We start from the raw sequence: 122,161 nt of genomic DNA, 5'->3' as shown, positions 1-122,161 counted from the left end.
CAAATCAAATATTTGATATAGATAGATAGATAGATTGAATAAGATAAAAAGAGACTCATAGGTTGTTGTTATGCCTGCTCTCTGCCTGATGGCAGAGGGGACAAATGACTTCCAGACAATCGGACAATCAGTTCTGCTGTGCAGTAAGATGTGGACCATTGCAGCTGCTTCTGTGAGGCCGGGGGGCTGTGGAGGTGATGCTCGTTGCTGTCAAAGATGGCCTGCACCTTCCTCAGTGTGCATCTCATCACTGATGCAGCCCTCTCACTAGCTTGTCCTGCTCCTTGTGCCTCATGTTGCCCCCTAGCAAACTGCAGCATAGAGGAGGATGCTTGCCACCACAGCCTGATCGAACATGTGGATATGGCGTAGTTTGTATCGGAAAGCTTCAGGTCCATGTTTGATTCCACACCAAAGTGATCTGTCTGACTCAGCTAGGGTCATCCGCATATGTTGAGTTTGTTTGTGAAAATGTAGTTTGTGTTAATGCAAGGGATTGAAATTTTTAACAAATTCTCAAAGCCTTGGTGCTTGAAGAAGAGTTTAAAAGCGGCTTGCCTGAGGCAGTGGCCACTTATTTAAAATGCATACACTACAAAAGGCTGTGAAGTTATCTGACGTGGCAATTTCTGCTGATGTGTATGTGCTCACCCAAAAGTCAGTGTTTCGTGAGAGGTCTGGGCTTTAGTGACAACAGGTCAAAGGGAAATGTTAGTGTTTCTGTCGTGCTATTAAAATCCAGTGTGTCCAGTAGTGCAGAAGGTAAGTCTGGTAAGTAAGAATGACTGGGGAACTAGGGAGAGTCCAGTGTGTTGTTATATTTATTATAAGAAGCGAGAACACATTGTTGCAAATTGTTGTGCTTTGTGTAAGGAGATAAAGCCTCCAAAGTCGGTTGCTTTTGTCACAACAAAAGCTTGCTTGTGTCTGAGTTGACTCCTCTGTCTAGTCAGTCTGAACTTGAAGTTATTGCTCCATTTCTAATGCAGGCTTTTGTGTCCTTAACTGGGGAGGTGACAGACTTCCGATCACTACTTTTAGGGATTATTTTGGGTAGTGTGTCGCCTCTTTCTGCCGAACCTGCCGTGGATTCCAGTGTTCTTGTGCGGGGGTTTAGAATGTAGTACCTGTTCATGTTGAGTCCGATCTGGTTACGAGTCCCATGACTGTCGGGGTTCGCCCATGTTTTCCAATGGAGGGGGTGGACTTTATTTTGGGGAATGATCTGGCTGGGGGTGAGGTACTGGTAAAGCCTGAAGGGACAGCTGTCCCTGTGGTGCCTGAATATCCGAATATATTGACTCCAGAAGTGTTTTCAGCCTGTGCTGTAACCCGTGTCATGTTAAAGCGCCAAGGTTTGAATGACGATTCGTCTGACAGCTTTGTTACAAATGGGGTGTTGGATTTGCCTGAGGTGCCGTCTCCATCTAGTGATCCAGTATCCGCTGGGGGCTGGATGATCTGGTTGCTGCTCAGAAGAAGATGAAGGGCTGGTATGACCAGAAAGCTGAGAGCAGAGTTGTCCCCTCTGGTGATGAAGTATTGGTTTTGTAACCAATCCCTGGTTCCAGCCTACAAGCTCGTTTCAGTGGCCCATAATCTGTCCAAATGAAAGTCAGCAACCCTGATTATCTCGCCGCTACTCCGGACTGAAAGCATAAAAGTAGGTGAAAATGTTTATGAGTTCAGTTATTCTTTGTTGGTTAGTTTAGGGAGAGGTCCAATTTTCACAATTTGTAGTCATTCTTGAAATAAAAATGAAAGAACAACAACTCCACATCTGTCAAAGCAAGGTGACACCGCCAACGATTCAAATATGTCACTAGCAGGGTCTTGTGATTGGTTTGCTCGCTCCACATGAAAGAGCCTTTCGTTTTTTAGGCGTAACACTTTATGCCACCATCCCGATACTGTTCCTTCCCTCATTTACAGAATATCCTTGCATTTCAGTCATGTGTACATTCAAACTAAACCCCTGCGGGAACTACACCAACATATTATGCTGGTTTAGCCTGTAAAAAGGGTTATAGTTGAGATATTCAGACTGCATGTGTGAATGGGGCTTGAGTTAGGGCTGCACCACTGCATGTAGAAATGAGAACCATGTCCCTTGCTCAGGTGTTTAGCCCCTCTCCCATTTGCTTGGTAAGCACCCTCTAGCTCCCTCTAAATTTAATATCAACTTCAATTCTACTTTTATTAATTTAAAGCAAACCCAAACAGAGACTTAGGCTTAGGGATAGCATGCATGCAGGCGCCGTATCATGGCTGCCCTGCGCTGACCCCTCTGTAAAGCATGTGTGTATGTAAGAGGGGCACGCAAGACACATTTCAGATTGCTGTGTTTGCATGGTGATGTGTTCCTTCAGTGATTTGACCCAATAAAGTTTCTATTCTATGCTATTCTATTCATAAGTGGATAAAACCACTCCATCGGCTGATTGATTGCCCTGCTAAAGACATTTAAAGTATTAAAGTAGCGTTCAGGGTTATGAGTTAACCTCAGCTTCATTATACACATTGGACTCCTTTTGGGGTTGAGGATGACATCATTGTTGTTATCGTTCAGTCTGTCACTGAAATAGCATCTCACTGGAACCAAGGTGTTGTTGTTGTTCTCAGAGCATTTAAATCAACTCTCCTCCTTCTTTCTCTTCCTTCAGCTTGGACATACAGAGCTGAAGGTGTCCACTTCTCATCCATTACTTGCGTTATGGGTAGTCTGAAGTCCTGGTTGAGATTTTGAACTTGTTTGATTCTAGACTGTACAGGACAAATGATGGTAAATGCTTCAGTCGTAACCGTGTTTACTCTTTCAGGGTTAAATTACTCATTGGAAATAAGAATCTCGCTCTTCTTTCTAAGTTTACTGTGGTACCTAATGATTCTCACAGGAAATGCTGCACTTATTATTGCAATTGTTATGGATAAGAACCTACACAATCCCATGTATATCTTCCTGTGTAATCTGTGCATCAATGGTCTATATGGAGCTTTTGGCTTTTACCCTAAATTTCTCTTGGATCTGCTGTCTTCTCATGTTATTACTCCTGCTGGTTGCATGCTACAGGGATTTGTGTTACATGCATCGCTTTGCAGTGATTATACCATCCTAGCTTTGATGGCAATGGACAGATATGTGGCTATATGTCAACCTTTATATTACCATTCCTTTATGACCAAAAAAAGAGTTACCATTCTTGTGTTTCTCTCCTGGCTCATACCACATTATTCTATGTTAATGAACTCTGGTTCATTATTAGGATCAGAGTTATGCGGCTCACACATAGATCGGCTCTACTGTGTTAATTTTATGATTTTAAAACTGACTTGTGTTGCTCCGAAATCATATGGTGCTATTGCTTATGTAAATATAGGTTTTTATATTCTACTTTTTGTTTGTATTCTATTCTCTTATGTATCTCTTGTTAAATCAATTTCATCATCTCAAGCGAATTGGGCAATGTTTACACAGACATGCTTGCCACATTTTATCTCTCTACTAACTTTTGCAGCATCTGCACTTTTGGATTTATTGTACATGAGATTTGGGTCTCAACATTTGCCTAATGAACTCAACAATTTTGTTTCAATGGAATATCTACTTTTTCCTCCATTAATCAATCCACTTGTGTATGGAATTCAACTTACAAAAATTCGCAAAAGAATTTTGCATTTTGTTCACATTAATTGGAAAAAAGCAAAGGTCGAAGTCTCAACTCTCCATATTCATGATGAGCACTCAACCTGAGAATCAAATATGAGATAACATGTAGAAAGATGTTTTATTTGTGAAGATCTGACTACAATTAATTGTGTGACATACATATTATTGTGAGAAGCAGTTGACATATGAAATAATGTTTATGTGCGTCATCAGTTCTTTGTGCTAAAAGACTGAAAGACTACAAGTAGATAATAAGTAAATAAAATAGACACAAAATAGCTTGCTGGATCACAACTTAGCTACTGTACTCTGCATCTTCTTCTTTTATCCTACTGAATCTCTGAATCGTCTCTCCTGAGGTTTCTAAAAAAAAAATCTTTTTCATGTTAAAGATTTCAATGTAGTTTGCAGGGTTGGGAATCATTGATGTGTTGGCCTGTATAGCCTGTTATTGCACTGTATGTGATAATATGAATAAATTGTATTTGATTAACTATGATGGGAAGTAGATTTTGTATTTCAGTGGTTTTAAGCATTTGGTAATTGACAAATCATGTAAGAAAGTTATGCAATATTCTTTCCAAAATTTAATGTGAATTCATTTTTACAATAAATGCAATTGAAGAATATTTCATTTCTGATCCAGACATGTTATGACCAAGCATGACACAGCATTATTATTGCTCTGTTAAGGCAAGACAAGGCAATTATATATATAAGTTTATATATATGTATATATATATATAGCACATTTCAGCAGCAAGGCAATTCAAAGTGCTTTACAATAAAATATTAAAAGGATCGGGAAAAGAAAAGGACATTTAAATACAATTAAAACCAAACATTAAAGAAATCAAAACAAGCTTTAACAAAATTAACAGGTAAAAATAACGTTTGAGTTTAATTAAGTTACTTTCTTGGTCTTAGTGAGGACTCCAGTAGCAGCGTTCTGGACGGGCTGCAGTTGTCTGATGGATGTTTTAGGTAGACCTGTAAAGACCCTGTTACAGTAGTCGAGTCTACTGAAGATGAATGCATGCACAAGTTTTTCTAAATCCTGCTCTGCTGAGACATAAATCCTTTCATTCTTGACACATTCTTAAGGTGAAAGTAGGCTGACTTTGTAATCGTCTAAATGTGGCTGTTGAAATTCAGCTCTGAGTCCATGACTACACCACTCTGTTTTTTTTTTGTTAACACTTATTATGCTTCCGATGAATGAATTATCAGACAAAACATGGTTTTAATGTAAGTAAATTTGAATGAGTTAACCTAACATATAGGATACAACACAACAAAGGCCACCCTCTTGATTTAATTTGCACTGCTTTTGTGGGTAGTAGAAATTTTGACAATGTGATCATAGATATTTCTGATCACAAACTTTTCACCTTTGAACTCAATATCTAGTTAGACACTTACATGATAAGTGTGTAATATCTTTTAGGAGTATCAAAAGTATTGATTACAATCATGTTGCTGAGGCCATGTCTGAATTCCCAGCTGAGGATCGTCTTACTGAGAGAGAATGACGTTACTGTACATGAATATGAATAGGAGGGAGTGTGATGACTGTAGGGATCTAATGTGTCTGATGTGTTAAAGAGTCTCTGAGCTGACTGTAAAATCACAGTTGCTGCTGTCTTCTTGACGGAGCTCTAATAGACAGCATGAGGAGAATCGCTGTGTGCTGAGAGCTGCCCCCGGTTTACACAAACTTAAGTAGTCTGCCTTATGGTTCTGTGTTTGTCAAATACAATAACTCTTCACCTCTTCAAATTACCAACAAGGACTACACAAGGTAGAAGGAACCAACAAGAACGACTTGCCAGCAAATTAATTTTATTTGGTAATCAAAGAACTCAGTCTGTGTGATAAATGGGAAACGATACTTCACCTTTTTTTTTCAATCTCACTATGTTTGTTAATTTGAACAACTACCGTTATCCAGCATTTGTCTTGTGTTTCCTGTTGTATGCTGTCATTGTGGCAGCTAATCTTGTCATAATAGTGGTCATATTACGAGAGAAATCACTGCATGAGCCTATGTATATTTTTATTTTGTGTCTGTGCATTAACTCTCTGTACGGTCCGTCAGGCTTCTTCATCAGATTCCTCAGAGACATTCTTTACAATACACATTTGATCACTCGCCCTAATTGCTTCTTTCAGGTGTATGTCATTTACTCCTATGCTTCATATGAGCTCACCCTTTTGAGCATTATGGCATATGATCGTTATGTTGCTGTGTGTCACCCTTTACATTACCACAGCAAAATGACCTCTAAAGTTGTCTCTCGGTTAGTGACCTTTGCATGGATCTATCCAGCCTTACCCGTTGGAACCTGTGTGTATATGGCTTCCAGACTTCCACTGTGCAGCAATAAGATACCAAAGGTATTCTGTGCAAACTGGCCTATAGTAAAATTGTCATGTATTGCCACCGTGTTTAATAATATTGTTGGCATGATTGCGTCCACAACTACAGTCTTTCTGCCTCTGGCCTTTGTCTTGTATACATATACACGAATCTTCCTTGTTTGCAGGAAAGGTTCCTCAGAGTTCAAAGGTAAAGTCATACAAAGTTGTATGCCACACATTATTACATTTGTCAATTATTCTATTACTGCGTTTTGTGACGTTTCCCTCAGCCGTTTAAATCTTGAAGAATTGAGTCCATTTGTAGCTATAATTCTATCACTTGAGTTTGTTGTGATTCCTCCGATCCTGAATCCTCTCGTCTATGGCCTGAAATTACCAGAAATTAGGAAACGCATAACTAAAATGTTAGCATGCCAAAATACTAAATAACCTAAATAAGTATGAGAAGAAGCAAATTTATTAGAAATTAGAAAACAAAATTGAAATCTGCATTAAATCACTGATGTAACAGTTAATGCTTAACACATTTTGACAGTTGTGCTGAGTTGTGACTGTAACCCACCTTCAATTTTTATGAAGTGAAAATCATAATGAAAATAAAATGTCTTCCACTGCTGTAGAGGTTTTGACTTTAGTTTATACTTGAAATAAAATTCCATATTAACATCTGATATATGTGTGACGATCATATTATATGTATATTTAATTTATAATAATATAAAATATCAACTGTTCACTTTTCTGCCTCTAAACAAAAGCAGAAGCTTTTATGCTCTACGACGGAAATTCATTTATATTTCTAGGTGTTTCCATGTTTCTTATCTCAATAGTTTGTAAAAGTCCGTAGCAATTTAAAGCACAGGTTTATTAAGATAAAATATACATAGAAAAGACACAAAAGAGCTTGCTACATCACAACTCAGCTGCTGTTATCTGCATCTCCTTGTTTTATCATATTGAATCTCTGAATCGTCTCTCCTGAGGTTTCTTAAAAATATTTTCTTTTTCATGTTTAAGATTTTAATGTAGTTTGCAGGGTTGGGAATCATTGATGTGTTGGCCTGTATAGCCTGTTATTGCACTGTATGTGATAATATGAATAAATTGTATTTGATTAACTATGATGGGAAGTAGATTTTGTGTATTTCAGTGGTTTTAAGCATTTGGTAATTGACAAATCATGTAAGAAAGTTATGCAATATTCTTTCCAAAATTTAATGTGAATTCATTTCACATTAAATTCAATTGTAGAATATTTCATTTCTGATCCAGACATGTTATGACCAAGCATGACACAGCATTATCATTGCTCTGTTAAGGCAAGACAAGGCAATTATATATATAAGTTTATATATATGTATATATATATATAGCACATTTCAACAGCAAGGCAATTCAAAGTGCTTTACAATAAAATATTAAAAGGATCGGGAAAAGAAAAGGACATTTAAATACAATTAAAAACCAAACATTAAAGAAATCAAAACAAGCTTTAACAAAATTAACAGGTAAAAATAACGTTTGAGTTTAATTAAGTTACTTTCTTGGTCTTAGTGAGGACTCCAGCAGCAGCGTTCTGGACGGGCTGCAGTTGTCTGATGGATGTTTTAGGTAGACCTGTAAAGACCCTGTTACAGTAGTCGAGTCTACTGAAGATGAATGCATGCACAAGTTTTTCTAAATCCTGCTCTGCTGAGACATAAATCCTTTCATTCTTGACACATTCTTAAGGTGAAAGTAGGCTGACTTTGTAATCGTCTAAATGTGGCTGCTGAAATTCAGCTCTGAGTCCATGACTACACCACTCTGTTTTTTTTTTGTTAACACTTATTATGCTTCCGATGAATGAATTATCAGACAATACATGGTTTTAACGTAAGTAAATTTGAATGAGTTAACTTAACATATAGGATACAACACAACAAAGGCCACCCTCTTGATTTAATTTGCACTGCTTTTGTGGGTAGTAGAAATTTTGACAATGTGATCATAGATATTTCTGATCACAAACTTTTCACCTTTGAACTCAATATCTAGTTAGACACTTACATGATAAGTGTGTAATATCTTTTAGGAGTATCAAAAGTATTGATTACAATCATGTTGCTGAGGCCATGTCTGAATTCCCAGCTGAGGATCGTCTTACTGAGAGAGAATGACGTTACTGTATATGAATATGAATAGGAGGGAGTGTGATGACTGTAGGGATCTAATGTGTCTGATGTGTTAAAGAGTCTCTGAGCTGACTGTAAAATCACAGTTGCTGCTGTCTTCTTGACGGAGCTCTAATAGACAGCATGAGGAGAATCGCTGTGTGCTGAGAGCTGCCCCCGGTTTATACAAACTTAAGTAGTCTGCCTTATGGTTCTGTGTTTGTCAAATACAATAACTCTTCACCTCTTCAAATTACCAACAAGGACTACACAAGGTAGAAGGAACCAACAAGAACGACTTGCCAGCAAATTAATTTTATTTGGTAATCAAAGAACTCAGTCTGTGTGATAAATGGGAAACGATACTTCACCTTTTTTTTTCAATCTCACTATGTTTGTTAATTTGAACAACTACCGTTATCCAGCATTTGTCTTGTGTTTCCTGTTGTATGCTGTCATTGTGGCAGCTAATCTTGTCATAATAGTGGTCATATTACGAGAGAAATCACTGCATGAGCCTATGTATATTTTTATTTTGTGTCTGTGCATTAACTCTCTGTACGGTCCGTCAGGCTTCTTCATCAGATTCCTCAGAGACATTCTTTACAATACACATTTGATCACTCGCCCTAATTGCTTCTTTCAGGTGTATGTCATTTATTCCTATGCTTCATATGAGCTCACCCTTTTAAGCATTATGGCATATGATCGTTATGTTGCTGTGTGTCACCCTTTACATTACCACAGCAAAGTGACCTCTAAAGTTGTCTCTGTGTTGGTGGCCTTTGCATGGATCTATCCAGCCTTACCCGTTGGAACCTGTGTGTATATGGCTTCCAGACTTCCACTGTGCAGCAATAAGATACCAAAGGTATTCTGTGCAAACTGGCCTATTGTAAAATTGTCATGTATTGCCACCGTGATCAATAATATTGTTGGCATGATTGCGACCACAACTACAGTCTTTCTGCCTCTGGCCTTTGTCTTGTATACATATACAAGGATCTTCCTTGTTTGCAGGAAAGGTTCCTCAGAGTTCAAAGGTAAAGTCATACAAAGTTGTATGCCACACATTATTACATTTGTCAATTATTCCGTTACTGTTTTTTGTGATATTTCCCTCAGCCGTTTAAATCTTGAAGAATTGAGTCCATTACTAGCTATAATTCTATCACTTGAGTTTGTTGTGATTCCTCCGATCCTGAATCCTCTCGTCTATGGCCTGAAATTACCAGAAATTAGGAAACTGATAACTAAAATGTTATCATGCTCAAATACTAAATAACCTAAATAAGTATGAGAATAAGCAAATCTATTAGAAATTAGAAAACAAAATTGAAATCTGCATTGAATCCCTGATGTAACACATTTTGACAGTTGTGCTGAGTTGTGACTGTAACCCACCTTCAATTTTATGAAGAGAAAATCATAATGACAACAAAATGTATTCCACTGCTGGAAAAGGTTGACTTAAGGTTGACTTAAGTTTAAATTTCAAATTCCATCTAAACATCTGATTTATGTGTGACTATAATATTATGTGTATTTATAATTTATAATAATATTAAATAACATCTATTACCTGTACTGCATTCAGCCTTGAAACAATAGCAGAAGCTTTTATGCTCTATCATAGAAATTAACTTGTATTTATGTACTTATATTTCAGAGTATTTCCATGTTTCTAATATCAGTAGTTTGTAAAAGCCTGTAGCAATGCATAGCACAGGTTTATAAAGACACAAAAATGATCTGTGCTCCATGTGAGGTTAAACATAACTATACTGCCTCTACTTGTGCAACGTTTCTGCTGAAAAAAATCATTGTCGTGTTTCGCTATTGTGACTTATAAATGTCAATAAAATCAAATATTTGAAATTAATTAATGACTTGATAGTAAGTATGTTGTGATATGTGATCGAATCTAATAATACACCCACATTGTTAAGCTGCTTTTCAAAGGTTTTGTTTGAATGAGGAATGAGGAAGCAGCAGCAACAATTATTACAGTGTGGTAGGGATAACTGACAACAAGTGAACCTGTTTGTTACAGTCCAAAAGGAAACTACTATTATAAACATGTCATCACTCGCTGGTTTTCATCATTTGTATGTGCTGAGTCCCTGCCAAAATACAGCAAATGCATGCAGTCGTACAAGAGAAAAAGTCCCTAACTGCTCCTAAAGCTTTGTTTTTGATCGATCCTCTATTTCTGTAACATGTTGAGTGTACTGAACAAGCTGTAGTTTTTTCAGAGCAGAGGAGCTCAAGCCAGAGAAGAGGACATCACAGTAGTCCAGTCTCGAAGTAACAAAAACCTGAATTAGGGTTACAGCATCTGCCTTGTTAAGAAAGGGTCTGATTATGACAATATAGAAGCCTTGTAATATTGTTAATGTGGCTGCTCATAAACATACAATAGAGCATGGGTCTCCAACCTTTTTGTCTCTGGGAGCTACTTTGACAAAATAAAAGTGTCCGAGAGCTACTCATGTTTTACATTATTCCTAACATTTATCCACATGGCTGATTCTCCACCCAAACCAGCTGAATAAGCGTCTTTTGTGTGAACAATTACAAAATGTTGATATCCAACAGTCAGCACTCACATTTTGTATCAAAATGCTCTTCAATTCAGCAACATGACCATGTTTTTTTCTGTATACATTTTCAGTCTCAAACTCACACTAATAAATTCACATCATATTAATCTCATAAAAAACAAAACAATGTTATTACTCATTTTACTATTTTACCAATACTATACCTTTCATATTTCACATTTGTCTGTCCACATATCACAATTTCCCTTCACATTCCCTGTAATACAGGGAATTCCCTGTAGTTCCCAAATCATCTGTACTTCACATGCATTCAGTCTGTTCTGTTGTTAGTGAGATGACAGAGAGTGTGGTACTGTTTTCATGAGGAATAAAATAGTTTTGGAATGTTCTTGCAGTGAAGCACGTTCTCTGTCATACAGTTTGGATTGTTTTCCTGTTTGGAAGAACATACACTGAATTGAGAGCCTGGGTGGAGCTTCTAAATCCCAACAGTTGTAGAAGCAGTGACAGTACTAGCAGGCACACTAGCCTGCCTTTTGTTGGATGCACAGTTCTCATATCTGTGAAGGTTACTTGTGACATGACGGCTTAATTCTGCAAATTCTGCATTCTCCCTTTATGTTGTCACAATTGTTGAAATACATCCAAATGCAGCTTTTTCTTTTTAACAGCTGTCACTCATCTTTTCGGGCACTACAGACCATCCTATCCTGTCTTGTATTAAGTTGCAGAAAAAATAAAAATGGCTCTCGGACGGGAGCCGGCTTGTTCGCTAACAACACATGACGCCCTGCTAGCAGCCGAAAAGTCCCGTGAAAAGTTGCTGTGGACTTTAGTGAGGTGGCGCTCCACAGACGCGTTCGCACAGCAAATGAGACACACACACACTTGTCATTCTCATTCTTAATTTTTTTTAATTCCTCATGAAAACAGTATATTTGTTGCCTTTTATCGGGGCTATTTAAGGGTCTGTCATCCTCAAATCCGGTGTGGGCTTGCTAGCCGAATGTTACCTGACCAAACTTGACAGCAGCGTCATTTGTTGGACTGACAGCTGATTGGTTTATAATTGTTTTATGACAAAAGGGGGCGGGATGTCTGAATTTGATTGGATAGAAATTTGAACAGCTTTACCAATTGACGATGTGTTGTCAAATGTACGTATTCTTTGAACCTTTTCAGCGAGCTACTCAGAAACGCTTTGCAAGCTACCGGTAGCTCGCGAGCAACGTGTTGGCGACCCCTGCAATAGAGTATTATCTGCATTTTTAGTAATGGGCCCAATACAGAACCCTGTGGAATGCCAAACTTAACAGGGTAGCAAGGTGAATTAAGTAAGATCTAAACCAGGAAAGTCCACAAAGACCACAAATGCTAATGCAATTTTTGAGACGATCGAGTCAAATATTGTGATCCACAGTGTCAAAGGATGCACTTACATAGGGGAGGATTAGAACCAAGATAGCACCAGAATCAACGATAGAAGTTGATCTTTTGAGACTTTAGTCATCGAGGGATCAATACTGAAGCCAGATTGGAAGGGCTCGGATAAATTATTTGACACAAGGTAGTCCGTAAGCTGATCTGCTACAAGGCACTCAAGAATATTGGTAAAGAAAGAAAGATAAGAATTCAGAGGTTCAATGACAGATTTTTTTAAAAACAACCCACAGAAAGAGTGAACTATTTATGAAATTTAGCACAGAGGCCCCAAGCACCGTGCAAAAATCCTTCACAAATTTGGCAGGGAGAGGATCAAGCAAGCAAGCGTGTAACTAACGTGTGCTGTAGTGCATCCTTCAAAATATCTTTTTAGTTTTAAGGCAGGTGAAAGATGAACCCAAGGACAACTGGGCAGCCTCTTTATATTGTTTGCCTATATAAATTTGGTTATTGGTTTAATTCACAGCTCTCATATAGAATTTACGACTGTGAAGGAAAATCTGTTGAAAAAAAGCACCAGAGCCAAATATATAAAAAGGGATTTTCTACCCTATAAAATGAACAATTTCCATACAATTCTTTTAAGATCCAGTAAGAAATGACGTTGTCAACTTTTAATCAAGTAGGTTGAATCATGGATTTCTAGACCACTGATTGGTCAATATGAATTACCACCTTGTCTGTCACTTGAGTAAATAAGTAAGTAATATCAGTGAAAAGGAGAGCAGAGGCACTATGTTATGGGTGCAGACACACAGGTAACACAGAGCCACCAGGTTTTCTAAAATGGGTAATGTTTCCATAATAATGGTGTTTACTCTGTCAGCGCTAAATGAGACAATGAACCACAGAATTGTTCTATTCTCTCTCACTTTACTGTGTTACTGTGTGATTTTGCTGTTGAATGTTGCTCTTATTGTGACTATTGTATTGGATAGAAGCCTGCATGAACCCATGTACATTCTATCATGTGTGTTTTTCATGAATGGACTTTTTGGGACAACAGGTTTCTACCCTCACTTCCTCTCTTATGTACTGTCTCCTGTTCATGGTATCTCTTATTCTGGATGTCTTATTCAGGCTTTGGTCTTACATTCATTTGCTTGCGGCGATATGTCTATTTTAGCAGTTATGGCTTATGACAGATATCTGGCTATATGTCGACCCCTGCAGTACCACTCTATTATGACTAAGCAAAAAATCCTTAGTTTAGTGTGTTTCTCCTGTATAGCACCTATTTGCATGGTATCTGTTAACATTATCCTAACATCTAGATTAAAGTTATGCAGTTCAGAAATTCACAGACTTTATTGTGGGAATTGGAATATTGTTAAACTTGCTTGTTCCTCAGCAGACACCACTGTAAACAGCATTGTTTCATATTTGACAATTTTCTTCTATGTACTTCATGGCTTTTATATTTTTGGGACTTACATGTTTCTAATGAAATCCTGTATCAACTCTCTGGAAAGCAGGAACAAATTCATGCAAACATGTGTGCCGCATTTAGTTTCCTTAATCACTTTTCTTGTGGCCATAATGTTTGATCTCATGCACATGAGATTTGGCTCAAAAGATACATCTCAGACCCTGCAAAACTTTTTTTCAATAGAATTTCTTCTCATACCTCCAATCATGAATCCTCTCATCTATGGCCTTAAAACAACCAAAATTAGGAAAACGATTTTGTTTATTTTAAAAGTTAAGAATTAATTAATTGATGGCTTGGTTTTCAGTCTGGAATATTTTATTGTTTGATTGATTAACATGAATGTACTGTGAATGTTCATGCAGATTTGCCACAGCAAATGTAACATATCTGAATTCAGCTATTAGTCTGGTCCACTGTATAGTTTATGGTGATATCTACATTTGTTCTTGACTCTTCCATCTCAGAAAATGCAAATGTAGCTGTTGGTAAGTGATGCATCTTAATTCTATATATAAATGAAGGGGATCAAATGAATTAAATGTAATTTGCATTTAGAATAAAATAAGCAATCTTGTGAGATTAGTAATGTAATGTGATCGTAATGTAATGTAATGTAATGTATTAAACCTATGCTCCTATATTTTGAAAGGCTTCAGCATTTTCAAGGAAGAAATTGCAAGAGACCCCTGATACAGTCTGCTGATTCAATACACAAGCAGTATGATTCTGCATGTGTTGTGATTTGATATTATGATATTTAAAAAAGAAGTCTTTATTGAAGAAGTGCTTCATGTTTCGAGGTTGTAAAGAAAATGCAGAAAAGCTGTGCTTACAAAATTAACTCCTTACATAAAACTTTTTCAGGTGATGACTGAAGTCTACGTCAGTCAATAAACCCTTCCTGTGAAAAACTGACAGTGTAAACAACCTGACATACATAATTTAAGCTTTATAGATATGCAAAGCAAAAACTATGAAGAGATTCAGTTGCATAAATGCACAGCAGTAATAAAACTACTGTTCTGCTTTGCAAAGTGACATCTCTATCTCTGACTCTCCTGATTGTATCTGGTATTGATATGTTTTAGTAAAACCCCATGATGGGATCACATATTTGATCTCAAGTGTGTGCAGAATGTTACAGAAACCAGCATTTTCAATCACACCATGGACGATGGTCCTTGCTAATTAAGTAAGAATGAATCTGTTTGCTTTGCTCTCTGGGTTACTGAGCAAGTTCTGCAGTGTTGCTTCTAGCATTTGTTAGGTAGTGTTAGCTGCAACGCTACTAGACTCTTCATCACAGGTCAGAGAACAGTGGTGACAAAAAAGATATGCATAATGTTGCTTGTATTAACACAATGGCTGCTGCATGAATTGTGCATGCTTCTTTAAGATAAGATGAGATGAGATGAGATGAGATGAGATACGATACAATACAATACAATGCGATGGGATAAGTTAGTACTTTATTCATCCCGCGGGAAATTCTTGTGCAACAGCTGCAGTACAAGTACGCAATAGAGAAATCCACATCTAGTGCAAATATGTTCTAACAGCAGCAGGTGTGTGTCAGCTATAGTAGTTAGCTGGCCGGGTCAAACAACTAGCAACATCCAGTCCGTCAACAAAATCAGTTCAGGAGCAAGATTTGGCTTCATAAATAGCTATAAATTTGCAACTTTGTAAAACTTTACCTGTGAATTCTTCGTTTGTGCAAGGCACACAAATCTTTGATCTCAGGAATGAATATGGTTCACATGCTCAAAGTGCCGTGTATCACATCACACGTTGATATCCTCAATCAATGTTAAGTTAAACTGAGATTGGAATCTAAGATTGCAGCAAGAGCCCAGGAGTGAAACCAGTGTGCCAGGGCCACAACTCACATTAATATCTGTGTCAGCTTCATACAAATAGAAATGTGTGTCACAAAAATCCAATCTCTATACCTGCTTATTCTTTTCATGGTTGCAGGTGGTTGGAGCCTTTGTCAGTGATCACAGGGCAAAAAGCAGATGGTGAATAATTATGGAACCAGTGCACACTTCAGCAAAAACGAGTTCTACTATTTTGTGAGCCAGGGAGCTGGAAAGATGGCAAATACACATTATGTAACAAACTTGTGTTGTTTTGCATCATTCAAAATATCTTTTTAGTTCTGAGCCACCAGAAATATATAACTAAGTAAAGTAAAATAGGCAGCTGGCTCCATCATTGGTGTTGTTGTTGTTATGTTCAATGGGCTGACAACTGGGCAGCCACTTTTAATTGTTTGACTATGAATTTGGTTATTGGTGTAATACACAGCTCTCATATAGTATTTAGGACTGTGAAGAAGAAAAAGATCTAAAATAAGCACTGGAGACAAATATATAAAAACTGTTTTTGTTCCCCATAAATGTACAATTTCCATATTATTCTATTTAGATTCAAGAAGTATTCAAGAACAAACTTTTTTCAAGGGGGTTGAATCATAGTTTTCTCACCACTGATCAGCCGACATGAATTCCCAGGCTGTACGTCACTGGAGTAAGAAAGGTTAATAATGTCAGTAAAAGGTAGAGCAGAGGCACTGTGTTATGGGTGGAGACACACAGGTAACACAGAGCCACCAGGATTTCTTATGATGAGTAATGTTTCCATAATAAATTTGTTAACTGTGTCAGCGCTAAATGAGACAATGAACCACAGAATTGTTCTATTCTCTCTCACTTTATTGTGTTACTGTGTGATTTTGCTGGTGAATGTTGCTATTATTGTGACTATTGTGTTGGATAGAAGCCTTCATGAACCCATGTACATTTTATTGTGTGTGTTTTTCCTGAATGGACTTTTTGGGGCAACTGGTTTCTACCCTCACTTCCTCTCTTATGTACTGTCTCCTGTTCATGTTATCTCTTATGCTGGATGTGTTTTTCAGGCTTTGGTGTTAAACTCATTTGCTGGCTGTGATCTGTCTATTTTAGCAGTTATGGCTTATGACAGATATCTGGCTATATGTCGACCCCTGCAGTACCACTCTATTATGACTAAGCAAAAAATCCTTAGTTTAGTGTGTTTCTCTTGTATATCAACTTTTTGCATAGTATCTGTTAACATTATCCTAACATCTAGATTAAAGTTATGCAGCTCAAACATTGACAGACTTTTTTGTGGTAATTGGATTATTGTTACACTTGCTTGTCCCTCAGCAGACACCACTGTAAACAGCATTGTTTCATATTTGACAATTTTCTTCTATGTATTTCATGGCTTTTATATTTTTGGGACTTACATGTTTCTAATGAAATCCTGTATCAACTCCCTAGAAAGCAGGAACAAATTCATGCAAACATGTGTGCCGCATTTTGTTTCCTTAATCACTTTTCTTGTGGCAGTACTGTTTGATCTCATGCACATGAGATTTGGCTCAAAAGATACATCTCAGACCCTGCAAAACTTTTTTTCAATAGAATTTCTTATCATACCTCCAATCATGAATCCTCTCATCTATGGCTTTAAAACAACTAAAATTCGGCAAACAGTTTTGCTCTTTTTAAAAGTTAAAAATTAATTAATTGATGGTTTGGTTTTCAGTCTGACATATTTTATTGTTTGATTGATCAATATGAATGCACTGTGAATGTGCAGATTTGCCACAGCAAATGTAACATATCTGAATTCAGCTATTAGTCTGGTCCACTGTATAGTTTATGGCGATATCCATGCTTTGTTCTTGGCTTTTTATTCTCAGAAATTGAAAATTTTGCTGATGGTAAGCAATGCATATTAATTCTATATATTACGAAGGAGGTCACATGAATGAAATGTATGTTGCACTAGAATTTGAGAATAAGATTAGCAATCTTGTGAGATTAAACCTTTCCTTGTATATTTTAGTATGTTTAGTATGGCATTTTTAAGCAACAAATGGGAATTGCCGGAGACCCCTGCTACTATCTGCCGATTCAATAATACATAAAGCAGTATGATTCTGTATGTGTTGTGATTTGATATCTTGATTTCAAGATCATTTTTTTTCCCAAGTCTTTATTACAGAAGTGCATCATGTTTCGAGATTGTAAAGAAACAATCAGAAAAGCTGTGCTTGCAAAATTAACCTCTTGCATAAAAATTTTCAGGTGATGACTGAAGGCCACGTCATTCAATAAACCCTTCCTGTGCAAAACTGAAAGTGTAAACAACCTGACATATATAATTTAAGCTTTATAGATATGCAAAGCAAAATGTATCTAATAAAATTCTTATCATAATTTTTAATGACTGACACACTTCCTGTCTTATGTACTGTCTCCAGTTCATGTTATCTCTTATGTTGGATGTCTCATTCAGGCACTTGTGATACATTCATTTATTGCCAGTCTATTTTAGCTGTGATGGCATATGACAGATATCTGGCTATATGTCGCCCCTTGGAGTACCTCACTATGATGACTAAACAGAAAATATTTGTCTTGGTGTGTTTCTCTTGGATAACACCTATTTGCATTATATTTGTTAATATTATTCTAACATATAGATGAAAGCTGTGCAGCTCAAATATTGACAGACTCTATTGTCTGAATTGGTTGGTTGTTAAACTTGCTTGTTCCCCTGCTGAAACTATTGTTGCAGCGCTGTTGCTAATAATTTTTTATTTCTTTCATGGTTGCTTTATATTTTGGTCTTATATGTATCTTATGAAATTGCAGGAAATCTCTAGCAAATCGGGGACAGTTCATGCAAACATGTGTGCCACATATAATCTCTTTATTCACTTTTATTGTGACAGTACTGTTTGACTTATTGCATGTGCGATTTGGCTCAAACGATACACCTCAAGCCCTTCAAAACTTTTTATCAATTGAATACCTTCTAATTCCTCCAATCATGAATCCTCTAATTTATGGTTTCACATTGAACGGAATTCGTAACAAAATTCTGGGTGTTATTTATTCCAAAACATAGATATTGGAACATTTCTTAAATATTCCCTTACAAATATGGAGGATTGTGTTCACATTTGCATTGTTTTGTTGAAGTTAAAAAAAAATAATAGTTATTTTAAATGCACTTTTAAAGACTTGATCAGTATTTTCATCATGTCAATTACAGGTATACTGACAAATGTGATTTTCTCCAATTTGGAGATGTTAGTATTCTACAACTTTCTTTACTTATATTCAGACAAAGCTCATCTCTTCTCACAACTTGTCTATAGACCTTTGCAGGCGTTTGGTCACAGATGCAGACTGAACAGTGGCATTTTCAGCAGCGCAGTACCTTCTTGCTCTACAATTATTAGAGCTTCCTCTAGGTCTGAGAGCCCCCTGTTCCAGGCATTTGACTTGCAGGACAGAGTCTGGCTTTCTTTGTCCATTTGCCTTTGTTCAGTCCCACCAGGATTTAATTTTTTCAAGTTTTTTGTGAGCAAAATCACTGATGTTCCTCTGCTTTGATTTTCAGAATTTTGCTGCAAATTTAGCTTTTTTTCCCCATCCATTCATCGCACTTTTTATTTATATTCACAAAGAACAAATAGATCTACATGACAGACAAACAGACAATATGCATAGAACACCCTTTTTCTTTCTTGAGTCACTCTGCATTACAATTTCTGATACATCATCAACATTCTAACCATCATCTTTTTAAAGTTTGTTAACATTATTAGTTTAGACAAACACATGTTACTAGTAAGGCAATGTTTACAAAAGCCAGATATTCAAGCACAGACAATTATACTTCTGTGTGTTTTAATCCATGTGATATCCTGAGATACGTAAGTGGTAGGCATTACTTACCTGTTGTCTTCCCTTCGAAGAAAACTGTCCTGCATGAGATGATACATTTGTGGTCACTTAGACATGTGGATGAATATGATGTTAATAAACCGTAAACTTCATCTCAAGTTGTCTCGTCATTTTAACTAAAGTCCATTCACCACATATTGCTTATTTTATTTAGTTTCCGTGGCTGCTGCTGTCATCTTAACCTCTTGTTCAGTTATAGTCTTCTGCTCATGTCTTCCCTCATTCCAGACATCCGTTGGCTTTGCTGCGTCTGCTTATGTGCGACGGTACATGTGGTTTATTCGCAGCCATTTTCACAACTGACAAACACTTATGACAGTGAGAAATGCAATTCTCTATACGTGCACACATGAGTCTCTACCAAACAATGAAAATGCACAATTTTCAGGCTAGCAGTTTTTGTTGCAAAAAACTGTGTTGTGGATTTTGCATTGAATTCTGTGATGGCAGATCCTCAAAAAACTGGAGGTTCTGCTTGTTGTGTCAGCTCATCTTCAACATTAGCATATTCTCACTTAGCAGTATCTTGAAAACTGTTCCACAGCAAGAATGCAGCTATGCCCAGGCCGGCTTGGCCACGGCGCGGATGGAAACACATTACAACTCAGCCTTAGGGAATCATTGCAGCTTGTGTGAACATAGGTAAAATGGCTACCTAGCCAGCCAGGATAGCATCATATTTAGGTAGCATGAACACAGCTCAAGGTTGAATTTGTGGAAGCAGCCGAAAGGGAGTTGGTTCTGGGATGCTTGAACACAGTGTTTTGCCTGATAGTAATAGTGAGAATGACTTGCAGTTGCAATAGTAGACTTGGATGAAGATGTCATTGTTTAGAAGGCAAAGTCCTTCTCTTCTCTTCTTCACTTGTATCTTAGTTTATGGGCAGACATTAGGGGTGCATCAGCAAGGTACACCCTCTAACATACTGTACATGTTTGGTATGATGTCTTTTCCATTAGCACTCCCGTTACCTAGTACTATCACTCTGTGATCTTCTTCATTTTATTTTGCTGCAAGATGGCCATGGTGCAGTTTGGTTATGCCTTAAAGAATCCAGCAGACAGACACCAGACCAATTGGTACCAAAGACATACACTATAATATATTGTATGTCCACCCATTTCCCACCACTTACTGTATAGTTTGAGTCATGGAGGCAGCATGCTAAGCAACAAAGATACATTTTTCAGGTCAAACATTTACACTGTTGGTTTGAGTTCTATACCTAAACCAATAACAAAGCCGCCCCCAATTTCGTGCTTTCAAAACGCGTCAAGCTCTTTCAGATCACTGATTGGCCAGGTTGAATTTACTCTTCTCCTTTGCTGTCGTCTGACAACATAATTAACACTGAAAAGGAAGAACATTCATTTGGGATGGGGTTGCACGGCACATGTAAAAAGGAATTTGGTTTTCTTATTATAATGGACAATCTTTCAATAATAACAGTGTTTACTCTTTCAGGTTTCAACGAGACTATGAACCGCCGAGTTGTATTCTTCTTCCTCTCTTTACTGTGCTATTGTATGATTTTGCTGATAAATATTTCTCTCGTTGTGACAATTATCTTAGACAAAAGCCTGCATGAACCCATGTACATTCTAATGTGCACTTTTTGCATGAATGGACTTTATGGGACAACAGGTTTCTACCCCAAATTCCTCTTTGATCTACTGTCTCCTGTTCATGTCATCTCTTATTCTGGATGTCTTGTTCAGGCTCAGGTGCTGTTTTCATATGCTTGCAGTGATCTGTCTATTTTAGCAGTAATGGCTTATGACAGATACGTGGCTATTTGTCGACCCCTGCAGTATGTTTCTATCATGACAAAGCAGAGACTCGTGCAGTTAGTGTGTTTCTCTTGGATAACACCTTTTTGTGTTTTTTCTATAAATGTTTTGCTCACTTCTAGATTGAAATTATGCAGCTCAAAAATTAACAGACTCTATTGTGTGAATTGGATGGTTGTTAAACTTGCTTGTTCTCCTGCTGAAACAACTGTAAACAGCTTGGTTTCATACATAACAATAATCATATATGTCTTTCATGGTTTTTTTATAATATGGTCTTACATGTATCTTATCAAAACTTGTGTGAAGTCAGTGGAAAGTAGGAGGAAGTTTATACAAACATGTGTGCCACATTTAACTTCTCTAGGTACATTTGCTGTAACTGTATTATTTGATCTTATGCATATGCGATATGGTTCAAAAGATACACATCAAGCACTTCAAAACTTTGCTGCAATACAATTTCTTGTCATTTCTCCATTTATGAATCCTCTAATTTATGGTTTCATGTTGACAAAAATTCGAACCAGAATTCTGGGTTTTGTTCATATTAACATGAAAGGCAAACGATAATTTTACACTATAATGTTTCTGATGCTTTTGTATTAACTTGCTTAAAGTGCTTCCTACAGGATCACAGCATATTTGACTGGTATGAAATGAAGGTCTGCACTGTTGCTTAAATTGGATTATTACAATTATTAATTATTTATGTCTTAATTGTGTGCAGAACTTAGCTATCAAGAGTTTTCAAGATCTTAGTATACTTACAAAAAGAATTGTATTTGTATATATTTTACAATATTTACATTATCTGCACTTGAATGAAAAACTCAGTGAATTGTCTCTTTTGACTGAATGAATCTCACCTCGCTGTGTTATCTTGTGACTATATCTTATGTATCACTTAATATGTGATGACTATATCTTATGCACCAAGTAACCTTAAGCCATGAAGTACTGAGTCATGAAGTCCTCTTTAATTTAAATTTTTAATGAATGTGACCTGACGTGAAAGAACACATTTTACATGGCACATAAGGTATAGTCACAAGATAAGCACAGCAACATCAGATACATCCTGTTATAGGAGAAAAGGGATGTTTCCACTACATTATGTTTAACCAAAGAATAGTGATCTGGTGACATACACGTGATTCCATCAGGTCAGTTTTATTGATTAAGTTTATATGCTTACCTTATTACTCGATGAACTTGGATAAGTCTTAATGGGGCCCTACTCCTTACAGTATTTGAAATCTTAATGCAATCACACTATGTTTTGTGTGTGTGTGTGTCATTGTCTTTTTTTTGTGATTCTATATAAAGTCTACATTCATGTCAAATGCACTTTACCATCGTTTATTTTTATTGAAGCAAGCATTTGACACGATAGTGCGCATACAGTTAGGGGACATTTTGGAGATCGTTTTTAATACAGAAAGGGGGGGAATAAGAGAGAGAGATAGAGAAAAGGAAAAAAGGTTGTATCATCATTATAGTTGTTGTTGTTCAACTTTTTTAGAAAGAGAGGCAGAGAGCCAGAGGGAGGGAGAGAAAGGAGAACTTAGACCCTGAGGCAAAATAGTCAATATGACGTACAAGTAAATTGAAACAGGAACAGCAGGAAGCCACGGCCGCCAAATGTTGTGAGAACATGGCTCAGTAGTGTGGACGCACAGTCCAGGATGGCATCAGTGATTAGATTTGACTTCATTCACAAAATACAAATTGTATTCTGTGCCATTGCTGTATATTGTTGAATGAATATCATCTGTGATCAATAACTAAGACAAAGCATTATTGTCATTATTATTTCTTTAGTTGCAATCCCAGTAGCATGAAATGGACAGCAAAGCAAGTAAGAAGCGTACCTAAACACGCCAGAATCTGTAGCATTGGTAAAGAATATCTTTGGGGAAATCAATCAGATCTTGCTAGTATCCAAATATCCTCACCCAACCCTAAAGAGAGACCCCTTAGCAATATGTGCTCTTAGTTCAACAGGACCCTGCAGGACCGGTGGATCTATTTTCAAAGGAGTTTGGTGCTTCTGCTCGACTAAGCTGGAACATAATCTGCTTTGTAACAGGCTAGCTGTGGAGCATGGCAATCACAGTGCGATGCAGCTTCATGACATCGAAATATCAGACTTGCTTGAAGTTAGCTAGCTAACCCCTTAGTGAACCCTTAGTGAACCCTTGGTGGGCCAAGGTCTCTCCCACTGTGGCCAACCTTTACATCGAAGAACTGGAAAGCAGAGCCCTAAATCCTTTCAGAGGAACAGCAACAAGCCACTGGTTCAGATACTTGTGGACGACATCTCGAACTTAAAACCTAAGAAGTACAAGCCTTCACGGAACACATCAACTCAGTGGACAGGAACATTACGTTCACATGAGAGGATGTATGTCAAAAACAACAGCTTGGCCTCTTTGAACTGTGGCACACACATTACAGAGGATGGAAGCCTTCACATTGAAGTATACAGGAAACCCACTCACACAGACCAATACCAACACCGAGCTGATGTGCCAACGAGAGCCCAGGCCAAAAAGAAGGAGCACATCAGCAGGCAAACAGCCGCATGTTCACTGTGTATTAGCACTGTGGCAGTTGCAGGCTGGGATAGGAAGGGGTGGTCAATACTGTTCTTACCCAATGGAAGCCACAGGCATGAAATATAGATGTTTTATTTGTGACTAGAGGTGGTTTCACCTAACCTTAACCTTCCTCACCATCAATGAAAACTTTTTCTTGATGACCCTCCTGTAACATCTTCCCCTTGATTTGTTAACCCCCTTCACCGCAGCCCTACCCATCCTCCTTAGCCCCTTAGACCCTCCATCCGCCCCTTCTCCTCCTGCCCCATATTTACATAATTTGTTAATGAAAATAAAGATAGAGAAAATAGAGAATAAATGTAAATTACATGTAAGGCACCCTATGCACATGCCAGACCCCTGTGCCATCATGCATTATTGCATCTCCCACTACTAAAATTAGCATACTTTGTTTATTGCAAATAAAACAAAATACTCCCGAATTATGTTTCTGCCACGTTTAGAGGCTCTGATCATGTTACCCACAGAGGGTTTTTTGACAGCCTCAAATGAGACTCTTTTAGAATACTGATTGGCTGAGATCTCAACTCCTTTTTTCCTTAGCAGACAAGATATAAAAGGGAGACCATCACAATATCAGGGATGTAGGTACACAGCACAGATTACAAACAACTTGTTATAATGTTGAATATTTTTATTGAAGAATGCATTTTATATGACAATGAGCATGCAGTCAGACATTTTGGTGGTTGTTTTTTATACGCAGAGGGGGAGAATTATTGGGAGAAATATTAATGAGACCAAGGAAATGTGATACAAGATGCATAAGGAGACAAAGAAACAGTGACTTGAGCTGGTGACTTACAGTCAGGTTGTACAGGTGGTGAATAATAACATTATTGGTGATGAATAATTGTGTTCTGTAAGAATTTGTTATGATGGATAATGTTTCTACAGTAACAGTCTTTACTCTGTCAGGATTTAATGCGAACATGAACCACAGAATTGTTCTATTTTGTCTCACTTTACTGTGCTACTGTGTGATTTTGGTGGTCAATATTTCTCTTGTTGTGACAATTATTTTAGATAGAAGCCTGCATGAACCCATGTATATTCTATTGTGTGCTTTTTGCATGAATGGAATTTATGGAACAACAGGTTTCTACCCCAAATTCCTTGTTGATCTTCTGTCTCCTGTTCATGTTATCTCTTATTCTGGATGTCTTGTTCAGGCTCAGGTGCTGTATTCATATGCTTGCAGTGATCTGTCTATTTTATCAGTAATGGCTTATGACAGATACGTGGCTATTTGTCGACCCCTGCAGTACCAATGTGTTATGACAAAGCAGAGACTCTTACAATTAGTGTGTTTTTCTTGGATGACACCTTTTTGTGTGATGGCCATCAATGTTTTGTTGACATCTCGATTGAAATTATGCAGCACAAAAATAAACAAACTCTTTTGTATGAATTGGATGATTGTTAAACTTGCTTGCTTCCCTGCAGAAACAACTGTCAACACAATAGTTGCATACTTGACAATAATTGTTTATACCTGTCATGGCTTTCTGATAGTTTGGTCTTACATGTATCTTGTCAAAACCTGCTTGAACTCTATAGAGAACAGGAAAAAGTTTACTCAAACATGTTTGCCACATTTAGCCTCTTTAATTACATTTCTTGTAGCTATACTGTTTGATGTCATGCATATGCGATTCGGCTCCGCCAATTCATCTCAATCCCTCCAAAATTTTATTGCAATAGAATTTCTTGTGATTCCTCCACTTATCAATCCCCTTATTTATGGTTTCAAACTGAGCAAAATTCAGAACCGAATCTGGGGATTTATAAACCCTAAAAGTAAATAGTTTGGGTTATCTCACTTGCTGAAAACCCCAAAATGTCATGTTTTTAATGTCCAGAAATTTGTGTAATGACTATGATGTTGTAGGGCTTTAGAGAATAGAACCTGCACAAGATAATCTCACCAAATGACTGCTGGCTTAGTTTGCAATAAAAGCCAGTATTTTTCATTGTTCTCAAATGTGTCCTTTGTTCTGGCCACTAATAAAATCTTTAAGTTCCGCCCTTGTGTCATTTTTTTGTATCCTAAAAGATGAAAGTGGGAAAATGTTGATACGATACATGTTTCTCAAATGTGAGCCAATAAGCTAATTTAACGATTTGCTGCTCTTTACAATAATGTAAATATACAGTATATCTGTATTGGGAAGCTTCTTAAGTTGATGCTTCATTTTATGTAAATTTTCTCTTCTGAATTCAGATTTACAACAGGCCGTAACAGGCATACTGACAATGCAACAGTGCGTGTTTGCCCTTATGTATGACTCTTTCTAAGGGTTGATGTTAAAATATTTTTTTAATGCTTGAGGATTCTCCATCGTTGATTAACAAAGCTTAAATTAGTTTGTGCTTGCTTTTTGTCTATTTCATTTTATCGATTCATTCAAATTGACTTATTGATCCAAGTGCTCCTATTCTGCATTGCTGCTGCTCAGAATCCATGAATTATTGATTTGATCATTTTTTAAATGAGTTCCATTGTGTTGCTGTCTTTCATTCAATTGTATCAGTTCATTTCTACTCATAATCTCCCGTCAATATTACATTCTGTTTGTTTTGGTCCTTTGTCTTTGTTTTCCTTTTGTTTGTGTAATAAGCATATATTCATGTATTATACAAAGTCATGGTCGATATGTCTTTCTGCACACAAATTTACTTCAGACTGGTGTAAATTATACAAAAACATTATATATGTATAAATAACCTTTGGTAGTGCTCCAAGGATTATCATTATTTTATTACTTTTCATGTCTTTACTGGTTTAACAAAGGTGACCAGTAAGGCTTAACCCAATTCATTTATTATGGCTGCTTGAAGGAAAGACTTGTTTTTTCTCCAAAACCTTTTTCAAGAGACAAATGGGTCTTCATTTAAACCACATACGCCAGAAAAGATTGTGTAGTGAGTTGTTGGTTACATTTTAATGGGTGTATAACGTAAAATAATTGCTACAAACAGAAAACAATGTGAACGATAAAGGGTACTTCCAGGTTTCCTGAAGAAAGGTCTGTGACATGTGGCGTGGTTAAGCATGGTCCGAGGGTGTGTCAAGCAGTGGCCTGGCGCTGTGATGGAGACAGATGGTAGTTAGGCATAGCTGCAGCAGATTGTTCAATAAAGACCTCAGCAATTTATTTTGTCTTATTTTATCTCTCTTTTGTCAATGAGACTGAGGCCTGCTTGGAGACAGTGGTACTGCCAGGCAGACAGACAGAAACATAGACACACAGAGAAACAGCTAACACTCACATTGTCCACTGAGAGGCGCTGTGGGAGTGACCCAATGGAGGCCCCATTGAGGTCACTCCCACAGGGCATGAAAAATGTTGTATTGTATGTGACACTGTGCTAGAAAGAATTATGAATTCAGGACAAATATACAGTTAGAATTTGAAGTAGTATTTTAAAAGTAGTATTTTATCATGTAATCCAATTTTCCATCCAACATTCAACATTTTTTCCGCTGCCTTCAGTCAGACTCTAGATCACTGATTGGCCGGGCTGAAATCCCAACTCCTATGTTCCTTGGCAGACAAGAGATAAAAGGGGGACCATCACAATATTAGGGCTGTAGGTACACAGCACAGATTTCAAACAACTTAGTTTGTTGAAATGGATAATGGTTCTACTGTAACAGTCTTTACTCTGGCGGGGTTAAATGTGAACATGAACTACAGAATTGTTCTATTCTGTCTCACTTTACTGTGTTACTGTGTGATTTTGTTAGTCAATATTTCTCTTGTTGTGACAATTATTTTGGATAGAAGCCTGCATGAACCCATGTATATTCTATTGTGCGCTTTTTGCATGAATGGACTTTATGGGACGACAGGTTTCTACCCCAAATTCCTTGTTGATCTTCTGTCTCCTGTTCACGTTATCTCTTATTCTGGATGTCTTGTTCAGGCTCTCGTGGTGTACTCATATGCTTTCAGTGATCTGTCCATTTTATCAGTAATGGCTTTTGACAGATATCTGGCTATATGTCGACCCCTGCAGTATGTTTCTATCATGACAAGGCAGAGACTCATTCAGTTAGTGTGTTTCTCTTGGATAACACCTTTTTGCATAATTTCTATAAACATTTTGTTGACATCTCGTTTGAAATTATGTGGCTCAAAAATTAACAAACTCTTTTGTGTGAATTGGATGATTGTTAAACTTGCTTGCGTCCCTTCTGTAACAACTGTTAATACAATAGTTGCATACGTGACAATACTTGTATATGTTTGTCTTGGTTTTTTAATAGTTTGGTCTTACATTTTTCTTATCAAAACCTGTTTGAATTCTCTGGAAAGCAGGAAAAAGTTTACTCAAACATGTGTGCCACATTTAGCCTCTTTAATCACATTTGCTGTAGCTATAGTGTTTGATGTCATGCATATGCGGTTTGGCTCAGCCAATACATCTCAACCCCTTCAAAATTTTATTGCTATAGAATTTATTTTGATTCCTCCTTTTATCAATCCCCTTATTTATGGTTTCAAACTCAGTAAAATTCGGAACCGAATGCAAGGGTTTATAAACATTCAAAGTAAGTAGTTTTGCAAACATCTTTTTAACTCAAAACTATTTACACATAGCATTTGCAAAAGTTTATAATGCTTTCATTGTTTGTTTCTGTTTCTGAGGATTTGCTGTGCTTAACAAACTATTTAATAGATGCTGTTGCTCTTGTATTTGCACTGTATTTTTTGCACGCCAAGGTGTTTAAAGTTTGTGAATATCTTGAATGGAAGACTGCATTTATCCTGCAAGTTGCAACCCTTTCAAATGGGTTCACTTTTGTAGTGCATTTACAACATCTGTTTTTAAGCTACTGCCGGAGAGCTGCCTTCTGGTCTTTGATAAAGGGGTATTTCAGCCTTATTCATTCCACAGCCCTTTTGTTTTGGTACCTCATTCTGATTTAAGACTAAACTGAGCCTGCAGAGAGGTAGCTGTTAAAACGTTGACAAAACTCATTTGAATCAATTCATCTCTGACACAATTTCAACAAAATCTGAACAAATAGTAGGATACACAGCTCTTACAGGCTCTTATACAGTATCGGATTGTACTGTTGTATGTGGTCACAAAGTGTATCATGTTTTTTATTTTGTACATTATTTTTTATACGCTCCATCTTACACGAGTAACCATTTCACAATTTTTTCTAAAAGTTGAATGTGTCAGCTCACAATTCACTTTACAGAGCTCTCAGCAAGTGACGTTCAGAGAGAATCGCATTAACTAACACACCTATACCAGTCCTAAACTTTTAAAGGTGGCAATGACCCCAAGGAAAAAAGTGAAATGACACCTTGATTTGATAAATGTGATTAAGATTAAGATTAAGATTAAGTTTATTTATCATGTTGCATGCAATTCACACACAAATTACATGCAATTGAAATTTATCTTGCACCCCCTCTTACATCTCACACACACAAACACATGCATTACAGAGGGGTTGCATGAACTGTAACATGAACTCAATACTTAAGGAAGCATTAATGGTCGATGTTATCTCTTATTCTGCATGTCTCATTCATGCTCTGCTGCACTCATGCTTGCAGTGATCTGTCTATTTTTGCAGTCCTGGTTTATAAGAGATATTTAGCTAAATATCGACCCCTGCAGTTCATCTCTGTAACGACAACACAAGAGACACATTCATTTATTGTGTTTCATTCCCACAAAATTTTGCCAACAGCTAGATTTAAATTATGCAGCTTGTAAATTGATAAACTGTAATAAAAGTACATTGCTATATTAGTGATCTTGCTTTTCTCCTTTTGTGTGAAGAGCACCATTACATGCATTACAATAATTCTATATTTCTTTATATGCTTTAAACTAAAAAGTGGTCAGCAGACCTGTGTGCCACATTTACTTCTTTTTGAATATTTTCTATTACTTTTTTTTTTTTTTTTTTTTTTGCAATTGGTTTTATTGAAGCAAACATTGTACACGACATTGTGCATACAGTTATAGGATATTTTGGAGATCATTTTTATAGAGAAAGAGGAGAGATAGAGAGAAGGAAGGAAGGCTGTATTATCACTACCATTGTTGTTGAACTTTATACATAGACACTGAGGTAGAGTACTAGTAGATTGGATTTGCAATGATGTATATTTTCTATTACTTTTATTTGACATGGTTCAGGTGGTAGAGCAGCTGTTTTGGAATCAGCGTCAGTGCTGTTGAGCAAAACACTGAACCGCTAACTGCTCCGGGTGTGCAGGTTGGCTTCTTGCACGGTATGCCTCTGCCATCACTGTATAAATGGATGAATGGAAGGTCATTGTAGAGCTGATGTGGTTTGGTTCATAACATACACCTCAAGCCCTTTAACACTTTCTTGCAGTAGAATATAATATCATTCCTCCAAGAATGAATCCCTTAATTTATGGTTTTAAATTGACTAAAATTTGGGTTTTATTCATTCTAAAATGAAATACTAATTAAAATCTTGTTTTGTAAATTGAAGAAAGTGAGTAGAATCTGATTACTTTGTTCGTTATTGTTAACAAGGATGGTCACTTAACAGTTAATAAATACTACATTAATAATAGTTTGTGTTTGTGTATGTCTGTCATCCACGTACTTTTCAACTTGTTGTATTTAATTGATGGAGTTAGCTCTACAGTACTCTGTCTGCTGTTGTTGTTTGCACATTTGCCGTATTTCTTTATGTTATGTGTGAGTCATCATAATTAGCATCACTCAAAGCAGAGTATGATTGTCTTGTCCGTATGTTAAGTGCATATACTGTGGATATGTATAACCTTGTAAAATAAATGAAGAATAGGTAATAGAAAGTAGACATTTAATCTCACTCATCCAAGTGAGTCACTTTTTGAAAGACGTGTCTGCATCTCATAGACTATCAATATCAGTGATTCACAGATGTTGTTAACGCTGACATCAAGGTGGCTTCTCATAGAATATAAGAAATCCTGCACCAAAGGAGAGACAGTCTTTATTTTACTAACAGGATTTCAGACTCAAAGGTGAAACCGGTTCAGTAATCTTCTATTGGGAAGATGGCTCACTTGTTCAAAACAACTACACGGTTTGCCACAGTTTTAACAGTTAGTAAGTTGTCCTGATTTGACCCCCAAATTTGATGAAAACACCTATTTTTCCCTTATTCTCTCCAAATTCTAATTAGCATTCATTTTCATGGGTTTTCTCTTGATTTATTCTCCTATAGTTCTGCACCTAATCTATTGTTTTATACATATATTTTTTAAACATTATTTAGAGGATAAAATTCGAATTGTATTGAGTTGCAGGGAGATTATGTTGAAAAATTACCCTTTTTTAAAGATTAGTCATTTTATATTAGCAGAGCTAAACATTTAAAAAACACATCACCAACTCGTATGTAAATATTTGTAATCATTCACGCGCTGTTATTGATGTTATTTGACTTGGTACCCAAAAATTGAGACAGAGTGGGACATCTTGCTTCTTTCAGCTCTTACGCCCGTGACGTCACCCCAGCTCCAAAGAAAACATGACGTCTCCCTCTACGTTTGGCGCTCACGAGCAACCAAAGGCGTCAATAACATAAAAACAGCACTAGCAGTACCGGACGTTTGGTCGGTGGGCATCACAAATAAATCGGAAGCCCGTCGATAATTAACTGAACATGTGTGTTTTATTTATGTGTTTACAATTTATTTTACCTGTTAGAATTTTGAGCATTATAATAGTGAATGTTTCTTTCACGACTGACCACCCATTCGCTTTTTATCATTTATGTAGCCATAATTTGCTTATAATAAACCTTTGGGTTGATTTTGGTCCCACGTGTACATTCTATAAATCCACCTCTCAGTTTGCTAAAATTCTTCTCACAAAAGTGAGTTAGCTACTTATGGAATTCAAACTGATGCATGCTTTGTAATCCACATCTAAAAGTGTCGTGGATTATTCTCCATTTAACTCCATTTAGTTTGTTTTGTTTTATTGCGTTGAGCAAGCTAACTGTGATTTATTTTGAAAACCCGGAAGTATGGCCATTTTTCATTGCAGGCAGCTTGATGCGGAGTATTCCAGGCCAATGGCAGACTGAACACTGCAGTGCATGCGACCGTACACCCTCAGCCCCAGCCTGCCTTCATTTTTCTCCAGCACCGGCGGACGACAGGAGGGGAACAACAACCCGTGCTTGTTAGTGAAATTACGGAGAGGACTTTGACGGAGCAGGGAGGCCTCTGTCTCTTCCGCTCAGACCGTGAGTAGGCTGTTTACCTGCTTTTTTGGTGCGGTGGAGGATGAAACAAACGGGGCAGCTCATATGATTTGGGTTCCGGTTGTGTTTATGTAATATTGGGCTCGTAATCCTCGGGAGCGGCGCTCACCTGACCACATCACCGCTCACAAAGGCATCACCGCATATCCCAAATATCCACCCTATAGGCGTTAATGAATGTGTTGCATTCAACACGGTCAGGATTTATGGCTGTCAGGTTCCTCTACTCTGCTCTGCCCTGTCAGTGCGGCTGGCAGAGGTCTAGCCGGGGACCGCATCATGTACAGTTCACAGGAATAGAACCAAGTCGAATCTACACAGACGCGGCTGCAGTGCTGCTTTGCTGTTCTGCTCAGCTCCGCAGCATTCAGATACGCTTCACATACAAGCTTTGCATCCATACAGTACAGGAGGTTTTGATTAAATGCTAATCACGTTACAACTGTATGATTGTTGTTTACAGTCACAGGGTGCAAAGTCCTTCACAGAATGCCATCAATCTAAAAATACAATAAAAAGGAAAATGAGGCAAGAATAATTAAGAGTTTACATGAAAATGATAAGATATTACACAACAAAAGTAAAGAATGTGTTAAGGCTTATAAAGAGGATTTAAACGATTTGTTTTTTCCCCTATCATATTCAAAATAGTGGCCAGGGCACACTACTCACATGAATATAGCCCATGAATATAGCTGCACGGGAGCTTTTGTGAAATGTGAAGATGTGCAAAGTCAGGGAAAGTGACCTCTATGACATCACAAGGGTTACTGGCTGAAAACTGCTAAACTAGAGCATTCAAAAGCAACGGAAGTCACTCCTGGAATCCCTAGAGAGCCGCTGTAGCTTCCAAACACCAACTTTATAGACTACAACTGCATAAGGGCTTTAACATTAAGAGATGTAAGCTGGAGCCAGGCCATTGATCGCTTTGTAAATTACGAGTGGAATCTTAATTTTAGTCCTGAAGTCAACAGGAAGCCAGTTGAGGGAGTATAGGATATACATCATAATCATACTGTTATTGCAGTTGCAATGATTTTAGTGACTCGAATTCATTGCTGTTAAAACATGAATCCAGAAACTGACGCGCCTTTACCCCATAATGTCTGGAATGACTTGTGTGCTGTGTTCTACTCATAGTCCATAGAGTAGACGAGGGCTTGACCTCTCCACAGCTCTACTCCCATCAGAGTGTAACATTATTCCAAAGAAACCAATCCAACAAATCAATGAACACTCACAGACATATCCATGTATAGTGTATTGACCCTGTAAGTAATTTGTACTACATTGGTCTTCAGTTATATCAGTGAATTGTCAGATATTAACCAGAAAGGAAAATGTTACCGGAATAACTGTTGGAATTTGCTTATAGGTATCCCTGTCCGCAAAGTACGCAATAGAATGTTGTAAAGAAGGCTGTAAATGTAACTTTGCAACTCCTTCTCTGGGAGGAAATTCTAAATCGAATATTTTTTCCACGAGAAATGCAGAAATAGACAATGGAATGATGACACACTGCTTGGGATCTAACGTTGTCGGTCAGTGTGTCCAGACCTCAATTGCATCTTTGGTCTACTCTCTCCACCGAAGCTCAACTCGACATGGTCAGCTTTCAAACCGTAACACAGACCATCACAGTGCCCTAACTATGTCTGTCTGTCTATCCATCCATCCATTACTATAACAATTCACGACCTAAACCTTTCAGCGTAGTAGGATTTGTGAGTTCATGACCCGTATGATAGCTGGCACTAAAGCAACGTTCCTCACGGCTGCGGCTACAACCAGCGTGAGATGTGACATGACAGTTACAGTTCATGTTCTAATGCAACGTCAGAGTCTCAGGTTGGGTCCTGTTGAGCACAACAATACCGGGATTACTTTTTATGATACAAATGGATCAATTTGTGGTATTGCAGCATGGTGATGTATGATGAGTAGGATGATGAATGTAGAACATGGACCAAGTGGCTGGGCAGGAGGAATTAGTTGCTAACATAGGAGCTACTTCTTTTGTAAAGAACAGAAATCAGAAATTGTGGTCCAGGCCGAGGAGGCGAGTGTTGCTGACTCAGCTACAGCAGCAGAAACACCTGGCCAATACCAAGAGAGTCACAAGTCATGTGAGGAGGAGACCCAAGCAGCTAATTTGTCACCGGAAAACAAGCAGGCGACTGATGCTGACTCAGCTACAGCTGGAGCAATCGCTAGCTGCGCTCCCCATGGAGGGAAATTAGGCAAAGCGTGACTTTCTGTTTCACTAACGACGGTGCCAATCTGAAATTTCTCATCAAAAAGCTTGACCCACAAGACAGTATTCTCAGAGACGGTTTGCTGGCAGTGTATGAACAGCAGTGTAGGCAATAATCTGAGGCAAAGGGCTAAATTGCTCCTGTATTGAATAAGTGACAGCTCTCATATTTCCTTTGAAACATGTGTGAACCATAATTGCATGTTTTTTGTAGAACAGCAATAGGGGAAAAGCAGTTTGCTGACACTTGATTTCATATAAATTAATTTATTTGTAGTGTGGGGGAAAAGCAATTTTGCTGATTTCTTAAAGGGTGTAATTGAAGTTTTGGCAGAATCCTGATCTTGTAGTTAGCTCAACCAAAAAATGCTGTCAGGGGCAACATTAGGCAATACTGATCAAAACTCATCATTGCTCTGAATAAATCCACCAGGCAGGGAATGATTCATTTTCAGGCTGAACAAACTCTATGGAATATAAATCTGTCTGTTTAATGAGCCTGCCGCAGCACAGATCCATATGCTGAGGCGACAGCTTTGGCCAGGAGGAAACGGTTGAAAGACGCGCTGTCCGCCGGTGAACTAAACCTACCTCTGCATCGCCCGCAAAAAGCTGCATGCAGCTGAGATGCAGCAGTTAGAGGCATGCGGCAGCAGAGGGGCTGCTGCTCCTCGCACGGCTCGCGCTAATAAATTCCCGCTGGCTGTCAGAGTAGAGGAAAGCCTGCTCTTCTTTAGCCATTTAATGCCTAACTGGAGGCAGACAGCAATTGCTGCCGTCACCTTCACATGCCCCCATACAGACATTAACAGCATCTGTCCTCGATCTATATGTTCTCTCCCCTGAGGACAATGTCGTTTGAGCGTTGATGAATGCACCGCGGCGGCATCGTTGTGACACGGCTTTGCTCATTTTTGCTGCGAGAAGACAATGGATTTCCTGAGGGTTTACAGGCTGTGGAGGTTTCATATTTGAACATACCACAGTAGCTCAGCATCTGCCTTTCTGGCGTTAAGCAGCCGGAGAGACTATCACTCATTTCGTTTTAATGCAGCTCTTTCTTCTCACCTTAAAGGTCCACATGAAACAGTCTTCTCAAATGGGACGATGAACTAACTATGACCTCAAGAATGACGGCAGTCAACAACATTGAGAAAGCTGTTGCTGCTGTGACTCTGTTTTCTATGCGTGTTTAAGATAATGTGGTGTTTTTCTGATTACGGCTGTCACTTTATCAGTGATTTTAGTGTTTGTAAAGTCCCAGATAAACACAGGCCAAGCACCAAATGTGGGCAAATATTTCTCTACACTACACTGGCAAGTCGCTGTTTGCAAGCAAAATATAAGGTTGGCTGAAACGAAATGGCTTTGGCTGGCCTCGGTCTGGATGTGCTCCTGAATAAATTCACTCTCTACCGCAGGCGCTGCTGCAAAAAACACAAACGTGAGGGAGAACAGTGTCGTTCAGGAGAACGGGGCCAAGCGGCGCTGCGTTTGCCGTCCCTGCTGTGGCTACCTGGCGAGTTTGTGATTTTTCAAAACGAGCTGCTTTCGCTTCCATAAACCGCAACGTGGAAGCGGCTTTGCTGGTCCATTGTTCAGATTACACGCGGAAATGTTGACTTGATGCTGTGCACAGGTCAGTGCACGTTTTTTCTATTAAAGTGTAATGTCCTTCACCGGCTGCATGATTTGGGATTAGTTGAGGGGATTAGTTGAATTACAGGGATTTTTCTTTTTCATTACATCTCCTAAGCACTCCCAGTATCTGACAGCACGCACTTATTCAATGCTGTTTCATTTACGTGAACAATAAGATTACACTTTCCGATTTTTTTTCTTTTTTCAGTACTTGATCTGCTTGAAGACGGTCCAGCTTTAGTAGCCAGCCGTCACCTGCCCCCCGACTTTGCCCCCCCCGACTCTTAGACTATGGCGTAATCGTCGAATCAGGATGTCCCCTGTGTGACCTGAACCCAGATAAGCAGTGGAAAACATGTAGATGGATCAAACATGCTCTTAACCTTTGTGAATTCTGTTGCTGGACTGTTCGTTTTGTGTAGCAGAGCCCTAAGACCGTCCGTCTCCCTTAGCTTCACAACTCAGAACACACTTCTCGTCGCGCCTGTCAATCAAACCTCGCCTCTCCTCCACGCTCTGTGTTGTTTTGCCTCTCATTTTTCAGTGCTTTTTTTATTCCATTTTTGTTCCTGCAAAATCTGATGCAGAAAGACGTCACTAGGGCTGCTGTGCCACAGTTGTGTTCTTGACTCGCGTCTTCTTCTTGACAGGAGTTATCTGATTCCCCTGACATTTTGTGTTTTGGGCAAAGATTGACAACAGCTTTGACTCGACGTGCATTAATCTTGTTATGATTATGTCACTCAGCAGAACATAGTTTTCTTGTTTTGTTTTGGGTTGTTTCTTTTTAGGAGAACATGGACTTTTGCTCTAGTCGTAAATAATTTTGGTCATAAATAAAGTTTTTTAGTAGGCATGCCAAACTTACAAAAATAAATGAATCATATAGATTTTTACTGTAGGTTCAGACGTTTCCAGTGAGAAAGAGTTTTTTGTAACACAAAACTCTCCATTTTAATGCTCAATGTCAATTTTTGTCTATATCAAGGGAAACTAATTAACTACACCACATTTACATAACCACAGAAGGAGCGGCTCACTCATGTAGCCCGAATAGTTCTGAGTTTAAAATGCCTTTGAGCCCCTATGAGTGGTATAAGGACCTAAAGCTAACAGTAAATTTGGAGCTGTCCCAGTGATTGTGATGATGTGGTGGATCTGTTGTGTAAGGGCTCAGCATAGCGATGCCTTCGGGGTCCTTGTAACCTCAGCGCTGATTATTGGGTGATTTATTGACTTCATGGTCAAAGTTTTGGCATGTCCCAGTTTCTGGCTGCATATTTTCGATGAAATTCCTCATGTTGGTTTTGGGTCCATCAAACAAAAATTCCATTTTTGTGTCATATGTTCGACGTTTTTCCCCATCATAACATTTTAAGTGTTATAGATCATTATGCAGCGTCCAGTCTGACCAATCCATCCAAAGTCAATCTGTCAAAATAACTATGAAAATAAAGATGGCCTAGAATGACTGTATTGTTACATTTACTTTAATTACTACTACACAATGGTATATTATTGTGATAAATGCTGTTGGTCTACGTGAGTTAAACTGTTTCAACAGCCACCGTGTTAACATTTGTCATTGCTTTGACATGAAAATAAATGGTTTTGGATAATATGTCTAAAATGTGATCTAATAGCGCCTGGTTGTTCTTCATTGTAAAACTCAGAGTAACTGAGTCACTGTATCTCTACATCAAAGCTGTCACACAAAGTCAAGAAAAATACAAAGAGTAAGACAGATGTCAGAAAACTCCCTTTAATCACATTTTGACGCGTTATTGCTCTTATGTTTACTCCGGAGTGACAGGGACGTCACAAGCTTTATCGTTGCAGCAAACTAATGATGCTACAAATTACAGTCTTGTTTGACGTTCTGTCAGAAATCCTTCTAGAATGCCGTCGCTACCCACGCGGTTTGACGCGTGTATTAAATAGATTTTGTATTTGCAGCCCGTATGAGCAAAAGGAGTGTTGTAATTGATAGGGCTTGTAGTCGGTATTACTGCATAGCTTTCCCACAGAACAGGATCAGGCATTCATATTATGTACATACAGTAGGTGCATAGGTAACAAAAAGGGTCTTGTGATGGTTTTATCACGTCTGCTGTTGTTTTGCAGTTAAAGCTGTGTTTGTTCATTTGAGTTACAAACCATCTGTTATGCCGAGGCACTGGAATCAAAGTAAGAGGTCAAGTGTGTACATTTTCTATGGGCTAATGCACAGATATAACGATGGTCTGAACAAAGCGTCTTCTCTGATTTGCTCTTCTGTCTCCAAGGCAGTGTGTGCTTCCGTTATGCACCATCTGCACAATCCTTCATTTTGATTTGTTTCGTGAACACACAATACGCAGTCATGCCTTTTTATTTAGAGAAACAAAATATGTTTTATTTAGATATTTAAAAATTATAATCTGCCTTTCTATGTGACATCATGGCTCTTTAACAGAACAGCAATGGTAAAACAACCTTCAGTGCAGAGAGTATGAATTATACCAAAGATGAGTGACAGGCTAAATGTTTCCACACCACAGTCATGTGGACACATAATAATGTTACATCATGACGTAAAAATGGGTTCTTTTCTCCGAGACACTGATGCGGCAGATGTTGCTCTTTAAATTATTCAAATATTTTGTGTGGTAAAGTGGCAGATAGACAACACATTGTGAACTGTGACCTGTCTCTTTGTCCGATTGATAGGTGGAAATATTTAGCTGTGCACATGCCTCTGTGTTGTCTTCGCCACAGAAGGAGATTCCATCCAGACACTCCACACACCCTTCCAAAAACCGTTCCACCATCCCTGACACAGTGATGTAGTAAGGCATGATGAAAAGTGTTCACCTCCATCGAGAGGCCAGCACGGAGCACTCACAGCGCAATTTCAGCAGTTTGAAAGTTCCTCACAGTTTTACCTCTGAACAAATGGGAGTCCCAAGTCCCCACAGATAAACCCATGCAGGACCAAGCACAGCGGAAACCATTACAGTTTTGTTGCCTCCAGTGATGAGCTCTTAAAAGGGTTTGAGTTAAAATGCTGGGAGATTTCATAACACGAGGCCAGGTTAATATCAAAGCGTGAATATGACATTATGATGAATCGTGTACACACACACTTAAAGCTTACAGTAACACCACAAAATGCTGAGCCTCTATTATCCAGTATCATGCCCCTGCTTGACTGGACCACACACTGGTGCGGAATGAGCTTGAGCTTGGCTAGAGATCGTTATCAAATGTTATCAAGGCTGGTCTGTGTTCTGTCTTTGAGTCAGAATGAAAACAATTATGTTTTATTGCATTTTTATCCAATGCAAATTTTCCAATGAAGCCAAATTCTTTGTGCTCTTGTGTGCGTCAGTCACATGCTGGATTCGGGCTTGAAGCAGAATGAAAAAGGCATTTAAGGAAAAAGGACAAGGAGCCACTGCTCTGAGTTGATTTGCATGCAATTAGTTAGATTAAGAATGATGTGTTGAGTATTTCAGTATTATATTCAGTGTTCTTGTTACGCAATGCAAGATGAAAAGATATTTAAATTGTAAATAGGTCGTTATTCTTATCCTTATTCGGTAACCAGTAGTAATTTCTCAGCAGTGCTGCACTTAAGGTTTGCACTCATTCATAACCACAGGCTTTCTACAATTCCCTGTCTCCTTCCTGCAGACCAGTATATGCCATAATTTAGGGCATCTCAGCAACACCTCTAGGGTAGGCAGCATAGTAGTTACTTTAAAGGTTGATATCTTCTGCTGAATCCTTGCTTGACCTTTGCCTTGGATAAAACAAAAAAATCTTCCTTGCTGCTCCGATCTAGAGGAAGAGTCCTCTGTTTTCTTTTGTCGCTGTGGCATTCTTCCTAAATCTGTAGTCAATGCCAACTCCACTCTGTCGCCTTTGAGTCTGTTGGTCTCACACACCTACAAGCAGCATGAAAAAAGGCTTTACTGTGTGCTGCATTCAAAGACACGTTCACCAGCTTGTTCGGTTGTCTTTTTGTTCTGCGTCTTTTGAAGTACACCAAGGTCTTGGAGCACCTATGGGACTTGTTCTATTGCTAGCCAAGACTTGCTGAATATGGCCAATATGGTCTGTTAAAAATGTGCATATGAGCAAGCACTGATTTTAACAATCCTATTCTTTGTTTTCCTCTTGCCCATCCTCTCCCTCCTTTGTTTTGTGAAGTAAAGCTCAAAAAATGGTTAGCGCCATCTATCTCTAACTACCTATACGAAAAAAACCTAAACCCATGTATGGAAATCAATTTGCCTGAGCGGAAGGGGGAATATTCTTCCTGTAAAACTCTTAAATGTATCGGGTCAGCCTGGTTCCTTTTCTGGAAACAGTTTCCATTTTGCATTTCAGTTTCCCCGTAGTTCTGATAAAACCGTCTGGAGAGCGCTCGTGGAGAGTATATCTCTCAAGCTTTTGCAGGGTACCTCTGCTCTCTTGTTCAGCCCCAGTCTTTATCTCCCTGAAGTGAAGTTGCACTTGAGAGAGAAGTGAACCTGTCACTCCCTGTACAGGAGCGTTCAGTATATCTTTGAGAAAATACAGGCCACGTTGCTGCACGGTAGGGCTACAGCAGGTCTTCTTCACTATCCACTTTGTGCTCTTCTGATACTATCACATGCAAGCTCTGTGAACAATGGCTCGTGTCACAGTGTTTGACTGTGGGTGTATCACCCCTGATAACATGGGTTGTGTCATGATGTGGCAGTACATGAATTCACAGTGGATTAGTCCAAGCCAATCAATAATGCAGGCCACATTGAGTAGCTGTGAAAATATGCTTTCCATGTTTCATAAGATCTATTCTGCGCCCTGGTCTGGTGCTTTTAGATGCTACTCTCAGACATTAAATCCTCCAAACAGAGCAATAATTTTTCTGTAAACTTTTGCATGTCTGAGGAGAAGTTGTGGCTGAATGAATTGATAAACAGCAGTGTGTTAAAAGGCAAAGGCACACTAACTGTATATGCCGTCCAGTTCGGTTTAGTAAGTACATTTTCCTCCCTAGGTACGGTGTGTTTGGGCAGGTCTGAACACAGCAGTCAAGCTGAGGAGGTGGTCTCGGTCCGTATCACAAATGAGCTCTGGTTTGGTTCCAGAGATGGTTATGTGTGGATAATTAATGCTTTGATTCACTTAAGCAAAGCAGAGGGGCTGCGAAAAGTTGCTAACATGTTAAGATTACCATATACATGTTTAGATGAAAACAATGCAAAGAAATTCAAATTCGGCTTCTCTTGGCATCGTGAGTTTTGCTTGGTTAATGGACCAAACAATGTGTGATACTACTGCTGTCATTGTTTTATGCTCTCATTTTCCTGCTTTGATTTGATTTTCTTTCGGTTTGATTCTTGACCGCAAGACATTACTGACTACTGTGTGGCATGGGGATTCTCATATGGCTTTTGTGGATGCGTTTTGGTTTGCCCGAAGCCAAACGGAACTGAGAGTAAATGTAACATGGTAAGAACGTAGTCTCTGATTCGGCACAAATCAAATGAGCCAGAATCAGTCTGAAAACACCTTTAAGATGCGTTTTCGTGCCATGGCTTGAGGGGAGAGTTAAGTCCTTTTTTTTTAGTAAGCATATCCGAGTCTGTACACACCTGAGTGCACAGGAGAGTATCACGTGTCACCCACAAGATAGTTCTCTGCCTGCTTGTCCTTTCCGTAGTCATCTCCCTTTCCTTCTCCTCCTCTTCCATATGCCATGGAGCTCTGCACCAAGCCCTTGGTGATATGGCTATAAATAGACAGAAAAGGCAACTAAGAAAAATAGAGTGCCTTTTAGTGTGACTTGCTCGCTTCAGTGCACCTGTTTGAAAGGGTTAATGATGCTCTGATTTAGCTTATAAGTTTTTGTTCATGCTGCAGTGGCTCGGGGTGAAGAGGTCAGGACTAAGCTGTCTGAAATAGACTTGGTTAACTACAATACCTTCCAGCTAAACCCCTTCCAAGAGCGTTTCCAGGGTCTAGCTTCTTTTCTTCTCGTGGCCATGATAGCTATTGGTCAATATGGGACAAGTTATTGATTTTGAATTGAGGAAATAATCAGAGAATAAAGAGAATTGAGTCTAGGATGTTAAGGTGTTGTTCAGCCATCACTAGTACTGGTAAAGTAACTAGGTAAGCTTACTCTAAAACTTAACAATGCTAGGATAGCGTAACAGGTGCATGCTGGTCCACGGGACAGGTTTGTGTGCTTCGCTCACTCTTTGGGAACATTTGAATTTGACATCTCTGTTCCTATAAAACAGGTCAGGATTTGCTGTAGCCCGCAGCGATCTGTGTTTATGCTTGCGAGCACAGAAAACACTGTGGTGGTGCCGGGAAGGTGCAGCTCAGCATTGTTTGGATAAGAGTCATCAACATAAGAGCTCCGGTTGAAGAAATGGTTGGATAACTCAATATGATTGATTGTTACTCACAGAGCTTTCGTTCCTATTGCATCATCCATCAAGAAGGAATAAGTTGGAATAATAGTTATGAAGTATTTTACAAAAAAGCGTAATATAGAATTGGATAAAAAATGCTAATTGTCAGAAAGTGGAAGTAGTAAGGCTCTCATCATGAATTAAATGTGTGTGGTTGCTCTTGCTATTGTGGACCCATCAATCCTATACTGGGCTTTCTGACTCGTCATTGGTGGAACTGCTGTTATGGTTCCTTTTAGATCTGCCAGTGATCGGAGTAACTTAATACATCAGGAAATGATAAGGCCATTTTTCTGTCTGGTCTAACTGCCAGCTGGGAGTTGACATCCCAGTTGCACTTTTGACACCCTGAGTCAATCTGGCCTCACGACAAAGTGCTGCAGCTCTGCTCTTGTTGCATCTGAAATTCCAACCTGGTCTGTTGTAGACCAAATAGTGCACGTAGAAAAAAAAACCCTGTCAGGAAAAGGAAGGTTGCTGTGCGGGCTTGTGGTTCCTGTTGATTATCCGATTACGCTTTTCCTCTTTTGTCCTCTAGCGCTCACAAGTGTGTGTTCTTTTAACTGATTGGCTGGCCCGCTGCTTTGCTCTTTTGTCAGTGTGTACCCAACATTCCTTTCTGCATTGCCTGTCTGTGTGTACTGTCACGTTGTGTGATCAAGATGGGTTTGTTTTTTTGCAGGTTATGTCAATTATGGCCAGTTCTCCTCTGCTGTAAATCCTGCATGTGTGGCCATTTTAGCCTAATATAGAAATGGCTCATGTTCATCCCTAACTCTGTATTGTATATGTTCATTTTTAGTCTCCCAAATATAAAAGATTGGAATTATATGTAGATGTCAGTTATGCTTGTTTTATTTCAGTGTAATGAGGCTGCCTTAATGTCACGACGCCGTCATCCTTCTCTTTGCGTTCAAGTGTTAATGCGCTGAAGCGACATCATTTCTTTTCTCGGAGCCGGGACTTTTCTGTCCAGCCAGCAAACTTGGACCAAGTCGTGATGAAGGATGTGCCTAAATTAGGATGTTCTGTTGTGCTAGAGGCAGGTGTTCTCTTTCACCGCCCAAATCCCAAAACACTTTTCAGACAGCAGTGATGTGTATGTGAAGCCTTTTGTATGTTTGCAAATATGTGCTTGTTAGAGACCAATAGCTATGAACATTTGACCTCAATAGAATTTGTATTTTAAGTTCTGGGAGACATTTGTATAATATGTTCAGAACGTATTAACAGAAGTTTGAGATATGAAACTTAAGAACTTATTTAGTATGAGTAAGTAGAAATAAAAGCCTTTTAAAATCAGCAAGATTGGTTAAGGTGCATCTCACATGTTTTGTTTCTTTGTGCTGCTTTGTCAAACACAAACAGAAGGAAACCCTTGGGAAAACCTCTATGACAATATCTCAGTGTATCTCGGCACCTTGTGTTTCTCACAACATGTTCTTTGTATTGTATTGTAGTGTTGTGATATTTTCCATTAAGCACTGCATTCTAAATTCCAAGGCGATTATCTTTTAATTTGTTGTAATGATTGAGCTGTGCCCTAACCCAGCCCGATGACCCGGATAGGCAGGACACAGACAAGGGCAGTGAGGGCTGTCATGCAGACACAATCTTAATGATGACCTCTGCTCGTGTGACAGGATCGGGGCGCTGCCTTTAAATGGCAGCGCGGCAGCCGGGGGGGAATCTGAGAGTCTGGGAGCTGCACTTTCAGTAACACTTCAGTTTGTTCAGAAGTAGCGAGGCAGATGGCTGCATCTCTGCGCACTTCCTTTTAAATGACATTTTTGGCAGTTGGCTGATCTCTGTGTCTGGGGAGACTTACTTCGAGTACAGTAGTAGAATAAGCAACCTTCACTGAAGTGTGCAAGGGTCAAAGTCTTCGTCAATTATTGCTGTTACAGATATTCACAAACAAAATCCGTCCACATACATGAGGCCACAAAATCTCTTTTCATTCCTAGATTTCGTTCTTTCGGTTTGAATTTTTCCCAGATTGTTTGTTTCAGTTTTAATCAAGTTTTATCATGAAATTGTCTCGGCAAAAATAAATGCACAGGTATTTTAAGCACGGGTATTAAATAATATAATTTAATCCATTATAAACACGTTTGAAATAATTGTGATATTAATTGCCTCACCTATCACAATGTTAAGAATGCTGTATTTCCCTGTGTCAGTCTTTTTGTCAGGAATGCTTCCCCCACACAAGTCAATGAGTTTGATCGAGCGTGCTTTCATTCTCCATGCGGTTTACACTGCTCGACTAGAAGCTGGTGGCACAGAGCTTTCCCTGTTTTGAATGTGTGTTATTGATTTTATGCGGTCATCAAGGGTATTTTTGGAGTCAGCAATGTGTCGTGATTGATAGAACTCAGTGGGAGGCTGCTCTGCCCAGAACTTCGCAGTTAATGGTGGATTTCTGATGGTTCTCAATGACTCTGTTTTCTCAGATGGCAGCTGAAACATGCTTGTTTTCCTCTCAACTCTCCTGGCACTCTATGCAGCACAGGAGGTGTCGCAGCCAGCCCCTCTTGGCCATTTCATGCCAAATATCCCAAATTTCATTTAAATCCATCATGTTCAATAGTGAGTTTAGTTTTAAAAGGCTGGATTCTTTGCTTCCATTCGCATTTTCTGTGTTCTTTGAGCCATGTGCAAGTTAAGTGCTTAACTACAGAGGTTTGGCTTCAAAGATGAACTTGTCAATGCCACTCCAACTGGACATCCACACTTCAGGAACAAGTGTTGAAGATGAAGGAAAACGATTTGAGCTGCTTGATGTTGGTGTGATTGGATTTTGTTATAAAGTCCTCTTCCAACAGTGAACACAAAGGCCATTGTTTGGAATAATTATCCAGCTAGTCTTTACTTGTCATCCACTCAGACACAAGCTTGTCTGTTCATCTCTCATGAACAAAAGGGTCATTTTGTCCTTGAACTTCATCCCTTTTCCCTAATGGTTAGATGTGTCAGAATTGCAGGATTTTGCTTTTCAACACGACTCTGTGGAAAAAAAGCTGTGGTGAAATTAGAGCCAGACAATGAAATGTTATGATTTTTGAGAAAATGACATCTGAACTAGGTCACTGCCACCATGTGTCCATTTTGCAGACGACTATGGCCTTGTATGTGAATATCTCAAAAACACAACAGTGACCCAGTTTGTAAGTAATTTTACCAAACTAGGTAGTAAAAAATTAAAATAACTAAATAAAGCCAAAATGAAAGCAAGTGTACTCACAGCAGTACAACCAATACATGTTGCATTCAGGTTTGGTTTGTAATTGTTACGTATGCATTTCCATTCTGCATGACGCAACCTCATGCCTCTGCCAGCACCCCAATATGTCTGCCTGACATGTGCCAGGATGCTCCATGCCCAAACTGCACTCATCAGTTCAATCCTATCTGATGAGAATCTGTAGGTCAAGCAGTAAGTAAAGATACAGCCATGAGCCTTGTGATATTCATCAAAAACATGTCTCATGTATGCTGCCAGCTGCAGTCCCAAGCCAAAATGAAGGAGACTGCAGACTGGAGCACAGTGTGATTGTGTTGCAGACTCCAGTGGAATGCGTCAGCAGGCAGGCAGCGCTTGTGGTTTGTGGAAAGAAGATGCAGCAGTTCTATTACTCACCTCTGTAGCAGGATAGTGCTGCGTCGTGCCTCCCAGGGGCTGTGTTCAATCACTGGCACACACTTTATTACCCAGTTCTGTAGAAATGTGTGTGTGTGTTCTTGCTGCAGAAGGGAGCGATCCTTTCGGTCTCTTTTCTCTAACCTCTGCGTTGCTCAGGGATTTTTCCCTGCTTGTACTTAAGCTCTGCGCTGTTTCAAGTGCGTTTTGTAAGTATTGCACTGCTAAAATGCTTATTTGTTAAAGTGAATAGCTGTGCTTGCCACAGGTCATGTGAGCATGTTTGGATTTATCCTTCTCCTCTCCTCCGCTGAGAGTGGTGCTGTTTTGGCGCTGCTGCAGCTTTTTTGCTGTGTCTGCATTTGGCACTGATGTTATAATGACCCCAGTGGACAAAACAGGTTTCCTCTTAATTATCAGAACAACCAGGGCAGGCAGAATGAAGGAGAAGGACACTCATCCTAGAGGTGGCTTGGCTCTAACCTAAGTGTAAATAAGACACGACTCAGGGGATGTTGGATGCTTGTGCAGGCAACCGTGGCTTCATGTGGAAGAGAGGCCATTTCAGTGGTGGAGAGGGGGAGAAGAGTAATCTGCCGTATGGATAGGAAAGGAAGAGAGGGGAAACATGGATGGAGAAAAGAAGGGACTCTTTGGCCCACGTCAACTCACTTGATGTTCCCCGTGGAGTTCCAGGGATGCTGACAGTACAGTTTTGTTGATTCATTCCCCCTTCCTGACCCGTCTTTTGCAGTCAGTCTCTATTTCTGTTGCCCTTGTGCCACTCATGTTGCATGCACACAAACGTGTCTGCTCATCCTCTAGAATGACCTTGCTTTGAAGTCTCCCCCCTCTTGTTGTCTGCCTAATGCCACAGAATTCCTCTGTCTTTGGAGCTGTGTTATGCGACATTTCCCATGTTGTTAGAGGTGAAGGGCAAAGCCAGGGCACCACAGGGATGGGACAGCAAAGCTGAAATACAAATGGAGGAGTGTCCTCTCTTGTAGGCTATGCTCCTACCTTCATACAACCAAAAGGGAAGGTGTCTTTGACTTTATGTTGACTACACATATGCTCACATTGCATTGTTAGTTGATGTCAATTAGGGCTGCGGCGATACGTTAACATAATCGACTTAAACGATTACGGAAACACGTCAATTTGCATAAACGGCGTCAACACTTCGCAATAACGTAGAGACTGCTGTGCCAGGTAAAAACAACAACCGGAGAACAAGCTGATGCTGTTTGTTTTCACGAGAAGATGATTGAAGAAATATTGAAATATTAATGAGACAAGTGAGGATATTTATTTTGGGGGAATTCATTGTTATATTAATTAATGAAAAATAATCTGTAGATGAATCGACTAATCAGAAAAACTAATCTATAGAATAATCGTTAGGCGCAGTCCTAATGACAACGTGGAATACTATAGCCATACTATAGCCATCAGGGGGCAGTGTGAGGTTGGAAACATAAATTGTCTTAGGTCTTCGCAGAAACACCTTAAAGCTACTTTTAATTACAATCAACATTGTAAGCAAAGATGAGGATGATGTACTGAAGCTATGGTGGCGAAAAAGAGAAGAAAGTAGTTGCTGGATAGGCCTCCCCTCACAGCTGACCAGTTTGCTGGTTGTCTCTCTGTCACTGCATGGCCAACCTGACAAAAGTTGACATTAATGTCCCCATGAGCATTCACCATTGCCGATCCTGCTCAACCTTGTGTGTCTGTGTTTAGATAACAGCTTCGTGCAGAGAGCTTCGACAATTACTGAATACGATAACAAGACCAGGACCTACCCAGTTGAAATCTCTGTTTTTTGTTCAAACAAAATCGTGACACAAAATTGTAGTATATGTCTTTAAGCAAGATGTTAAGCATGTTTTAAAATGGTTCTTCCAGACCTTTTGCACAGTGAGAATGAAGTGAAGCCATGCTGTACTGCAGAAAGTACCACCGATATTAAATATGTATCCGTGACGTTGGCTAAGGTCTGACACTGAAAACAGCCTAGAGCTCAATGAGTCTTTTAATATTAATTTTCTCTCTGCTCATTTGCAGGGAGCTAACAGGAGCACAGACAATGACAGCCTTTATGATTTATGAGGCCTATGCATGTGATCTCTGTGGCATAGATAAATAGGATTGTGGTCAGTCAACCAATGAGCTGATTGTCTCTATGTGTGTGTGTGTGCGTGTGTGTGTGCGCGTGTGTGTGCATTTGTGTGATGTATGCATCCTCCTCCCATGTAAGCCTGACCCTTTCAGTGAATCATCATAAACTACACCGTGAGCGTTTGTGATTGATAGCTCGGTGGCAACAGCGAGTCTGTTATTGAATGTTTTAAATTGGCCTGTTACTTTCCTGTAACCAAGTCAAGCTGCACCATGTGGAGAAAATTGTGATGATGCAAAAATTGTGTTATCAAGGTGTTTCAAATTTGCATGTTGCAAGTATGGGGCATGAATTCACACTGGTTATGGTGTGTACTTTACACAAGTAAACACAGACAAAGGGGGGTCAATTACAAGATCAATTTTCTGCTGAACGTTTTGCAACGATCCTGAAATTCTCTTCACAAACTCCCCTAGACTTCCATCCCCCCCGAAAAAAAATTCAAGGTGTTTTTGTCAATAACACCTTGATATGCACACGAAGGACTTGGAGCAAATCTCAAAATGTCGTCTGCAAAAGCAACAACATGAAACATAGAGAACTCTTTGTTACTCCAGCGTGATGGCTTTCAGATTATGATGATCTCAGTACACACACATGCACACAGAGAGTCACAAACATCCAGATTTATGTGTTCAACAAGTGAACACTGTATATCCCCAAAATCCTCTTAAGTCCAGCTGCAGTTCTATTGTTTGACAGGCTGTAGGCAGGTCAAAGTTACTGTCCTGTATTATCTGCTGTTCAACCACAGCCCTGTATACAGCGTGCTATTAGATAACCTAACACTCATTTTAATGCATCTCTTCTAAATATAAATCCTTATTTCAGATGGACCGGTAATGTGTACCGAAGCCCCATTACTCTCAGTCCCAAGCTGCTTCACACTCTTCTTAAATATTATACGAAAGTCAAGGTTAATTTATGAAAATGCATGCCAGCCACAGAAGCACCGTCTACATCTAAAAACTGAATTTATCATTCTGTTGACTCGTCTATAATTTGCGTACTGATTGGTTTTTCGGAAAGTAAATGTATTTTTACCTTTTCCGAGAGCCCATACTGGAAAGTGGAGCGAAACGCCATTCAAGGTGGCATTCACTCGTGTGTCTTTGTAAATTCAACACTATGAATAAAACTAAACAGAAATTCAAAAGAAACGAGGAAGCAAACTTCCACTTTACAAGAGGGAATGGTTAGTTGGCAGGAATTCTGTGTCTTGTCCTTGCTTTTGTAACCTTCACACAATTATAAACGATTATGCAGACGTGCCTGTCAGAGTGGCTGTTTTTCACAAAATTACAAATTCTGTTGAACGCAGATCCCCCCATGGCACTGGCTGTTGGAAAGGTTTCCACCACCTTCAGAATCTCCTGACATTGCTCTGCGAGAGAACAGACTATAGATTCAGCTCATGAGCTCCTGTCACCTGAGCAATTGAGCATAGCAGTTGTTTATGTATGTTGTTGGGATGTGTGTTATGCATGTTATGTTACATGTGGTTTCATTTGAAAGCTGACATGTTTTCTCCGAGGCACAAATTATATTATCCACCCCTGGCTAAGGGCATGCGGTGCATTTCACTAATTGATATTAATTGTTTTAATTTTCCTTTGCGTGTTTCCACTGGAGGCACCACACGTTCTTGAGTTAGATTCGGATTGAAAGGTTGTGCCTGTGTCATGACACCAGAGCCACAGAACGTGGCTTGATGAGGGCGGGAAAGAATTACAATGAATGACTTATAATGCTGTGGTTGCACCTCTCTCTTCAGATGGCCCAGGCATCTACACCTTCACTTCGGCCTTTGCTCTCATGTGTGTACTTCCAGCAATCCCAGGCATTGTTTTTCTGTTTTCCGTATGTTTTTTTGGCAGTTAATTTTCGTATACTTACTTTCCTACAGACACCATTCAAACATCAAATTGTTCGGAATATTCAGGATATTATTGGTATGACTTCTGGTGTTCATATCTTTCATATTTTCCCAAATATTCAGCATTCGTCTGTGTTTGCACTTCTTCATACTTTCAGAAAACGAATTCAAACATTTTTCTAGGCCTTCACACTTCAGGCTTTCAGCCACTGGTTTAGTGTTTTTAAATATTTCACTGTATTTCACATAAAGATTTTTCAGCCTTCCCTATGCGTGTGTATTGCGTCTTGTGGAGAGTGGAGGCAAGTTGAAGCTGATTGGCTGAGATAGTCGCACCCTAAATTCATGTTCATAAACAATACATATATATATATATGGACATATAGACGCGTAGGAGTTTTCTATCCTCTTTCAGAATATGTTTTTTGTTAAACTAACTGTAGTTTATGCTCTTTCTGCCTTTTGGCAACAACTGGTCCTGAATTTTCCTCATATGGCCCAATGCTACATTTTCAGTGGAGAGAATTCATATTTTAGGCATTCAGGCTTCAACCTTCAATGCACAGCAAAATTTTCAGCGTTTGCAGTCCCAGTTCAATTCTGTACCACTTTTTCTCTTTTTTCCAATCTGGTGCAACAAAAATGGATGGAAAGTGTTCCAGTGTTTGATTTCATGGCCAGGAGATGCATTTCTTTCTCTTTCTCTTTCTCTTTCTCTTTCTCTTTCTTTCTTTCTCTTTCTCTTTCTTTCTCTCTCTCTCTCTCTCTCTCTCTCTCTCTCTCTCTCTCTCTCTCTCTCTATCTCTCTCTATCTCTCTCTCTCTCTCTCTCTCTCTCTCTCTCTCTCTCTCTCTCTCTTTTTCATTTGCCGACTGCAGTTAGAAAGCTGAGGTTAGGGTATAACTGGATTGGATTGTAATGGATTTGACCCCCAGTTCAACTGTGTCATCATGTAAGCAATGACCATTTCCAACATTTTTCATGCTTTTCTCTGCCTTGGTATGAACCACAATTCCAAGGTATTTCTGACAGTACTTTGTTACTTGTAGGACAACCAGTGTGCACAGTGATTCAGAAATAACTTCTATTTTACAATTATTAGGAATAAAGAGACACCAATAATCTTTCAATTTACCATCATATAAGGAGCTTTGTGTCAAGGTCACATTGAACGGGTGGACGGGTGTTTCTGATTTGAGGTGAGATGGAGAGGGTGAACTTCTTGTTAAATGGTGCACACATTGTTATGGATATGATCTAGACCAGTAAATGGTGCATTTTATTTATAAGACACAATATCTTGTGACCTTCGTGATGATACGTCACATTTTCATTGGTTGCTGTGTTGTTGTGCAGCAAGAGACTGATTGTAATGTGTGTGTCTTGCACAAGGTCGGCTGCTTATTCACAAACACACTGGGGAAAATGAAAGTAGGCAAATGGAATGTGAGTTGTTGTATTGTTTTTTCCATGCGGTTGTGTTCTTTCACCACAAAGACGACTGCAGAATCGAGCTTTCCAATGGGTCAGGCGACATCTTTGGTTTTGCCACTTTGGCGAATAATCGATTATAGGAGATGATTATAATCTGACCAACCCTTGATGGTTTTCCATGGGCCTGCTTCAGATTTGGTACAACATTTGGAACTCATAAATACCTGAAGTTCACATCACTACAAGAAGGAAAAGGCACATTTAACTAATGAAATTTGGACAACGCATCCATGTGAGCCATTGAATCATCGTCATCAGTCATTGCTGAATCACTGGCTGGGAGCTGAATACTGTACTGACTTGGCTTGCAGGGTTCTGTATCACAATGAGCTGGATGTAGAATATCTTCCCTCAGCAGTCTGGAGTCTCTGATATTATGCAGCAAATTATATAGTCAAAGGACACACACGCACTTGAGCGCACCGAACAGGGGAATCTTTCTCTGTCGTGTGAATGAGTAACTACGGATGAATGGCTGAGTGTGTCCTCTACTTCTGTGAGGTCGGCAGCCGAGGGAAGATTAGGAGGAAGCGCACAAAAAGAATGAGGAGGGAAGAAAGAGGAGAGGAGGAGAAAAAAAAGCTGACGCCTCAGGAAGGCTGCCGCATTACACTTACTTTGAGGGAATTATCCCTGCAAGAACTCCCCAGCGTCTGGGATACACACACACACCACACACAGGCATACACACACACGCATACTGTCTTCAGGCTTAAATCTCTAATTAACCATTAGTCTCATCAGCTCCACCCTTCTTAGTTGTTGGTGGTGATTCCATTTTTTTTCATTGCTGTTTCACCTCCCTCCATCTGCCTTTCCACATTGTACATTCATGTTTATTTTTATTGACGTGTTTCTGCATTATTCATATATATATATACACAGTACCAGCACGCTTTTGCCTTTAGCGTACCTCATGGGTGGCCTAGATGTGCAGGATTTAATCTCACCTTGTGCACAACCCGATCACTCTTGGTCTATTATGACTCATGACACATTTTGGCATAGAATTCCTAGCACCGCAAGCCAGGGTATAATGTGAAGGCTTCCATTAACGAGGAAGGATGAACCAGCAGGTGCCCGGTTGCCTCTGGTAGAGGTCGCTAAATGCAGGTTGGCACGGAAGGCAAGGGTGGTGCCGGGTGTGTAAATGCTGTGGTGACATTCGTCTGCAAGAGGGACTATTTTTGAACTTTCAAGAGTCACAGCGCAGCTCCCTGCTTCTCTCTCTTTACTGGTTTCCATATGTTCAGCTGCCACAGTGCTAATTGCTGTGACACAGCTTCCGGTTTTGCAATCGAATGACTAAAAATACTCTCTCTCCAAGCGTCTTGAATATTCAAAACAATATGTCAGGATTTATGGCAAAGAATTATGGAAGCATGGTGTATAGTGTACTATTATTTATGTGTGATGCACAGCAGAAGGAGTTGGTTCTCTCCTTTCCTTTCTTCAGCTTACCTCCTCCACTACATTCTCGGTAGAATTCAGGCCTATTTTTGCTTTTAACAACAGCGTAGACAAGATTCTCCTAGGCTATACATAATGTATATCGAATCGCAGGTAGCAACATCAATGTACTGCTGGTCAAACACTCGCATGTATTATATAAGTGTGACATGTGGATATAAATATGTAAGAGAAGTAAAGAACCAATCAAAAGAAAGGTTTCAGGGCAGATCAGGACCTTTGGGTAGGTGTGAACCTCATCGATTGCAACTTTGACAATGTTCAAAACAAACTACCTATTTCATATTATACTAAACAAATGAGGGAATTACTTAATGGATTTACTTTCGGCTGGATTTCACAAACAAATTAATGAGTAAATGCTGTAAATTTGTCCATGATAAAACCTTTTCCCGTTGCTTTAATGTATGTTCATCGTTTACTCTCCTTCAATTTGTTCTATATAGTGGATACCTGTTTTAAGCCTCACTAATGGTTAGAACCTGGGTTTGACCTGATTGGTCTGTTTTTACTTGTGATTTACTTGTGTTTACAAGTGGGAAGAGTAGAGGAAGAGGGTGTATCAAGCCCCCCAGGCTGCAGAGGATGTTGACTATAACTGAACCCATCTGCCTCACACATGCCAGTCCTTCCCCACTGGACCCCTTAAGCCTCCAGCCCCACCATCACCACCGTCACCACCGTCACCACCGTCACCTCCCCACATGCACGTGAACACAAACACACACCTGTTCCCCTTCTAGTCAAAAATCTTCTCCTGAGTATTTGTTGTAAGATCTTCAGATTACCTGTGACTATTGGCACATTTGATAGTTTTCCTGTAGCGGAGTCTTCATCTGTGTCTGTCCGTGTGACTTTTAGTAGCCTATCTCAAAAGGTTATTGACAGATTTTAATTGCTGTTTTAACCACTTTCATGTTTTTGCCTGTAAGTAATGAAGCGTTTTTCTCCTGCGTCTGTCTGCATCCATCCATTTAAGTCATTATTGTGAGTTGAGTTCTTATGTGAAAATATTCAGTATTGGCTAGAACGTACTAATTCTAGTGACAGCATTTTTTCTTCTCATTCTTTTATTTTGAAAGGTTTGAAAACACAATAGATTTTGTTGAAATTTCTTTGAGACAAAATGTTATAAAATAGCCGCATAAAACTAAAATGAACCAATCTTGCGGCACCCTTGTTCCACTCCATATGGCAGCCAAACATGCAATCCCTCTGAGGAACATCTGGCATATGTCCATGCTAATAAGAAACAAGTTCACATTTTGTCGTCATCATCATTATTCTACACTGGCATCGTGGTATTTGAGATGTCACGCAGGTCACGTCTGTGTGAGTTCCGATTGCTGACTGCTGTCACGTATGCGGTGTTTGACATACAGGCCTTTATTAGCATTGAGAACAAGAAACCTTGGCTGCCTGTCAGTTGGCATGGATGGAATAGAATAACACAACTGGGGAAAGATCTGTGCAATTTTCAACTCCTGGTGGTGGCGGTGTCCATTTTCATGCCACTAACTGTCAACCACACACACACACTCACACGCTTGCCCTCAGTGAGGCCATAGGTGCCTCCCTGCAGTGTTTACGGTAGAGTCAGTCAAACGAGAGTGACCTCTTTTAATGTAAGCGCTCTGTTTAGTCCCTTTCTAATGAGCGGTTGTGACTCATAATCTATACTGTGTGCTGCAGCCTGAGGGGTAATCGGCCTGATGGTGTGTCTGCATGTGTAGCCCGTGTCAGCTTGCATTACACAAAGTGACTCTCAGACATCATTTCCAGTGATGGGCTGGCAATTATTTACAAAGCCTCTGTATTCGTCTCTGGTGGATAACATTTGGCCTTTTACAGTAATGTCAAGTGATGCTCTTAAATATCAAGGTGCATCACTATTAGTAGTAAACAGCGCTATCAAAGAACATTGGTACTGTTATTATTACTGTTGTTAGAGTACTATTGAAATGCATTGACAACAGCGCAACAATAAATGCTATGACATCTGAAAGGTGCCTATTTGGAAAGGGTAGGGGAAATACAATCCTTTTGATTCATGTTTCTAACCACCAAGTTAATCGAAAAACCACAACTAAGAGGGGACTTTAATGTAGAGCAGACAGACGTATATTGGAACACTTGATTTTGTAATAACACTCTTTTTGGCATTCTAAACCAGAAACCCAAAGCACATCTGTCAATAATTACTGCTGATTGTATTATCATGGTGGATTTAGGGTTGGTCAACAACGCCAGAATAAATACAACGTTTCATTCAATTGAAATTGGCAGTAAGGATTTGAACGTTACATGACAATAACAACTCTATTATGACCAATCATGCTACTGAAAGCGCTCTCCAAGTTCTCCATCTAATAACAAACAGCAAATTCTAGTATAGTCTATTCAATTCAAATCTAGTCTAGTCTAGTCTAGCTTAGTCTAGTCAAGTCTACTGGAATGTCCTTAGTGTGAAGCAATATCTTCTGAAGTTTTCTTGAGTTTAGCTCTAAGGCACTTCAGCAGATATTGCTTCATAGTGAGATCAACCTAGGCCCACTTATTATCGAACCCTGCAACTGAAAACATCACATAATAACAAACAACAAAATAAATAAAAAAATCTCAATCAGAGTGCCGCAGAAATGTATGGATTTCGGCTCCTGTTGTAATTTCGCCGTTGAGATAGAACCCTACAGCAGGTCCTTGTGGGGGTTGGGCTGAAATCTGATGTTTCCTTTCCTGCAGTAAACGACTGGCAAAGTGTGAGAGACTGTCAACGGAGGTGTCTAAAGATGTTATTTATGAGCACGGAGAGCAGATGGGGAGGGGAAAAAATGGATATGTGTGGAGAGAGGGAAACCAGGAGGAATGTATAGATTCTTGAGTCACTGCTATGTTTGCCTACACAAACAGATTGAAAGAAGATGTTTGTATTCAACCCTTCATTTTTGGCCAGAGGAGAGTTTGATCTTGGAGAAATTGCATGTCACGCTGCTTTGTGCCTCCCTTAAAAAAAAAAAAAAAAAGCTTGATTATAACTCTCACTTGGCTAATCAAGTTTCATTTCAGTGTTGCGTCAGCGTTGCAGTCGTATCACATTTTGACACAGACAGAGTAGCTTTAATGATGTCCTAGTTTCAGAGGAGGTGAATATTTATACCGCAGTGTTTCTTCCAAATTATTAGTCCAGGGAAGGCTTGCTGACCATGCACGTTCTTTTTTTTTTTAAACATGACTCCTCTTCGCATCAGCAGGTAACAACCTTCCAAGCGCCACAATGTCAAATTCTAATGCGAATGCTTTTTGTCAGCCGAGCTCAAATAGCCATCAGCTGTCATACCTACTGCATCGCTGCTGAGGCGTAAAAAGGTTTGTTGCACTCATCCATCACCCTCGCAGCATCATCTACCCAGTCAGCTTCCCCACAGTGAAATAGTTCACACTTTCTTCCCCATGCAAATCATAAAATCAGGTTTGTTATATAAAAAAAAAAAAAAAAGGATAATTTGTAGATTATTGATTCACTAGAGTAGAAGCTGTCACATTCAATAAAATCACGCGGGGGGATTTGCAGACAGAGCAAACTGGAACACAATGGGCAAGAAATGTGATTCTTGGGGGAACAGTAGTTTTATTGATTCCACGATGGGAAATTCCGTCATCAGGGAAACAACCCAAGTGATTTAACAGACGACAGACAGAAGAGAGATAAATAATGATCATTGTGGTACAGAGAGGTCTCACGGGGGCTTATGTAAAATGAAAGCCTGTTTACCGGCAAAACATTACTGTTGGTGCTATTTCAGCAGCCATGTGTTAAGCATTTTGGTTTTGGGGTCTGTTATGAAAGGATCGGTTGTTGTTCTTTGTCCAGGATTTGACCTTGTTATCAGAACGCAGACCCTGAAATAGCACTGAAAATTTACAAGTACCTCCATGCTTCAAGGAGGGTGCACAATGGTCACAAGTTGCCTGTTATGACAGGAGGCGGTGAAAGAGGCTTTTAATCATGGAGAGAGGAGCTGGCAGTGGCTGTTGTTTATTTGGCAATTAAAAGGCAAGCTATGTAGAATACAAAGTAGGTGGTATATCTGTCCTCTAAATCAAAGCAGGAAGGAAGATTTTTCTCTATTTGATTCACGTTTGGAGTTAACACAAGAAGTAAACCCGAACAAAAGTAGAACTCAGCCTGTTGGCCTTTCACCAGTGAGCAGCGGGTCCAATCAAAGCCAATAGTAGGGATTAGAATTATGAAAGTTCACCTCTGGTTCCTGCAACACATCTTGAGCATTGCCTGGCTGTCTCTTATCACTTGAATATCTCTAGTTACATTATGCTGGGAAAATCAGTGCTGCTAAATTGTAAATACATAGCAGGAAGCAACACATTCCATCACGTGTCGTGTCTAAAACAAGGTTTGACTTCTGTAATGTCAAACCATTTGTACATCGCAAATCTAACACCAAGCTGAGAAATATGTCATGCAACGGTCATGATCAATGTTGTTGGTTCCCCCGGCCAAAATCAAACACGACGAGCCAACGTTATAGCAGTGTCACTGAGGTGTTAAAAAGCAAACACACTCAGATGGGTCTGGAGGATTCTCCAATACGAAGAGACGTTTGCTAGTTTATGTCAATCTATTAGTAAGATTCAAAAAGCATTGAGAGCCTCCAGCACTGTGCAGAACTGATGACACAGCTCTGCTCAGCTCATTAGGACTGTGATGTTTAAATTGCATCTGCTTGACCAGATTACGCAGTGCTAGACTGTACAGTAACCTGTGACCGCGGTTATAATAACACAAGGGGAAATGAATCTTTGATCACACATTGATGATATAGTCGAGGCAATGTCGGCGTGTCTGGAAACAACTAGTTGCTGTTAGGAAGAAAAACAGTGTGTAGCTGAATGTTTTGAGTTTAAGTCCCTGGAACATTTTAATGTGTGAAATCCCAGTGACCTTGTAGCAGAGAGTGTAGGAAAGGTGAGAAGAATGAGAAGGACAAAGGACGAAACTCAGGAAGGTGATTGGATAGAAGGAGGAAGAAGTGAGTGATAGTTAAAATCCGCTTTATTTTAGTTTAACTATCACCCACTTTTATCAGATCCACCTTTAAGGTTTGATTGATTTTGTGTTGTTTTATTATAAATGTGATGTGTATTCAATTTCAATTTTCAAGGGACTGTATTTATTGTATATCTTGTGTTTGGTTTAATGACAGAAAACATGTTCAAGTGAACTGGACAGAGTTTGAGTTATAATTTATTATGTTGTATGTAGAATATTGCAATTTGGATTGTATTGTTTACCCATTTATATTATTGAAATAATACAAAGTTATCATTGTTAATTAAGAATGTGATTTTTCTTTATTCATCATTTGCAAGATTTTTTTTACTGTGGGTCTCTTACTTTCCAGGAAACTTTAAGTCAGATTTCTTAAGATTGGCAGGATTATAGTAAATTACTCTGCTGTCTGGCGCCCAATTTAATGATTGAGTTTCATTCATCATTAAACCTATATCCCACCGCTACAACCTTTTGTCAGACTCTGGAAACAAGGTTAATTACATTTATGTGCTGTGGACAAGCTTGTGGCACGCTGCATGAGCAGCAGTTGGCACTTTAACATGGATTTGTCTTCAGGTTTTTCCAATTAAGTGCAAACCCAGGAAGGAGCTGCCTAAGCATTTTGGCTCCTGATTCATTAACAGCAAATGGCTTAGTAGTAGTGATCATTAATTCATCAGATTGACATCTGCCTATGTGTTTGGCCGACCACGTAGAAGTGCTGCAGTGGTTAGTTAAGAATGCAGAGTCTGTGCAAAAATCACTGAATCAGTCACTGTAATCGATCGCATTTGCAGATGCTGTGGATTTTGTAGCAGACAGGGGGAAAATGATGATTAGGATTAAGATAATGCAGATCTCTGCTACTGGTGAGAGCATTTTGGAATAAAAACAAGGATGCCCCTTAAATTTCAGCACAATAACACTGCTTAGTGTATTAACATGAGATTACATTTTTATTTCTGTATCTTAACACAGACGTCCCAGAGCAAGCAACTCCTAACCCCCGCTGTCACCACATTTCCTCTGTGCTCAATATTTAACAGCAATACAATGAAAAGTAGGAGCCAGTGCTCGTAAAAACACATAATCCCGGTTTACTTTGCCTCTCTAGAGTGTATGTGTAAGAATTATTCAAGGCCAAAATAAGTGGTGCTGAGTGACAAATCCCCACAGCAGCCAGAAGGGGTGTTTGAATGTCCTCAAACTTCAGGAGATGTTTCCAACGAAGGCAGGACATCCAATGCTGATGAAGTTTTTCGTTATGTTGGTGCTCAAGTAAACATTTACTATTAAAACCTCATTTCGTCACTTTTTGACCTGAAAATATTATACGCATATTAACATGCTGTATGTACATTAGAGTAATTCATTTGACATCAGTCTGGTCGGGTAATGCTCCTCTGTGGCTTGTATACGCCTTATTATTTTCCAATTTGTGAGTCGAATAGCTTCGATAAGTAACAAAATGTGCCATGGCTGTCTTATGCGTTACTGAGCATATGCACACAAAGTCACTTAGTGGGACTGTGAGGGAAAAAAGCATTTGTAACTAAAATGAGTAGTAGGGCTGGTAGACACATTCAGTTCATGATATTACTGGACACGAAACAGAAGGTGAATTGGCGTCTGCTCTTGTAAGTAAAAAAAGCTATAATGTATTTTTTTCATTTTGAAAACATGGTTTGGCTTTCGCGTTTCGCTATGTTAACAAATGACAATATCAAATCAGACATTGCTGTCTCTAGTAAATGTGTTTTTTCCATGGACTAAGTATCTTGACCTACAAAGGAGAATCAGGACACAGAACGTTGTGATTGTAGGTTCAACATCCAGTGGACAATAAAGTAGAAAGAAGACATGTCCAAGAATTCAGCAGTGTGGCAGTATTTTGCCCTGATAGACGATGGGTTCTGGGCTTGTATTTTTGAGACGATGCTTATTTGTTGATGTGTCTATTGTCCAAACTAACATACTGTTACATAGTTGTACAGTAAACTGGTGGTGAGTTGGAGTTTATGTTGATTTGTGCGATAAAAACATTTGGACAATTAAAAAATGGTTCATGAAGATTCATCATGATGAGTGTAAATATAATACATTTTTAAGCTCCTTGTTGCTGAGCGCTTGGCTATAAATAGAGTGTATTCCCTTGTTGAAATATCAGTAGAATAGTCGGAGCCGGGTGTTACACAGGAATAGCTTGGAGTTTCTTGTGCAGACAGGAAATGTGGAACGAAGACTGATTTTCACGAGAACTGTTAATGTGTCTTTTCCTGCAATCGGGGCAGATGTTTGCACACAAATGCAGTGTTTAATTCTAGAATTAGATGAAGATGCATAGAAATGTGGCATTGATTATGCTGACCTATTTAAGAATTGTGGTCACCTGAGCTAACCAGTGATGTACACAGTGTGCATGAATCTGGACAAGGTGTGGAAAACATTTATAAATTTGCCTTGAGAGTGGGACTCTTCTTGAGAAATCCTTGTGGCAGCTCAAATAGTAGAAGGGCACCTTGGTATACGGCTTGAATACAGATGATGGAAACACACGCATGCATACACTGGCAAACAAAGATGATGGACAGAAAGTGTTTTTTTCCAACTGAGTTGCCCATATGTCCAAGCAGATACCATATGGTCTCTCGCCCTGCTTGCCTCTGATGGATGGATGGATGGATGGACATTCTCATTTCAGTGGGGACCACCTCTCTGCATTCATGCTTAAGTGGTTTACATGAAAATCTTTGTTAGTTTATGTTGTAGTCCAATGCCTATGTCACATTTCTTACCTATTTCCGCAATTTACTTCTGAAATGTAGCCCTGTCAGTACTGATCCTTTCTACTGTGACCGGTACTTTTTAAGGGTTCAGTGTTCTGTTCCTGGCCCTCTTACAATGAAATTACAACCCTTAATATGATTTGACAATGGGACATCATCTGTGCCCTTTTTCAGCACCTCCTTGGGTGTCTTACTGTAGCTGTTTGCTGCCTTCTAAGTCCTGGTTGCCGTTGGTTTGAGTCACATTGCTTAGAGCAGAGTCATAAGGTCACCCAGCAGTTTCTTCTCATGGCGTGATGGCTTACTACTTCCTCCCAAATGCCTGCAGAAATTCTTGGCCTTATTTTCATTGCTACTTGGGGCTGATTTTTCACATCAGGTCTAACTATTCCATCTTAGTCTCTACAATCATTCACCCGATAGTATAGGCAAAATCAGTGTAGTGGTATAGGACAGATTTTCATGTAGGTTTTATTGTGCAGAAAACACATTGATCCATTTCTGCTCTCCCCTTTTGCAGCACCGTTTTGCACACTGAATGAAAACAGGCCATTTTAGGTACCGATTCCTTTAGACACTGTTCCATAAATCCCCCTCTGCTCTTTTAGACCTGCTGTGTCAGGCCACAGCTGGCAACATCTTTGCACTGCAAAACCCAGTTCCTGGCAAAAGAATTCTCAGACTACCCTCGATTTTTTTGTGTGTCTGTCTAACCAGGTGTATAGCCAGGTGAATCTATATTTTGATGTAAAAATGTTACAGAAGTGAATGATAAATCAAACCTAATCTCTTACGGCTGAACTTTGGGTTTGCCTTGGCACATCCATTGCTGAAGGCATCAGAAAGCTTTACTTTAGGAATGGCTTACTAACGTCACTTGACTGCACTGTTTCCACCTTATTCCATTGATGAGACATAGCCTTTACAAATATATTCTTTTTTTCCCTGCAGGCCCGGTGTGTGGCAGCTTTCTTAAGGACCTCAAAGGATTGGCATACTAAAGCACTCATCCTGTGGCTCAGCACGGCAACGGTGAGTTCAGAAGATTTGTTGCATTTGGCATGTGGCACCTGGCACTTAACACCTAGAGTGGCTTACAGTAATTACAACAATAAGATTCATACATCAACACCATGTCAAACAAAAAGTCAAAAGGCATTGCAACATTCCTGAATGGATCGCATTCATGTGAAATTACGGAAAAAAGAGTTGAGCTCATGTGAAATAACGGAAGAAAGAGTTGAGCCTCCACGAGTGTCAAGGCTGGTACAGGTATGATGACATAATGTTTATGTAGCCACATTCTTTTGACCAAGTGGTGTAGATAAGGGGATTTTTGAGACATTTCTGTGTTACCTTATTTGTTGGAACATTTCCTTTGTCGGCCTCTGAGACTTATCATTCATATTTCTGGTCCATTTCTCCCTGTCGTGTTAAGATTATCTTTACATAGAAACACAGACTTGGGGCCATTATTTTAACTGTAGAGAGCCAGAGCCGGCACCAGAGACAGGTGGTGCTATTGACAAAATGAGACGCTTACCACCCTTGTTGCCCTCCACTCAAATTGTCTCAGTTTTCCTGCTGGGTGCTGAGGGGCAGGAACTGTCACATTGAGAAGCAGGGCTGCCTTGAGAAGATTCTGATCCCTGCAGGTGGGAGGAGTGGGGGGGGTTGTTCACCCGTTGGTGTGCAGGTGACAGCACCAAGCTGTCTTTATGAGGAAGTATTTATCTTTCCCACAGTGAAAACGCTGAGATAAAAGCAAAGACCTCTCTCTCACTCAGTGTCACTCAGCCTTTAACAGACTGTTTTGCCATTATTAAATTTCAAACAATCCTTAAATGCACTCTGAACACGTGCATATTTATAAACATGTATTGTCAAACTGTAACACAACTCTTGACATGCAGATCCAGCTTGCTGTCAATTTACATTAGTGGTGATGCTGAAATTTCAACAAATGCCCCGTTCAGTCTGTGCCCACTTTCCTCTTTTTGGAAACACAAACCTCTGGCACTCCGCCCTCTCGCATCTCCCTCACCTCCATTATTGTAATCAACTTTTAGTGCAGAGTTGGCTGGATCACTAACACACACCTAATATTCTGTGCTGCTGCAGAGATGTAAGGCTGCAGAGATGTAAGGCTCATGTTTGACAAGTAATGAGGCTTGTGGCGTGCTGTGTGTGCAATATTTCTAAACAAACTATTATACAATTTTACTGTATGTGCTATCAGTGAGCTGGGGACACTGGTGGTGTTGTGGGAGCCTTTATTGGACGTAGACGGTGTAAAAGAGAGAGCGGATTATTTCTTTATTTTATCCCAGAGGAAATTTTGCAGACTGCGCAAAAAAGGAAGTGCAGTGTTTGACCAACCGAAAACACTTTCACAGTGTCACAGGAAGATTTTGTTGTTTAATGGTGTATTTTATTAACTTGTTATTTAAAGTAAATGTACCGCAATCTGCAGATGTGTTGACACAGACAGGTACGGCGGACTGGCTACCAAGGTTTCCCGGGAGCGATGGATGATAGCAGCTGTGTACAACAAGGAAAGTTAGTTTTTCGTCTTATTACTGCAAAGGTGACTGCCTCAGATATATTCATCATTCCACCGCCAGGAACTAGGCCACCCATATTATCTTGACGTCATGAGTGCAGTGTGTGTTTTTTGCGTGTGTAAGCAGTACACCACTGAAATGAGTCCGAAAGTGGTAGGAGGTTGACCTTAGGTCCAGCAGTTGGTGTTTAGAATTCAGGATAAGACTCATGCTGCCATGGTGCCACACAAAAGCTGATGGAATGTCTGCTGTGAAACTTAACTTAACCATTCACCATCTGCTTAACTGTATTTGAAGGTAGACAAGGTCTTCACAGTTCCAAAATGCTGAAACAGAACTGAACTCAGATTTCACACTGCAGGAATTTACCATCAGTCTGAAACAGTCTTTTTGTGGGATAGTGTGTTTGCTAAAATTCGAGAAATTCAATGGTAAATACTGTTTTATTTAAGTGTCTTTCCTGTCTTGAACCACTACAAGTGGAGGTATTTTCACACACAGTGCTGAGAGGGAAATGTAACCTTTAATGTTTGGTGTCTTATCTAATCCTCTGGCTAGCAGTATGAAGGTCTTGTTTGAAATTTAGTCCATGAAACCCTGCTGAGCTCGCCCACATTAGCGAGGGGTCACTGAAACAGCCCTCCACATTGCATAGGACTGTGTTACTGCTCTATTTATTGTGGTACAACCATAAAACCGCACCACAGAAATGTATTCAGTACGATTTAAGGAGTTAAAGTCTTTTGCAGTAACCAACTAAAATTGCCTTATTTTTTTAACCTTATCCCAAAGGAATAAGACATATGATATACCCATGTGTTTTTAGAGTAGTAAAGTAGAGAGCAGTAGACGTCCATCCGTGGGACAAGCCACAGTTGCTAATAGATAAGACTTTAAGGTTTGCCTGCTCTTCAGATTGAGCTTCGTATCAGCTGTAGTCATGATGTTAACTTTCCTACTAAGGGTTCAAGGGGTTGATGAAAGTGGGAGACTTTTAAAACGATTTGGCCCTTCACTGAGCAACTGAGATGTGATTATGAGACCACCAATACAGGCCACCAATAGTAGAAGCTACAAAGATCGAGACTGAAGTCCTTTGTTTATAAACAGGATTCATTTTATTGGAAGATTCTCTTCTATTCAGCGGTTTGCTCCTTAAGTCCAACTTCATTCCTCATGTTCCCATCCTCATAAATCATTAAACAGCAGTTGTTGCTTCTAAAAACAGTTGATTTTGACTCTGTCCTGTTGAGCACAGTTACAGTGACAGCAATGACAAACCCTCACAAAGTTAACTTTCCACTGTGTTGTGACGGAGTAATGAAAGTATGTTGGCTTCTCACTGCAAATGTTCTGTATAGTCTGGTAACTTGTGTGGCTCACACCACTGTGTCACATTAAGAGATGGTTAGCATGTATTTATATGTGGAGAATACCGCACTCTCTCCGACATCCTGTCACGGCTGTAGACACAGAGATCATACATGCACGCCAGTTTCCATCTATCTGACCGGATGGTCAGGCGGTGGACGAGTGGATTGGATATCAAACACTTGTGTTTGCTTTGGAGCCTGAATGTTGGAGTGGTGGCCGGTTACAAAAACAGTGCTGTCATTGAGACGAAACTGAAATAGTGGCTGCTATCAGTGATGGTGTAGATTCTACGCAGCAGACTGACTCTGCACACTGTCTCACTGACATTTGTTTTACACTGCGTAAGCTGCAGATGGAACTTGGTACATCTGGAGCAGTAATTAAGCACCATATTACCACAGTGGCAGGGTCTGTTTATGTAACTCCACTGTAACATGGGCTCTAGTACTTTGACATGTACTGTGCTAAATTGTTTTTCTTTTAGTACTGACTCATATTTACCTACTGACTGAGTGCTGGAAAAGGATATGAAAGTACACTTAAAACATTTCTACCACAAAGTCAGCAATGGGATTGGTGTAGTACACTCCATGATAATTCACATCAAAGGATGTGCCATAAAACCTGAATATTAAACAAGACGAGAATGACCCTGGAAAGCTGCTTCCTATTCTTTAAACAAGCTTTCTACACTTGTGAAAAGCCTGGAAAATTAATGGAAAATATGTTTACCTGTAATTTTGACCAGAACCTCAATATTGCTCTATATTGCTTTAAATATTACAGAAAAGGAAACCCTGTAAAACTGTCGCCTAAACTAATGACAGCAGTCAAACAGCTTCAGAGGCTTGCAGCAGAGTTGTATTCACCGACACGCAGGCATGCACGCTGCCAATGTGCCACCATACTGAGCCTGATTAGAATTGTTTTGGTGCATAGCTCTCTGTTTCATTGTAATCAAAGACTAAATCAATTTTGTTCCCAAACTCATCACTGTCACCACGGCTAAAGTCCCTCCCCGAAACCCCCGTCAGGCCTCGCAGTATAAAGGAGAAAGTGGCTGTGATTTGATCTTCGCCACCTTGATCAGATTACACTCTGGAATTGGAATAATTACAGCTGTGGCTGATTAATAGGAAAGCTATAATTAGAACTGTGGATATTTGGGAGAGAGTGGGAGACAGACAGATTATATTCTTTTACAGTGTGTGTACGACCAGCATCGAGCATCAGAGGGAATATGCTGATTTGCACATGGTTTGTCGCAGGCTACAGTGGCATCGTTAGAAGGGCTAATTAAAAATAATGAGCTGTGTGAGAGTCGGTGTAGCAGACATACACACCACCTCTTTGGGGGCTTACTTCAATATTTTCGCCTCCCTTTATTTGAATATAGAAAAAAATGTCATATCATCTGGGTAGGAACTTTTATGGGATCAGTGTTGAGACAGACATGAGGGGTTGAAGTGAATGCGCTTTGGAGCAGCAGCAAGAAAACATCCAACACATGTTAATTACCAAGTTAGTGGCGAGTGTGGCTGAGTGAGTGACAAGGACGTAAGGAGAGCTTTGGTTTTCTAAGAAAGCTGTAACTATCTAGTGAGGCGCACTGTGGAAAAATGTCGAATGTAGTGTGTGTTTACATCACTTGTTATCTGGAGAATCATGCCTGTGTTCTGTGAACTGTGAAGTAAAGTGTGATGCTGAACAAGTCTAACTTTTAGGCATATGGCACTCTAACTTAGTTCTGCTTTCTGTTATGCTGCAGCATAACGTGAACGTGGGAGTGACTCTTGGGAAATAATTGAATGTGAAATCTGTTTTATGAAGGCGGCAGGATTCACGTTCCATTATACTGCATTTGTTTGCCAGTTGCACTGGTCAAAGTGAAATATATTTAACACACACCCACATCAGGCATGCTACTGTATTCCTGAAGCTGGGCTATGGAGCCGTTGTAATGTGAGATTCAGAATAGAAACAGCAGTGAGATGTTTCCTTGTGGCCTTCACGTTATAGCCACAACCCATTTTTATACAAGTAATAATTAATTCACATGTGCTCACCTGTATCTCCAGTATTATAAAAAATGCATAATCAATTTTGGATCAGGTGGGACCCATCAACAAATATGCCAGGGTACAGGCAAGTGACTCCCTCAGCTATGGACTTTGTTATTTGGTTCCTATGCCTTCAGGTCTGCAAAAATGTAAAGAAACAAAATGTTATATTGATGGGGCCTGTTGTGTGCAGGGACTCTCAGTCACATCTGGGAGCAAATGCAGCATTCAGTACCTTTCTCTATTAAACTTCAGAGTTTCCTTTGTTGATTTGACACGTCCATTTTGCTGTCAGACCAGAAGTAGCAGTCGCAAGCGCGGGAAGTAAGGTCATTTTTATTATTCCTTGTGCTTTTCACGCCAGAATCCTTGCATACAGTATGTGACTTTTCTCCCCCCGCCCGATCCCAGGATTAATTGCATCCTGAAATAACAGCTGTTTTTGTTGTGTTACTAGTAATCCAATAAATTAAATCCCATCTGGCTAGACATGTGTTTGAAAAGACACAAAGTCCTTGTAATGGATTTTCCTCCTGCTTGTGCAAAATTTACACCAACATGCAGCAAAGACGAAAGCAACACCACACCCTGCTACCTTGCGAACGGTCAGCTGCAGTTGAACATTGTTTCTAGTCTACAAGCTGCCCTCCTATAATTTATTTAGTATTCATCAGGACGTGTTTGTTATGATGTACCTGCTGTAATACGGTACAATGTCTATAACAAGTGTCGTTCAAAGGGACATTGTGATTATTCCCATCGCATCCCTCTGGAATATCGCTCCTGTCCGGTTTTAGAGAGTTTGTTGCAACCAAGGGTAATGACAAGTTTTTCTCCTCCCGTTTTACCCTTAATTTAATCACCGCCCCAATGCGGGAGCGGTCAGCAGTCGAGATGGAACTGCTGCAAGCTGGTCTCAGAGCAGGGGAAAGTGGATGGAGGGGGAACGATAAGAGATTGAAGGGTTTGAAAGGATTGAAGACTGTAGGGTTTCAAATATTAATATAGATGCAGTGTGTATCAGACATTGTGCATGCATGAGCTATTTGTGTGCACTACAGGAGTTTTTCAACCAGCTTAGCACCCCCCCCTGCCTGTGCTTGCTTTCAGTCGCGCGAGCAAGCGTATCCAAGCAGAATGTAAGGGCATACAAGGGCACAGCAGGGCTAAGACATATTACACATATGCTGCAGCTAGCTCAACGGACAAGAAAAGGACAAGAGCACTGCCAAGGTCACGGGTTCTGTCCCTTGTACGCCTCAGTGGGTTTTGTCGAACGTGGCATTAAAAGTATCAAGGTTCAAGCTCTGCTGAGCGAATGCATAAAAACCGAAAAATGTCAGTCTCATTATCATAAAGAGGAACTTTTGTCTCTCAGAATAGCTGCTTCTGCTGTGCTGTAGGCAAACTGACAATGCAAGTCCTTGTACAGATTTGTGGCATTAGGAAGCAAAGTCTTGATTATTCCAAAGGCCATGCCAACCCGTCCATGCTTTGTCCTGAGCAGGGATTGAAGAGCCCTAACCAAGCGCCACAGTAGATCCGGTTTGCTGTTACTGGGTTTGTGCCTAGCAGGTCATTCTTTCCAATCTGTTTCTGCGGGATTTAAATACACAGCCAGCTTCCTGTGGCAAGCCTTCTGGTTATAGCCTTTATTCATCTGCATTCATCTTGCATTCATTGTGCGGTTGTTTCCAAAGCTCTGCCATTTTGTGCTTTAGACTATCCTTTTAGGTGGTTGAAGCATTTACTTCAACCACCTAACTACCTGTGTCAGCTTGTTGTAGATGCATAGAGGCATTATGAAACGTACCTCAAACCACATGTGCAGCTGTCCAACACTTTCCCCGCCCTCTTTTTTCGCTCTCTCATAGACACACCACTTCATTACTCCCAGCTAATGTTATAAAGGTAGGAGCTGCTATGTTGGATGCTGATGCAATCATTGTATTGAACCGAGGCTGCGCTCGCACACAGAACCTTTTCCTCACCTGGGAGCAACTTTTCATAAAAGCTTTGTTACATCAAGTGCTTTATTAACCAGCTGAACAATCATGACGAAATGAACAATTTGCTATTTGAAAACCCCTACAGCGATTGTTGTGATCTGTGTTTCGGTGTGTGATTGTGTTTTTGCTGTCTTTTACTTGACACTTGTTCCCCTGCCCATCTTGGCCAAGACTCCCTTGAAAAAGACTTTATTAATATCAATAGGACTTTCCTTAAAATGGCAATATGTATGCACCGGGAGAGAGGTTGATGCTGATGTCATCAAAACATAAGCACTTAGATTTTCTTACCACTCCCAATAACGTGTCCCAATTTCCACCAGATTCACTTTTGATGTTTCAAATCTCAGATATGAGGGAGTCAGCTAGTTTAGAGGGAGGCAGTGGCTCAGTGGGTAGTGCTTCCCCTTTGGAACCGGAGGGTCGCTGGTTCGAGCCCCTGCTGAGGTGCCCCTGGGCAAGGCACTGAACCCTCGATTGCTCCCCCTTCTGCGAAGGGTGGTAATGTAATGTAAGTCGCTTTGGATAAAAGCGTCTGCCAAATGATCGTAATGTAATGTAATGTAATGTAATATGAACGTTGTCGGCCAAAAATCAACAGTGATGTTAATTTCCTCAACAGAGAGGACATAATGAGAGATGCGGGATACGTGCACCTAATTACTATAGGTCCACCTCAATGCCAAAAACTAGCTGACTCCAGTCACAGGAATCAGTAGAGGAAATTACCGTGTCAAATGATCCTAATTGCTTGTTATTTAGCCACTCTGAAGTCATTCGTTTCTCTGCCATTACAAGAATATTAAGCGGCTTAAATTAAAAAGAATAGCCTCATTTAGCATTTAGTTGTTCACCAGTTCCTATATTCTTTTTATTCAAAGCGCTTCAGAAAGACAAACTCAGTAGTTCAGTGAGAATTTGGATAAATCATTCATCAGATTATATTTATGAAACAGGGTGGGTTCCCTGGTTTGGTGGGTTGGGTATACTTTGCCTTTCACACAGTAAAAGCTGCAACACAACATGATCCTGCACAAGGTAAAGGCCCCAGTATGTCTCAGAAGAACTTATTACACACAACATGGTCAGACAGTCATCATTGTGAATGAAGAAGGGCACAGTGTACATTTTCACTTCTTGAATGGCAAGTATTGATACTGTAGCGTAGAGTGCAGAGTTGTAACTGTGGACAGTGATACAAGTAGTTAATAATAACACAAGTCGACAAATACAAAATCTCAACTTCTTTCATATTGGAACACACCAGGCCAGTCACTAAAAATAGCAGATTTTACCAGATGCAGCCCTTCATCGCCACACTCTCTCAATATAACCATTTGATTTGATGCCTGGATGGACATTTTGACTAATTTGGTGTTGTAAGTCATCAATGACCAGAAGAAAGTAAGTGAATTCTGGTAATGATGTACGTGTGAACATATTGCGATACAAGCTTTAGAAATAGCTGCCAAACGTTTTGTCATGTCTGAGTTACAAAGAGTTATCTTTATTCTTTCACTAGTATGTGTTCAGAATGTTACAGGTGTCTACTTGCCCGTGTCTTTTATTGGATTCGGTGAGTGAGTGAACATTGGTGATCGGTGGTGATGATGTTTTCTCCCCTGTGGCAGTGAGCTCTTAAAACATGATTGCATCATAGTATGAGTTTGTTCTCACATTTGGAATGATCCATATTATATAAGCTGAAGTGGACTTGCTATGCCAAATTGACTCACTGAAAAACACACACACACACACACACACACACACACACACACACACACACACACAGGCAAATCACAACTGCCGTTTTTGCAAATACTCCAGCTGGTCGCGCTGGCACTGCTGTGAGAGCCATACTGCTTGAAGAAGATGGTTGCCAACGTGTCACTTTTCTGATGTCATAGGGTTCGGCTGAGGGTCCATTATTTTAGGATTGATATGGATAGTAAACAGTCACATTGTTGTCATGTAATTTTAATATTTTATATTACTTTTCAGCAGTACAAATTTGTCATGTTCACCCTGTGTGTGTGTGAGTGTGTGAGTGTGTGTGTGTGTGTGTGTGTGTGTCTGTGTGTGTGTGTGTTTTCTGGTGTTTTAATCCAACAATTGCACTACTCCTTTATTAAATGAAGTCAGTGGGGCTATATACAAAAGTATGCTAGGTGTGGATGTTTCTGTGCAAACACTGACTGTCAGTGCTTTGACAGTGTTGTTGGCTAACGAACGTGACCATCTTGGTGTTAATAAGCTTCATGCTGTTCATACATTCTGCCATAGCGAGCCTTTCGTCAAGCCTGTGAAGTTCAATGATAAAATTAGCACAGAGAACTAGCACTGATGAGTCACTCATTACCAGCTTTGTGTATGTTGGCAGGAGGTGGGTTGTGGTGGGCTGCTTTGCTTTTTCAGGCGTTCTATTTAAAGAAACGCTATTGCTTTCATCAAAACAAATATGCTGTATATATAAAATGTTTGTTTTTATGATGAACAGAATGTTTGCGTTCATTATTACATTGTGTGTTTTGCAGCGTTTGACATCAAGCTCAAGTACCGAGTCACAGGTGTTGGCGTCTCCTGTAGAAATTTGATTTCTACGTGAAATTTCAGGCCTGACTAAGTAATTTTACAAAAATTAAAATGTGTTTCTTTTACATGGACAAAATGTCAGTGAAATAGAATTAAAGGCAGCTGATGAACCCTAAGCATGATTACGGGTCAAACATGGATTTACTTGATAGTCCATTAATGAATACCATTAGATTACCTCACATTCTCTAGGCTCTAGTCTAGACATCTCTATGCAACATTAATACTTACCATCCAGATTTAACAATGTGCAGCTTATCCCTTATAGCACTGGTTCTCAAGCTGTGGAAAGTGTACCGACTGTGGTAATGTTAACATTTATTTTTCATGGAAACTTTTCTCAGACGCAGACCCCCGAAGCCCCCAATTTTTGACAAATAGAAAGAGAGTCTCCGCTACCTTCCAACTCCATGAAAGGCAGGTCAGCCACTGCTGTAAAGGGGACACTTTCTCACGTGTTAAAGAATATTCCAGTTACTTTTAAACCTTTCCTGTCTTATCCCCAAGAGCTACCTCCCTGCCTACCTCCCCCTGCCACTGTAGGTTGCCTGGCTTGCTATGAAACATATGTACATGTCATGATGTACTTGACTGCCAGACCATTTGTGACAGCGCAGTCAAGATATGAAAGATTGATGTGATACAACGACAAATGGCCTGCTCTTGAATGTTGCATGCAGAAAAGGCATGAAATTTTGCTGGCATGTTTTCTTTCTTCATCTAAGCAGTCATATAACATTATGTACTGTTGGTTGACTCGGTTGAGAAGGAAACCCAATCTCTGTCTTGGTATACAGTATCTCTAACCCTGGAGTTGATCTTCTGAACTTATCTCTGAAACAACATTTTTAACACATTGCACAAACTTTCCATTAAAACCAGTGGAAAGCTCATTTAGGAATGGTTGTTTGTTTTGTGGAGAAGGTGCCCCTATATCCTCTCCACTGGACGAGGAGAACCTTTCTGCTCCGTCCCTCCCCTCATTGAAGAAGTCTATATCATTCTACCCCATCCTTCTTCCACTTCCTCCTGTTGTTCTATCCATTCTGCCCTCATTTCAGATCTCCCCTGGGCCATTACTGGTGTGTGTTCGACTGTACATCGCTCCATGTTACATAGAGTGTACATTATTGCCTTCGAATCTCTTGGGGTGGTGAAGAAACAAGGGAGAACAGTTGAAAGCAAACAGAATAGATTTAGACGGTACTAGGTGAGCTCCACTCACCTGTCAGGATGCACCAAGGACAAAGATTATCCAATATCAATACAACTCAAGCTATTCTGGGGTTAATTACCCTAGCAGATGTCTGCTTGCCATTGTCAGATCCACTGGTGAACCATAACAACACCCTCCACAACAGAAAACAGCCTTGGCAACCCATGACCTCATTGTCTGTTCATGTCAAAAATGCTGCCGCCAAATAATCTACTTGCCTCTGCTCGCCACTGCCCTCCTTAGATATTTGTTTTTATTACCGATTATGTAATAGCAACTGGTACATGTTTATGTGTGGTGATGTGCACAGTATAATATAGTTTAATGTTACAGTATATTAGTAATTATACCGTCTTCTGTATCTTCCAGCTTTTAATTCAATTTTTTCTGTTATTCAATCATTGCACCACAAGTTTCTCCCAACCTCATACTAGTTATATAAAAATGGCCCTGAGCTTTTTAGACTCTACAATGTAGAATGTAGGTGTCAAAGTAGGGCCATGAGGCTGCAGTTTTCATTTCAAATAAACATTTCTCTAGCCAAATTCATTGATGAGCTCCTTCTCTCCAATGCTGTGATCATTGACATGCTGCTGCTTTGTTTTCAGCTCACGGAACCTCTTAATCATACACGGTTTGACACACGAGTGTGAACCTTACACCAGTATTCATGCTGAATTTATGATTCACATTATAAGAAAGCAAACTGGTCTTGAAACACTAAGAAATACTCCAAAGATTGATTTGAGTGACTTGAAGGTCATTGATGAAGGACACTCATTTCATGTATTTAGGTATAGGTTTTCCTCTGATGGTTCAGTACAGCACACTATAGCATGTGATTGTCCTGTGATCATCTGCCTTTACAGGAGTAGTGAGCTGGTGAGTGATTGGTGAGTGTGTCAGTATCTGAAACAGATGCTTTCTTTTCACCACAGTGAAGGTGAATGTAACCATCACTCAAAAATGGGCCCCACAAGGTGAAGGTCAACTAAAATAAAAAGGTGTGTGTGTGTGCGTGCATATTTGTGTGTGTAAGTAGAGAACAGAACAGTGTGTCTTTGAAGACCACTCAAGTTCAGCAGCAGCAAATCTACCCATAATGCTTTGTAACAAATCAGAGAGCGTCTCTTGAGGCACAAAATTACCCTCTCACATCTGCTGCTGTTCTCCACGAAAACCCTGACACCACACACACACCTTCTGTCTCGCACGTACACACATGCATGCATGCACTCAAAGTGAAGCGTTGGCCTGTTTGAATTGATTAGACCCTCTTAACTGAACTGATGATGTGCTTAAAGAGAGATGATGGAGGAAATGTTTCTAATTGATTGTTCTGTCAATCGACTGGATATGCCTTGCATGCAGATTCGGCTAAAATGAATGTTTCAGTGGAATCAGTCTTTAACACAGCGAAATGTCATTTTTCACTTTTGTTTTATACAATATAATTTGTGTAATGTTCTCTCGCCTCTATGTGTGTGAATCCGGTTGGGCAAATGGCTTTTGAACTGGAAGGCTTGTCTGGTTTACCTAATGTTTAAGTCATAGCTCAGAACAGGATTTTGTTGAAAAATTACATTCCAAGAGGCTTATGTGTTAATCGGTATGTTTACACTATGCGCCAATCTGCACTGATTGCACCATTTCACTTTTTATAAACATTTATAAACAACTCATCCAATTTATTATTTGTTTGTGTATTTAATTGTGAATAGTTTTAGCAAGGTTTTATAGAATTTGCCGAAATCCTTTTTACCTCCTGATGGATGTAATTGAGTGCTCAGTGAAAAATATTTCTCTCTAGCGCCTCCTACTGATGGAGTCAGATCACTATACTACATTATTTCACTGGTGTGCAGCTTGTAGAAAGGGGGGGGGGGGGGGGGGGGGGCAGAGGGAGTCAATTCCATCTACAACACAGTCTTACAGAACACCGCTTTAATCACTGCATGGGGTAAAGTACACCAGGCGAGGAGATGCGTGCGCAGAATGCTTATTCCGTTTGTAACACAATGAACTGTTTACGTGCTTGAGCGAATTGATTTACAATCCCATAATATAGCTCAGCTACTCGATAGTACACCAATGCAGATTTATGCTGTGATTACGGTGTTTACATGGTGTTTGAAAATCAATGTATTGCCTTAATCAGAGTAGAATTGAAGTATGCGCATGAGCGATCACTTTGTGTGCTACATGAAGATGGGACCAGTAGATAGGCCTGCCTCTGAAGTGCTCTAACGATCTAATGGCTCCTGCTGAGGAAACTAGGTGATGTACGGCAGAATGCATTCAATTGTATTTGAGTCTGTTCAGCTTTTCCTCACTGCAGCTGTGATGTAGGGTGACTGCTACCTTTACATTCTCTCTTAATGCCGTTTCTGTTCTATTTTAAGCTTCTTGCCTCTATCCTTTCCTTCACTGTTTGTCCTCTGCCTCTCCCTCACTCTGTGTCTTGGTCACTTTGATCAGCCCACAAGGTAAATGACATTCAATGCCTCCTGAGTCAGCAAGTTGGCATCACTTTGAGTCATTAGCCCTCTGGTCCACGGCTGTAGCTCTATCCCAGATACACTGAAAAGCAGTTTATATGTTTATCACAAAAGGTCATTTTAAATGAAATTATAAACTCTACACAATTTGGCTGTGTAACTGGTTTAAAAGCACTGAATGTGACATTTTCCACACTGGCCATTATCTTGGTTCTCACGTTAGAAGCATGTTCATTAGTACGCTAAAACAGCTATCCTTACGTAACCGTGGCCTTTGCCTGATGGAAGGAGAAGCGAGATTCCGATCTGCAGCGCCACTGATTTTAATCTCTCTGACTGCAACTACAACTTAACTTCACATGGAAGGCGTTTCCCCAGCAATGGTCCCGTTATGTAAAAATATTCAAACTTGATGAGGAGCCATAATGAGACGAAGCTGGTTAATGTTTGAATTTAAGAACTGTATATAGATGGAGGAATTACTTCTAATGACTATTCATTCCAATGGTAGACAGATTAGATCGGATTAATGCAATAAATGGTATATATTTTTTTCTTCTTGCATCTAACCATACTGACACTGGGAGCTCTTTTCTAGAAGCCATTGGAAAACCTTCTACCTGCTTTTTTGTGTGGTTGTTTGTTTGTTTAAACAGCTCTGGGCAATTTTGGAAAGTATAGTTTTAAACATCTCTGTGTTTTGGGCCTACAGTCAGTCGCACAGCTGGCACATCAGATTTCAGAAAGAGATGTGGACTGCTAGCAAGCAGCCAAGGAGCAAGTCAAACCAGCTTTACTCACTGATCCATAGAACAGGCCTAAGGCAGCCATGGCCAGATGGTAATCTTCCACCCCAGCATCTTACAGCATCTTAGTTTGTATTTTACATATAGTGGTATAATTCAGTTTTTGTATATTACACTACGATGCATATTGTATTTCAGTTTATCTTTATTCACCCTCCTTATTCAAGAGGCAGATGAAACACATTCACGCCTGCCTGGTGTAAACATAGGGTCTTCTAATGTGAGAGACAGAGCAAAATCTTCTAGTCAGTTAAGAAAGACTGCACACGCATACTGACTGTGATTAATCTGCAGCAGCACACAACCATGATTGTGTTGTCAGCCAGACAGAAAAGCAAAAAAAAAAGAGCTGAATGTAATTGGGGGAAGGGTGGCCTGGGTGCCATAGGCACATCTGCCCAGGCCTTACTTCTCCTCTGTGCTTTCTGCTCTGGCATATTGACACCAGCTACAACACACAGCCTCTCACACTCAGTCACTCCTTTTTATATACAGTGTTATTGTTTCTCTCCCAACATCATCCTTTCTGCAGTCTGGACCAAATGCGACTGTTGATTGCCGCTTGTGCAAGAGTATACTTCCACATTCCACGTTGCGTTTTGTTGGGTAGAAAGAGGTTTGGCTCCTTCTCTCAGCGTTGCTTCATTAACTGCTGAAGCCCCAGAGGACAGTGTACCGGTTTTTGATCTTTGTTTTCTTTTTGGGTCTGCCTTTAAATATAAATGATTGCTATGAACAGAAATAAATAAAGGACGATAAAGGGGACTTCCATGTTCCCTGAAATAAAGACCTTAACCCAGACTGTCCACTGAGTGGTGCTGTAGCACTGAGCAAATAAAAGGGCTAGTTACTACTTACAAGGAGGATAGCTGCTGTCCCTACATAAACAAAGAGCACAGGTTGTTTTTTGCTGATAAATTTGAATTATGATACAAATACTATATTAATAGTCTCACTTTTGGCCTTTTATAGGCACGTACTGAATAATCTTTACATTAGGATGCAGATTTATTACTGCAGGTCAAGAATACAAGGATGTATTCATGTCACGGTGACTGCCAGAACGAGCTCAGTTAAACATTCAGAGACATTTGGACACGAGTGGTATTGTTCCCTCGAGGCCTTCGTGGTTTTAATTTGTGTTCAACTATTAGGAGCTGCCCGGTTTATGTGCAGTCTCCTGTTGTAGGCTACTGGGGCAGTTGGGGGTCAATGTGCCTTGCTCAGTGAAATGCCACTGGCCATGGGAACCAACCGCATTGACTACACTACTGTCTACTATCTTTGCCACATTGCCACAGATTTCAATCCATTTACTGGACTCTGGCTTTGAAGCCACATTTGCGGTTTGTGGTTAAGGTTCATTCTAATCCAGCATGTAGTTTAAAAATGGCAGGATACGCACATTCTTTTTTTCTTGAAATTTCTGCAGCTGCTCTTTTCATGGAGGATAATGACCTTTTAACAGTCAGTTCTTCCAATCTCACCCCAAATGCTGCTTTCAGTTTAATTGAATCTATGGTGGACTAAGTGTGGACGTATGATGTAGAAAAGTGTGAACATGTGAAGATTGCTGGTAGAAAGGTACAAATCCCCTCTAAGACCGTATATTACTTTTGGAATATGTCTCCTGGCAATTTTGGGAAAGAAACTGCCAGCGTCCTTATGCACGTCCATGTGTCCGTACAGGGATGCATTTCTGTGTAGTGTTGCTGATCGGCTTAGAATAGCTATTGTTGATAAGGGCTTCCCACAAATGGTTCTCATTTTACCAGGTGTAAGCTTCAGCAGACTCCACTGGATACCCTGGGTCCTCATTTGTTTTGTCATACACTCACTCACAGTATATCACGCACACACATGTGAAAACAGCATGTCGTGCCCTACTTTGGGAGCACCTCTCTCGTAATTCAATCTATGGCTGGTGAATAGAAGCGGTGTGGGAAAGCCTGGACCTCCATTGTACGCGAGGAGGGCTGAAAGAAAGACGGCTGGAGAGGCTCTTCTGGCTGAATTTGACCACCATCTTGGAAGTGTTTAATTAGCTTCAACTCTTCATTCCAACCTTATGAGAATGAACATAATGTCAAAGACAGTTGTGTAGGCAAACATTCTTAAACGTAATGCACACAAATACACATGCACATACTCCCCCGTAATTACAGACTAATTCACAAGCATTCTATGCTAATTGGTGCTTACGTAGACATGCACAAATACACACAATATACACACACGCATACACAAACCTCCTTTTTACTCGTGGAGAAGTTAATGAGGACTCAGGTGGCAGGGCTGAGTGCTCGCTTCAGGCAGCAGCAATGCAGATGTTACCTGCTTACTCCATGCTTTACTGTATGTATATGTATGTATGTTTATACATATATGTGTGTGTGTGTGTGTGTGTGTGTGTGTGAGTGCGTGTGAGATTGCGGGCCAGCTGTAATGGCCAGCTGCCCACATTACCCCAGCTTTGGCAAGTCCCCAGATGGTTGACCCAGATAGGAAAGGAACATGCACACCTACACTTACTCATATACACATAAACACACACACACGCACACATACACACACTGAGACGCACACCTGCGTGGGCCAGTCGTACAAAGATGCACACGCAGTCCCAGCAGAGCAGGTGAGACGGCAAAGATGTAATAAATCTGGTATATTTTTGCGCGACCTCAAAACTTTACTGATCACGCAGGTTTCATCAGGGCTCTGTACAGCACAGCAGTACATTTGGTTTATTTGGCAACATTGAATTCTGGGAACACAAATAACTGCTGCAGTCTGCTGATTTAATCCACTCTCAACCACTTTGTGTGGGGTGGTCGCCCTCGTTGGTAAATCCTGGTTATCTCTTCCACGTAGGATGCAGCCTTGACTCATTACTCTCCTTTACACAGAACCAGGAATAAATGTGCGGTGTAATTAAATAAGAAATGAAAGAAAAAAATCAATGGATAGACCAGCAGCTCCCACAGTGACTGCCTCTTCACTTTTTCTTTTTTTTTTTTTTTTTTTAGATTCCCTCTGATGAAATAATTGAAAGCTATACTAGGTACTGAGCAAAGTCTGCCGCAACAATCACTGCGTCCCTCTCCGTAGACATAACAAGCACCCTCACAGAGCCGCACAGCTGTGTGAAGACAAAAATTTGCTCTTACACTGCGGGTGAACATGTGTGCTCATGCTGACGTTTGTTTGTGTTAGCAGGAGCGTTTTTGTGCAGTCATTATCTTCAGTGTCGCACCGCACTGCAGTGCAGTAAAACTGTGTGTGTGTGTGCGCGTGTGAGTGTGTGCGCGCGTGTGTGTGTGTGTATGTGTCTTTATAGTAAATCTAACAATTCCCTGAGGACATCCTTCTATTGGCATGAATTTCTTATGAGTACTGCAGTTGAAATGAAGCTATTTCCGAGTGCAATATATATTTTAACATGTTTCATTTTTGTCTCTGTTTCTCCCTGTGTATGTATCACCACCCCCTCTTTGCTAATTGAATAGGCGGCCCCTCCCTTCGGCCCCTTTCTCCTCTGCGGCCAGATCTATTTTTTTTTTCATTATGACCTTAAATTTCCCCCCTCGCCACCCTAACACAGGAAATGGAAAGTTACGCCGACAACAAGGGCACACAGTGGGGTGGGGGTGATGAATTGGCCAGGAATAGCGGCTCATTCTTCATGGGCGAAAATGCTGACGTCTGTGTTGTAACATATAATAAAGAGAGGGAGGCCGATAAAGGGGAGGAGAAAGGGACCATGCTCCGGCATAATGTGATGTAGATTGTAGATTGTGTTGTAGATCATAACTTGTGTTTGTGTGTGTCTGTCAGGGGTGAGGCAGTTTGCATGGCCTGTCACATAATGTGTTATGCGAATGTGTGTGCTATGTGCAGTATGAACCACAGGATATTAATTCAAGGGATGAAATATCCCAGGTTTGATCCCCAGTAGAGCCAAAGTGTAACCATCCTCACTCACATTAAACTTGACTCTCAAATTCAATTTTGGCAGTGTTACTATGACAACACGTACCTCCATCTTTGCTTGCGATTATAGTCAAAACATTGTTCCATGTATTATCCTGGCTGTATGGTCAGCATGTGGAACTGTAAAGATGGCTGAATTTGGTCGGTGTAGTTGGTTGGCTTCAACGTTGTGAAGCCGCAAAAGCAATATTTACTCATTTGGCTGATGCTTTAATCCAAAGCAAAATATACATGATATATAGTCATGTAACCAGCATGTATTTGGACTGTGGGAGGAAGACCTCGCGTACATGGAGTCCCGTAGACATAGATAGTGTGTTATCGCATAAATTACCACGCTACAAGATCGGCCTGACCTCTAAGACGGCCGCTGTATAAACCTGATGAAAGCTGCTGGGTTAGGAGGTGGAATGGATGTGGCACATTTTCTTCTGAATGCTATATTGGTGCTGTATCACGTTTGGGTTGAAACGGACCACCTGTCAGGTCGGTATTAAGGTTTTTCGGACCTGAGGTGCAAATAGTGCCCGAGGCGAATTTTCACCAAGGGTTCAAATATGCCAGTGGTATTTTTGGCCGCTCTTTTGACCAAACAAGAAACAAGAACGCAGGCGTGAAGTGTAATAAAACCTCAAATAGGCTGAAGCTGTAAAGCCTGTAGTGTGCTGCCCGTATCCCACCCAGGCCCCTCCTCTCTTACATTTTGTTAGCTTTGCCCTTCAGGTGTATATCTTGCCAGAGGCACTAACACAGAGCCTGCCATTGTTCTCTGTGTGCTTTCTTTGCACACACACACACACACACACACACACACACACACTGCAAGCCAAGCAGCAGTCTCAAGAATCAAAGCCCACATGCAGTGGAGCAGAACTGTCCCAAGTGTGGAGCTGGACGCTGGTTGAGTAGGGGACCACACCCAGCATTGAGGCTTGAATTGATGGTAGGTTTGGGAACCAGAGGGGACTCCCGTAGGAAGAATCACGTCATTTCTAGTTACAGGCCTGATTTAGAATAGAAGCAGACTTTTTTTTTTTTTTTTTTTTACGGAGAGAGAGGCGGTGAAATGTAGCAGCTGTTCAAAATGTAAAATAAGCAAAGGTGTTGCTGAAAAGGAGTGAGTAATCAGCGTTGGATGCTTCTTGCAGTCACAAGATTAATACGTGTCAGCTGTTTGTAGATGACGCTCTGTGTGATGCTGTTTGTGTATTTATTTTGTATATGTTTGTGGGTTCATTCATTTTGCACCTAGGACAGGAAACCGCCCCCGTCCCTATATGGTGTCACTCTGGCTGACATTGAACACTGTGCATCCCCCACTTTGTTAAATAATTAAACGTTCTATTTTGCGATCACTTATAACATAGTACAGCTTGGTACAGCCAGGGGGTTGAATTCTCTTGCAGTGTTTACACATTGGTATCATATTTATTCTCACAGAATTAAACCGAAATATGTGATTTGACATATTGACAGCATTTGCATGTAAGGGATTCCACCACCTGCTCTGGCCTTTGCTTACACCAGTAAAACCTGTTTTTCATAGTTGCAGTTTCAGGTGCATACCTTGATAATGACCATTGCAACCCTATTTAAGTCTTGCAAACCACAGATGTCATTGAAAATAAACAAATAGCTTTGTTTCTAGAGCATTTATCATCAGAACACATGTTTCAAGCATTATTGTACTTGTATACCATAACTGGGCTGCACTATGAGAGTAAACAAAGACACTATTCCATGTACTAAGGATACCCACCATTACATTCATTATATTGTAGCAATGCTGCCCTCTGTTGTACAATTGTGAACATAACAAAAACACCAGATGTCTATGAAGAAAATGACACAGAGTGATGTCTTTCTCTCCCTGGGATTTCTATGCACAACTATTGAATGATGTGAATCATTGATACATTAATAAATTGTGTGTTGGAGTGAAAAACAGAGAGCTGTAATGCGTGTGTGTGTGGGGTCAGTTGTTACTGAACGACTGGTCTAGTTTTTGCCTGGAAGCCACGGCCCACATTCACACTGTCCTACGCCGTGGTGACTAACTCGCTCCCTCTTTCACAATCGATCACTCAACCTCTGTTTTGTTTCCAGCCCTGTTCAATGATTCAGATCGCGTCTCTCTATCTCTCTCTCTCTTTCCTTCTCTTTCCCTCTCTTTACCCCTCTCTCTCTCTCGCTTTTCCTCTCTCTCCCCCTCTCCATCCATCACCCACAGCCCTCCCATCACTTACGCTTACAGGGACACACCGAGAGGGAAAGAGAACCTCTTTCTGGGTTCTCTCTCTCTCTCTCTCTCTCTCTCTCTCTCTCTCTCTCTCTCTCTCTCTCCTTCTCCCTCTCCAAACTTCCTCACAAGGTAATGAAACTCTACTTGTGCCTGGTCATTTCTCATTTGCCGTGATATTCGGGTATTAGCTTTTTGCGGCACCCCACACACAATATGTTTATATCCACAAGTTTTAACAGATGTTGACTTCAGACTTCAGCGTGAAGCCAAAACACACTTGTTTATTTATATTTTTACTGTTCAAAGGATCACTGTTATAGGTTTGTTGTTTTTCTCCACTGGTGCGGAGAAATACAATGTGAGGAAAAACTGCTTTTTATCACTGTTCATTGGATAAAGACGTGAAAATAATGCTATTAAAGAGATTTTGGTGCTGCTGAATAAACATGCTCAAACATTCCACTGCAATTACAAACAAGCACAATGTCAGCATATAGATTTATTGATGCTGTAGTCAATGTTCCCTTCCTGTTAGCCAAAAAGAATAGTCAACATCGCCCCTTATTGGTGCTTCAGCAGTACTGCACTGCAGTGGCGCTTGCAGGAAATACTGTATTTTGCTGGCGGCCAGTAATATGGGGGTCACGTTACAATGGCTGACAGTGGCTGTACAATGGACAGGAAACACTCAAGATTTGTGTTGTCACTGCATATTTTGGACCTTTTTGCAAAAAGAAAACAATACTTAAAAGATAAATAACACTTATACATAAATTACAAACACACAGTCACAAACATTATGCCACTTTTAAGGTGGATCTGATAATAAGGATTACCACAAAGGTCAAAATCATGGGGAAGTGGACAGTGGCTAGTCCCCAAATAGATCCCCCTTAAATTTACTTGAGTTTTTTAAGGTAGGTGGTCCGGGTGGGCGATACTGGCGGCATTGCTATTATAGAATTCTTCCCTGTTCCTTACTTGTGTGTCGTGGTAGTTCATGATAGTTTTAAGGAAGTGTTTCAGATGAAGCCTGAACATGAAATCCTAACCCTAACCCTAACCCTAACTCCATTAAAGTAAGTTTCAAGAGTGGCTTAAAACACTCCTAACTGCCCCCGCTTTAATTATTTACTGTTTTCCATTGCAGGTGAGTTTAGGGATATCCACGAACTAGCAGGCGATCTCACCACAGTAGCCCGAGTTTCATGCCTGCGGTTCTTTTCATCAGGGGCTCGGTTCCTCTGTCAAACCATTGCAAAGGCCTCCAGGAGTTCAGTTGTAATTTGGAGTCTGGAAAGTCTTTAAATTCAGGCTGCTTAACCACAGCCTCCCAGCTACTCAACCACAGCCTCCTTCCTCTTGTCCATTGTGTGTTTTTAGAAAATTCCAGGGGATGCAGTCGTGGGTAAAAACCTCTGCTTCTGGAACACTTTGTCATGCTGTGGGTCTCAAACTAAACCTTTTCTCTTGTGTCTCTGCCTGCTTTGGGATCTATAAATTCAAATCCTAGAGGAAGTGCACTGACTGGGTTTCCTTCCAGAAAACACAGCAAAATAAGAGAAACGGGTCAGGCATCCAAGTCAGTTGTGGCGAGACTTGGCCAGCCGTAGTTATGTTTGGCTAGCGTGCACAAGCATGAATGAATTGGCCTCTGGAGTGTTTTGAAGTAAGTTCACAGCTCCTTTCTCATGTGTCTTGTAACTCAGCTGCCCAACAACTCTGATCTGAAAATCCATCGGCTGGATCTCTTTGTGTTTTTCTGTCTCTCTCTATTCGTAGGAACATTTTCTCTCCCTTCAACTTAAACTTTATGGACTTCATTGACCTGTATAAGTATACTTCCCAAAGAAGTTCAACTTTGGTTCCTGAGAATGTTTTATTCTGAGGTTTTATTCTCACTCTCAGGTAGCAGACAATGGTGAAGACACCTTTAATGACTTTATAGGACAGCCCAGAGGTTTGACATAATACTTTCGGATCAAGATTTCATCCATCGGAACACTTCACCCCTTTCCTAACGCTTCACCTCACCTTACCTTCCTCACCTCATTTGACTCCTCGCTCCTGTGCCTCTAGCCGGCTTCGCCTCATTTCTTTATCTCTCCCCTTCTTATTTTCCTCTACTCCTCTCAAGCTGCCGTGCGTCTGTTCCTTCTATTCCGCTGCTTCTCTTATTCTTTTACTATCATTTCTATTCCCAGTTATCTCCTCGGAAAGGCTTTGGGGCTTTATAGTTTTGGATGGGGTTGGGAATAGAAGTGTTTATACATGTGCCTGTACGCTCACGGTTGTTGCTGCTCTCTGTGGGCTTCAAATCATTTTTCACATGCTGCCTGTTGAATTTAAAACAGATTTCAGTTTGCAGGGCATCATTTACAGAGTATTACATGAACTAATCTGGCTCTCAGTGATAAAGGATCATACCCTTTTACTCCTCAATTTACGTAGAGACTATGCATATAAATATTTGTCCATGTGGCACAATAATGTGTTTCCGATAATATTCGAGTCAACCATATCTCATAGTGGTAACATAACTGTAACCTGCCAGGATTACATCTGGACTTTACCAGTTTGTTTCATCCAACACAGAGAAGACATAATTACTGTCACCAATCTCTCCCCTCTCCAAAAGAAACAGAAACTTAAATTTTGTGCTATTTTCCCCCTGTACATGATTAATCACATTGAGATTATAAAAGAAAGAGTCACAAACACACTTTTTGTTATTTTCTCCACCTTCCATTGTAGGAATTTGGACAACAGGTAAAGGTATTAAGTTTATATCGGTTGAAAGATACTGCAGCCTTGATTCCACCCAAAATATCCTCTGCTTATCCATGTTTAAAACACTCTTATATTTTCCAAATATGGAAAATCTATTATAGTTGCCCTGCTCCTGCCACCGTTCTCATGCAAGAAACCTGTCAAGCTTGCAGGCTCAGGCGCCCGTCTCCCACACTCTTCCTAGCTCACTAATTGGCTGCCCGATGACCCCCTTGACCTTTTGAAGAGCAGGAGGCTGGCACTTGCTGTGGCGCTTGACAGAGTCGTGTGTGAGGAGTGAGATGGAACTCTCTAAAACTGGGCTTGTTAACATACTAAAAAAATAGCTCTTCTATATAAATCCACACACACACACACCGGTGACAAGGAGGTGCAGCATGCAGGGTGAAGACGCCACTGCCTGATTTCCCATCTCTGTCAACAGTTGACACATGCAATTTATCAGTGTCTGTGCTTCCATACTCACACACTGCTGACTGTACCTTCACTTCTTCAGTGTTTCAGGTTATGGTACGTCATCTTCTAAGGTCTTGTAGTTGTTGCACAGCTAAAGATCTCAGAAAATACATGATCTCAAGAGCTCTAGCTGGAGAAATTGGCTCTTTTTGTGAGCAATCAAGTGAACTTAGAAATGGATTTCCTTGAGAAAATGTGCTGTGCTTGCAAAGGCTGCAGATTTTGCCGAATGCAATGCGATGCAAATACAAAACACTTACGCTATTGCAATACACTAACAAAATACATATTCTGAAAGATGACAGATAAAAGTCTGTGTATGTCTGTAGTGTTTGTGAAGTTTCACATTTGTGGAAGTTATTAAGAGCGAATTTGTATTAATTAGTTATCATCCAATCAGCTTCAAGTTGCCTCCACTCCTATACACACACATGGGGAAGGCTGAAAAAGCTTTAAAATCTGAAGTGTTTTAAACTTGCAATATCTGAAAATATTTTGAAAGATATTTGAAAATGCTGAATGGGTGGCTGAAACCCTGAAGTCTGAAGGCCTGAAAAATGTTTGAATGGTTTCTCTGCCTGAAAGAATGAAGAAGTTACAGGGCCTAAAACATGGAATGCCTGAAGATAATAAAAAGCTTTTAATGGGGATTTTCAGCTGAAAAATGAATAGAATAATAATACTAATGTCCAAATATTCTGAACATTGTAATGTTTGAATGGTGTCTATAGGTTTATGTATGCAGAAGAAGTTAACTGCCAAAAACACACGGTAGAAAACAGAAGAAACCTTTAACAGCAAAATTGCTGGGAGCAATCGCAGCAATCACACAAACTGAATGGCGGCATTCAAGTTGACTATACTGTCTGCTCTATATTGTGCTTCATAAAATATGCAGTTAGTCCTGTCTGTGTGCATCACTATGTCTGATATGCATTAGTAGGCTTAAATGTTTCAGCTTAAATGAGGAGACGCATCACAGCAGTTTAGTGTTTTGCCCTTAACTGATCTCACAACCTTTCTTTCCCCCAAAGCGTTTGTAGGCTGAAACGTAACTGAGTAATCGCAGCAAATTACACAACATTTTCTTTTACTGTCTTAATCCCTGCATCAGCCGACAGTCATTTGGACGTACATACTGCCTCCCTGTCACTCTTACTCGTATTCTACCCTTTACTTACCTGAAACTTCTCCCTTCTCTTCTACAGGTCTCTCCAATCAAACACATCTCACAACGAGGCCAAAGTAGGTGAGTGGTCAAGCTTTTTTTGTTCCTGTCCTTTGTGACACTACCTTACTTGCTTCCTTCCACCATAACTACATTTGGTGGAGGTGTCATCCTATATGTAGTTGCTAAATGTAATCACTAGAGGGAAGCAGAGGATTTCTGCCTTTGTGTCTTTCCTGGTGCAACAAGGAATCTGAGCAAAGGACAACAGGAACCTTTTATTTAGACAGTAGGAGGTGGAAAACAAGTTATGCATTTACATGGATACACAACTTTTAATATATTCATGTCACTATGAATATTTTTGAACATATGGCCGGTGTATCCTGTGTGTGTTTAACCCCAAAATAACAGAATTATAGACACAATATTGCCAGTAACTTGTCATAATCCATGAAGTAGAGCGAGACAGTTTGGTTTGGGTTTAGGTTTAGTGTCGGGCATCAATTTTAAGATAGTTAGTGGGGACGTGTGTGTGGTATTTGCTCCCCATGAGAATTTAAAGCTGTCTGAGAGCAAGAGTCTCTCCTCCTCTAGTCCCCTCCCTCTTTTTCACACTCCACTCCATCACCTCCCCTCTCCGACTACTGATAGGGCAGACATGAAGTCAACAGAGGAGAGAAACTGTGAGAGGAGGCGGAGAAAAGGGAGGGAGGGAAAGATAGTCCGGCTACAAGGAAAGGAGTGAAAGACAAACAGAGAAGAGCTGCAGGTGTGTGGAGTTTAGCTTGTGAGTCTTGAATCCTGAAACCAGACTAAGTGACAGAAGTGGACTTTAGCTTTAAAGGACAGACGGACCACAGTGAGATCCCAGCAGCCCAAGTTTGTTTGGTCCATCTTAGGGGAGCGCTGTGACAGAGCTGTTTTAGTTGTTTAGTAGTGGTGTTAGTGGTGACCAAACCATGGCCCTTCTCACCAAAGGTGCACAGGGTCTGGGCTCCTATTTTTGCCTCATCCGACGCAGGTTCAAGAGGAGGCGCAAGAAACGCTCGGAACGCAAAGGTAACCCTCACAGTTCAGTGGTCAGGAGGTTTAGTATTTAGAGGAGGAAGAGGGAGTTTGACTTTCTGTCATATGTGAAGAAGGTAATATCAGCAGAGATTTGTGTTGTATTTGGGAGAAAGTAGATTTAAACTGTTCATGTATTTGATAAAGAGTTTCAAATAAGTAAATGAGTCATAGTTTGTTTTTATTATCAAAAGTAGAAACTATGTTAGTTAAGTCTTTGCTTCAGGGCAAAAGAAATATGTGCATTGGGTTCAGCATATGAGAACATGTTATGCACTTTCCCATCTTCCTTTAATCTGTGAGAATACTATTTGAGGTTTATTTTTTCCTGGAGATATTTTGTTGGTTAACTGGTTAACTGTGAAAATGCTCTAAAATTTCTCACATTTGATTCTCCTAGATAGACATACACAGTGTAAGCCAATGTAAGAAAGGGTTTCAAGTAAGACAAATATGATCAACTGCCAAAATCACCTCTTTGTGGGTAATCCAACAATATTCATAAGAAAGTCTGGCGTACTGAAAGTATGGGACTTAAAGGTATTAATATTTATGAATGGTCTAATCAATCAAAATGCATTATCATTATTATTATTATCATTAAATCATGCATTTTGATTAAATGAAGTAGTTTTTTGTTGGTACTTCTATCAATAGACCTTTTAGTCATTTAGGGGGTCATATCAAGTTCCAGTCCAATGTTTTGAATTGGATCATTGGAAACCAGCATGTGAATTTGAGCCAAATTCACATTGATAATTATGGAGTTTGTCCCATGAAATCATAAAAAAGTGCAACTTTTAAGTCAACTATTGAACAAATAAGGCTGGGGCACGTAGTTGGTCAGCAAAACCTGGAACTAAAGTGTTTCTAATTTTACTCTGCAAAGTTTGAGAGATAACTGAGCAAACCGTCTTCTTCTGAGTTACTGCTGTATTTAAACGGAGGCAAACACACCTTTAACTGACACAATAATAACACATTAATAATTTGTTTGTTGTAGTTCCTGTCTACTGTGTTAGGGTCCCTTAGGGTATGAAAGGCAGAGTTTTCATTCATTGACGCCACTCCGCTGGCAAAAAGAGTATCGGTAAAAACAGGCGAGGAAACACAGAACAAAGGCAATCCTGGTTTCATTGTTTCTGTAGCCGCTGGAATTGTCATTTGACAATACAATGGCCAGTCATATCTACTGTGTACAATGCCTTTACTATGTAGGTTGCAGCATTGATTTAAGGTTATCGTAGGGAAGTTTACTGCTTTCAAAGTTGTGCAATCTGGCTCAGAAAGGGGCAAATAAACTTCTGTGGAGTGTTTTCATATTTAATAAACCTTCAAACCACAAACCACAAATGCAGCCCCTCGTGTTTTTCCCCACTGAGTTCGGCCCTAACATGGTTATGTTTTGGAGGTAAGCTGACCATTCGACAAACATTCAGATCCTACATTGTACTTTACAGACTCAGAATGTGTTATTGCATCATAGACACTCCTAACCTTTGGTTCATAAATGTAGCGGCCCTTTCTTTAGCTGTCCCTCAGAGTGAGACAGGTCTCTGTCTCTGTGTAATTGAAGTGGACTGATGGCAGCCCCACAGAGCCTCTGAGCTTTTCTCTTAGAGTTTGTTGCACTGCCTTAGGGATTAGCCAAACAGCAAAGGTAGTAATTACTTGAATTGCCCCGGCTCACTGGCAGTATTAGCCATGTCTCAGCCACTTCCTTTTATACCCGCCACCCTTCAAACGGCCCCCCCACCCACCCACTCACCTCCGCCCCACTCATCGAGCCGAGTTCATTCATCCGAGTAAATCCCGTGCTGCTGATGTTGCATTTTTAGTCCCCGACTCTCGATCCAGTCCAGCTCACTGAGAGACTGACTTCGTCCATCAGCATTACACAGGTCGGTGTCCCACATTCTCACTCTTCCTTATCGCCATGGCAGTGGAGGTAGCACTTTTTCACTGTACTGAGGGAAGCGATGACTAAGCGAGACTTTGGGCTGATGATGTCCCGCTTTCTGCTTGCGACCTTTCATGCTGCCACACTGGAAGACCCCTGATAAGTTGCCTATTGCCTTAGCTGATGCAAATACAGAGCTCAGTGAGTGTTGGGAGACATTTTCCCCTCAAATCAATCAATTTTGATCCTCACATTCCAAGTTTTTCCTTTAAATTCATAATTTCTCACAGCCAAGAATGTTCCTGGCTCGAATCCACTGACCTGTGTGAAGTGCTGAGTCTGCATGGTCCCGGTGTCAATGAACTTTCACTATCCACAGTCCAAAAACATGCAGGTAATGTGAACTGGAAACTCTAAATGGCTTGCGGTCTGACTGAGATTGTCTGTCTCTTTGGCTATTTACACCCTGTATTAACATGCAGTCTCAATATCTGGTTAATACGTCGTGTAAATGCTTGCAGACTACATTGTAGAATACTTTCTTATCTACCATGTCACTTATATAGCGTATGCAGTTATGCTTGCGTTGCTATCAGATCACAACTATTCAGGTGTAAATGCAATTTGTAGCTGGGAGGATAAGCTGGGATGAGATAAAATCCATCCCCAAGTTGTAAACGTCAGCCTGCCTCGTCCTCCCGCTCGCTCTTGTCAATAAATTTGTTTTCAATCAGGAGTTGTGACTTGCTGTAAATGCGAACCTGCACCTGGCATGTGGATGATGACAGCCCGCTCTAAAAAGTTACGAGTTATTTAATAAATGTTAAAGATGGTCCACAGAGGAAACATGAACCACCTAACGACTCTGCTCCTGACAGTCGATCACAACTCTGGAATCATCCAGATAGAGAGAACACTTGTCATTACATCAGCTGCAGCCCCTATGAACCTTTTGCTTCTTACAGTTTAAGGCTCTGTATTTACAATATAACACAATGCTATCATTGAAAATTAGTTGTCTGCATTGTCTTAATTCTTCATATTTTTCAATTCAGTTTCTCTAAAGTTACAAAGCCTTTGAATTTAATTCTCCTCTGGAAAACACATTGGCCTCTTACTTTCAAAACTCCCATATTAATTAAAGTAAATAGGTTATTGTATTAGCAGTATTATTTAGAAAGCTTGGTTGCTGGACTATTTCTCAGTATGTAGGGCAGGTATTCATTTGTGTCAGAACCGACAACCTTTACTTTCATAAATGAAATAGCATACAGAACGACTTTGAGAATGCTGAAGTTGAGCATATCTTTTAAGTGAAAATGTCGTCAATGCATCTCTCATAAATGCACTAACGCACGACACTCTTGCTTTTCCAATGGGCCGTATATGAAATATGGGAACAGGGGCCTTTTCTGCCATGCCAGCAAAATCTCCAAAATGAGCTTTTGTAACTTGAAATGGGGGTACAGAGAGGAGGAGGAGGGTCTGCACCGTCTGCTGCTTCCACTACGTTGTTACTGTGGAAGAACCTTTGACTTGCAGCAAGTTTTCTCATTTCCTCTCCTTTCCTTACCTTATATCCTTTTTATACTTCCTTTCTTCCTGTGTTCTCTTCATCTGTCCATTCCTCCCTCCTTTCCTTCCTTTCTTGCCTGTCATTGTCCCTTTCTTTGTGTGTAAATCCAGTCATCCATTAATGCAATTGTTCACATGCAGAAATGTTCAATTACCATTTATCGACTTGATCCTTCACTTACTTGAAATTTTGCCATCATTTTCTTTTCCCTGCTTATACTCGGCAATCATCTAAGCTGCTGCAAAATACAGCAATTAAACATGAAACAGATTTCCACGCCGGTCTGACATACACATCATCTAACGGCTGCAACAAAGGAAATCAATTGGTGAATGCTGCAACATTCATCTATTAAACAACACCAAAAGCTGTTGATTATGAGCAGCATCTCATTTATTGGCAGAGCGTTTTCAGCACCACAAACACGACGGCGCTCTGTCACGATAAGAAATGAGTTGTGTCTGCCTGCCTCAGTGTAATTAGCCTCGATTAGCATGCTGCTAATGACTGTAACGGACTGACAAAGGGGAGAAACCACTGTAGCGAAGGGCTGCGCAAACGGCTTAGGTGTGTTTCTCTGGCACAGACACTTCAGGGCCCGATGGTGGTTTGCACTGGGACTTGCTTCAGCTTCTTGTTCCCTCGATCGCTGCAGGGATGACGTTCATTAGTGTTCATAATGTGTCAGTGTAGATTCAGATTCGTGTGGGTATTGTAATGTTTAGCGCCACACGGCTGGTTGTTCCGCTGCTTCTATGAGTCACTGGAGCTGCTGAGACTCATTTCTTTCGTAATGTGGTGATAAAAATGTGACAGATTTCTTAACAAGACTTGAATGTGCCGCATTTGAATCCATTGCCTCAAGTTCTGGGCTAAAGGAAACTGAGAAGTTCTTCATTATCAGTGTTTCACAGTGGAAAGATGATTTTATTTATTTATTTGCTCATTCGAGTTCAGCCCTCATGTCCTTCTGCTCTCCCCCAGATTTCATAGTACATCTGTCCTCCCCCATTGTCTCGCCTCCCACCTCTTCCATCTCTCCTCCCAGGGTGAATGCTTTCTGCCATCCTCTGTCAGCTGTCAAGACCTTTTTCCTTCCGGTGAATGTTTCCCACCTCGTCCTCTCCCAGCTGTCCATCAACAGCACACCTCTGCCCGACACACAACAGTGGCACGATGTGTGAAATTCAAGTCCTTGTTGACACATATAAGTTCCTTTAAGCATAGGATTTAACCTCTAACCATATTCTAACCTGGCCTTAAATGTATTGAACGGTGTTGAGTCTGAGCATTCGCAGCATCCAGGAAGGAGAAAAGTGCTGCACATGTATGACTTCAGAGCTTTCAAGTGCTTCAAAACACAAGTGCAAACATTGAGAGATAATTCGTACATCTCCCTCCATACCCACACGTAAAGGAATCGGTGCCCCATTTTCACCCAAATTGTAGATGCATGACTAAGTTGAAAAAAGCAAATTTGGCAGACAATATATGTTTGTTGTTGTGGTGGTGTGTGCGTTTGTGTGTGTGCATTTGTTTGCCGTGTATTTACCTCACTTGTGCACTCTGATGACTGTTTGAATATTAAGCACCAGTATCTCCAGTGGTGGTGCTCCGTGAACTCAGCTTGCACACACTGCACAAGCACACACACACAAACATTCTCACACTTCTCGACACACTCCTATCCCCACAGGCACTTGGTGCCTATGCTGTGTCATAAATCAGAGCTGTCAAAAAGATTTTACAGCTCCTAGTGAAAAGAGGGAGAGGCAGCCACCCAACAACCTTGAAGAGATGGAAGAAAGCAAAGGTAGTGGAGTTTATTATTATTAAAACTGCTACCTGGACCTCGGGAATCTATAAAGAAAGGGGGCACAGTATTTCACTGCTCAGTGGATAACAACAGAAGGATTTTGGTGCAGTATTTGTTATGGCTGGCTGCTCTCCATCCATGCACCTGTTTAACAGTCAATCTGTTTAGTGTAGTCCTTAGTGATGGTTAACTACCAAATGTGTTTTTGTCACAGTCCATATCAAATGTAGTGAGGTTACATTGCTAAGTATTAATGAGGATAAGGTTGATCAGCCTTCACAATGTGCCTGGCTGGACTGATGTAGCCCCCCCCCCCCCCCCCCCCCCCCCCTCACACTTGCCTCGTCTGGGCGTTAATTATGTCTTCATTGTGAGTGAGACAATTATATGGGTCACACTCTCAGCTCTGGATAATTATTTGTGGCCACAGAGATAAATGACATGGTGTCAACAAAATGTAAACGCATGATGGGAGGAGTTATTGTAGTGAAAGGTACCAGGCTATCCAGCTGAGACCTTTAAGTGTAGAGTCAGCATGAATTGGAAACTCTTCAATTGCCTGGAGATGTGAATGAATGTGTCAGTCATGTGATAGACTGGCCACCGATTGGGCTGTACCTCACCTTTGCCCGATGAATGCTGGGATAGGCTATAGGGAGTGTTTTTCCAAATTATTATGCTATTACTGGATATTTTGGTTTAATTGTAGACGAGGTTGTTTGTTTGATTGACAGCTGTTTGCCACACTCAGTATTTTATGTTGGATTGTAGGCTGTTACACCTTTGGTATGCTCCATACTTGTTTTCTGGCAGTAGTTGCTGACAAATGCACACATACAAGAGGTGATGCCAAACATCAAATATCATAACATCCCATCAGAAAGCTAAAAGTGACAAAAGAGACATCAGGGCATATGTTTTCTCAAGTCAGTGAGTGGGATTTGTAAAAACACAGGAACAACACAGCAAAAATGCCCCTCTGACATTCATAAGTGTCTTAAGGAGGAGCTCCAGTAGAATGCCTGCGAGAGCCAATTAAAACTTCCCATGTAAATAAACAGATTAATCAACTGAGATGTCTAAGATAAAAGCCAAATATGGCTTAAACATCACCCTGATTTTATAGCGTGCAAATTTACTACCACAGTGGTACAAGTCTTAATTTTTATGTGCGGTTGCTTTGTGAATATGCTTTGCTGATTTGTTAATGAGGGAATGAGAAAACTCTAAAAAAGGTCGTTAACAGGCATCTATGAATGAACTAACATTTCCCTTAATAGCACGTTAAATCTGATCCTATGGTACACTGTGAATAGATGTTAAATGACGACCAAAACTATGCAAAACTTAAGCTCTCCCTCTAACTATACACATCTACCAGCTCCATGTTCATTTTCGGCGAAACATGAAGGAATTATTATTGCCTGCTACAGCCGAGCCAAGCCGTGCCACAGGATAGTTCTCAACCATTTACCATGGAGCTTGTTTAGTGGTCATTATCTCAGAAGCCTTCATCTAGAGATTGAGCTCCTCCACCCAGTTTTCGCCGCAGAGCTGATTGGAGGAGGCTCATTGTCTGTCAGCGTCCAAATGGCCTCTTAATATGCAGAGTGCTAGAAAGTGTGTACATCCTGCAGCAGGGCTCAGACAGCAAATCGCTTGTGGCAGCCTAATTCACTGGTCATTAGAAGGGCCAAATTGAATAATGGACTCCAAGCTAAGTGTGTGGGCCTGTGTGTGTTTGACGAGACAGCAAGGGCCATGTTGGCCGGCCGTAGTCTATGGCCCCTCACTGTGGCCCATCAGTTTCAATCAGGCAGCGTGACAGGCACTCCCCTTTTCCACCAGGACCCCTCTGCGTTAGGCCACCAGCGGCCCACACGTGTGCTTCATTACAGTGTATTACCTGGTCAGTCCCTGAGAGGGGGAAAAAAAACCCATTTTTATTAAAATTCTTCCTCTCGCCCACTCTCTTGATGTAATCACCGGGCTGCCAAAGCTTTATGGGAGAAAGTAATGAGATGGTGGGACGGTGACAGGAGCACTCACTTATCTAACCACCTACACGGAGAGTTAACAAGGATCCTCGTGTCCCTGCCTCCACTATCTGTCTCTGTCTTTTTTTGTTCCTCTTGTTCTTGCTCCCCAACTTTATATTCCCAGAAGAGTATACTATCAGTTACTTCATAATATAAGTCATGAAAAGTTCCAACTTGCATTGGGGAAGTTTCATGTACTTCTGTCTTATTGTTGTGACATCACAGAGGCATTGGAACATCTGGCTGTTGTTCTGCATTGAATGGGGGTTTATCAAAGGAAATAGTAACCTGACCTAAATGGATGTGGTTTATACAGAGCACGTATCAGCTGAGCTTTGAAAGAGTTAAATGGAAATAGCAAATGGATTCAGCCGAGCGAAAGACAGAAGCTTAAGAAGTAAATCGAAAAGAATATAAAGCAAGGTCTGATCCCTGTGTTTCAAGTCATGTCTTGTGTTCTCGATGTTTGTGAATTAAGAAAAACAAACTTGTTTCTGTGTGACAGTCTACAGGAGGAAATCTGATATTCTCCCAGCTGTGTCAGTGCGTCTACCATTCAATTGTTGTCAGTCATTCAATTGTTAAACTCATTCAATCCTGTAACAAAATGATAAAACCACAAATAGGCTTTGCAGATCGCCATTGTTCCATTAACTACAGCAACTTTTTGTTCTTATGCTGCGTACTGATAACTTAGGTCTGTAGGCTGTCAGTGTCAGTTTGACAACAAAGGATGAAAGGAACGCAGTGGAGTAGTAGCTGTGTGGGCCGATGAGTGTGTGTTCAGGCTCTCTGATAGGCAGGATCTCCTGCACTGGCCATTTCCCCCGGCCATTCGTCTCTGTCCAGTTGCGCTTTTTCCTCCTTCTCCTTCTCATCTTCCACTCCTCATTTTGGACTCCAAGCCTTGATCGATCTGTTTCTCCTCTGTGCTCACCGCCGCTTCTGTTTTTCCTCACAGCCCTTGCAAGCCGTGGCAAAACAAGGAATGAAGGACTGTAAGATGTTTTATAGCTATGTTTTTCCTTGTATTAATTCATGACATCTTTTGGATACCAATTGGTCAGTGAAGGATTTATGCCTTTTTAATTTTTAAATATTGTATTTCTATGCCTGTGAATGTTTGACCATCACTCTCTTAAATTATTCTGCTCAGTTCTGTTGCTTTTATAATCAAATTGCAATCACAGCATGTTCTGTAGTTGATTTAAGGGAGTAGTGGTGAGCACTGAGGGCCGAACAGTACACCTAGAAGCACACAGCTGGAAATGTGTCCCCTCTTTCTGTGTCCCTCATTGTCAGTCGGTAATTGATAGTATCCAAACGTATTCACTGATTTATGCCAAAAACAAAATGCTGCTTAGAAAATATGTGTCAAGAGCAGAGCTAGTGTGCCAACAAATAGCCACAGGTGCATTGGATTGGCAGAAATCGATATGAATCAAAAATGGGAAAGCAACTCATTCCTTTGTTGTCAGAGCAAAGACTCTAGGTTTGGACACTCTTGTGGATTTTCTGCTGTAAAGAGGCTTTTGTTTAGTGACTTAATCATGTAAAAATAATCGCAGAGTACACCAACGCTGCTTCAGCAAGCCATCTTCAGGCTGTTCAACAGCCTTCACACAAGACTTTAAATCCTCCTTGAATCAATTCAAGTGGGCAAAAATCTTCTCTCCATGCAACCAATCACAAAATCAGAAGCAATACAGTCGATTCATTTGTTTCTGTCTGGCCACCTGTGTATTTGTTGGTCTGTGTTTCTGTCTATCTAAGTGTGTTACTGGTGTGTGTTTGTGGCACTAATGTCAGACGGCTCACAGGCCTCCTCGGAGGCTAGTCAGTCAGTTGTTCTGACTGTGATGGAAACAGGAAACGAGTGCAGCCATTTAGCAGCAGCCTTCTCCCTGGCCCACCTGGCCTTCACGCCAAGTCCACCCCCCTGCTCTGCTGGGCCTGTGTGGAATCATAGCCACTCAGTCTGATGATTTATGGCCACACCTGAAGCCAGCCTAAAATGTGTGTGTCTCGATGTGTTTGTGTGAGGGGAGAGAGTAACATCGGGCAAAAAGAGAGAGCGTGTGTGTGTGTGTGTTAGTGTGCGTATGTGTGCGCGTGCGCACGCGCGCGTGTGGAAAGGAAAAATCTGTGTGTGGTAAAAAAAAAAGAAGGAAAATACATGACGGGTAATTTAGCTGAAAATATTATCAGCCTGTGGTGTTCTGTGTGTCACAGAATGTTTGATTTGAATATTGTGAAATTCAGCGGTGCTGCATACACAATACTGAATAGTGTGTGTGTGTGTTAGGACACCAATATCTCTTGCCTTTATTACTTAGCCCCCCCCCTCTCTCTTCTTCCCTCTCTCTCTGTCTCTCTCTCTCTCTCTCGCTCCCATGAACCTTGACTCTGCCAGCCCTCTGAAATGCAATCTCCCATAAAACCCATCAAATAAAAAATTCATATTGATACTCTCTGCCTCTCCTTTCTCCACCTTCCTCTATTTTCACCATCATCACTCCATGATGATGAACGACCGACTGTCAGATATTAGAGTCTGGACCAAAAAAAAGAAAGATTCTCTCCTTTCTCCTTCCCTCCCTGTTTCCATGTTTCTGTTTTCTTACCTTTGCCAATTCTTCATTTGTTTGGAACGTCCAACAGATTTGTATTCACAGTGTAAACATCATGCTGATAATGTAAGCCATAGTGAGATGCTCCGAGTGCAGATCTGCTGCTCAACATCCATTCCGTCATTTATCATAATTTACTGAACACATTAAACTGCAAATTAATGCCAATGAAACAAAGAGTTGCATTTGCATTTTATGGCAGTATTCTGGCATTTGTTGCAAAGTAAATAACACTCTAAAGCTGAATCGCAACAATGCGAGTGAATTGGCTGTGCTGTTGGAGCTCTTGTGATAGTCGGGGAATGAAGCCTGGGCTCATTTTTCCCCTCTGTCTCCCAGCTGGACCTCTGTATTGGTCCATTAACCAGCGAGAACCAGCGTGCCACTGCCAAACACGATGCCGCCCCAGAGAGCCCGTCAGGCCGAGGCAGTCAGTTAAACAGACTGTTGGCCAAGCAAGTCGTGTGTGGCAAATTACCAAAGATTTGATGCTAAGGCTGTGAGAAAGACTTTATTTTCCCTGATATTTATAGTCAAAAACTCTGACGAACTTGCTTGAGTTACAGTCAACAGAAAAGTATGTAGAAGTAATAAATATTGTGTAACTTAGCCTTGGTTAGTGCAGAAGTTACTGCCACACATCCACATTGTGTCCAATCAGTTCAGTGGACACTAAATCTAAGAAACCAGCAGCGTGGCAGCACTTGCACTCATAGACGTTAGTGTGACACACTCGGGGCTTGAATTTTTTAGACTGCTTATCTCGATTTCTGGGTGGAAACTTTCACAACTTCACTAAATGATCTCTCTTCTGTACAAGATTCCAGACAATGAGCGATGAATAATGCATTGATTCTATGTGTGCGATAGAAGCGTCGTGCACCGTCTTATGCCATTGCTCGTGCTGAGGCAGACCTGGCTCTGACTCGCAAGCCAACTCAGGGAAATGGAATACACTGTGTCGGACAGTCTGGACCTATGGATCCTCACACTGACAGCTCTTCCCGCATCTGGTCCTGACAGAAAACACAATATACATAACACAACACAAAAGACATGTGCTCCAGGCTGACACAGGGACACTAGACTAAGGATCTGTTCTACTCATGCAGCCTGTAACCTTGAGCTCTGGACTGATGTTATCCAGGTTTAAAGGACAAATAGAATGAATTTGGTACCAGTAATTTGTTCAACCTTCAACATTGATTGCTAGACTACACATATGGATTGACATCATACAACACACAGTAGGACAAACACATGGCTACAAAGTCCATCTGTGATTGTTTTTAGCCCAATTTTGTATCATACAATTCTCACACTGACTAGTCCTGTTTTTAAAACGCTTGGTTCATTTGGTATCCAGGTTTGGAGTTCCATAATTTTCACTCAAGCTGTGTGTCAAATTTGCAAAGAAAGTCAAAATTCCTGGCGATAATGCAAGCTTAATATTTTGTTATAGCAGTGCTACAGAACTACTGTGGTATTATGTGTGAGAGCAACACATTTATCATATCTTTGAAAGAAAACTATTCAAGAATGGACACATCAATTACTGTGCGCCCAGGCGATACAGTATTCAGCCATATTTCAGTGAATTTGGTGTTCCCAGTGAAAAACGAACTCCAACTCGCATGCATCAAATCAACATGAACTACTCCTATACAGTAGACCCATAGTGAAGCATGTGACCATGTGGGTCATATGCTTCATTTATTTGCACATCTTTAAATTGACAAAAAGGCAATAGTAAGAGTCTACATTTAACTACTTTGTTGTGATCAGAACACAAATGGAGAGAACGTGCAAACAAATACAGCAGAGCAAGTATAACCACATGAAAGTAAATGATGCCAAAGCTGACTGATGACTCATGTCAACAAATTCCTCTATAGGCTACAATAGAGGCTCTGGAAATGAGCGATGGTATTGTCTGAATTTCCTTCAACAGTACAGAGGAAAACATTTAGATTCTGTGGATAAAGTATGAACACGGCTGCGCTTGTGCAGCGATGCCTGCTTTGCTTATTTGTCTGTCTGTGTCGACGAGTGACAGGCAGGCGAGCAAAGCGGGGGTCTGTTTTCAGAGCTCCCCTCGGTCCTGTCAACACAGGATGCTGAATATTTGAAGGAGGAGGCTTTTGTCTTTTAATGTGCAGTTAATGTAGTCTGGATGACATGAGGAGATTCCCTCAGTGGGTTAGGCATTGTGTGGTGTTAAAGATACTCTGCCAACACTGCAGGCAGAGAGTGTGAGAGAAAAGAAGTGTGCAGATCACTGGTTTTAGCTATTGCAAACAGCTCTCACATCTGTCCTCTGGTCTTATCAGGGTTGTATGTCTCTTGTATGGACGAAATTAAACAGTCTTAGTCCAAATGAAGGCAGACATATGAATATAATGCTGTGTCCCTTTTTAACTAATGAAATGCGATAGTTAGTCAGGGTCTTGTCATGTAGCCAAAGTTTAATTCGTACTCGCAATGAAACCGGCCGTGATTTAAAGGTTCTTGTATAAGGGGACTGCTGACAGCAGTGGTTCACATAGACAAAGTTAAGAAAAGGAGATTCAAGTCAATACGTACATAACCGCTAGATGAGACCAAGTCTTAACTTGGTACAGGACCTGAAAATTTATTTTTTTCTTCTTATGAAACTGCTCTTTATATCGAGACAATGGTGCTTTAAGAATGCTTTAGGAAAATGACAATCTGTTAATGTGATTTATTTTGGCTAGAAAATTGCTTGTATATACTCTAAGGGTAGTATGTAGCAGTCAGGGTTAGTCTGGAGTGAAATATTGCCTAGTATGTTTATCATGTATTGTTTCTCATTTAGTTTTCTAGATTTTTAAATATCATTTCAGTATTTCTCTCTTGACTTTTGGCTCTCTGGTGTGTTGTTGTTCTCAAACCCTGACTTTGTTTTGGGACAGTTTGAAGCCGTCACTCTTCCAAGGGCAGACCTTTCCCCCGCCTTCTGTTTTAGAGGAGATAATGATTCTTTTTTTACTTGGAATAGGATTGCATTTTCTATCTCTCCTGTCCTCTATCACTCCCTCACCTCTACCTTTCTATTCCTCACTCCCCCCCCACCCCCGCGCTCGTCTCTCACCGCTCCCCCAACATTGGCGACGCTCTTTCGCTCCGTCACAGCGCGAGCGAGGGACGAGAGACAAATCAAAACCACCTTATTTCCCCTCAGCCCCTCTTGCCGTGGCAGATTGAATTTGAGGTTTTTCATCTTCTTTCTCATCTTTCTTTATTCCCCACCTCCCCTGGCGTCCACTCAGATTTACCTGGAGCAGAGCAGCCGAGCCACTTGATGATGCGGTATCATTTAAGCTTGTGGATGGAGACAGTCGCAGACCTCCATGTTGATTTGTTTGACTCAATAAAAATATGTGTTAAAAAAAAGGGTTAATGCCAAAATCGGTTACTCATACGTCCTTTTGCATCAAAATATCAGGATTATTATTTAAAAATCCTGATATTTGCTGGTCTCATATCTCTCCAAGGAGAAGCAGGAGCTATGGAAAAATGTCTTGAGAAAAATGTTATATAGTGTTTAGTTTCGAGGCTTGTACGTGATGGCTGAAGTTTGGCTTGCGTAACCTGAGAAAAATTAGTCTCATCTTCCACTCTCTTGGACCAGCTCCCACCATTCCTCCCTCCACCCCACCTTTTCATTTTCAATTATGGGTTGGAATATGAATCTTTAATAGGGTGATAATTGTGCTAGCATATTTGCTGTCACCCACCATTAGCCTAGATTAATTAGCCCATTTACTTTAGCTTAAGAAAGTGTCTGGCTGAGGAATGGGGGCACTGATGGAAGGCGGGCAGTGGCAGAGAAGTAGAATCAGCACAATCTGCTCCGTATCATAATGCCATCTTTCCACTTTCTGTCTCTTTATGCCGTTCACCGCTCCTCTTTCTCTCCCCCATGTAATTTACTCTGATAGAGTTGAGTTGCAGTTGAAACTCTCTTAGAATTTTATTTCTGTAGTTAGAAGTAAGAACTTTTTCAACTATGATTCCCAAATCTCTTACAGGCTAAATAGGTTAGTACAAATCACAAAGCTTAGTTTGCTCCTTAGCCCTTCATTAATTTCAACAGCTTATATACCATTTTAATTTTTGTTGTGAATATTAGGATTGTTTTATTATCCATTCATATTTTGATTTGTCTTATTCAGTTTATGGAACTTTGACTTTGAAATGTTGTAGATTCCCCACGAAAGAAACGTGTTGATTTAAAATCATGATGACATGAATACTTAGAGAACAACCCTCACTGGGCTTTTTGTTCTTAACGCATCCTGGAGTTGAAGAGTGAAAGTTTGGATGCTTACAGCTGGTGTAAGAATTGGAGTTGGACTACATCAAGGAAGCTGAAAGGACTGACAAAAACTCATCACAAACCAAATATTATTATACCAATTATTATATTACCAACTCATTATCTTTATTGATTAGCGCACAGTTACCTTTTTAACCTTCAGCAGACACAGAGCAACATGACCATCCCATTGTGGTTTTATTTCATGCTTCCTGATGAATATGAATCTCTTCACTGTTTTTTGTCCATCAACTCCTGGGTGTGTTGTCCTTTTCACCATTTCACACTGGATTGATAAGAAACAGCTGTACCCGGTCTTGTATGAGCAGTTCAGATCCAACCGTAATTGCTGGCAATCAAAAAAAAGAAAGAAAACCAAGCCGTTAAAGAGTGAAGAACTGGACAGTTTGGCTTTGATGTTTATCATGATCAGCAGCATTTGCTCTTGCGCAATGCGGGGGGTTTGGAACGGTTGATGCAAAAATATCGCTTAATGGAGCTTTAATTGCACACTCCACCTTGGGACAAGTTCTGTAGTTCTGGCAGTGGAGTGACTCGGCCATGTTCCTCGCTGTATATCTTTCAGCGGGCAGTAGGAAATGAAGTCTAATCGGAGGGATATTAAAGTCACAATAGACTGCTCCGGCTATTAAGGCCTGTCAGCCCTGGCCCCCTTTTTCACCTTGATTCCTAACAGCTCCTGAATATTTATACACCTACATTATTGGCTACATACACACTGCAGTATACGCGTATCGTTGTGTGTGTGCGTGGTGGTGTATCAAGTTGGAAATTTATCATCGGTGCAGCGACTGAAGGTCCTTGGATGCGTTTATGTGCATGTGAATCACTCTGCCCTCTACTCCACAGGTGCAGTGGGGGCCAGGCTGCTTTCAGGTCAGAGCAAACCAGTCGTCATGGACGTGGATGAAGAGGAGAATATGAGTGAGTTGGCTCTGCTTTCCCTTTTGTCACCTCCCTTATTACTGTCTACCTGCACGGCTTCCATCTGCTCATCATTCTCTTATCACTGTTGCTTGCTCAGACACTACTGTTAGGATAGCATTTAGCCATATTTTCAAATAACAATATTAATGGACAAAACTAGGATAAACTTTGGAAAGAACATTGTCCAAAAATGTCGAAGCAAATGTTTCCTCATGTCTTACTTTCTGCTGTTACCATGGCAGGGAGCTTCCATTTGTCCTCGCCTGAACCAAGACACAAGCACACTCAACTACATAAGCTGTTAAGAAAGAACACATCATTCTATCTGAGATGCTTCAGGTCAAATCCTGCAGTTTCCATCTACTTAAAATTCCCTCTTTAGAAAATCATCTGCACTCCTGCATGTAGCACTGATTAGAAATTTCTGTTTCAACTCTGAGAGAGCCTCAGAAACAGTTACAACAGATAAGGTCAATATAATGATGTAAAGATAGGTCAAAGTCACAAGCTCTTCCAATGCTTTAAAGTCATCAACTGAAAAATCTCAAATTCGCAAAGAAGAATTTTAGATTTGTCTTTTAAAGTGTTGTATACTGAGTGTCATCCCTAAATGGGATTTTAGTCATGAAAGAAGCAGCATAATTGTTGGCCTTTCTCTAAACCTACTGTCAGCAAATTGGTCCATAGAATGATTTGAGATCTCCATCATCAAAAGAGAAAAATACATGGTTATGATTATTATTAGACACAGTACTCACCAGTTTAAAACCTAGTTTATGGCATTTGTGTTCCAAAAAGGAAATCTCTAAATGTGCAGAATTCAAAAGCTCAGCCCAATTTGAACAGGAACACAATGAGCTTGACTTCTGCATGTAGGGTATTTTAAAATAAGTTGAAGATGGAAAGTCATAAGAAGTCCTCATTTACTTTGTACCTTTTTCTTCTTGGAACATTCATTTCTTGGCCACTTGTTATCTGTGGTTCTTCAAGCTCTTTGGCTGAGTCTGTGTCCCCTTTTTCACCTCGCTGGCTGGTTTTGTGCATGTTTTAGCTTTTTCCTCCTCTGCCTTTCATCCCTCTCATCTCCAAACCTTTAACAGACATTTTTTTTCAGAGTGCAAGCTCAAAGAATATTGCATGTTATTGCATGTTTTCAGAGATGCTCTTAATGATGAAGGATGTGCAATATATACTCTTGATCACACTGTGCCCTTTTCTTGCGTCGGGACATGTCAACACTTGTATGCAGATGGTAACGGCATGCCAGTGCATTTCGTGGGCTAAAACATTGTGTTCTCTGTTAAGCTCCATGGGGGATCTCAGAGGCTTTTAAATTCCAATTTTCCTCTTGTTAAATGGGAGAGTCCTGTACAAAACCTCATGTACAGGGGGTTAACGGACATTTAACCTTTGCACCCTGTCACCAGTCAAGCCTTTAGGATCCTGCACTAGGGGGAGTGTCTCCTTCTCCTGCCTCTTTGATGTGTTCTCCTGTTTGCCTGGTCCTCAGCTCCTCTCCCTGCACTCCTCCCCTGCACTCCCTCAATCCCACCTACAATCCCACTCATGCACACTGCGGCCTCTCTTTCTCCTGAGTACCGCAAGGAGTAACCTATCAAGCCTTTGCTGAAGGATGTTATAAATGAAAATTTTTGCCAATATTCCATCCGCTTTGCTAACTGGACCTGGTGATATGTGTTCCCTGCTTACATTCTAGGAGAGCAGTTTAGGCAATTTTATTTTTAAATCGATGAGAATGTTGATGGGAATTTGATAAAATAGATTAGCACAGCTGTGTGTGTGTGTGTGTGTGTGTGTGTGTGTGTTACATCGTGAAGGAAATTCCCATATTTTCCTTCACAGTTACATTAACAAACCTGTCAAAAGATAATCAAGATTTTTTTAATTCTAATTTTAGAATAGTTTGCCTATGACAAGAAGTCTAGCCCAAATTATCCCAAATATCCCTCTTAATGTTTGTTGTATTCTGCATAATCTGTATCATATATATAGTTGAATATGTTTAATCACAATCAAATCTCAACTTCTTTTTTGCTATGATAAAGGAACACAAATCATTTGTTCAGTTCCAAAGAGTGATCAAGGAATCTATAAATTTTGCATTTACAAGATCCTGCAACGAAGGCGTTGTAAGTTACTCTTTCTGGGCACTACAGGTTCGAGCTGCACCGACGTTAAGGAAAACCGAAACCTGGACAACGTCTCTTGCAAAGATGGGGTGGCTGAACAGCTCCCTAATGGAAGCAGCGGGGGCAGTCGAAAGCGCCCCCTGGAGGAGGGCAACAATGGTCACACACACTCCAAGTTCCGGGCCAAGAAGCGCAAGAAAACACCGGGACCAGTTCTTCCCAAGAATGCGCTCATGCAGTTGAATGAAATCAAACCAGGTCTACAGTATAAGCTGCTGTCTCAGACTGGCCCCGTCCATGCACCAGTTTTTGTCATGACTGTAGAAGTGAATGGACAGATGTTTGAGGGCATGGGCCCAACTAAGAAGAAGGCTAAACTGAACGCAGCTGAGAAAGCTCTGCGTTCCTTTGTTCAGTTCCCCAATGCCTCCGAGGCACATCTGGCCATGGGTCGAACACTGACCGTGAACACAGACTTCACATCTGACCAGGCTGACTTCCCCGACATGCTCTTCAATGGCTTTGAGACTCCAGCTGCACCCGAGGACTCCTTCTATCTAGGCTCCAATGGTAGCAGTTCTTTAAGCTCGCTAGGAGAATATCCACTGCCCACTCCACCCGGCAGCAACCTCGTCCAGCCCCCTTTGCCCCCTCCATCTGCCTTCAGCTCACCCTCCAGTGGCAAGAACCCTGTCATGATTCTCAATGAGCTCAGGCCAGGCCTCAAGTATGACTTTGTGTCCGAAAGTGGCGAGAGTCATGCCAAGAATTTTGTGATGTCAGTTACGGTGGACGCCCAGACGTTTGAAGGCTCAGGGCGCAACAAGAAGCTGGCTAAAGCCCGGGCAGCACAGGCAGCCCTCTCAGCTCTCTTCAACATGCAGCTAGACCAGACACCATCCCGGCAACCCATACCTAGAGAGGGATTGCAGCTTCACCTACCCCAGGTAAAACATTTACTCTGTTTATACATTAACACACATATACTGAACATCATTGTCAAAAGTCATTACTAAACACATCAGGTGTCTAGGTTTACCACTTGTCATGATAAATGATTGAAGTGTCTTATCTAATGTCTGAGATGTGTATTGGACCCAGCATCCTTGTGTCTGTAAGCTCTTCATAATCCATTTCTGTCTGCACTTAGTGAAAAGAATGATCCTGTTAACATCCCCTCAGGCACCATTCTGAAATGTACTCATCAGCAGCAGAAATGGGCATAGCGATACTTTGTTTTGCATCAGAACTCATAAAGTGACGAAAGCCACAACATTTCAGGTCCATGCCCTTACACCCAAGGGTACCATGAAAGACAGCTAAGTAGGACTCCTCCATTATGCATTTAGGATGCGCAAAGCACTTGTACGAGGCTTTGTCACATGTTGTTGTGCTCTGCAATATTTAATTTAGTTTTGTGTTAAAAATTCATGAATGTCTAAATGTGCCTCAGCCAGAAATGTGTAGTTACAATTTCATACTTAATATGGGAAACATCCAAGTGCCCTTGTAGCCAATAAAAAAGTGCAGACAGGAACGTTTTTATCACCAGGAGTTACTCCCAGTGAAAAGAATTTTAATCTCTGACTGTTAGAACATTCAGTAAGAGCAGGTGGTGATCTGGTTTCCAATTATTCCGCTTTCAAAATAAAGCTAGTTTTCCAAATTTGGCATGACTTTGTTGTCTATGAACGGGGAACAAATAAAACCAAACACTCCAATGAAAACAAGAGAACTTAAACTGACAGAACACAAACTCACAAAGAATGAGACAAGATGTTAAAGTCGAGGGAGCTTCCAACATCTCAGGGATCATATGTATAAACATCTAGCCATCAATTCAATCAGTATAACTGCTATTACAGGCATTCATATCCACCTTCCATTAGTACCTGCCTTCAACATCCCATAACTTTTAGTCAAGTTGAAAAACAACAGTGCTCACCAACGGTCACCATGTAGTTTTGAGCTTCAGTGATGTCCTCCAGTATATATAAGTTCTTACATTAAGGACGACCAATGAAGGAAGTCACGAATGCTGCTGAACTCTGATCTATTAACAATAACTCACTCAATGTTGGAACATGCAAATCGGCATTATGCTCTCATTTTCCGACATGGCCTGCTGAACTCAAACTTATATTGTTGAACCCAGAATGAGCAGAAATGATCCAATCTCAATCTGGATTGATATGATGTCAACTTTCGAGTTCTAACAGATGTGTTAACCTCCAACTTGCTCCAATTTGCATATAATAATAAAGGAACCATGAATCAGGCAGATGTCATGTTTTCTGATTTACACCATGGTAAACCCAAAAAGTGTACCAAAGGTAGCTGATTGTACCTGCTGTAGTTTTATAAAGCTCTTGACTCCTTTTCCAAGTAACAGCCTTTACCTTAATGAAGGCAGCCTACTGGCAGTAGTAGTTCAAGGCAGCCAAGGATATTGGACCATCTCTACCCCATTCTTGTCAGTTTCAATCTCCTTTCACAAAACACATCCAAAGATTCTCGCTTGACTCACATGTCGTCAGGGTCCTCCCAATGAGTCAGCTCAACTCATGGTGTGAAGGAGAAATGCTGGTTTACTGCCCATAATGCCTCAGGACTGAAGATGCCAAATCTAGCTGCCTTGAAGTACCTCTGCTAATAAGTAAGCTTATTAAAGATCAAATAAATTAAGTGATTGTGTTGACATTTAACGTTCGGAGGGTGACAATGTGTGGTCAGTGATGTGTATCTAATGACCTGGATGATGGACCCCTAACTACTCCTGATGTGCAGGTTGGTGCCCTGCATGGTATGCCCCTGCCATTAGTATATGAATGGATGAATGTGAGGTACATGTAAAGCACTTTGGATAAAAAGCGGTATATAAGTACAGTCCATTTTATTACAGCTGTATGCAAGTCAGGTTTGTGGGGACTCGGCCTAAACTTGCTTGGCACGGTTGAGGTGACTGTCAGAGACACGCCAGTGTGTGAAGAGAGATAACACAGTCGGCAAAGCTAATCAGCACAGCACATTGTCAACACTTCCCTCCCCAGTGCCTTTTCTTTTGCCTTTCTTTTGCCTTTCTTTCTTTACTCACTCTCTCCCCTTGTCAGCTGATTTATTTGACAAGCCCACAATTTTAATGATAGCACCCCCACTAATTGCTTTATTAATTCTCTGTCACTGGAAGTTTAATTTCTGCAGACTGTTTACATCTGGCAGTGGACTAATGGGGGGAATGGTAGGACAGCACTGCTGCAGAATATCATATCATATTATATCCCACAATTTCACAATTTGTTTAGTGATTTGTGCCATCAAAGTTACTGATTTTGCTGTGGTAACCCAATTAATCAGAATTTAGGAATTTAAACGGTCTTGAAAATGACAAACAACAAATGCTTGTTTGTTGATATATTCAAGTGATATTCAAGTGTGTTCAAGGGGGAAATTCCGTTTGCCAAACCAGGAGAAAAAACAATGTGTCAGTGTTAACATGTCAGAAGTCACAGTTTGCTTCACTCTCCTGGTATGTAATATGAAAAATGTTAACTTTTGGATTTCTCTGCTTCCTCACACACGATTTTCATTTTTTGTGAAATGTATGCAGAGAAATGGAAAATAGTGCGGCAGATACTGAAAATCATGCAGAATCGAGGTAAAATGTGCCATTTGGTTGAATTTGATAAGCCATGAAAATCACCTTGTGGACCTAAAACTTGTTTCTCATTCCTCTGAGAAAATGTGTTTTTGAGATATGTGTTGTTAATTTGTGGTCATTCAGCCATCATCTCTTCTCTTGGTTGTTATCATTTTCCATCACATTAGCAATGGATAAAGAGCCAGCGCTTGATGGAGCAGCTGTCCGAGATTAAGAGCTGTATAGTTCACTTTAAGTTTGCCTTAAATTTGGATTTTTAGTCTTAAACCTTGTGTGATTTATGGCTCACATAGATTAGCACTTTGTTTACAAGCGATCTCCTTGCTTTATTTGTGTTTTGGCTGTGTTTATTTACTGAGCGGAGATGGTGAATCATAATTGTCATTCTGCCAAATTTGAAGAACATTGCTTAGCATAGAGCTAAAAATGTCATAGAGGGTCAACCCAGTTTTACTTGTTGTCTTCTCAATGTTCTGACTCGTCTTTGGAGCGGAGGGTGAACAGTGTGACAGGTAACCGGTGCTTTCGGAGCTGATAACATCAGAGGAGCTTTGTAAGCTGACATAACTGACACAAGGCTGTGTGTGTGTGTGTGCGTGTGCGTGTGCGTGTTTGTGTGGCTTGCATGTGTGCGTGTGTGTTTGCGTGCTTCTAGGTCCTTGCTGATGCCGTCTCTCGCCTGGTGGTAGATAAGTTCAGCGAGCTCACAGACAACTTCACGTCCCCCCATGCACGACGGAAAGTCTTAGCTGGGGTCGTCATGACAACAGGTAGACTGTGTGACAAGATGCTTTGTGCTTTTAAACAAACAAAATACAATGTGACAGTTGATATTCAAGTGTGTTCAAAGGGAAAATTCTGTTTGCCAAATCAGTATAGAAAACAATGTGTCAGTGTAAATGTTGTCAGTAGTCACAGTTTGCTCTGTCTAATAATAAGATTACTGAATTCCCACTTGGCCAAACTAATCATACCGAGGATGAACCAAACTCTCGACCCATTGAAAAGGATGTAGGTGTGAAAATGTCTGTATGTACTTGCAACACTCCATCACTCTCCCAGTTGTCACATGACATTTGAAAACAAAAACAGACTTTTGCCTTAATCAAAGTTTTAAAAATGAATTTAAGTGTACTTACTTTTCAAATTACACAAATGTGCAATGGCGCAAGTGTACGTGTCAGAGCATAGACGCATATGTCTTTGTGTCCTCTCTCCCATCAGGGACAGATGTAAAGGAGGCACAGGTCATTTGCGTCTCCACGGGAACCAAGTGCATCAACGGTGAGTACATGAGCGACCGCGGCCTGGCCCTCAACGACTGCCATGCCGAGATCATCGCCCGACGCTCGCTCATCAGGTACCTCTACACCCAGCTGGAGTTCTATCTCAGGTTAGTGATCGAGTGAGTATTTGTCTTGCAAGGGTTTGGTTTTGACCTCAGACCTTTTGATGTATGGATGATTTTATATCTAAGACCTTAAATGAGCAGTTTGGTTTGTTTTCTGTCACCACAGCAACAGTAATGAGGAGCACCAGAGGTCGATATTTACGCAGTGCGATAAGGGCGGTTACAGGTTAATGGACAATGTTCAGTTCCACCTCTACATTAGCACCTCACCCTGTGGAGACGCCAGGATCTTCTCACCGCACGAGGCCGGAGTGGAAGGTAAACAACGATCACAGCCCCATCCACACACTCCGCCCACCCCTTCTCCTTTGCCCATCTGACATATTTTTAATTGAATCTCAACCAGTGAAGAATGCTCTATCAACAACTGTTGATTGCATTCAATTAACTTTGTCTGTTTTCCTCTTATGCTCGGTTTAATTTAATTAGAATTTTACTCTGACATCCACGTGCGCAGTACAGACACATTCAAACAAGGCTATGGTAATTAGAGCTTTTTTCGCTCTGTCTGTCGCTATCGTCCCAGCCCTCCCACCCTGTCTGTCTGATTAACCTCCCTCTCACTATGTCAAAGCCTTTTCCGTTGCACATGGCAGACTCAATAGAAAACAGTCACATTCAATTAGTCCCTGAATAAATGCGCCTGCTAGTGAACAGCAGAAAGCATTGATAACACAAGGATAAATAATGGGTTGTGCTTCTGTAAAAAGCCATTTCCTTTTTTTACCAGCTCTTATTTCTCACTTTGGAGATCAACTAGATTTGTGCATTAAGCAGATGATTTAGCAACAGCAGTTTAATGCAAGTGGATTCACAACTCATCCAAGTATCTTCTTCAGTTGTTGAGTGGTTCACACCTTTGGGTCAGGTGACTCCACAGGTCATGTGAGGGTTGTTAAATATATTACATAGGCCAGATGCCAGAGATCCAACAAGTTGTAGTAATTGACAACTGCCAAAGACGTTGATATGGATTGAACATTTGGAGTCGAGGCGTAATTTTTCTTGTTTAAAAGCCATTTCAATCAAATATATCCCTCTGTGTTATTAGTGACAATATTGGCTGTTCTCCCTGTAGTCTTGCTTTTCAACCTTACACCTTTATCAGATATGCAATTCTCTTTTATTTTCCTTTCCCCCGTCACTCTGTTCAGATCAAGGAGACAGACATCCCAACCGGAAGGCGAGAGGTCAGCTCAGGACCAAAATCGAGTCGGGGGAGGGCACCATCCCTGTGAGGTCCAGCAACACCATCCAGACCTGGGATGGGGTCCTGCAGGGAGAGAGGCTACTCACCATGTCCTGCAGTGACAAAATTGCAAGGTAATTATGTACATAGTGGCACAAATAAGCTCCCTAAAAGAAAGACTGAATCGCAGTCCATGTTTAATTCATAACTCAATGATTCAAAAGTTTTCTTGTTTTCATTTATGTATGTATGTATACATCTTTATGTATATATATTGTGTATATATATATATATATATATATACTACTGTATAGTTGCAAATAAAAATTCAAGTAGCTTTTGCTATTCTATTTCCAGAATGTAAACAACATTTTCATGGCAGATTGTGTGAGATGGTTGTCGTGTTTGTGTTTCTGTTTTACTTGTACGCAGTGCAGTGTTATGCAGTGCAAAGTATTACATATTTGTTACTTTGTCCATGCGCTCGGCCATTTTAAATCTAGTTTTTCTTTTTTTTCATTTGGAGATTGTCAGGGACACTGAATTGATAGATCTTTAGTCCTTGTGGCATTTTTTCAGGCAGATCATAGCGTCTTTAGTCTCTGTCCATGTTCAAGGCAACACTGTGCCTCCTTTGTGATGAACGATAACGCCTCTCCATAACTCTTCTCCTGGGCCTCCTCCGCTTCTTGCCAGGAGTAATACACTACCTGAACACACAGAGTGATTGAATACTGAGAGTGTATTTGATGAGGGAAAAGTCTGCTGTGTGGCTGAGGCCTTGCATTCACTGCTTTCTGATACCAGATACTTTCTTCAGTTAGAGGGCTCTGTAGAAGAGGAGCCATAACCATGAGATGCTTTCAGACTGAGAATTCACAACTAAATTAGATACAACTTAACCCAGAACAATCTGGAGCAGGAAGTGTGTGGTTCCACAGAATGATTTCCACAAAACATCTGACACCTCCAACAGTCGCTCATTGGTGACCCAGAATAGCATCCACCGCATTGTGCCACTTAGAGACTTACACAAAGAAGTTTGTTCATATTTAACACTTTTTCTGCACTGATTTGCATTATGAGCGATTCCCAGTTCATGTATCAAGATTTTTTTGGCAGCTCTGTGGCTTGGTGCTTAGCTCTCTCAGCAGTCCCGGGTTCACAGCCTTGATGTGTGATGCATGTTCTCGATGTTTCTGTGTCAGTTTGCTACTGGATTGCTCTCGGTTTCCTCCTACCTCCAACAACATGCAGTTTGGACAAATTGAGAAACTCTGAATCATCCATAGGTGTGATTGGGAGTGCGGTTGACTCTGCGGGTCTCTGTGTAAGCCCTGTGACAGACTGGCAACCTTTTCAGGATGTATCCAGCTGCTGCATGCCCAGTAATCACTGAGATAGGCTCCAGCTCCCCCTACCTACAACACAACCCCCCTCCCCATGACCCTGATAAGCAGGTATAGAGGATGGGGGATGAATGGATGGCTGCCTGTAGAATGACCTGGTTGAATGTCCTGTGGTTACACAGAACCATAGGAACCACAATCCATGGAACACGTGACGAAGAAGTCTCTAAAAGCTGCTCTACGTGAGGTTTAGTTGGATATAAATATAGTCACCGTCCCCTCAGAAAGTGCTTTACTATGCATGTTTGACCCTGAAACGTTTATATTTCCGTGGATTACTAGGCTAAAACGATGTCCCAGTGCCATCTCTCATCAGTTCCCTACTGGAGTTAATTTGAAAACCCTGTAGCTTTCAACATGACGCCAGCGGTATCTGGAATAGAAACGAACCCTTCACAGTTCACAGAAGGGGTTAATATCGCTCTTATCTCTGTCCCACAGTGAGAATAACGTAACGGTAGGTTTCACTCTCTGCTTTCCTCTGCCTTTTCACGACGCCACTGTTAGCCAGGTGAGAAATCTGCTGCATACCAGGTTCTGTCTCAGTATGAGCGATCGCCACCCGCAAGGCTGCTATTTAATACAGAAGCTGGCTGGCACAGTTTGACCGTGCCCTTAATGTTCCCCCCTGTTTCCTCTCCCCTCATTTTCCTTTGATCACATGCCCTGCCCCACGGCTCGGGAAAGCACAAGGAGTTCTCTGGCTCCCGTCCCGTCCGTTGTTCCCAGGTATTTGATTGGGAAGAGGGCGGTGCGAAGCTGTTTAGAGGCCGTTTCTCTGTTTTTCTTGTTTCTTAAGCCGTCGATTACCTTGAGGTTCTGGAAATATCCGTGTGTGTGGGTTTGGGTGAAGGTGTGTGTGTGTGGGTGTGTGTGTGTGTGTGTGCGTGTGTGTGTGTGTGTGTGTGTGTGTGTGTGTGTGTGTGTGTCTTGGTGATTTTAGCTTTGAGGCAATCGATTTCGACGCTGCTCGTTTGCCCTCTCTCTCCCTCTCCCTCCCTCTCTTGCTTCTCTCTCTCTCTTTCTCTCTCTCCCTCTTTCTCACACACACTGATCATATTGAATCAGGCCTCACAGAATGAGTAGCCTCCGGTCTTCCGCCTGCGTGTTCTGGGCAGTTTGCGTTGTTAATGTCACACACTCTCACATTCTGTGCTCATCAGCACTGTTTGCTGATGTCTTGTTTCTGTCAATTTGTAACGTTCCTAATCCCCCCCCCCCCTCCATCATCTCTCACACACGCCCCCCCTTCTCCTCTCTCTGATTCTCTCGCCCCTGACTCTAGTTCACCATCTCTCTCGCTCTCTTTTATGCCTCTCTCGCTCTCTGTCATTGGACAGGCTGCTGTGTGTGGTGCAGGCTGGTGATGCTTCACAGAGCATGTCAATGGGAAAATGACTGGGGAGAGATGGCTAATGACACAGCATAGCAATACACCGAAGTTTGGAGAAAATGAAATTGGATACGTCAGAGCGTACACAACTGTGTGCATGTGGTGGATTGGATTGGCTGTTCATATAGTGTGGTATTTGATTGTGCCGCCGTATGTGTGTACACCTGTGCATGTACCTCGGTAATAGCGTTATGTATTTGTTTGTATCACCAAATAGAAGCACACTGGCTGGACAAACTTTTCCCCCTGCAGGAAGTGACGTTGTGGGAAATTTCATCTTGTCACAGTGTAGCCATGTTTCGGTTGACGGTGTTTAAAACATTTGACAAAGAACAGCAGTGTTTCTATTACATGGGGTAAGTGAACAAAGCCAATGGCCATCAGCAGATTTATGGTGACATTTGGTTTCACTGAGACCAAATGAGTCATGTCAACATTTCTTGAACTGCTGATAACTGAGCTCGGACGTTGTGGCGATATTTCCTCATCTTAGGTCCAATGGTTCCTGTAGGCGGCAGCAGTGAAAGGTCAAAGGTAAACTAGAAGAAACAATTTCCTGAAAAAAATGCACTGTGATTGAAATTGCTGAAAGGTTTCGCCGAATGCTGAACAACTGCCTGAAAGATTGAAGTGTGAAGGCCTAAAAAATGTTTGAATTCATAGGACCTTCATACTTTAAATTTCATGAAAGTATGAATGTCCTGAAGTAGTGTTTAATATGTATTTTAATAGGGAATGGCTGAAAACCTCCAAAATGGGAAGCTATCTAAAAACCCCAATGAAATATGTGAAAATGCTGAAAAATACCTGGGAGAATGAAGCCTGAATGCCTGAAGAAGAAGTTACAGGCAGTTTGATTGCTTGAATGTGTTGCGGTCTCTGCTTAGCAAGAGGAACGTGATTGTCGGGTGTACATGTGGATTTGGAAAAGATTTAGACCTGTAATTGTGAATCTATACGCATTTCAAAAGCAATTAACACTATCTCCTCCAATATCACCATGCATACACTTACGAAGCATACATCCAACAAACGATGAGGCTTAAAGTCTTCCTGCCTTCTTCCACGTGTGTGCAGGTGGAACGTGGTGGGTATCCAGGGATCCCTGATGAGCTACTTCACAGAGCCAATCTACTTCTCCAGCATCATTCTTGGCAGCCTGTACCACGCCGACCACCTCTCCAGGGCCATGTACCAGCGCATCGCAGACGTGGAGGACCTGCCGCAGCAGTTCAACCTCAACCGGCCTCTGCTCAGCGGTCAGTGGCACCTCGATTTGCAGTTGGCTCGGATCTATTTGTAGAAATGTAATTGTAATTGGGTCTGTCTGTCCATCGCTGTGCTACATAAGTGTGCCTGAAAGTGAACAAGGAGTTATGTGGGCCACCAACAACTGCCTCCACATATGTTCCTCATTTGCATAATTAAGTGGGTACACCTGTTGGGGTTTGCTTTGTAGCCACAGCTGCACAGGACCTGAAGTTGGAGTCTCACCTTTTCTCCCCAGCAACCTAAGTCAATATCAATAGGGATCATTGGTAATCATAAATATCTACCAGACCGGACTGACAACAGCGGGTAGACAGTTTTATGTTTAATCTGAGATGACATTTACCCAGCTTCTGTGGAATTTGAATGGCATTATCATCTTGTATAAATTTGCACGACCTTTTGAAAGCCCATACGGACAAAGATTTGTTTTTCTACTGATTTTCTATTTTTAAATGTATTCTTTGTTTTGTTGTTTAGAGGTCGTGATTGACAAAAATGACCCTGTTAAGACATTTTAGTTTTTCCTAAATAACAAAAAACACATTTACTTTTTATTTCTCATGTAAGCAATTTGACTTTGACCAGTTTGACTGATTAATATTCAGTTGTTTCATTGTTTTCATCTTGCCAAAGGTGTTAGTTTGTTTCCTTTGCTTCAAATTGTGGATGAAATAGCGACGTATGTTGCATTTCCCATTCGGTTCCTTCTGGTGTCTTAAGCAAAAGTCGTGTCAGCACTCACGTCAGGCAGCAGGCGCAAAAAAATCAAAACAGGATGGCGTTTACAGCGCCGGGTAAACAAAAAAAGAAGTGGGAAATGTTCCTTGTCGCACTCATTTACTTCATATTTGTGGAATTTGACTTGAGGACCATGTGTGGAAACTCAGAAGACATGCTGCCCTCAGACGGCTCCACGGGAGAAAGGACATAATCTTCTGCTACTAAATACTAACCTCCAACATCTTTGTTTTGATATTTGTCATCATCATTTACCCAAACAGGACAATGTTTTTACAGAGACAAGAAAAGAACAAAAATCCTAAATCGTTTAGGGAAAATGAGGACACTAAACACCAACCATGAGCGGAATAATGCAACACATTAGAAGGGTGACATTAATCACTCATTCAATTATTCAGAACCTGAGAGATCTTTTTTTATCTGGGGGGGGCGGGGAGATTCAGTTTTTTTTCGAACTCCTCCTCTCTGATTGTGCTCTAAACGGCGGTAAGGGAGAAGATAAGAAGGGTTATTAACCTTTTCCGCTTTAGAGAGTTTCTAGCGGTGAAGTGCCGTGGCGTTAGAACACTGACGATTTCACTCCTTTAAATCATCTTCTGCCACAAGTGCTGCCAAGCGGAACCAAGGAGCTTAAAACACACACCCGCACACACGGGGATACAGGGATTTATGGCGTCCATTTATCTCCAATTTATGTGCGAGTCAGTAGAGGCCGATGCCCCTTAGTGTCCCCACTCCCTGCGTCATATTATTTGATTTACTCAGAGGAAAAGTTTTATGGGATCTTTTGTGTTAACCCATTCTGCTAATGTTTGGTGATCATACTGCTTGCAGCTTTTATGCCTTTTTAAACGCTGCGGCCGTTATTCATTTACAGTGGTGGTAGCAGGGAGCTAAGTACCCTCGAGTACTTTTCCTTTCAAGATTAAACTGCCCTTTACAAACACAAATCACTGTAAATCTTAACATCTATACACTTGAGGTGAAACTTAGACCTAAATTCAGTCCCGCTGTGTTTCCAGGTATAAGTAATGCTGAGGCCAGGCAGCCAGGCAAGGCGCCAAACTTCAGCGTGAACTGGACGGTGGGCGACCAGGCCCTGGAAGTGATCAACGCCACAACAGGCAAAGACGACATGGGCCGTGCGTCACGCCTCTGCAAACACGCGCTCTACAGTCGCTGGGTGCGCCTGCACTGCAAGGTACAAAGAGCCAACACACACACCTCTGTGTGTGTGCTCACCTTCATGAGAGCAAAGGTCAAACTGTGGTCATTATTGCATTGTATTTGTAAGTTTATAAGTTAATATGGTTATGAGAGAATTGCAGATTTAGATGTAATTCGTCAGTTGACTTTCTGGGAATGTTCCACTTTACTTTTCTGTTAGAAGAAGTTTCCCAGAAGGTTTCTGTTATGTTGAAAGTTGTGGTTATACTTTAGGAACATTCCCTGAAGGAACAAAACCCTTACCTAACCTCAGGTGAATGTTCCCAGAAGGCTTCCTGTTCTAGATTTGTCTGGAAAACTTTTCTGGGAACTTTGTCAGAAACCATCTCAGAATGTAGCTGGGCCTAAATATTATGTTATCACCAGTAAGTTATTCAACACTGCCACAGTTAGTAGTTAGTTTGTAATTAGCTGCGACTTGTGTTCCAGCATAGAGGTCAACCTTAACACATGTTTCATATATTCCACATTACACCTATGCCAGCAGGAGCAGGATGATTGGTTCCTAGAACACAAATAGAGATCCGACTGGTCCGACTGGTCTTCTACACACTCGCACAGACACAAAGTTTAGTTTTATGAGCTGTAAATGTTAAAAGTAAAAAGCCATCCAGACATTGATCTGAGTCTGACACATCCAACCACACTTATGGAAAGTTTTTGGACTGTGTTGTTTGTCTCCTTTCTTTTCCAGCTGTCATCCTCCTTGCGAATCAAGGTTTCCAAGCCCAGCTCCTACCACGAAGCCAAGCAGGCGGCTATAGAGTACCACTCCGCCAAGCAGACGCTCATCAAGGCCTTCCATAAGGCCGGCCTGGGGGCCTGGGTCAAAAAGCCCATCGAGCAAGATCAGTTCTCCCTCGGCTCCTGAGGGAGGTGAGGGACTAAGGCATTACCAAACCCCTCGCTACTTCACCCCTGACCCAGGCCCTAAAGAGAGAGGGAAAGAATGAGGGCCTCCTTTTAGCAACCGGCCCGCAGAGACACTTACCTCCGTCCCATGTGTTGGCACGCACGTGCACTTTGTACATGTGGAACTAAACACGCATCATTCTCATTCCTCAGAGGACCTTGACCTCATATCTTTCTTTCTTACATGTCTGTTTTTGTCCTTTTATGTTGTGTTTTTTAATGTACCGTGTTCTTTCATCTGCTCCTCTTCTGTTTTAAAACTGGAATCCATCATTTTACATTTGTTACTTCTTTTAATTTCCTCAAGAAAACATATTTTTATGCTGTAGACGTGTCAGATTTTTGATAAAGGAGTGTAGCCAGGCGAAATGTAGTCTAGAGACTAAAAAACGACGTGTATGGACTTAAAAGCGTAAAGTAACTTAATTAATGTCTGTAGGATGTAAATCTAGTATTGAAAAGAGAAGAGAAAATACTTATAACATTTATCGTGTGTTATTTGGTCCTTTAGGAGATGACCTTTAGCCCCTTGTATTAAAGTTTAAAATGTTACAAATATTGTGGCCCTTTTTTATTCACTCTTAACAGAAAAATATATTCAGGCCTGGTGTCACAGCATTTTTATTACATTTTCGTTGGTTTTTGTGTTTTTCATGTTTCCATAAGTTATTTTATGCCGTTCTTCATTCCATACTTGAATAGCCGGGGGTCCAACCTGTCTGTTGCCTGGGTCTTGGGTCAAGCTGTGGGGAGGTGCTGCACGTTGTATTTTTCCTTGATCTAAGCCATGGCTTTGCATGGGAACTGAAGTGGGAGACCTGCAGAGCGGAACACGTGTCTGAGCTCTGAGTGAATATTTCTGAATGAATGCCAGCATCTTTCTCCACAGGCAGCTTTCAATCTTTGTCTCGTTTTTGTAGATTTCTTGTGAGCCTTCTGTTTCTTTGTTAGTTTTCGGGGGAGGGGTCAGGGACAGTTTTGTTTTTTGAGGATCATACTGCAGTTAAAAAAGTGACATTTTAAGCAGACCCTTAAGGCAGTTATCCAGGTTTGCAATGGAATTATTGAAAGCTGGCATGCTTATGCTGATGCTTATGTCAGTGGTTCTCAAACATTCTCTGTCGGATGAATGTTCATGCCCAATAACAGAAGATCCTCACCCAGTAATTATGAAATGACAGTGAATGTAAGCATTCAACTTTAGCAAACACATAAATGAAGCTGAAACCTTTGTCCAACTTGGTTCTGACATGCCAAGTGTCAAATTTATTGTCAGTTAATTTTAATTTAACTGGTGCAAATCCAGGGTTGTCTTCATAACTTTTCAAGTAATCAGACCCACAGATGGACAAACATGTCTTCCTTGGTGAAGGTAATAAGGGAACAGCAGCAGTGGACCTTGAATCAACATGAACCCAACCAAAACCTGCAACAACACAACACATACAACAACACCTACACATAATGCTTTGAATCCAAACCCGATCAGCTGTGAGCGTGATATGTTATCGCTTAGCACGTCACAGTCTGGGGATTCCTTACTTTGCTCGCTCCTGTCCTCTGTCTCTGTTGTCACAAACAGTTTGAGAACCACTGGTGTAAAATGAGAGTAGATTGCGCTCTGAAGTGATTGAGTTGTCCTCCACTCATTTGTGTTGTAATCCCTCTACATAGAACAGTTGAGTAACATGCAAACACCCGACGACCTCCAATAAGCTAAAACCCAGCGTACCTCTGTCCTCCTTACGCCTGCAGTTTATATTTCAGCGACACCCTGTACACCCCGACGTTATCTGAGTGAAGAAGCATCCTCATATTTTCAACTCATAAACGAGGCCACATGTCCGCGTAACTGCAGCAATTTCCTACTTCCAGCTGCAAAAGGAGTGTGTGTGTCCCTTGTGTGTGTGTGTGTATATGTGTGTGTTGAGGAGTGTTTCAGCTCTGTGGAATCTTCACCAAAGATGATGTCTGTGTATATTTCTGCCCCACAGATTTTTTTTTTTCGGAACTGACACAAACTTTCGACTGTTCTTTGCTTTTTGTATATTCACTGATCAGCGTACGTTTGATTTGTATAAACAAACAGAAAAAAACTGTATTTGTTGATCAGAGGGAATTGTCAAGCTTCTTTAATGCACCTGCGTGTTGTGACCTGGATGCATTGTAGTAGATTTGTGTATATAAGAAATGACAAGCAAAGAATTCTATTCCCTGTACAATCAGTCTGTCTCATCCTGCTTGAAAACTGTCCTAGATCCATTTCCCCGAGTGTGACTGTTCCTACAATAGTAATCCTTTGTTACTCGTTAGGTCGTGTAAGACGTTGCCCCGGCTCTTACAGACTCCTCTCCCATCACCATGATAAAAAATTATGCACTAGTGGCACTGAAAGGCTCTTGGCTGAAGGCGATGTGATGTCATGTGGACTGTTTGCAATCTTGCAATCTGTTGTGATCCCATTTCCTGCTTTATGAGTGTTAAACACAGGGCTTCTACGAGTTGTGAAAATCCTCGAAAAGTCATGGAAAACGTTAAAAAAAAATTCAGGCTTGGCAATGTTTGGGAAAATGCTGAAATATCCCAATGGAAAACTTTTACTCACTGCAAACCCACAAGACCAGCATGATGATTCATTTGATTTACACATGATCACTGATTTTGGAACATTCATCAAGTTTGTAGTAGTACAAGTAGTTGTAGTAGTAGTAACAGTTGACATAAAGTAACCTGATTTACTTTGTGATGTCATCTGCAAACAAATGTAGCAACCCTGTAAATAACAAAAAGGCAGGAAAAGGGGAATTAAGATTGAAGTGAAGACCTTGAAATTTAATATAAAAATGACCCCTCCCCCTCTCCCTTGACAGTGGGATCCAGTGCCACAATCATAACAAGCAATACTCATGATGTCTCCTTTAATGTTGCCCCTTCAGAAACGGGATTCTTGACGAAGGTTCCCACTTCCTTCTCTCTACAAAGCCGTCTGATGTTTTTTGTATATTTCTCCTCTAAAGACTGCCTGCTTGTACAGTTTTGTTTTTTGTTTTGACTGCACTAAAGATGTCAACTGATGATGTCATGATTAAGAACTTTCCCCACTCATGGATCGGAAGGCGATTACCCGGAGGGCTCCTCCTGCTTAACCTTTGTGAACTGCATTGATGGCCAGTGTGCCCCTGCAGAAGGTTTTCTGTTTGGTGGTCAGCGTTTCAGAGTCACAGCTCCTCGTTCTCCCACTCTCCAGCCGTCCAATGTGTAAAACCTCCACCACCAAGCCCCGCCCACCTTGCATGTTCTACCCACACTGAAGCTGCACCTAGCATGACAACAAACTTTTAAAAGGACTCGTGTAGAAAAAAAAATAAACAGGTAAAAATAGATCTATATATAAATTGAAGAAAAAATAATAAAAGAGTTCCTAGTTTACTTTTGCACATGGTTGCGATTCTTTATGTGGTGTTGTGTCTGTCTATAAATGTACAGGAGATGATTCCCCCTTTCTTTCTGTTGAGTATATTAATTGAATTGGGGTCATTTGGCAGTAATGAGACATTTTGGAGATTTTTATACACAGAAAGGCGAAGAAAAGAATGAAATAGGGAAAAAGTATTAATGAGACCCAGCAAATGTGACACGTGGGAAACGAAGCAACGGATATGCCCTTATGTCTACTAATGAGTGTGTTTATACTGTATATTCACTATGCATAAATCATAC

At 40.7% G+C, this 122,161-nt stretch overlaps 9 protein-coding genes and 1 pseudogene across 12 annotated transcripts; all 10 read left to right on the top strand.

Moving 5' to 3' along the window:
• Positions 1-2,272: 2,272 nt before the first annotated feature.
• LOC143009865 (olfactory receptor 8C8-like) lies at positions 2,273-3,751 on the top strand. The gene has a single exon (XM_076161947.1). It carries the CDS (start codon positions 2,777-2,779, stop codon positions 3,749-3,751), a length of 975 nt encoding a protein of 324 aa, XP_076018062.1. The 5' UTR covers positions 2,273-2,776.
• Positions 3,752-5,545: 1,794 nt separating this feature from the next.
• On the top strand, positions 5,546-6,478 carry LOC143009864 (olfactory receptor 1P1-like). The gene has a single exon (XM_076161946.1). The coding sequence runs from the start codon at positions 5,546-5,548 to the stop codon at positions 6,476-6,478; it is 933 nt and encodes a 310-aa protein (XP_076018061.1).
• Positions 6,479-8,554: 2,076 nt separating this feature from the next.
• LOC143009913 (olfactory receptor 51I2-like) lies at positions 8,555-9,487 on the top strand. Its single transcript, XM_076162013.1, has one exon. It carries the CDS (start codon positions 8,555-8,557, stop codon positions 9,485-9,487), a length of 933 nt encoding a protein of 310 aa, XP_076018128.1.
• A 3,508-nt stretch (positions 9,488-12,995) lies between these two features.
• LOC143009863 (olfactory receptor 6N2-like) lies at positions 12,996-13,922 on the top strand. Its single transcript, XM_076161945.1, has one exon. It carries the CDS (start codon positions 12,996-12,998, stop codon positions 13,920-13,922), a length of 927 nt encoding a protein of 308 aa, XP_076018060.1.
• A 2,345-nt stretch (positions 13,923-16,267) lies between these two features.
• LOC143009862 (olfactory receptor 11H6-like) lies at positions 16,268-17,197 on the top strand. The gene has a single exon (XM_076161944.1). The coding sequence runs from the start codon at positions 16,268-16,270 to the stop codon at positions 17,195-17,197; it is 930 nt and encodes a 309-aa protein (XP_076018059.1).
• Positions 17,198-17,913: 716 nt separating this feature from the next.
• LOC143009861 (olfactory receptor 52J3-like) lies at positions 17,914-18,591 on the top strand (annotated as a pseudogene).
• Positions 18,592-20,861: 2,270 nt separating this feature from the next.
• Positions 20,862-21,800, top strand: LOC143009860 (olfactory receptor 11H6-like). Its single transcript, XM_076161943.1, has one exon. The coding sequence runs from the start codon at positions 20,862-20,864 to the stop codon at positions 21,798-21,800; it is 939 nt and encodes a 312-aa protein (XP_076018058.1).
• Positions 21,801-24,714: 2,914 nt separating this feature from the next.
• On the top strand, positions 24,715-25,659 carry LOC143009859 (olfactory receptor 10J4-like). Its single transcript, XM_076161942.1, has one exon. It carries the CDS (start codon positions 24,727-24,729, stop codon positions 25,657-25,659), a length of 933 nt encoding a protein of 310 aa, XP_076018057.1. The 5' UTR covers positions 24,715-24,726.
• A 1,828-nt stretch (positions 25,660-27,487) lies between these two features.
• Positions 27,488-32,388, top strand: LOC143009858 (olfactory receptor 4B13-like). Its single transcript, XM_076161940.1, has 4 exons — positions 27,488-28,409; positions 29,454-29,506; positions 32,003-32,105; positions 32,291-32,388. Exons 1-4 carry the CDS (start codon positions 27,488-27,490, stop codon positions 32,386-32,388), a joined length of 1,176 nt encoding a protein of 391 aa, XP_076018055.1.
• adarb1b (adenosine deaminase RNA specific B1b) lies at positions 31,927-121,776 on the top strand. Of its 4 annotated transcripts, XM_076161924.1 has the most exons (12): positions 31,927-32,105; positions 61,950-62,030; positions 86,804-86,844; positions 103,002-103,076; positions 105,257-106,176; positions 109,543-109,657; positions 110,112-110,280; positions 110,405-110,556; positions 111,453-111,621; positions 115,367-115,548; positions 117,325-117,503; positions 118,224-121,776. In XM_076161924.1, exons 4-12 carry the CDS (start codon positions 103,049-103,051, stop codon positions 118,398-118,400), a joined length of 2,091 nt encoding a protein of 696 aa, XP_076018039.1. In that variant the 5' UTR covers positions 31,927-32,105; positions 61,950-62,030; positions 86,804-86,844; positions 103,002-103,048; the 3' UTR covers positions 118,401-121,776. The 4 variants fall into 4 exon arrangements, with proteins under 4 accessions (XP_076018039.1, XP_076018042.1, XP_076018040.1 ...); XM_076161927.1 differs by lacking the exon at positions 31,927-32,105 and having other exon boundaries at positions 86,804-86,840; XM_076161926.1 differs by lacking the exons at positions 31,927-32,105; positions 61,950-62,030; positions 86,804-86,844 and adding exons at positions 89,783-89,932; positions 90,022-90,125.
• The last annotated feature ends 385 nt before the right edge of the window (positions 121,777-122,161 follow it).

The sequence above is a fragment of the Genypterus blacodes genome, unplaced genomic scaffold (assembly GCF_046128005.1).
Source record: "Genypterus blacodes isolate CSIRO-AG114 ecotype Tasmania unplaced genomic scaffold, CSIRO-AGI_Gbla_v1 ptg000118l_1, whole genome shotgun sequence".
NCBI lineage: Eukaryota > Metazoa > Chordata > Actinopteri > Ophidiiformes > Ophidiidae > Genypterus > Genypterus blacodes.
Note: the sequence above shows the minus strand (reverse complement) of the source record. Positions and strands in the feature narration are given on the sequence as shown.

Coding starts and splice junctions, on each gene's coding strand:
- LOC143009865 (XM_076161947.1), top strand. CDS start 2,777: ATGATGGTAAATGCTTCAGTCGTAACCGTGTTTACTCTTTCAGGGTTA.
- LOC143009864 (XM_076161946.1), top strand. CDS start 5,546: ATGGGAAACGATACTTCACCTTTTTTTTTCAATCTCACTATGTTTGTT.
- LOC143009913 (XM_076162013.1), top strand. CDS start 8,555: ATGGGAAACGATACTTCACCTTTTTTTTTCAATCTCACTATGTTTGTT.
- LOC143009863 (XM_076161945.1), top strand. CDS start 12,996: ATGGGTAATGTTTCCATAATAATGGTGTTTACTCTGTCAGCGCTAAAT.
- LOC143009862 (XM_076161944.1), top strand. CDS start 16,268: ATGATGAGTAATGTTTCCATAATAAATTTGTTAACTGTGTCAGCGCTA.
- LOC143009860 (XM_076161943.1), top strand. CDS start 20,862: ATGGACAATCTTTCAATAATAACAGTGTTTACTCTTTCAGGTTTCAAC.
- LOC143009859 (XM_076161942.1), top strand. CDS start 24,727: ATGATGGATAATGTTTCTACAGTAACAGTCTTTACTCTGTCAGGATTT.
- LOC143009858 (XM_076161940.1), top strand. CDS start 27,488: ATGGATAATGGTTCTACTGTAACAGTCTTTACTCTGGCGGGGTTAAAT. Junction 28,410..29,453: donor AGGGTTTATAAACATTCAAA/GTAAGTAGTTTT, acceptor CTATTTTTGCAG/TCCTGGTTTATAAGAGATAT. Junction 32,106..32,290: donor CTGTCTCTTCCGCTCAGACC/GTGAGTAGGCTG, acceptor TCCACCCTATAG/GCGTTAATGAATGTGTTGCA.
- adarb1b (XM_076161924.1), top strand. CDS start 103,049: ATGGACGTGGATGAAGAGGAGAATATGA. Junction 103,077..105,256: donor GGATGAAGAGGAGAATATGA/GTGAGTTGGCTC, acceptor TGGGCACTACAG/GTTCGAGCTGCACCGACGTT. Junction 109,658..110,111: donor TGGGGTCGTCATGACAACAG/GTAGACTGTGTG, acceptor CTCTCCCATCAG/GGACAGATGTAAAGGAGGCA.